Source organism: Pristiophorus japonicus, chromosome 7 (assembly GCF_044704955.1).
Source record: "Pristiophorus japonicus isolate sPriJap1 chromosome 7, sPriJap1.hap1, whole genome shotgun sequence".
Taxonomy (NCBI): Eukaryota; Metazoa; Chordata; class Chondrichthyes; family Pristiophoridae; genus Pristiophorus; species Pristiophorus japonicus.
In genome coordinates this window covers 226,946,282-227,088,293 of record NC_091983.1, presented here as the reverse complement: position 1 = coordinate 227,088,293, position 142,012 = coordinate 226,946,282, and the positions used below count along the sequence as shown (strand labels likewise).

General features: G+C 47.3%; 1 protein-coding gene across 1 annotated transcript; it reads right to left on the bottom strand.

The window, feature by feature from the left end:
• Nucleotides 1–20,483: 20,483 nt before the first annotated feature.
• LOC139266679 (equilibrative nucleobase transporter 1-like) lies at nucleotides 20,484–104,688 on the bottom strand. Its single transcript, XM_070884269.1, has 12 exons — nucleotides 104,499–104,688; nucleotides 95,878–96,010; nucleotides 90,771–90,817; nucleotides 83,782–83,858; nucleotides 61,225–61,317; nucleotides 60,380–60,519; nucleotides 60,117–60,243; nucleotides 44,503–44,668; nucleotides 42,125–42,213; nucleotides 28,835–29,040; nucleotides 21,375–21,498; nucleotides 20,484–20,654 (listed from the first exon to the last, which is right to left on the bottom strand). Exons 1-12 carry the CDS (start codon nucleotides 104,686–104,688, stop codon nucleotides 20,484–20,486), a joined length of 1,563 nt encoding a protein of 520 aa, XP_070740370.1.
• Nucleotides 104,689–142,012: the final 37,324 nt, after the last annotated feature.

Sequence of the window (142,012 nt, the reverse complement as noted above, 5' to 3'; positions counted from 1 at the left end):
CCCCTGTGGCTGCTTACTCCTCTGCGGTACCCCAGGACAGTGCCAGAGCCTGCATACAATGACGCTCATTGTGCCACCAGGTGTATCGTCGAGCAGTGCAGAGACATCCTTAAGCAGAGATTCCGGATCCTCTGGTGGCACCGTGCAGTACTCTCAACGAGTCTCCATAATCGTCATCGTCTGCCGCATGCTGCACAAAATGGCCATCATGAGGGGACAGTCGCTGGAGGTCGAGCCAGCAGTACCACCTGAGGAGGAGGAGGATCCCTGTCGCCCCAGAGCTAGGAGGTGAGGACCTATCGCCACCCTGGAAGGGCTGGGTGCAGACTGGCCAGCACCCTCCTAGGAGGGTGCGTCCTCACATATATGGAGGTGCCTGACACCTCCCCTGCAATCTCCCTCCATGCATTATGTACTGGCGGTCTGCCAGGTCTCCCCACATCTGGAAACAGTATTCTTCTTCTGTCCTCCACACCATCCATCAGTGTCTCCAGCTTCATATTAGTGAACCTGTTGGCTCTGTTACAACTCTTGCACCTCTTCCAACCTCCTTCCAACCTCCTTCCCCCCTCAGGGCTTTGCTGCAAACCCTGGCCTTTAAAAAGACCAGGGAGCAGCTGGCATTAGAAACCCTTACCTGCATGCTGAATTTCTCAGTGGTGATAACACTCAGATTAAGACAGCCACACCGCTGAAAAATTCACTTTGGAAGGGTTCATTGGCATTGGAACCATTTGTTCATTTTTGGTGCTGAATATGGGGTGGCCCAGCCACGGAAAAATGTTGGTGCTCATGGCCACAAAAAGGTGGGGGGAGCACCAGCTTTCCAGTGGTACTGAATTTCAGGCCCGGTGTGCTTTAATACACAGTATCAGAGGAGCTGTATGCTGCATTTAATACAGGCTTGATCTGAGTTGGTATATTATGTGAACCAATTTAGACAGAGATTCATTCAGCATCTAACCCGTGTTGTACATGCCCTGGGTGTGTTTGATGGGACACTGTAGAGGGAGCGTTACTCTATCGAACCCGTGCTGTACCTGCCCTGGGAGTGTTTGATGGGGCAGTGTACAGGGAGCGTTACTCTATCAAACCCGTGCTGTACCTGCCCTGGGCGTGTTTGATGGGACAGGGGAAATGGAGCTTTACAATGTATCTAACCCGTGCTGTAAATGCGCTGGGACTATTTGATTGGATAGGGTAGATGTAACTTTATCCTGTGTCTAACCCATGCTGTATCTGGCCTGGGAGTATTTGATGGGATAGTACAGAGGGAGCTTTACTCCATTATTGCCCAGGATGCACCTTCCAATTAATGCTCCGATGATTCCACTCCTTGACACCCCTGAAGATTCCTCCACATATTGCCTCTAATGCCTTTCCTGTTTCAGTGATAGACTTCTTTCAGAGCATAAAGGATGTTGTAATAACCTTGCCTCATCCCAAACACAATTTCCACAAATTGTCTCTCCATGCCATTGCAGGAGAGAGACACAATTTAAAGAGAGTGGAGACATTGGTGCATAAGCAAGAGGTAGACATGGCGGACATTGAATAATAGGACGTCACATTTGGAGGATGCAAGGCTTAATTTAGAAGTGGTAATTTGGGGAATCTCAGTATATGGCAGCAGGTTTGGAGACGGGACTGAATGTACAACCTGCGTTCATGCTCAGTGAGACTGCACACCAGGAGCAGAGCCTGGTCATGTGACCCTGGAGTACCTTGAGTGGGAGGGGCTTGGGCTCCTTTGTGATGTCACCTGGAGACAGGTTTCCGCCCCTGGTTACACAGCATCAGTGGGAGTCACTGTGGGAGGAGCTGCACTTGGCAGCTGACACTGCGAGTGATTTTAGTCCATATAAATAGGGGAAAGGAAAGAACAATTTAATATTGAGGTAAGTGCAACCAAATGTCATTAATTACCAATATATTCACGTTAAAAATAATCATAGTCACTAAAATAGTCCGACTGTATTCCAATTACAGATTCTAGAATGAATATTAATTTTATATTAAAATGTTCTTGGAGTGAACAGTATCTCAGGAATGTGGAGAGAGAGGATTCGAATCATCATCACACGAACTGGGACTGGAGAAATGTCACTGGATTCACAGAGCAGATCTGCTGGGACCAAGACCCTCAATGTCAATGATGGGATAAAACATGAAGCCTCAATAATGATTGTAAAGGTGAGGAACTTTACTGAGGATCCCATCAGTCCAGGATATTGCCAAGGTGAGAGTCTAACCATCCACTGGGAGCTTCTTCGATCGATGCCCTAAGGGTCCGCCTTTGATGCAGCAAATCCAACAGAGCTTAACTCATATGTAAAGCTGGCCCATACCTGGGACTGCATGACATTTACATGTAGCTGGATTTTTATTCTCTATTGATCCCATGCTGTACCTGAGCTGGTGTGCTTCATTGGATAGTGTCAAGGGAGCTGTACGCTGAATTTAATAATTGCTGTGTATCTCAGTTGGCTGTGTTTGATGAACCAATTTAGGGAGAGCTTAACTCGTGCTGTACCTGGCCTGGGATTGTTAGATGGTCATGTGCAGTGGAAGGCTATACTCTGTATCTAACACACGCTATACCAGGTCTGGGAGTGTTTGATTGGACAGTGTAGAGGGAGCTTTACTCTGTTTCTAACCCATGCTCTACTTGGCCTGGGAGTGTTTGATAGGACAGTGTACAGGGAGCTTTACTCTGTACTTAACCTGTGCTCTATCTGTCCTGGGAGTGTTTGATAGGACAGTTAGAGGGAGCTTTACTCTGTATCTAACCTGTGCTGTACCTGTCCTGTGAGTGTTTGATGGGACAGTTTAGAGGGAGTTTTACTCTGCATTTAACTGAGACTGGCTGATACCTTCATTGACTATTTCTGTCATATACCCAGTACTGGCCTGAACTCAGATACATTCCATATACACACAGAGATCAGCATGAGAGCAGAAAAGATCCCAGTCACAGGAGCTGACCCTGGGATGGTGCGACACTACCTCTACAGGTAAATCAGCAACCTCTAGAGAGGAACCCCTGTCCGCGCCCAGCCTGATTTATAATTTTCTTGTGGGTACAGTTGGAATATTGCAGGTGTGTGACATCAAGCCGAAGGAAATTACCATCTTTGACCTCTTCAATTATTTTATTTCAGCTATTCTTTGAAGACCAGGACTGTCCTTCAGATGTCACACATTACCTGACAGTACATTCCCAGTACTGGTCAAGTGACAGGAGAGTGACACCAAAGAGGTAGGACTTGTACAGTGACACTCAGCAACATCCACCTTACCCAGACCTGGTGCTGGGCTGTAGCAGATCGAGAAATGCTGGAGATCCCCTGTGGAGGGAGGCAACGGCAGTTCTGGTGCAAAAGACTTTCAGTCACTCGACGCAAGAGATGGTGACGGAAAGAATCAGGAAATGTAAAGCTTTGAGCAACTGGATTCTGAGCAAATGAGGTTCACCAGAACATGGTGGAATTTTCATTCCAGATACATGTGTCAGAAATATTTGTTGTCCACAATTCATCCTGAATGCTGCAGCTCAAGAGGAGTAACAGTCAATTCCAGACTAACACATATGAGGCCTGTTACACAGAAACATGGAAACATAGAAACATAGAAAATAGGTGCAGGAGCAGGCCATTCTGCCCTTCGAGCCTGCACCACCACTCAATAAGATCATGGCTGATCATTCACCTCAGTATCCCTTTCCTGCTTTCTCTCCATACCTCTTGATCCCTTCAGCCATAAGGGCAATATCCAACTCCCTCCTGAATATATGTCAAGAACTGGCATCAAAAACTCTCTGTGGAAGAGAATTCCACAGGTTAATAACTCCCTGAGTGAAGATGTTTCTCCTCATCTCGGTCCTAAATGGATTACCCCTTATCCTTAGACTGTGTCCCCTGGTTCTGGACTCCCCCAACATCGGGAACATTCTTCCTGCATCTAACCTTTCCAGTACCGTCAGAATTTTATATGCTTCTATGAGATCCCCTCTCATTCTTCTAAACTTCAATGAATACAGGCCCAGTCGATCCAGTCTCTCCTCATATGTCAGTCCTGCCATTCCGGGAATCAGTCTGGTGAACCTTCGCTGCACTCCCTCAATAGCAAGAACAACCTTCCTCAGATTAGGAGACCAAAACTGAACACAATATTCCAGGTGTGGCCTCACCAAGACTGCAGCAAGACCTCCCTACTCTGATACTCAAATCCTCCAGCTATGAAGGCCAACATGCCATTTGCCTTCTTCACCGCCTGCTGCACCTGCATGCCAACCTTCAATGACTGATGTCCCATGACACCCAGGTCTTGTTGCACCTCCCCTTTTCCTAATCTGATGCCATTCAGATAATATTCTGCCTTCATGTTTTTGCCACCAAAGTGGATAATCTCACATTTATCCACATCTGCCATGCATTTGCCCACTCAACTAACCTGTCCAAGTCACCCTGCAGCCTCTTAGCATCCTCCTCACTGCTCACATCATCACCCAGCTTAGTGTCTTCTGCAAACTTGGAGATATTATATCCAATTCCTTCATCTAAATCATTGATGTATAATGTAAATAGCTGGTGTTCCAGCACTGAGCCCTGCGGCACCGCACTAGTCACTGCCTGCCATTCTGAAAAGGACCCGTTCATCCAGACTCTCTGCTTCCTGTCTGCCAGCTAGTTCTCTATCCATGTCAATACATTACCCCCAATACCATGTGCTTTAATTTTGCACACTAATCTTTTGTATGGGATCTTGTCAAATGCCTTTTGAAAGTCCAAATACACCACATCCACTGGTTCTCCCTTGTCCACTCTACCAGTTACATCCTCAAAAAATTCTAGAAGATTGGTCAAGCATGATTTCCCTTTCATAAATCCATGCTGACTAGGACCGATCCTGTCACTGTTTTCCAAATGCGCTGCTATTTCATCTTTAATAATTGATTCCAACATTTTCCCCACTACTGATGTCAGGCTAACCGATCTATAATTTCCTGTTTTCTCTCCCTCCTTTTTTGAAAAGTGGTGTCACATTTGCTACCCTCCAGTCCATAGGAACTGATCCAGAGTTGATAGACTGTTGGAAAATGATCAGCAATGCATCCACTATTTCTAGGGCCACTTCCTTAAGAACATTGGGATGCAATCTATTAGGCCCTGGGGATTTATCGGCCTTCAGTCCCATCAATTTCGCGTACACAATTTCCTGACTAATAAGGATTTCCTTTCGTTCTTCCTTCTCGCTAGACGCTCAGTTTTTCCGGAACATTATTTTTGTCTTCCTTCGTGAAGACAGAACCAAAGTATTTGTTCAATTGGTCTGCCAATTTTTTGTTCCCCATTGTAAATTCCCTTGATTCTGACTGCAAGGAACCTACGTTTGTCTTCACTAATCTTTTTCTCTTCATATATCTATAGAAGCTTTTGCAGTCAGTTTTTATGTTCCCGGCAAGCTTTCTCTCATATTCTATTTTCCCCCTCTGCTGAATTCTATATTTCTCCCAGTCCTCAGGTTTGCTGCTTGTTCTGGCCAATTTATATGCCTCTTCCTTGGATTTAGCACTATCCTTAATTTCCCTTGTTAGCCACGGTTGAGCCACCTTCCCCGTTTTATTTTTACTCCAGACAGGGATGTACAATTGTTGAAGTTCATCGATGTGATCTTTAAATGTTTGCCTATCCACCGGCAACTCTTTAAGTATCATTCGCCAGTCTATTTGAGCCCGAGCCAATTCACGTCTCATACTGTCGAAGTACCCTTTCTTTATGTTCAGGACTCTAGTCTCTGATTTAAATGTTTCACTCTCCATCTTAATAAAGAATTCGACCATATTATGGTCACTCTTCTCCAAGGGGCCTCGTACAACAAGATTGCTAATTAGGGCTTTCTCGTTAGATATCACCCAGTCTAGGATCCCAGCCCTCTAGTTGGTTCCTCGAAATATTCGTCTAGAAAACCATCCATAATACACTCCAGGAAATCCTCCGCCACCGTACTACTATCAGTTTGGTCATCCCAATCTATATGTAGATTAAAGTTGCCCATGATAACTGCTGTACCTTTATTGCATGCATCCCTAATTTGTGGTTGATATTTTCCCCCACCTCACTACTACTGTTTGGTGGTCTGTACACAACTCCCACTCATGTTTTCTGCCCTTTGGTATTCCGCAGCACTACCCATACAGATTCCACATCATCCAAGCTAATGTCCTTCCTTACTATTGCATTAATTTCCTCTTTAACCAGCAACACTACCCCATCTCCTTTTCCTTTTTGTCTATCCTTCCTGAATGTTGAATACCGCTGGATATTGAGTTCCCAGCCTTGGTCACCCTGGAGCCATGTCTCCGTAATCCAATTATATCATATTCGTTACTAGCTGCCTGTGCAGTTAATTCATCCACCTTATTACGAATACTCCTCGCATTGAGGCACAGAGCCTTCAGGCTTGTCTTTTTCACACACTTTGTCCCTTTAGACTTTTGCTGTAACATGGCCCTTTTTGATTTTTGCCTTGGGTTTCGCTGCCCTCCACTTTTACTTTTCTTCATTCTATCTTTTGCTTCTGCCCCATTTTACTTCCCTCTGTCTACCTGCATAGGTTCCCATTCCCCTGCCATATTAACTTAACCCCTCCCCAACAGCACGAGCAAGCACTCCCCCGAGGACATTGGTTCCGGTCCTGCCCAGGTGCAGACCGTCCGGTTTGTACTGGTCCCATCTCCTCCAGAACCGGTTCCAGTGTCCCAGGAATTTGAATCCCTCCCTCCTGCACCACTCCTCAAGCCACGAATTGATCTGAGCTATCCTGCAATTCCTACTCTGACTAGCACGTGGCACTGGTAGCAATCCTGAGATTACTACCTTTGAGGTCCTGCTTTTAAATTTAACTCCTAGCTTCCTAAATTCAGCTTTTCGGACCTCATCCTGTTTTTTTACCTATATCATTGTTACCTATATGCACCACGACAACTGGCTGTTCACCTTCCCCTTCTAAAATGTCCTGCAGCCGCTCCGAGAAATCCTTGACCCTTGCACCAGGGAGGCAACATACCATCCTGGAGTCTCAATTGCGGCCACAGAAACATCTATCTATTCCCCTTACGATAGAATCCCCTACCACTTTAGCTGTCCCACTCATCTTCCTGCCCTCCTGTGTGCAGAGCCACCCATGGTGCCATGAACTTGGCTACTGCTGCCTTCCCCGGATGAGTCATTCCCCGCAACAGTACCCAAAACAGTGTATCTGTTTTGGAGGGAGATGAACGCAGGGGACCCCTGCGCTACCTTCCTTCCATTGCTCTGCCTGATGATCACCCATTCCCTATCTGCCTGAGTAACCTTTGCCTGTAGTGTGACCAACTCACTAAACGTGCTATTAACGACAACCTCAGCATTGCGGATGCCCCAGAGTGAATCCATGCACTGCTCCAGTGCCGCAATGTGGTCTGTCAGGACCTGCAGCAGGATACACTTCCTGCACATGTAGTCATCAGGGACACTGGAAGCGTCCCTGGCTTCCCACGTAGCACAGGAGGAGCATGACATGGGTCTGGGCTCTCCTGCCATGATTTAACCCTGAGATTAACTTAATTTGGCAACAATGTCAAAGGTTACCTACTGATAAGGAAATAAAGAGAAGAAAAAAAAGATTATATACTCACCAATCCACCAGCCAATCACTTACCAGCCTGGCTGTGACGTCACCCTTCGATTTCTTTCTACTTCTTTGTTTACCTTCTGCCCCTGCGTCTGCACCAGCTGGCCTCCTCAAACTCCCACTGCTCCCGAACTCCCAGGTATTGGAAACCAAACAGGACAAAGATAAATAGCACTGACGTATTGATCAATGGTAAGATCTGAATTATAGACAGATTAAATTTGACCCTGCAGGAAGGAAGGAAAAACAGAAGGAAGGAAAGTGCTAATTTGTGATAACGAGGACATTGCCTTCCAACAACCACAACAATCTTCCTTTGTGCTAGATATGACACCATCCAGTAGAGAGGTTTCCCCCTGAGCCCCATTGACTTCAGTTTTACTCGAGCCCCTTGATGCCGCACAAATGTGACTTGATATTGAGGGCAGCCTCTCTCATCGCACTTCTGGAATTCAGCTCGTTTGACCATGTTTGAACCACGGCTGTAATGAGGTCAGGAGCAGAGTTCCTGGCGGAAACCAAAGTGAGCATCGGTGAGCAGGTTAATTGTACGTAAGTGCTGCTTGATGATAGCATTGTCGATGACAGCCCCCATCACTTCACTGCGGATTGAGGAATGGCTGATGGGGCGGTAACTGACTGTTGGATTAGCTTGGCTAGAGGTGCGGCTAGTTCTGGAGCAAAGACCTTCAACTGTAAAGCCAAGATGTTGTCATAGCCCATAGCCTTTGCTGTATCCGCTGCGCTCTGCCGTTTCTTGATATCACGTTGAGTGAATCGAATTGGCTGAAGACTGGCATCTGTGATGATGGTGGGACCTCAGGAGGAAGCCAAGATTGGTCATGCACACGGCATTTCTGGCTGTAGATGATTGCGAAGGCTTCAGCCTTGTCTTTTGCACTCACATGCTGTGCCACAGTTGAGAATAGGGATGTTCATGGAGCCTCGTCCTCCCATTAGTTGTTTTATTGTCCTTCATCATTCATGACTGAATGTGGCAGGACTGCAGAGCTTTGATCTGATCCATTGAGTGTGGGATTGCTTAGCTCTGTCTGTAGCCTACTGCCTCCGCTGGTTAGCATGCCTAGAGTCCTGTGTTGTGGCTTCACCAAGTTGGTATCTGATTTTCAGGTACAGCTAGTGCAGCTCCTGGCATGCTCTTCAACACTCCTCATTGAACCAGGATTGGTTTGATGGTAATGGTAGCGTGAAGGATATGCCAGCCCATGAGGTTATAGATTGTGGTGAAATACAATTCTGTTGCTTCTGATGTCAGCAGCAGAATTGTATTCCACCACAATCCATAACCTCATTGGCTGGCATATCCTTCAGTCTCATGGATACCCAGTTCTGTGCTGCTGAAGTGTTCTTAATCTATCCCTTTTAGCACGGTGATAGTGCCAACAATACGATGAATGAGTGTTCTCTCTGTGAAGATGGGACTTCTTCTCCACACGGATTGTGCAGTGGTCACTGCTACCAATACTGTCATGCACAGATGCATCTGCGACGGAAGAAGTGAGGCCGAGATCAAGTAGGATTTTTCCTTGTGTTTGTTCTCTCACCACCCATCGTGAGCCCAGTCTGGCAGCGATGTCCTTCAGGACTCAGCCAGCTCTGTCAACGTTGGTACTACTGAGCCAGTCTTGGTGATGAATATTGAAGATGCCACCCAGAGTACATTCCGTGCCCTAGCAGCCACTGTGAGCTGTAGGATTTGGCCAGTGCCAACATCACTGTGTGTATGGGCCGGAAGGATTTTTGGACTTTTAAAATGGATCTGTACCCTTTTAAAATGGAGATGCACATGGGCTGTGTTTCAAAATTGAGTTTGAACATTTGGACTTTAAAAAGGACTGATAGCAGGAGCTTTCATTTTGAACTTTGTGTGATTTGTGGAAAGACACCTTTTGTCCGGGATGTCTGGATGGACAATGAGGTTTGCAGGCCAATTGTAACACCTCTGGACTCTTTCAGTGAAGGAGCAGTCAAGAACTCAACAAACAGTTTGCACTTCGAGAACTGCTCATCTACAGAAATGGCCTACCATTGTTTTCATCAAGTTGACCAATCCAGGACAGAGACGTCACCAGGAAGACCAACTAGCATCTCTGCGACCATGGTAACCAGGAACTGCCCAGTCAGTTTTGTGTATTATACGGCGTATAAAGATACTGAACTTTGGCGGATTCAGTGCTTACTTTTCTCCACCATCTGGAACGGTGTTCCCCACGTGGCTACGCGTCCGTCAACTCTCCAGGAACGCCCAAAGTGAGTGCTTCGCTGTAACACCTGAATGTAACACTCTAGGCCTCATCGCACGCCTCTATTTGCACGGTTTTGTCTTTAGAGTCGAACGGACCCGGGACCGCATGAATCAACGACAAGGGCTGGTAATTATATCCAGCATACACCTCTGGAAATCCCCAAGACCACCAGTGTGTTTGGCTGCTGAGGAACTGCAGGTGTCCAAGATGCAGGCTCACATGTGTGTGTGTGAGGAGGCTTCCAAGTGTGGGTTCTGACCAAACCAGGAGAGGGGTTTAGTTAGAAGGCTTTCTATTATCTAGACTTAGATTCTAGGAAGGGGGTTGGTTTGGCGTAACTGACAGGCTGGGTATTTGGTCTGAGGTTTTAAGCTAGTGTCCACAGTCACCTACTCTTTAAGCCATAAGCGAGAGGAGTAGGGGTTGTCGTTTTGTGAGTGTAATAAAAGGAATCGATCTTTGACCAACCTGAACCATTGCGTTTTGCCAGAGTCAATTATAATCTATCCATAGTAACTCCTTGTGTCCGAACTTGGGGGTTGTGGGGCTTGTGGTTCGCGGTATAATTCGGAAGACCAACCGGGTGGCATCCGCTCACGGCCGGGTTACACAGTAATCCCGCTGGGGATGCTGCGTATCGGACATAGGAGAAGACCTATCTGACCTTGGTCTCTCTCTGTGTGGGATTACCCGCTAATCAACGGGCTAGGCAGGAACTATTGGCAAAAGCTCCTGCCGTCCAAAGGGAAACAACTCAAACCGGGGAGTTTTAAAGCATGGGTCGACTCAAGGGAGAGTCATAGAGACACGGAGCACACAAAACACCCTGCAGCATTACAAGAAGGACGTGGTTGCACTGGAGAGGGTACAGAGGAGATTTATGAGGATGTTGCCGGGAGTGGAGAACCTTAGCTATGAGGACAGTTTGGATAGGCTGGGTTTGTTTTCCTTGGAACAGAGGAGGCTGAGGGGCGACCACATTGAGGTGTATAAAATTATGAGGGGCCTGGATATAGTAGATAGAAAGGGCCTGTTTCTTTTAGCGGGGGTGTCAACAGCCAGGGGACATTAAATTTAAAGTAATTGGTAGAAGGATTAGAGGGAACTGAGTGGAAATTTCTTCACACAGACGATTTTGGTCGTCTGGAGCTCACTGCTTGAAAGGGTGGTAGAGGCAGAAACCCTCACCACATTGAAAAATACTTGGATGTGCACTTGAAGTGCCGTAACCTGCAGGTGGGTCGAAATGTGCTGTAAACTTCTAGAATCTATGAATCTTTGAGAACCGCCCCCTTTATTATTGGCCTTGCTATGCACTGGCGAAAAAGGTTCTGCTCCCTCTATACCTTTTGCACCAATTCTATCCCAGGTAATATTAGGGTAGTTGAAATTCCCCACTATTACTGCCCCATTGTTTTTGCACTTCTTGTTTGGGGGTCTATAGTACACTTCCAGCAATGTCACTGCCCCTTTTTTGTTCTTCAATTCGATCCATATTGTCTCATTTGATGATCCTTCGTGCATATCATCCCTCATCACAACTGTAATTGTTTCTTTAATCAATATTTTAACCCCCTAGTCTGGATACCCTGTAATCAGGAATGTTGAGCTGCCATTCCTGCCCTTCTTTGAGCCGTTTCTCAGTAATAGCTATAATATAATACTCCCACGTGTCTATCTGTGTCCTCAGCTCATCTGCTTGTTCCCTCGACTCCTTGCATTGAAGTATATACCATTTAGCATGGCCAAACTCCTTTGTTGTCTATTTTCGAGCCTTCATTTTCTCTGACTTCCAAACTCGTTTACTAATTTTCTACCTTCCATTTCCAGCTTTTCTTCTTTTCCTTCTGAATTTACTCTCAGGTTCCCACCCCACTCTGGGAACAATTCACTGCACAAATGTAGTCGAGGGGACTGCCCTCTCTGGTGGATGTAGTGTCCCTGCACCTTAATACAAACTCACACGAGGCATAGATATCTCAGACACCGTCACTCTGTGACCTTCACCTTTATTGCCAGGACCAAGGAGTGCTGACCCTGGGTGGGATGTCCCCTTTTATACCTGGAAACCCAGGTGAGGAGTGTCTCCCGCAAGTTCATCCCCCTGTGGTCAGGGTGTGCATTTCTAGGGTACAGGTACCGTGTACATGAGTTACAGTTACATGACTATGTCATTGCAAGATGGTTAAATACATGCCATCACCTCCCCCCTTCAGTCTTTTTGTTACAGAGGTTAAGTCTGTCAGGTGGTCATCGCTCTCTCGTGGAGCGACACAGTTGTGGCTCTGGTGGCTGAGCCTTGGCACGCGTCTCTGTCACGTGAGGTGATTCTGGCCTGTCCGGGCTGGTCGCAGGGACTGTGCATGCTGATGGCTGTCTTTGTTGCTCATTGCTAGCAGTGGTGTGGGTGCCATCTCATGCTCTTCTTCAGGTTCCTCCGTGTCTATGCTGAACCTTTTCTTTACTTGGTCCAAGTGTTTGCGGCATATCTGCCCATTGTTTAGTCGGACCACCATGACTCTATTTCCTTCTTTGCCCAATTACGGTGCCCTCAAGTCACTTGGGTCCCAAAGCATGGTTAAGAACAAATACTGGGTCATCTATTTCTATACACCTCCCCCTTGAGTTTCGATTATGGCGCTAGTTTTGGGACTGGCGCTTGCCCTCAACAATGTCTGCCAGGGCTGGGTGAATGAGGGACAGCGCGTCTTTAGCATGCGTTTCATGAGGAGTTCCGCTGGCGGGACTCCCATGAGCGAGTGCGGGTGGGACCTGTAGGCCAGCAGGAGGCGCAATAGGCGGTACTGAAGGGAGGGTCCTTGAATGCGTAGCATGCCTGTTTTATGACTTGGACCGCTCGTTCCGCTTGACCATTGGAAGCCGGCTTGAACGGCGCTGTCCGGACGTGTTTGATACCATTGCCCGACATAAACTCCTGGAATTCATGGCTGGTGAAACACGGGCCATTGTTACTGACCAGGATGTTCAGCAAGCCATGGGTCGCGAAAACCGTAAGCAGACTCTCCACAGTGATGGATGTCATGCACTAGTTCAATATGATGCCCTCGATCCACTTCGAGTATGCATCGACAACGATCAGGAACATTTTCCCCATGAACGGGCCCGCATAGTCTACGTGAATACGTGACCATGGTCTGGTGGGCCAGGGCCACGGGCATGTCGTGCACCTGCGAACCCAATGTTCCAGGTCTGAGTCAATCCCTGGCCACCATACATGTGACCGGGCAATGGCCTTCATTAACACGATGCCAGGGTGCTCACTGTGGAGTTCCCTGATGAACGCTTCCCTTCCTTTCTGGGGCATGACTACCTGGCTGCCCCATTGCAGGCAGTCGGCTTGGATGGAGAGCTCATCCATCCGTCTCTGAAATGGTTTGACTTCCTCGGGGCACGCCCTGTGTGCGGGCGCCCAATCCCCAGTCAGGACACATTTCTTTATCATGGATAGGAGGGGGTCCCTGTTAGTCCAGAGTTTGATCTGGCAGGCTGTGATGGGGGTGCCCGCAGTGTCAAAAGCCTCAACGGCCATGAGCATCTCGGTGCTCTGCTCCAACGCCCCCTCGGTGGTGGCCAGTGGGAGCCTGCTGAGCGCGTCAGTGCAATTTTCGGTGCCTGGCCAGTGCTGTATGGTGTCGGCATACGCAGCCAGCGTGAGGGCCCAGCACTGTATGCGAGCTGACGCATTGGCGTTGACAGCCTTGCTGTCGGACAATAAGGATGTTAACGGCTTGTGGTCTGTCTCTAGCTCGAACTTTCTACCAAAAAGGAACTGGTGCATCTTTTTCACACTGTAAACACACGCGAGTGTTTCCTTCTCGACCATGCCGTATCTACGCTCTGCCTGGGAGAGCTACCTGGAGGCGTAAGCCACCGGTTGGAGTCGACTGTCATCGTTGCCCTGCTGCAACATACACCCAACCCTGTAGGTTGATGCATCGCATGTTAAGACCAGTTTTTTACAGAGGTCATACAAAGTCAACAGTTTGTTGGAACACAGCAGGTTCCTCGCCTTATTGAAAGCCCATTCTTGACAGTCCCCCGCAAAACCATTCACAACCTTTACGCAGGAGCATGTGTAATGGCTCCAACAATGTGCTTAAGTTCGGCAGAAAGTTCCCGAAATGGTTCAAAAGTCCCATGAATGTTTGCAACTCCTACGTGTTGCCGGGCCTGGGTGCCCAGTGGATCGCCTCCGTTTTTGATTCAGTGGGCCGGATCCTGTATGAGCCAACCCTCCTGCCCTAAAACTCGACCTCTGGGGCCAAAAACACACACTTGACCTTTTTTAGCCGCAAGCCTACCCGATCCAATCGGCGTAGCACCTCCTCCAGGCTGTGGAGATGTTCTTCGGTGTCTCTACCCATTGTGAGAATGTCGTCTCGGAATACGATTGTTCCAGGAATGGATTTGAGCAAACTTTCCATGTTTCTCTGAAAGATAGCTGCTGCCGAACGAATGCCAAATGGACACCTGTTGTAGACAAATAATCCCTTGTGTGTCGTGATGGTGGTCAGAAGCTTGGATTCTTTAGCCAGTTCCTGAGTCATGTAGGCCGAAGTGAGGTCCAACTTCGTGAACAGCTTGCCACCTGCCAGTGTAGCAAAAAGGTCCTTCACTCTCGGAAGCGGGTATTGGTCTTGCAGCAATACTCGGTTGATGGTGGCTTTGTAGTCGCCACAAATCCTGACCGAGCCATCTGCTTTGAGGATGGGAAGGATGGAACTTGCCTAGTTGCTGAATTCAACGGCTGAAATTAGCCCTCTCTGAGCAGCCTGTCCTGTTCACATTCAAATTTTTCACGCATCGCTCTGGCTTTGTGGTGCACTGGTCTGGCGTCCGGAGTGATGCGTATCACTACTTTAGTGCCCTTGAACGTTCCGACACCGGGTTGAAACAGTGACCCGAATTTTTGCAGGACCTGTGAGCATGAACTTCGTTCCACGGATGAAATGGTGAGCACATCCCCCCATTTCCAATTCATCTCGGCTAGTCAACTCCTCCCCACAAGCGCGGGGCCATTTCCCGGAACGATCCAGAGTGGCAGCCGGTTCTGTAATCCATTATGTGTTACCACCAAATTTGCACTGCCCAGCACTGGGATGATCTCTTTGGTGTACGTTCGTAGCTGCATCTTAATGTGTTCCAGTTTGGGTCTGCTAGCTCTGCGTGGCCATAGACTCTCAATTTGTTGGGCGCTCATGAATGACTGGCTTGCTCCTGCATCCAGCTCCATGTGTACCAGGATGCCATTCAGTAAGACATTCATCGTCATGGGTGGCGTTTTGGTGCATGAGCTGTGGACATCAGCCACCTGAACCCGCTGAACTTCAGCATCTATGGCTTTACCCTAGGCCTCATCCTGCATTGCAGACCCCTCGTCGGGTTCCTCTGTCTCAGAGATTAGCCTCACTACTGCCTTTTTGTACATCCTGGCCAAGTGTCCACTGACATTACAAATCCTACAGATATATTGCTGGAACCTGCAGCTTTTCACAGTGTGTCTACCTCTGCACCTCCAGCATGAGCTGAGATTGAGATTGCTGTTAACAAAAGGACTATTACCAGGCATTCCTCTCTGATTGCCCATTTGGCTGTTTCTAAGCACTCTGATGGTGGGTGTTAATGGTCCCATCGTGGGACGCATTGTTCCTCGAGATGGCGTGTATTGCCGATCCCCTTTCCATTGTCCTTGTTGCGAGCCGACCCTAGAGCCTGTTGCTGCCTGGGCGGTTTCAAAATGCCCTTGCCTGCCTGCGGGGTCCCGAGCCGCGTTCACCATGTTAACTCCCTGGTCCGTCGCCACTATTTGGACCAGGGCTGCGCGCGTAACTTAGCTTAGTCTCCTCTTCCCCTGCCATAAAGGTATGAGCTATCAGCACCGCCCCTTCTAAAGTCAAGTCCTTAGTCTTTATGAGCTTCCTGAAAATGCCGGCATGATTAATGCCCTTGATGAAAAAGTCCCTTATCATCTCCCACCTGCAGGTATCGGAGAACGTACAGAGACTGGCCAAGCGCCACAGTTCCGTCACGAAGTCCGAGACGTTTTGTCCCTCCCGACGCCGGTGAGAGTAGAACCGGTGCCGTGCCATGTGTATGCTACTCGCTGGCTTGAGATGCTCACTGATCAGCTGGCTGAGCTCTTCAAAGGACTTGTCCACTGGCTTTTGGGGTGCGAGCAGGTCTTCCATCAGCGCATAGGTCTGTGGTCCGTAGCTGATCAGTAGATGCGCCCTCCGCTTGTCAGCCGCTCTCTCTTCCAGCCAGTCCTTTGTGACAAAGCTCTGCTGGAGTCTTTCCACGAAGTCGTCCCAGTCCTCATCCACACAGTAACATTCCTCTGTGCCACCGGTGGCCATCCTCGAGGTTTGGTGAATCCCGTTTTACATCACCAAATATAGTGTCCTTGCACCTTAATACAAACTCACACGAGGCATAGATATATCAGACACAGTCACTCTGTGACCTTCACCTTTATTGCCAGGACCAAGGAGTGCTGACCCTGGGTGGGACCTCCCCTTTTATTCCTGGAAACCCAGGTGAGGAGTGTCTCCTGCAAGTTCACCCCCTGTGGTCAGGGTGTGCATTTCTAGGGTACAGGTACCGTGTCCATGTACCGTGTACATGAGTTACAGTTACATGACTATATCATTGCAAGATGGTTAAATACATGACAGTGGACGTAAAAGATCCCGTGGAAGAGTGGAGTTCTCCCTGGTGTCCTGGGCCCAATATTTATTCCTCAATCAACATCATAAAACACACAGATTATCTGGTCAGTGATCATATTACTGTTGTGGGAGCTTGCTGTGCACAATTTGGCTGCAGTTTTTCCCTACATTACAATTGTTGGATAATTCCTTCCTTATCCTTTAAACACATTTGCACAGGTAGAGACAGTAATATGATTGATAATTCACTTCACTTATTACCAACCAACACTGCTCTTAAACACTCAAACCAACCAAACATTAATCTTAAGCACACTAGCCATTATTTTGACTTGTTGTGAGTTGCTTGTCCTCTACAGGGAGCCGTACACTCTGCACATTGCGTACAGGTATTCTTCATAAAGAACACTGTTGCTTCTGTGGGCCCCACACTGCCATCCTTAAAAAGGAAATCCATTTCACAGATAACTGGTGTGACACTTCTTCCTGCAGCAGTGCCCTTTCTGGCATCCTTAAAAGGGAATTGTACTCCTGCAAAACACTCTGGTGTCATTGCAGGCACCACTTCCGGCACCCTTAAAAGGGAAATTCTTTAATGGGAACAGTACAAAACCTCTAACAATTGTGGAGACCTTGATCATGCAGCGTAAAAGGTATAATGAAGCTGGCAAGTAAGTAAGGAGGCGAAGGGAAGGAGAGAGGGGGAGGGAAGAATGAGAGGGGGGATGGTGGAGAAAAGATAGGTGGGGAAAAGGAGAGCAGAGGGAGAGAGGGAAAGAGAGAAGGAGAGGGGAAAGGGTAGAAGGATAGAAGGGGAGAAGGAGAGAGAGGAAAGAACAAGCAGAGCAGAAGGAGAGAGGGGGGGCAGAAGTAGAAGAGGGGAAGGGAGAAGGACAGGGGAAATGGAGAAGTAGAGAGAGGAGGGAAGATGGAGGGGAGAAGAAACGAAGAGGGGGAAGGGGAGTAGGAGAGAGAGAGGGGAGATAAGAACATAAGAAATAAGAGCAGGAGTAGGCCATACGGCCCCTCGAGCATGCTCCACCATTCAATAAAATCATGGCTGATCTCATGGACTCAGGTCCACTTTCCTGCCCGCTCCCCATAATCTCTTATTCCCTTATCGGTTAAGAACTGTCTATCTTTGTCTTAAATTTATTCAATGACCCAGCTTCCGCAGCTCTCTGAGGCAGCGAATTCCACAGATTTACAACCCTCTGAGAGAAGAAATTCCTCCTCATCTCAGTTTTAAATGGGCGGCCCCTTATTCTAAGATTATGCCCCCTAGCTCTAGTCTCCCTTAACAGTGGAAACATCCTCTTTGCATCCACATTGTCAAGCCCCCTCATAATCTTATACATTTCGATAAGATCACCTCTCATTCTTCTGAATTCCAATGAGTAGAAGCCCAACCTACTCAACCTTTACTCATAAGTCAACCCCCTCATCCCCAGAATCAATCGAGTGAACCTTCTCTGAACTGCCTCCAAAGCAAGTATATCCTTTCTTAAATATAGAAACCAAAACTGCACGCAGTATTCCAGGTGTGGCCTCACCAATACCCTGTATAACTGTAGCAAGACTTTTATACTCCATCTCCTTTGCAATAAAAGCCAAGATTCCATTGGCCTTCCTGATCACTTGCTGTATTGGCATACCAACCTTATGTGTTTCATGCACGAGTACCCCCAGGTCCTGCTGTACTGCAGCACTTTGCAATTTTTCTCCATTCAAATAATAACTTGCTCTTCGTTTTTTTCTGCCAAAGTGCATAACCTCACACTTTCCAACATTATACTCCATCTGACAAATTTTTGCCCACTCACTTAGCCTGTCTATGTCCTTTTGCAGGTTTTTTGTATCCTCCTCACACATTGCTTTTCCTCTCATCTTTGTCTCATCAGCAAACTTGGCTACATTACACTCAGTCCCTTGGAAGGAGAGAGAGAGAGAGAGAGAGAGAGGGAAGGAACGGGAAAGAAAAAGAGGGAAGGGGAGAAAGAAAGAGGAGGGATGAAGGGGAGAGGGGAGGGGAGAAGGAGAGAGGGAATGAGAGCAGGAGAGAGGGAAGGGGAAAAGGGGAGAGGAGGGGAGAAGGAGAGAGGAGGGGAGAGGAGAAGGAGAGAGGGGAAGGGAGGAGGAGAGGGGAGGGGAGAAGGAGAGAGTGGAGAAGGAGAGAGGAGGGGAGAGGAGAAGAAGAGAGGGGAAGGGAGGAGGAGAGGGGAGGGGAGAAGGAGAGAGGAGGGGAGAAGGAGAGAGGGAAGGAGAGGAGGGGAGAACGAGAGAGGAGGGGAGAAAGAGAGAGGAGGGGAGAAGGAGAGGGGAGTGGAGAAGGAGAGGGGAGGGGAGAAGGAGAGGGGAGGAGAGGAGAGAGGAGGGGAGAAGGAGAGAGGAGGGGAGAAGGAGAGAGGGGAGGGGAGAAGGAGAGAGTGGAGGGGAGAAGGAGAGAGGAGGGGAGAAGGAGAGAGGAGGGTAGAAGGAGAGAGGGGAGGGGAGGAGGAGAGGGGAGGGGAGAAGGAGAGAGGAGGGGAGAAGGAGAGAGGAGGGGAGAAGGAGAGAGGAGGGGAGAAGGAGAGGGGAGGGGAGAAGGAGAGAGGCGGGGAGAAGGAGAGAGGGGAGGGGAGAAGGAGAGAGGGGAGGGGAGGAGGGGAGAAGAGGACTATTTGCATTGGATAATCCCACAGATTAAAACAAAATGTTTGCTTATAAAGAATTAACATTGTCCATAATCTGTCTCTGACCCGGTCTTCTGAAGAAAAGATCTCATTCTCCGGGATCCCGGGAAACAGCACTGTTTCCAATTGATCTTTTTTGTAAATGATTTGTTTGGGAATTGCTTGAAACCAAACTTCACCCCGGCTTACCCTCACCCCTCCCAACCTACACCCTCCCAACCCACACCTCAAAACCTCAACATCCCCCAACCCCACCCCCTATCCTACACCCCCAAACCACACTCCAACACCCCCACCCCCCATCCTAAACCCCCCAAACCACACTCCAACACCCCCATCCTACACCCCCCAAACCACACTCCAACACCCCCATCCTACACCCCCCAAACCACACTCCAACACCCCCACCCCCCATCCTACACCCCCCAAACCACACTCCAACACCCCCACCCCGCATCCTACACCCCCATAACCACACTCCAACACCCCCACCCCCCATCCTACACCCCACTAACCTACACCCCAACACCCCCCAACCTCAACTCCCCCATGCTACACCCTCAAAACCCAACCCCAACACCCCCCAACTCCCCCATCCTACACCCCCCAAAACCCACAACCCAACATCCCACACACCCCCACCCCCCACCCCCATCCTACACCCCCCCAAACCCACAACTCAACACCCCACACACCCCCACCCCCAACCTACACCACCTCAAACCCACACCTCAACACCCCACATCCCCCTAACACTGACCCCCCCCCAACCTGCACCCTTCCAAACCCACTCCAACTCCTCACACCCTCCCAACTTGACCCCCCCATTCCCCAACCTACACCCCCGCAAACTCACACCCCAACACCCCACATCCCCTCCAACACCAACCCCCATACCTACATGCTCCCAAACCAACACCCCAACACCCCATACACCCCCCAACCCTGGCCCCCGACGCCCCAATCTACAGCCCCCAAACCCACACCCCAATACCCCACACACCCAACCCCAACCCCCCCCATCTCCCAACTTACATGCTCACAAACCCACACCTGTACAGAGCACCCCTCCAACCATGAGCCCCCATACTACACCTGCCCACACCCACTCCAGAACACCCCCCACCCCACCCCCACTTGACACCATCCCCGACACCTCCCACCCCAAGCAGATGTCCAGCTCAGATATCGTTTCCCGACACAGGTTGATCGTCCGTCTCTCCCAAGCCTGGCACTTCGACTCGGTAGTGCTTCACTGTGCCTCTCTGCTGGGTTTCCCGTCGGCAGTGCAGGTAAACATTGATGGGATGGACATATGTCAAGGTTACCAGGACGATTAATCCGATGTTCAACTGCGTCAAGAGGGACAAAAAAAGGCAAACAGAGAGTTTGTGTTCAGGCAACAGCAATCTCAAACCCTTATCATAGAATCATAGAATAGTACAGCACAGAAGGTGGCCATTCGGCCCATCGAGTCTGTGCCAGCTCTTTCGAAGAGCAATCCAGTTAGTCCCACTCCCCGCTCTTACCCCATATCCCTGCAATTTTTTCTCATTTTAAGTATTTATCCAATTCCCTTTTGAAAGTTACTTTTGAATCTGTATCCACCACCCTACCAGGCAGTGCATTCCAAATCCTAACCACTTGTTGTGGAAAAAAATGTTTGCTCAGACGCCTCTGGTTCTTTTACTAATCTGTCCCTCCGGTCCCTTCAGCCACTGGAAACAGTTCCTCTTTATTTACTCTATGTAAACCCTTCAGGTTTTTCAACACTTCTTCAAATCTCCTCTTAGCCTTCTCTGCTCTAAGGAGAAAAGCCCCAGCTTTTCCAGATTCTCCGAAATCTCTTCTGCATTCCCCAAGGCCTTCAGGTCTTTCCTAACGTGTGGTGCCCAGAATTGGACGCAGTACTTCAGCTAGGGCCGAACCAATGTCTTATAAAGGTTCAGCATAACTTCCTGACTTTTGTACTCTATGCCTCTATTTATAAAGCCTACTGTCTCTCTCTATCTCACTGTACCCGTGACTGTCTGGCACAGATCACAGGGAGACCCGGACCTCCCGATACTCACATACAAGGGGTCACCGTGCAAGGGTCCCTTGACCAGAATGAAGCAAGGGTACTGGAGCAGATTTACAATTGCCGCAAGAGCCAGTAGCAGTCCATAGACCTTCCCAAAGTGGCGAGGAGGGAACCTGCAGGGAACAAGCAGAGAGAGAGGAGGACGTTCAGAGAATTACATTGGGTCGACAGCACAGAAATAGACCATTTGACCGAACTGGTCCATGCCGGCGTTTATACTCCATTTGAGTCTCCTCCCACCCCTCTTCATCTCACCCCGTCAACATATCCCTCTATTCCTTTCTCCTTCATGTGTTTATCTAGCTTCCCCTTAAATGTATCTCTGCTATTTGGTAGCGAGTTCCACACAGCTTGCTTGTGTGTAAATTGGTTGCCGCGTTTCCTACATTGCACCAGTGACTGCACTCCATAGAAACATAGAAACATAGAAATTAGGTGCAGGAGCAGGCCATTCGGCCCTTCGAGCCTGCTCCGCCATTCAATAAGATCATGGCTGATCATTCAACCTCAGTTTCCTTTTCCTGCTTTCTCTCCAGATCCCTTGATCCCCTTGGCTGTAAGGGCCATATCTAATTCCCTTTTGAATATATCTAATGAACTGGCCTCAATAACTTTCTGTGGTAGATAATTGCACAGGTTAACCACTCTCTGAGTGAAGAAGTTTCCCCTCATCTCGGTCCTAAATGGTTACCTCTTATTCTTAGACTGTGACCCCTGGTTCTGGAACTCCCCAGCAACAGGAACATTCTTCCTGCCTCTAACCTGTCCAATCCCATCAGAATTTTATATGTTTCTATGAGATCCCCTCTCATTCTTCTAAACTCCAGTGGATACAAGCCCAGTTGATCCAGTCTTTCCTCATATGTCAGTCCTGCCATCCCAGGAATCAATCTGGTGAAGCTTCGCTGTACTCCTTCAATAGCAAGAACGTCCTTCCTCAGATGAGGGGACCAAAACTGAACATAATATTCCAGGTGTGGCCTCACCAAGGCCCTGTACAACTGTATTAAGACCTCCCTGCTCCTATGCGCAAATCCTCTAGCTATGAAGGCCAACATGCCATTTGCCTTCTTCACCACCAGCTGTAACTGCATGACAAACTTCAATGACTGATGTACCATATCACCCAGGTCTCATTGGCTGAGAAGTGTTTTGAGACGTCTGGTGGTCGTGAAAGGCACTATATAAATTCAAGTCTTTCTTTTTCTTTTCTTTTTCTAACCACTCTCTGGGTAAAGAAGTTTCTCCTTTCCTACGGGATTTATTTGTGACAATTTTCGATTGATGATTTCCTAGTTTTGCGCCCTTCCCACAATTGGAACCATCTTCTCTAATCATAGTGTGTGTGTGGGGAGTCTGAATGGACTCCTGGTCTCAGGGTTCCAGATTTACCTGTGTGTGTGTGTGTGTCTGTGTGTGTGGGGAGTCTGAATGGACTCCTGGTCTCAGGGTTCCAGATTTACCTGTGTGTGTGTGTGTGTCTGTGTGTGTGGGGAGTCTGAATGGACTCCTGGTCTCAGGGCTCCAGATTTACCTGTGTGTGTGTGTGTGTCTGTGTGTGTGGGGAGTCTGAATGGACTCCTGGTCTCAGGGCTCCAGATTTACCTGTGTGTGTGTGTGTGTCTGTGTGTGTGGGGAGTCTGAATGGACTCCTGGTCTCAGGGCTCCAGATTTACCTGTGTGTGTATGTGTGGGGAGTCTGAATGAACTCCTGGTCTCAGGGTCCCAGATTTACCTGTGTGTGTGTGTGTGGGGAGTCTGAATGGACTCCTGGTCTCAGAATACCAGATCTAACAATGAGTATTGGAGTCTGAATGAACTCCTGGGCCCTGAAATTTGGCACCTTAGCGCCGGCAGTTAAGGCCGGTTTGGGTTAGGGGGAAAAAATGGCGTCTGCCTCGCTTCCACCCACTTCCGGCGCGGCCCACACTGGTCGCCATCTTGGTGCGAGCGATAACACGGGCAGGACGAGCTTGTGCAGGCCGTGTGCAGAGTCGGCAGATCGTGACGTCAGTCAGCGTGCAATGCTGATTTGATGCATGACCTGCCATTTTGGACATCGCCGTCCCAAACAACGGTTCTCCGAAACTCACACAGCTGGACATGTGATCAGCTACACGAGGGACCCCACCAGCGCTATTTAAAGGGAAACATTCAACTTGCATTTGTATAGCGCCTTTCACGACCACCGGACTTCTCAAAGCGCTTTACAGCCAATGAAGTACTTTTGAAGTGTAGTCACTGTGGTCAGTTGATTATTTCTCTTGTACTGGCTCTTGCAGTGTTCATATCAATACTGGCTTGTTGGAAGACATTTATAACATTGTTAAAGTATGCAGGGAGTGCTGCTGGACATGGGAAGGCATTGGTTGGAACTGGAAGGCCTCTGAATACACCACTTGCTGCCAGTCAAGGGGGCTCTACCTGTAGTCCCCCTCACACTGCAGCATAACATGGAGATGGAGCAGTGGCAGCAAAGACAAGCTGCCCACAATGGGAGGTGGAGGAGGGGGAGAAGGGCTGTCAGCAGAGGCCTTACCCACCGAGTGTCTTCAGGGAGCACTTCTCATTCCTACACCTAAACCAGGAGCAGTGTGTTGGGAGGCTCCGTGTCACCAAGGATGTAGTCACAGATTTCTGCCACCTCCAACATCCAGACCTGCAGCCTGAGATCGGGGCGACGACATTGCTGCCAGTGGCCCTCAAGGTGACTTGGCCCTGAATTTTTCCCCAACTGATTCTTCTGGGCTGGAACAGATGTCAGCGCTAACATCTCACAGTTTGCTATCCATCGCTACATCTACTAGGTCACAGAGGCTCTGAACTCCAGTAGAAGGGACTTCACTGTCTTCTCACATAGAAACATAGAAACATAGAAAATAGGTGCAGGAGTAGGTCATTCGGCCCTTCGAGCCTGCACCACTATTCAATAAGATCATGGCTGATCATGCAACTTCAGTTCCCCATTCCTGCTTTCTCTCCATACCCCTTCATCCCTTTAGCCGTAACAGCCACATCTAACTCCCTTTTGAATATATCGAACGAACTGGACACAACAACTTCCTGTGGTAAAGAATTCCACAGGTTCACAACTCTCTGAGTGAAGAAGTTTCTCCTTATCTCGGTCCTAAATGGCTCATCTCTTATCCTTAGACTGTGACCCCTGGTTCTGGACTTCCCCAACATCGGGAACATTCTTCCTGCATCTAACCTGTCCAATCCCATCAGAATTTTACATGTTTCGATGAGATCTCTCTCATTCTTCTACATTCCAGTGAATATAAGCCTAGTCGATCCAGTCTATCTTTATAGGTCAGTCCTGCCATCCCGGGAATCAGTCTGGTGAACCTTTGCTGCACTCCCTCAATAGCAAGAATGTCCTTCCTCAGATTAGGGGACCAAAACTGCACACATTACTCAAGGTGTGGTCTCACCAAGGCCCTGTACAATTGCAGTAAGATCTCCCTGCTCCTATACTAAAATCACCTCGTTATGAAGGTCAGCATGCCATTTGCCTTCTTTACTGCCTGCTGTACCTGTATTGCCTACTTTCAATGACTGATGTATCATGACACCCAGGTCTCGTTGCACCGCCCCTTTTATTAATCTGTCACCATTCCGATAATAATCTGCCTTCCTGTTTTTGCAACCAAAGTGGATAACCTCACACTTATCTACATTATACTGCATCTGCCATGCATTTGCCCATTCACCTAACCTGTCCAAGTCCCCCTGCAGGCTCCGAGCATCCTCCTCGCACCTCACACTGCCACCCAGCTCAGTGTCATCTGCAAACTTGGAGATATTACATTCAATTCCTTTGTCTAAATCATGAATGTATATTGTAAATAGCTGGAGTCCCAGCACTGAATCCTGTGACACCCCAGTAGACACTGCCTGCCATTCTGAAAAGGACCCGTTTATTCCCACTCTTTGCTTCCTGTCTGCCAGCTAGTTCTCTATCCACGTCAATACATTGACCCCAATATCAAGTGCCTTAATTTTGCACACTAATCTCTTGTGTGGCACCTTGTCAAAATCTTTTTGAAAGTCCAAATACACCACATCAACTGGTTCTCCCTTATCCACTCCACTAGTTACATCTTAAAAAAATTCTAGAAGCTTTGTCAAGCATGATTTCCCTTTTATAAATCCATGCTGACTTGGACCGATCCTGTCACTGCTTTCCAAATGCGCTGCTATTACATCTTTAATAATTGATTCCAACATTTTTCCCACTACCGATGTCAGGCTAACCAGTCTATAATTCCGTGTTTTCTCTCCCTCCTTTTTTAAAAAATGGGGTTACATTAGCTACCCTCCAGGCCATAGGAACTGAACCAGAGTCTATAGACTGATGGAAAATGACTACCAATGCATCCACTATTTCTAGGGCCACTTCCTTAAATATTCTGGGATGCAGACTATCAGGCCCTGGGGATTTATCAGCCTTCAGTCCCTTCAATTTCCCGAACACCATTTCCTGACCAATAAGGATTTCACTCAGTTCCCCATTCTGGCTAGACCCTCGGTTCCCCAGTATTTTTGGGAGGTTATTCATGTGTTCCTTAGTGAAGACAGAAGAAAAGTATTTGTTCAATTGGTCTGCCATTTCCTTGTTTCCCATTATGAATCACCCTGATTCTGACTGCAAGGGACCTAAATTAGTCTTCACTAATCTTTTTCTCTTCACATATATATAGAAGCTTTTGTAGTCAGTATTTATATTCCCTGCAAGCTTACTCTCATACTCTATTTTCCCTCTCCTAATTAAGCCCTTAATCCTCCTCTGCTGAATTCTAAATTTCTCCCTGTCCTCAGGTTTGCTGCTTATTCTGGCCAATTTATGTGCCTCTTCCTTGGATTTAACACTTTCCCTAATTTCCCTTGTTAACCACGATTGAGCCACCTTCCCTTTTTTTATTCTTATGCCACACAGGGATGTACAATTGTTGTAGTTCAGCCATGTGATATTTAAATGTCTGCCATTGCCTATCCACCGTCAACCCTCTAAGTATCATTCTCCAGTCTATCCTAGTCAATTCACATCTCATACCGTCGAAGTTTCCTTTCTTTAAGTTCAGGACCCTAGTCTCTGAATTAACTATGTCACTCTCCATCTTAATGAAGAATTCTATCATGTTATGGTCACTCTTCCCATGGGACCCCACATGACCAGATTGCTAATTAATCCTCTCTCGTTACACAAGACCCAGTCTAGGATGGCCTGCTCTCTAGTTGGTTCCTCGACATATTGGTCTATAAAACCATCCCTTATACACTCCAGGAAATCCTCCTCCATAGTACTGCTACCAGTTTGGTTAGCCCAATCAATATGCAAAATAAAGTCAGCCATGATAACTGCTGCACCCTTATTGCACGCGTCCCTAATTTCCTTTTGATTCCATCCCCAAACTCCCTACTACTGTTTGGTGGTCTGTACACAACTCCCACTAATGTTTTCTGCCCTTTGGTGTTTCGCAGCTCTACCACGTGGATTTGTGCATGAGGCATGTCAATGCTGAGCTGTCACATAACTGCAAAGGCTACCACTCTCTTAATGTACAGTTGGTGTGCGACCACGCCAAACACATCGAGATGGTGAATGCCCGCTATCCTGGCAGCACTCATGATGTCTTCATCCAGTGCCAGTCCGCTGTACCAGGAATCTTCCAGCCACCATGTCAAACCCGAGGATGGCTGCTAGGCAACAAGCGCTATCCGCTCTACCCCCGGCTGATGAATCCCTTCCTCAATCCCACTACTCGTGGCCAGCAATCATATAATGACAGCAATGCTGCCACGAGGAACTTAATCGAGCAGACCTTTGGGGAGCTCTAGCAATGGTTCTGCTTTCTTGACTGCTCCAGTACTCATCGGAGCGGGTGTCCCAACTTGTGGTGGTCTGCTGCATCCTCCAAAACTTGGCCATCATGAGGGCACAGCCCTTTCCACCACGGGTTCTGTGACAACCTCAGGAGGAAGAGGAAGAGAAAAAGGGAAATGGGAGGAGTCAGCCTGCAAATCTCTCTTCTGGCTGGGCTGACCGTGAGCACATAATCAAATTCCAGTTCCCTGGATTGAAACCCCAGATCCCCGTTGATCAACACTTCCCCACCTTACCATCCCTCTGTCACGGAACATCACAGCGTCCTCTTGGGCAAAATGCCAAAATGAAAATCACCACAAAAAAATTCCTGACATATTTTATGATTAATTCTAATATTACATTAAATGTCAACTAATAACCCTTGTGCATTCCCTTATTTTCTGTATTTTGTCCTTTGCCTGTCCTAGTGCTCCTACACAGTGCTGCCCCAGTGGCTGCAGCATGGCTGCTGGAAGGATGCTGACTTTCCATGGGGGACACGGCAGATTGCCTTGGAGGATGGCGCTAACAATTAGTGCCTCGGCACTTTTCCCCATGCAGATCGTGACGTCAATGAGTGTGCAATGCTCGCTGAGCGCCCGATCTGCAAACTTCAGTAGCACCCCCCGCCTTACCGCCTCGCACCGACAGCGACAGCGAGCGGAGGCGTAAACCAGTCAGCTGGTGGCTGGCGGGGCGCTACTTAAAGGGATGTGCTTCCGTTCTAAAGGTCAGTTATGCGGCAAGTGAGCGCATGATGTATCTGCAGACAGATAAATGCTGCTTCGTGTTGTGGGCCATCAAAGGACTTTGAACTTCATCCGACAGCATATCGCCATTCTGATGGCATTGGACAGGTTAGATGCAGGAAGAATGTTCCCGATGTTGGCGAAGTCCAGAACCAGGGGTCACAGTCTAAGGATAAGGGGTAAGTCATTTAGAACCAAGATGAGGAGAAACTTCTTCATTCAGAGAATTGTGAACCTGTGGAAATCTCGACCACAGAAAGTTGTTGAGGCCAGTTCATAGATATATTCAAAAGGGAGTTAGATGTGGCACTTACGGCTGAAAGGATCAAGGGGTATGGAGAGAAAGCAGGAATGAAGTCGCATGATCAGCCATGATCATATTGAATGGTGGTGTAGGCTCGAAGGGCCGAATGGCCTATTCCTGCACCTATTTTCTATGTTTCTATGTTTCTATCTTTTTGCATTCCCTGATTCATTGAGGGCTGGTGTGCAGACTCCAGTCGCCCTCTCTTCTAATGGCTGGAAGGTGCCTTCACCAATGCCAATTACACCACACCTCATTTTCGTTATCGCTTGAAGCCTAACGCCACTCACCTACGCAATTAGCGCCTGATTTAGCGCTCCCCTGCATTCTTTCAGTGCAGAGACTCAATTTCGCGGGCGTGGAGGTTGATTAGCGCCTGGCGCTAAACTTACAACTTTTCTAAAGTTGACGCTCCAGCCGGGCGTTAATGAATTTCTAGCTCCCTGTCTCACAATCCCAGATGTACCGGTACGCACTTTGGCCCCCGAATGGGGTCTCCCTTCCTTGGATATCGTGGGCTGACTTACGTGATGGCGGTGAATGCAGTGTGACTTCCGTACAGGAATGAACTGTTGACCAACTGCAGGATGAAGGTCAGATACTGGACCTTCAGCACGGGGATAGCGGCACTGATAGAGAACAGGATGCTTTGCGTGACTGTGATAGTGAGCGAGAGCACCGCTGACTTCATGTCAGCCAGTCTCTGTGAGACGGTGGAATCTGAGGGGGGACGAGAAAGAGGAGAAAATAAAACACTTAATCTGGGCTCAGCACATCCCCGAATCCCCCTCATACCCCAACCATCCCAGAGAGAGGGAGGGGCTCCCCCATACCACCCACTGTACACCAACTGTCCCAGAGAGAGGGGCTCCCCCATATCACCCGTTGTACCCCAACTCTCCCAGAGAGAGGGGCTGCCCCAAATCCCCTGTATCCAAATTATCCCAGAGAGAGAGGCTTCCCCCAAATACCCCGTACCCCAACTGTCCCAGATAGAGCGACTCCCCAATATCATCCACTGTACGTTAACTGTCCCAGAGAGAGGGGCTCCCCCAAATCCCCAGTACCCAAACTGTCCCAGAGAGAGAGAAGCCCCCACAAATCCTCTGTACCCTAACAGTCCCAGAGAGAGAGAGACTCCTCCAAATCCCCGTACCCAAATTGTCCCAGAGAGAGGCTCCTCCCAAATTCCCCATACCCCAACTGTCCCAGAGAGAGAGGCTCCCCGCAAATCCCCCGTACCCCAACTGTCACAGAGAGAGAGAGGCTCCTCCAAATCCGCCATACCCCAACTGTCCCAGAGAGAGAGGCTCCCCGCAAATCCCCCGTACCCCAACTGTCACAGAGAGAGAGAGGCTCCTCCAAATCCCCCATACCCCAACTGTCCCAGAGAGAGGCTCCCCCCAAATCCCCCGTACCCCAACTGTCCCAGAGATAGAGACAGGCTCCCCAAAATCCCCCATATCCCAACTGTCCCAGCGAGAGAGGGGCTCCCCCAAATCCCCCATATCCCAACCATCCGAGAGATAGTTCGGCAGAAGGATGGGAACCTGAGAACAAATTCAATAGCGAAGGATGTAAAGCTGAAATTTGAAAGCAAGAATGCAGAAAGCGAATCTGTAAGACAGAGGAAACACACGTTAGTAAGTAGCAATCAAGCAGGTCTTTCCATGTCAACTGGTCTAAACTTTAATGCAAGGCGTATAGCGAATGGGGCAGATAAGCTGAGAGCACAGGTAGACACTTGTGAGTATGACATTATAGCCATTACAGAGACATGGCTGAAGGAGAGGCAGGTTTGGCAGCTCAATATTCCTGGTTACAGGATTTTTAGAGAAGTCAGAAAGGGGGGTAAAATGGGGGTGGGGTCACAGTATTGATTAAAGAAACTATTCCAGCTGTGAGGAGGGATGATGTGTTTGAGGGATTATCAAATGAGGCCATATGGGTTGAACTGAAAAATATAAACGGGGCAATCACACTCGGGATGTATTTTAGACTACCAAACAGTGGGAGGGAGATAGAGGAGCAAATATGTCGGCAAATTTCTGTAAAGTCTAAAAACCATAGGGCAGAAATAATAGGATATTTCAACTATCCAAATATTGATTGGGACAAATATAGTGTGATGTGTATAGAGGGTGTGGAATTACTAAAATGCATTCAAAAGAACTTTTTTAGTCAGTATGTAACAAGCCCAACACGGGAGGGGGGCGGTTCTGGATTTAGTTTTGGGGAATGAAGCTGGGCAGGTGGAAGGAGTATTAATGGGAGAGCACTTAGGTGCCAGTAGCCATATTTCAGTCAGATTCAAGGTAGTTATGGATAATGACAAGGATAGACCAGGAATAAAAGTCCACAATTGAGGAAAAGCTAACTTTGCTAAGTTGATAGGTGAATTGGCCACAGTGGCCTGGAAACAGCTACTTGAAGGTAAATCTGTGTCGGAACAGTGGGAGGCATTCAAGGAGGAGATCCGGAAAGCTCAGGCCAAACATGTGCCATTAAAGAAAAAGGGTGCGTGTAACAATTCTAGAACCCTCAGGATGTCTAGGGACTTACAGGGGAGGATAAGGAAAAAAAGGGAAGCTTAAATACTATAGAATCTCAGGAGGAATGTAGAAAGTTCAGAGGTAAATTGAAAAATGATATTAGGAATTCTAAGAGAGAGCATGAAAAATTCTTGGCAAGTAAAATCAAGGAAAAGCCAAAGATGCTCTATAAATATATTGAACAAGAGGATAACTAAAGAAAGGGTCAGGCCTATTCGAGACAATGGGCCCAAATTTCCCCAGCTGCCTAGAGCGGCGTAGTTAGCCATGGTACGCCGACTTTGTGGGACAAAAAACGCGGCAAAAATTTACCTTTTAATTTGGCCGCTCCTTCATCGTTCTGGTCCAGTGGCGTGGCGCTGCAGAGCCTGCGGGGGGTGGGGGCGGAGCTTCTACCGTGCATGCTCAGCGCAGCCGGCATGGGGGCGGGGCTTGGGCCAGCATCTCTTCACGTGCCAACAGGGGGACGCATGTCCGTTTCAGCGTGCGCGCATGCGCAATGGAGCAGGAAGCTGGGCAATCGGCCAATTAAAGGGACAGCGTCCTCAGTGCCTCAGCATCATTGGCAATGGACCATATATAAAGGTAAGGTGTGAATAGTGATTTTTGGGTGGCTGAGGGAGTAGAAAAGACTGTTGCATAGGTGGAAGAAAGGTGAGAACTGTGATTTTTCAAGTGTAAGTCCAATACACCAATGACGTAAGAGTGTGCAACAAGAACAAAGAATTTCCTCCATGAGGAAGTGGAGAAACTAGTCACTGTCATTGTCACTGACAAATGGCTGGAGCTGGATATCAGTAAGAGTGGTCTCACAAAAGTTCCACCCAAAGAAATGAGAAGACGATGGAACCTAGTTGCAGAAGAATACTCCGCAGGAGTGAATACCGCAAGATCTGAAAGCCAGTGCAAAAAGAAATGGCAGGACGTTGGTCAAGTAGTGAGTGTAAGTAATATCTTCACCTTTAAATGTAATTGCAATTGTAAACGTGACCATCTGTATAAGTCCCACCATCAGAAGTGCACCATGTGTGAAATGTTGTATTTTCATCTTTGCAGAAGAAATTGGCCCACAACAAAAGGGAAAGACTTAAAACAGGAGGAGGACCGTCAAATCTGCACCAACTATCACCCCTAGAACAAAGGGTAGCTGCCCTGCTGAGTCGCACCTGCAGAAAAAGTATCAGCTGTGCACAAGCTGGACCCACACGCGAGGGTGAGGGTGAGTCATTAAAATCATTGTCACCCTTCAAATCAACCTGCTGACTGGCCTGATACGCATAAGACTATTCATGCGTCCCATCCTGCCCCATCCTGTGTTGCTCAGCATTTGACTGTTCTGTTGTATTTTGCAGAAGAAGAAGACAATCCTGAACATCCTGAAGATCCACCTGAAGATCCAGATGTGTGCTCTCCAGACCAAGGCAAGTGAGGGGAGGAGCGGTCCATGGAAATATGTTCACGGGAGAATGCTGATCGTGATATGGATCAGTCCATAGTACAGGGCAGCACACTGCCAGAAACCTCCATGAGCTCCACGGCGACATTCCATGGTTTCACACCTTCCAAGGTTGCGGGTCCCAGTGGCGGTGGTGAAATGCATGTTGGAACACCCAGTGCTCCACCGTCCCAGCCTGCGCCTCACACTGGAGGGGTGTCACTAGGCAGACCCATGGCGAGGGGAAGGAGAAGCCGACCAGTCTCTCCTGAGATCTAGCCTTCATCAGAAGTTAATCAGGTTATGTCATTGGGTAAGTAGACCAATGTTCTTACAAGATCACTCGTGGCGACCGTCAGTGGGGTGTGTGATGAGGTAGCGATACTGTCAGGAGAAATATCAGCACTGAGACGGAAACTGAGGGCAGGCATTTTGGAGGGTGTGCAAACGATGGCAGATGTCATGAGGGAACTAGCTGCTACAATAAGGGCACAAAGGCCAGATACTCAAATGCCACTCCCATTTCAATTCACGCACCAGCCACCGGTGAGACACAAGTCGGGCCCCCAATCCCCCCACCACCATCACCGACCCTATGAGGAAGTGCACTTTCCCCGAGATGTGGGTGAGGGATGGGTGCAGCCTTTCTTTGCTGTTGTTGCTATTGTTGCTGTTGTTGTTGAAGTGCATTGTAAACTTTCCAATAAAATATATTTTGCATTAAGACTGAATCATGTTCCATTATCACCACACAACATTTAGGAACAACTGTAAAAGAAAAACAAACCCTCACCCCTACAGTCATGTGTGCCTGCCGCCCCTCGCCCCAGCTGAAGGGCTAGCCGAAGCGTTCTGCAGTCAGCAAGGCAGGACTGCTCTATTTTCAGTAACTGATTTGTCTTTCCTTTATTTTTGATGATGTTGTGAAGAGGTTGTGCTGAAGATATCGTGATGTTGTGCTGATGCTGTGAAGGTATTTAGTGCTTTAGAATCCTCTAACTCACCTGCCCCCACCCCCCGCACCCCCTCACCCCCATCTCGAGCTACCTGTGCTGATTTCTTATATGTACGTAAGGTTTTCTGTGCCTACAAAAGTGGCCACATACACTGGCCTAAGTTAGTTTGGAGTAACTCTTAGCTGGCCAAATTTGCTTCTATGGCCAAAAGAGGTGGAAGTGGCTGGTAATGCCTCCTTTTGGAGAAAAAAAACTAAACTAATAAAAAACCTAACTAACTGACTTACACTGGAGCAGGTTAAATGGGGAAATTTGCGATTTTTAAGTTACTCCAAAAAAAGCTACTTGCACCAAAAAAAGCGGGGCATCTCCTGGGGAAATTTGAGCCCCATGAAGGTAATCTGTGTGTGGAGGTGAAAGATGTTGGTATGGTTCTTAATAAATACTTTGTGTCTGTTTTCACAAAGGAAAGGGGCAATGCCGATACTGCTATCGAGGAGGAGTGTGAAATTCTGGCTGAATTAAACATCGTGAGAGAGAAGGTATGGAGGGGTTTAGCAGCTTTGAAAGTGGATAATTCCCCAGGCCCGGATGAAATGCATCCCAGGCTGTTGAGCGAAGCAAAAGAGGAAATAGCAGAGTCCTTGACCATCATTTTCCAGTCCTCTTTGGATTCAGGCATGGTGCCGGAGGACTGCTAATATGGTACCCTTGTTTAAGAAGGGAGAAAGGGATAGGCCGGATAATTACAGGCCTGTTAGCCTAACCTCAGTGGTGGGAAAATTATTGGAAAGAATCCTGAAGGACAGATTAAATCTACATTTAGAAAGGCAAGGATTACTCAGGGACAGTCAACATGGATTTGTTAAGGGAAGATCGTGTTTAACTAATCTGTTTGAATTTTTTGAGGAGGTAACCAGGAGGGTCGATGAGGGTAGTGCATACGACATAGTGTATAAGGATTTAGTAAAGCTTTTGATAAGGTTCCACACGGCAGACTGGTCACAAAGGTAAAATCACATGGGATCCAGGGCAAAGTGGCAAGTTGGATCCAAAATTGGCTTAAAGGTCGGAAGCAAATGGTTGATGGATCTTTTTGTGATTGGAAGGATGTTTCCAGTGAGTTCCGCAGGGCTCAGTACTGGGTCCCTTGCTTTTTGTGGTACACATTAATGATCTAGATTTGAATATACGATTAAGAAGTTTGCAGATGACACTAAAATTGGCTGTGTGGTTGATACTAAAGAGGAAAGTCATGGCCTGCAGGAGGATATCAATCTATTGGTCGGATGAGCAGAACAGTGGAAAATGGAATTTAATTTAGAAAAGTGTGAGATAATGCACTTGGGGAGGGCTAATAATGAAAGGGCATACACATTAATCGGAAGGCCATTTAGAAATGTAAATTAACATAGGGACTTAGAGTGCTTGTCCACAGATCCCTGAAAGTAGCAGGCCAAAGGTAATCTGTGTGTGGAGGTGAAAGATGTTGGTATGGTTCTTAATAAATACTTTGTGTATGTTTTCACAAAGGAAAGGGGCAATGCCGATACTGCTAAAAAGGCACACAGAATGCTTGTCTTTCGCTGCCGAGGCATAGAATACAAGAGCAGGGAGGTTATGCTTAAATTGTATAATACCCTGGTTAGGCCACAGCTGGAGTACTGTGTGCAGTTCTGGTCGCCGTATTATAGAAAGGACCTGATTGTAACAGGAGATGGTGCAGAAGAGATTTACAAGGATGCTGCGTGAAATGGAGAAACTTAGCTATGAGGACAGATTGGATAGGTTGGGTTTTTTCTCATTGGAACAGAGGAGGCTGAGAGAAGACCTCATTGAGGTGTATGACACTTTGAGGGGCCTAGATATAGTGAATAGCAAGGGCCTCTTTCCCTTGGTGGAAGTGTCAATTACAAGGAGCATAGGTTTAAGGTGGTTGGTGAAAGGTTGAGAGGGGATTTGAGGGGAAGCTTCTTCACGGAGTGGACTGTGGAGGTCTGGAACTCACTGCCTGGAAAGATTGTAGAGGCAGAAACCCTCACCACATTAAAAAGATGCTTGGATGGGCACTTGAGGTGGAGGTTATGGATCTAGAGCTGGTAAGTGGGATTAGACTGGATAACCTCTGTTGGCTGGCGCAGATACGATGGTAAGTACTTCAGGGAATTGAATACAGCCAGAATGATCTCCTGAACTAGTTTCGATCACGTGGATGGGTCGGAGAGGAATTTTCCGAGATTTTCTTTCCCCAATTGGCCTGGGTTTTTATTCTGTTTTTTTACCTCTCCCAGGAGATCGCATGCCTCCAGGTGGGGTGGAGTTAAAAATGTTATGATGCATGGAATATTGCAGTTTTGTGGGGCGGGCTGGTTGGGCCGGATGCTATTTACCTTTCGCCATTGATTATTGTTCATAGGTTTATATGTAACCTTCAGGGCTGCTGACCGAGGGCCGTGTGGCTCTTTGTCGGCCGGCACGGACACGGTGAGCCGAAATGGCTTCCTACTGCGCTGCAAATTACTATGTTTCTATGTTTCTACATCATTGAATGATGAGATTAATAATGAATTAAGTACATTTAAAATTAAAAAAGAGGCTATATTTGTGATATATTCAGAGAGCACAGCACACACAGCTCCTAACATGGAGGCAGCTCTCTCGGAAGTCCCTGGAAACTGCCTAGTTCTGTTTAATGATTAACTATGCACTTGCAGTACACAATACATCCACATCCACAGTGTGGAGCTACAAACATTACAAGCTTACAGACATTACACTTCTCCCTCCTTAATGAAGAAGCCATCACAACAACCATCATACATAACTTTCATGTTTATACATAACACAGGATATAAACTTATTTTTTTTCCATATTTACAAATTTAACTTCACCACTTGTTTTCTGTTTCGAAAAGGATACCTTCACTTTCAAACAAAACATTCCAAACATGGTGTCGAATCTAAACTCATTCGAGGCTCATCCGGAGGAACATTTTCCCCCACGGAATGTCCTTGATTTTCATTTGAACTCACTCTAACTTCAGGCTCTTTGTTTTCCCGACTCGGACTCAGATTTTCATTCTGATTCTCTCCTGGATTTGTTTCCAGTACATTGACTTTAGGATTTGCTACTGGTGTATCAAAACTGTCTGATGAGTCATAAATAATTGAATCATTCCCACCTTCAACTCCTTCCCTGTCTGTAGGTAAATATGATCAATATGAACAAACCTAACCTGTCCATTATCAAACATCTTCATCAAATATGTGCGAGTACCACATATCTTCACCACTCTTCCTGGTAACCACTTTAACCATTTATGATGATGGTTCTTCACTCTCCTCTTCTGCCTTAATTTCAAAATTCTCTCTTTTACTCTACCTTTATCATGATTCTCTTTCTGTCTTAATTGTGTCTCTTCTACGGACTGTGCCAAATTTGGCTTTAACAACGAGAATCTGGTTCGTGGCTGTCATTTGAGAAACAACTCTGCTGGTGTCCTACCAGTAGTTGTATGAGGAGTGTTTCGATATGTAATCAAACCATTAGCCAATTTATGATCCAATGACAACTGTTGTTTCCTTGGTTTAGGATCTAACATTTGTTTTATGAGGGCACGTGTTATAATTTGTACATTGCGCGCTGTTGCACCATTCAAAGCAGGATGGTATGGTGGAACCTTGGTATGTTTCACACCATTTTTGTTCGTGAATTGTGCAAATTCTTCTGAACGAAATTGTGGTCCATTATCCGAAACAATTTCTTCAGGGAGGCCAAATGCAGAAAATAATTTTCGCAAAATGTCCAAGGTTTTACTTGTTGTTATTTTCCACATTGGAAACACCTCAACCCACTTCGAATAGCTATAATTCACAATGAACAATTGTCCTTCTAACTCAGCAAAATCAATATGTAGCGTTTGCCACACCCTGGGAGGCTATTTCCATGGCTGTAATGGTACTGGTGGTGGTTGCTTGCTTACCGATTGACATGTTGTACACTGCCTCACGATGTACTCTATATCTTTTTCAAGACCTGGCCACCATAAATAACTGCGTGCAAAAATCTTGGTCAAGCACATTCCGAGGTGCTGGTCATGGAGGTCTCCTCATAATTTGGAACTGAATTTATTTGGTATAACCACTCTTGCACCCCACATGATACAATCTTTATCGACTGATAATTCATTCCTACTAATGAAGAATGGATGTGTATCTTTGGCTGTTATCTGGTTTGGCCATCCATTTGCAATATACTCATACACCTTTGACATCACTGGGTCACGTTTGGTTGCTCTACCAATCTCTTCAGCTGTGACTGGCAGTTCATCAATGTATGAAAAATAAAAAACTTCTTCCCTATCGGGTGTAACTTGTGATGGGGAAGACAATCTAGACATTGCATCATCATTACTGTGATCAGCTGATCGTCTGTATTCAAATATCATATGTATATGCTGACAAAGTCAAAGCCCATCTCTGCATTCGGGCTGCAGCTAAGGTTGGAACTGGGGACTTTGGATGGAGGATTGCTGTTAGGGGATTATGGTCCTTAACGATGGTAAGCTTACGACCATTCAAGTATTTGTGAAACTTCTTGACCCCAAAAATTAATGCCAAAGCTTCACTTTCAATTTGCGCATAATTACTCTCATTGGCACTGAGAGTGCGTGAAGCAAAAGCAATTGGTCTCTCCTCCCCACTACTTAATACATGAGAGATTATTGCCCCAAATCCATACGGAGAGGCATCACATGCTAGCTTAATCTCCTCAGATATGTCATAGTGAACTAACATGGTGCTCTCTACCAATTTGCTTTTACACTTCTTGAATGCTGTATTGCATTCTTTTGGCCACTTCCAATGGGCCTGTTTTTTCAAAAGTTCATTCAGTGGATGTAATAATGTAGCCAAATTTGGTATGAACTTCCCATAATAGTTCCAAAGACACAAGAATGAACGAAGTTCAGTGACATTCCTGGGAGTGGGTTCATTTCTAATTGCATCCAATTTTTCCATGGTTGGATGTAAACCATCTTTGTCTACTCTGTACCCTAAGTACTCCACTGAGTTTTTAAATAACTCACACTTACGAGCAGACACTCGTACTTTGTGCTTCTCTAGCCGTTTGAGGACTTCATTCAATATGTTATTATGAATTTGCCTATTTGGTGCTGAAATTAGTATGTCATCCAAATAACATACTACCCCTTCAATACCTTGCAAAATCTGGTTCATCACACCTTGGAATATGGCAGGGGCGGAAGACACTCCAAACGGTAGCCTATTAAATTGATATAGGCCTAGATGAGTATTGATAGTCAAACATGACTTGGACTCCTCATCTAGTTCAAGCTGGAAGCAGGCATTCGTAAGATCCAGTTTTGAGAAGATCTGACCACCTGTCAGTGTTGTGAACAAATCTTTTATATTCGGCAATGTATTGGGGACATTACCCTCTAGAACCTGGTTTACGGTTTCTTTATAATCACCACACAATCTTACCTTGCCATCGGACTTAGGTACAACAACAATGGGTGTAGCCGAATTACATCGATCTATCTTACAAATAATGTTCTCAGTCTCTACTTTTTTGATTTCTTGCTCAACTTTCTCCTTGAGTGCTTATGGTATGGAACGTGGCTTGTAGTAAACCGATCTAGCGTCCTTCTGTACCCTGACACCCGCCTTGAAACTTTGGATCGGACTGCTCATTTCGCAGAACACCTTCAGATACTGCTTGATAACCTCTTCCGTTGATGAAAATCTCGCTTCCACACAGAAAATCTTACTCCAATCCAGCTTCAGTGAGCTCAACCAATTTCTTCCTCGTAAGGCAGACTTGTCTCCTTTCACTACTATTCGAGGCAAGTTCTGAAATTGATCTTTATATTTCACCGGTATGGTGATACGACCTACCACAGGAATTTTCTCTCCCGAGTAGCCTTACAGCTCTATCTTGGATTTCTTCAGTTGGAAATCATGCAATTTGTCGTAGTACAGTGACCCCGGTACAACACTCACGGATGCACCCGTGTCAATTTCCATTGGTATCTTGAATCCCGCAACAGCTATGTGGATTTTGATGCTTTCCGAATCGCTGTCCGTTAACCTCGTGCTTCTGATGACGTGTAACTCTAACATCTCCTCGTCCTATTGCTGTTCTTCCATGCTATGTAGTCTCTTTGGATTTCTACTCATAGCTTTGAACGCTGGACTCATAGCTTTAAAAGCTGGTTTACCCTTCAGTCGGCGTGCCTTCGCAAGATGCCCAGTCTTCCTGCAGAAGAAACACTCTGCCTTCATGTATGGGCAATTTTGAGCAATGTGTTATCCCAAGCACCTATCGCATGACTTCGACGCTCTGGTAGAATTTCCAGTTTCTGAGACATTCGGCCATGCCCGTCTTTTACTTTGAACCTGCAGGTGATTTACCTCGGTTGACTGACAACCGTAATCATTATTTAATTCTCAGGAATATTGTTCGGCCATGCTCTCAAAAGTCAAGTCATCTGTTGTCAATAACTTCCTTCTGATCGCATCATTTTTCACCCCACAAACAAAACGATCCCATAATGCTCGGTTTTGAAAGTGTCCAAAATTACAGTGCATCGATAGCTTTTTTAATGCTATGATGTAATCACCAATACTTTCATCAGCCTTTTGACTCCGAATCCCAAAACGATAGCTTTCAGCAATTTCTAACGGTTTGGGGTTATAGTGCTGCTCCAGCTTTGTTAAAATCTCTTTAAGCATTGTGTCTTTTGGCTCGTTAAGCACAAGCAGATTTACAAGGGTTTCGTATAATGCCAGACCTGCCTTGGATAAGAAGATCGCCCTCTTACGTTCCAACACAGCCTGGTTCTGGACTGCATTGTCTGGAACTTCGATTATGTTATTTGCAGTGAAATACATTTCTAGCTGATCCACGTACGCTTTAAAATGTTTCCGGTCGTGTCTATACTCACACAAATGTCCCAATACACCTGCCATTTTAATCTTTAGCTGTTCACACCATGTGCTGTAGTTTACCTCGGATTTTGTAGCTTTTTTCCAAAGACAGAAACTTCCAAAGTCTCTCTGTCGGCTGGCTGAATCCTTCACCAACAAAAATTAAGCTTTAAATCATCCGAAAAATCCCATCTCAGTTGCCAAATGTGATATATTCACAGAGCACAACACACACAGCTCCTAACATGGAGGCAGCTCTCTCGGAAGACCCCGGAAACTGCCTCGTTCTGCTTAATGATTAACTATGCACTTGCAGTACACAATACGTCCACATCCACAGTGTGGAGCTACAAACATTACAAGCTTACAGACATTACAATATTAAAAAATAAAAAGTAAAAAAACATACCCAAGACAGTTTTAAAGCTAATCGGCGTTTTACAATTAAAAAAAACGAAAGAATCTTTAACTCACCTTTCTTTGCAGAGTACTCACCGACCGGGCTGAAAAAGCAGCTTTCTGTGGTCAGTTCCCTCAGCGATCTGGATGGGCTTCCATTGAGGCCAAACTTAGGCCCGGGCACTTCGCTCGGCGGTGCACACAGGTTTTGATCCCAGCGGTCATGTCGCGATCTGGGCGGTCCCATTCAAAAGGTAAGTGGCAAACTTTCGCCGGGCGGTTTCTCTCATAAAAAACGCCCAAAAAATACGGCGAAAGTCTCCCCCTTAAAATTTCTATAGAGAGGATCCCCAAATCTCCCGTACCCCAACTGTCCCAGAGATAGAGACTCCCCCAAATCCCCGTACCCCAACCATCCTAGAGATAGAGAGGCTCCCCCCAAATCCCCCATATCCCAACTTTCCCAGAGATAGAGACTCCCCCAAATCCCCCGTGCCCCAACCATCCTAGAGATAGAGAGGCTCCCCCCAAATCCCCCATACCCCAACCATCCCAGAGAGAGAGAGAGGCTCCCCCAAATCCCCCATACCCCAACTGTCCCAGAGAGAGAGGCTGCCCCCAAATCCCCCATACCCCAACTGTCCCAGAGAGAGGCTCCCCCCAAATCCCTCTACCCCAACTGTCCCAGAGAGAGAGGCTCCTCCAAATCCCCCATACCCCAACTGCCCCAGAGAGTGGCTCCCCCAAATCCCCGTACCCCAACTTTCCCAGAGGTAGAGAGGCTCCCCCCAAATCGCCCGTACCCCAACTGTCCCAGAGATAGAGAGGCTCCCCCAAATCGCCCGTACCCCAACTGTCCCAGAGATAGAGAGGCACCCCCAAATCCCCCGTACCCCAACTGTTCCAGTAATAGAGAGGCTCCCCCAAATCGCCCATACCCAAACTGTCCCAGAGAGTGAGAGACTCCCCCAAATCCCCCATACCCCAACTGTCCCAAAAACAGAGTCACAGGAGCCCTTCATCTCCAATTGTCTGGGGCTGAATTTGATCCCTGGCCCCAGAGATCAGAGGTTTGTGTACCTGGGACAGGTGTGTGTTCACAGCTGGATTACCTGAGACTGGGATCGACTGTGTGTTCACAGCTGGATTACCTGAGACTGGGATCGACTGTGTGTTCACAGCTGGATTTCCTGAGACTGGGATCGACTGTGTGTTCACAGCTGGATTACCTGAGACTGGGATCGACTGTGTGTTCACAGCTGGATTACCTGAGACTGGGATCGACTGTGTGTTCACAGCTGGATTACCTGAGACTGGGATCGACTGTGTGTTCACAGCTGGATTACCTGAGACTGGGATCGACTGTGTGTTCACAGCTGGATTACCTGAGACTGGGATCGACTGTGTGTTCACAGCTGGATTACCTGAGACTGTGATCGACTGTGTGTTCACAGCTGGATTACCTGAGACTGGGATCGACTGTGTGTTCACAGCTGAGACATTATCAGAAGGTTGGGCTCTGCCTTTGTGCCGGTCCATGATTAGCCCATTCCAGGGGGCGCAGAAAATACCACACAATAGTGTGAAGGCAAACGCGTTTGTAAACCTGCTGACTGAAGAGAGAGAGAGAGAGGGACAGAGAGAGAGAGACATAGAGAAAAGATAGAGATAGAGAGAGAGAGGCACATGGAAAAAGAGAGAAAGAGAAAGAGACAGAGAGAGAGAGAAATACAGAGAACAGAATCAGAAAGAGAGAGATAGTGTGACAGAGACAAGGACAGAGAGTGAAACATAGAGACAGAGAAAGAGAGAGAGATAGGCAGAGAGTGGCAGAGACAGAAAAAGATATAGAGAGAGACAGAGTTACAGATACCAAGGCAGAGAGAGAAACATAGAGAGAACAGAGACAGAACGAGACAGAGAGAGTAACAGAGACAAGGACAGAGAGAGAGGCAGAGAGAGACAGAGAGAGATACAGAGGGAGACAGAGACAGACAGAGAGACACAGAGAGACAGAGACAAAGATGGAAACCAGAGACAGACAAAGACATAGAGAGAGACAGAGAGAGAGAGAGAGAGGCAGGGAGTCAGTGAGAGAGAGGCAGGGAGAGAGTGAGAGAGAGGTAAAGAGGGAGAAACAGACAGAGGCAGATAGTTAGAATCAAACAACATTTTGCTGCTTTTTTGCTCAATATTTTGTGATTTTTTTTCCTGAGGTGTCGTTTGGGATGAGTCCCACACATGAGGGAGTGGGATTTAGAATGGTGAAGCCAAATCCTGCTCTCCCACAGATAGACACACAACTTGGGATGTGAGTTTTAGTGTTGATTGGGATACAAGTCTCGGTGCAGATTGGGATACAAGGTGCGGATTGGGATTCGAGTCTCAATGCGGAGTGGACTACGAGGTGTGGATTGGGATACAAGTCACGGTATGCATTGGGATTCAAGTCTCAGTGTGCATTGGGATTCGAGTCTCGATGCGGATAGGGATACGAGGTGTGGATTGGGATACGAGGTGCGGATTGGAATACAAGGTGTGGATTGGGATATGACATGCGGATTGGGATACGAGAGGAAAATCGACAGACAAGGAGACACCCAATGACATCACAGAGGTTGGAGCCCACGTGATGACATCAAAGAGGTTGGCGCCCACGCGATGACATCACAGAGGTTGGCGCCCACACGATGACATCACAGGGGTTGGTGCCCATGCGATGACATCACAGGGGTTGGCGCCCATGTGATGACATCACAGGGGTTTTTGCCCACGCGATGACAGTTGGCGCCCACGTGATGACATCATGGGTTGGAGCCCACGCGATGACATCACAGAGGTTGGCGCCCATGCAATGACATCACAGGGGTTGTGTAGGCCTCTCCTGCTCTGTGTGTGTGGGGCTCAGTACCACACAGGGTGTGAGATTAGCTAACTGAGCACAGGTCGGGGATGGAGCCTGGGCCTTTACTGCTCTGTGCCTTAGAGAGGGAGAGAGAGAGGGAGAGAGAGAGACAGACAGGTGACCCTGCTCCTCACACCCCATCTGCTCCCTGGACACCTCACCTCACTGAGATGTGATCGGGCTGGGAGTGAACAAAGGCTCATTCACCAACTTCTCTCCCCTTTCCCTCTCTCTCTCCCGACTCGTTCTCCCCACCTCTCCCCCAATCTCCACTCCCCCATTCTCTCTTCCCCCATTTAACTCTCCCTCTGCTCTCCCTCTTCCCCTCCCTCGCCACTCACCCTCTGTCTCTCCCTCATCCCTTTCTCTCTCTCCCCTCTCCTTTCCCTCTCCCTTCCTCTCTCTCCCCCTCTCTTTGCTTTCTCATCCATCTCCTCTCTCCCTTCTTCTCTCTCCCTCCCTTCCATCTCCCTCTCGACCTCCAAATTTCTCTCCTCCTCCATCTCTCTCTCTCTCTCTCTGCCCTCCCTCCATCTCTCCTCTCTCTCCCCTACCTCTCTCTCCCCTCTCTCTCTCTCCCATTCCCTTACTCCCTCTCTCTGTCCCTCCCCCTCTCCCCTCTCTCCCTCCTCTCCCACTCTCCACCCTCCCTGTCTCCACCTCTCTCTCTCTCTCTCCCACTCTGTCCCTCCCTCACTCTTCCCCTTCTCTCTCTCTCTCTCTCTTCCTCTGTCTCCCCTCTCTTTCTATCCTCCACTCCCCTCTCTCCCTGTGTCTCCCCGCACTCTCCCCCATGACTATCTCCCTCACCCCTCCCCCTCTCTCCCTGTATCACTCTTCACCTTGTTCCCCTTCTTTACTCTCCCCCCCCTCACTCTCTCTCTCCCCCTCTCTCTCTCCTCCTTTCTCTCCCCCCTTTCCCCCTCACCATCTCTCTCCCTCTCCCCTTCTACCCCTCTCCCCTCCCTATAATCAGCGAGTGACCTCTGCCCCTTACCTTGTCTGGAGTCACCGCTGGCGAGCAGGCTGAGCATGGGGTTCAGGGTGCCGATGAACAGGTTGAGTCGGAGCTGCATGATGGAGAGCCAAAGCATGTGAGTGAGGAAGAGCTTGGAGAAGATGCAGCTCCTGAAGGAGGGAATCTCCTCCTCATTCCCTTCTGCCTCCGAGTTTGTAGTGGGAGGGGAGGAGAAACAAAGAGTTAAATGGAGCAAGAATTAGCCAAGGAAAAATGTATCGCAGTCTTCAGACATTTCACAGAACAATTTCGACCAGGGCGGCCGACTGGAAATCCTCGCCCTTTCCCACCCTAACTTATAGCACAGAAGGAGGCCAATCGGCCCATCCTACCTGTGCTGGCACTTTGAAAGATTCCATTCAATTAGTTCCACTTCCCCTCTGCTCTGTCCCCATAGCCCTGCAAATGGAGTTCCCCTTCAAGTATTTATCTCATTCCCCTTTTGAACGTTATTATTGAATCTGCTTCCACCGTCCTTTCACGCAACGCATTCCGGATCACAACGACTCACAGTGTAAAAATAAATTATCCTCATCTTCCCTCTGGTTCTTTTGCCGATTATCATAAACCTGTGCCCTCTGGTTACCCATCTCCTGCCTGTGGAAACAGTTTCTCTCTATTTACTCAATCAAAACCCTTCAGGACTTTGAATATCTCCATCAAATCTCCCCTTAACCTTCTCTGCTGTAAGGAGAACAACCCCAGCTTTTCCAGTCTCCACATAACTGAAGTCCCTCATCCCGGGAACCCTTCTGGTAAATCTCCCCTTAACCTTCTCTCAGGCCTTGACATCCTTCCTAAAGTGTGGGGCCCAGAATTGGCCACAATACTCCAGCTGAGCCCTAACCAAGGTTTAGCAATAACTTCCTTGCTTTTGAACTCTCTGGCCTAGAAATTCCTCTCGGGCTGAAATGGACCTGAATTCCAGGGTCTGCGTGTAACGGGGGGCCGGTCCGATACCGCCATTGTGCACCACCAGCAGAGATGGATTTCTCGGCCTATGCCTCCACAAATAAAACAAAGGAGCCTACATGGAAAAGAGGGGAAGAGAGAAGGGGAAATGGAGAGACAAGGGGAAAGGGAAAAATGGAAAGGGAAGGGTAGGAAAAGGGAAGGGGAAGGGGAAAGGGTGATCGGGGAAAAGGAAAGAGGGAAGGGGAGAATGGGAAGGGGTGAGGGGAAAAGGAAAGGGTGCAATCAAAAGGGGGAAGGGAGAAATGCGGAAGGGGAAAAGGGAGTGGGAAAGGGGGAAAGAAAGAGCGGAAGGGGAAAGGGAGAGGAAAGGAGAGGGTAAAGTGGGAAGGTGTAAGGGAGAAGGGTGAAGAGGGGAGAGGAATGGGGGAGAGAGGAGTGGGTGAGGGAGGAGCTGGAGTGGGGGAGAGGGGGACAGGAAAGTTGAAAGGGAGAGTGAGAAGAGAGGGGGAGAGAGGGGGATGGAGGGGATTGGGAGAGGGAAGAGAGAATGTGACAGGGAGGGGAGATGGAGAGAGAAGGGGAATGGGGAAGGTGAGGAGGAGGGGTAGAGGGATAGGGGAGGTGGGCGCGGAGGGGGAAGATGTTCTCACCTCTTGGTCCAAGCAACCGGGGATTCACACCATCAATTATCTCCATCTCTTCGTGACTCTCGCTCCTGTCTCCCTCTGTCACTTTCCTTCTCTCCCCCGTGTCTCCTTCTGTCTCTTCCCTTCTCTCTCCCCTGTCTCCCTCTGTCTCTTCCCTTCTCTCCCCGCTATCTCCCTCTGTCACTTTCCTTCTCTCCCCCGTGTCTCCTTCTGTCTCTTCCCTTCTCTCCCCCCTGTCTCCTTCTGTCTCTTCCCTTCTCTCTCCCCTGTCTCCCTCTGTCTCTTCCCTTCTCTCCCCGCTATCTCCCTCTGTCTCTTCCCTTCTCTCCCCCCTGTCTCCTTCTGTCTCTTCCCTTCTCTCTCCCCTGTCTCCCTCTGTCTCTTCCCTTCTCTCCCCGCTATCTCCCTCTGTCTCTTCCCTTCTCTCCCCCCTGTCTCCTTCTGTCTCTTCCCTTCTCTCCCCCCTGTCTCCTTCTGTCTCTTCCCTTCTCTCTCCCCTGTCTCCTTCTGTCTCTTCCCTTCTCTCTCCCCTGTCTCCTTCTGTCTCTTCCCTTCTCTCCCCCCTGTCTCCTTCTGTCTCTTCCCTTCTCTCTCCCCTGTCTCCTTCTGTCTCTTCCCTTCTCTCTCCCCTGTCTCCTTCTGTCTCTTCCCTTCTCTCCCCCCTGTCTCCTTCTGTCTCTTCCCTTCTCTCTCCCCGACTCCTTCTGTCTCTTCCCTTGTCTCGCTCCTATCTCCATCCATCCCTCCGTAAGGCTTCCTCTGGCTCTCAGTCCCTTCCACGCAGGAGAAGGTTTTCAATTCAAACTTCGCACAAATCATCCTGTCCGAACAAAGCAAGAAATTCCTCGTTAAATACAGCGTCTAATTCTTTCAATTAACACCCACCCCGGGGTATCTGTTATTCTAAATATAAACCATCTGAACCCATTGATTAGATTCCAGCCTGTAACACTCTGGAGTATCTGTTGTGCGATATATAAACACCCGCAAACCCCGCAATTAGATTCCAGCCTTTAACTTACTCTTGGTTTTATTTATAAACTGTTCAAACCCCTCGATTAGATTCCAGCTTGTAATTCACTCCCAGAATTTCTGTTATTCTATATATAAATGATCATCGATTAGATTCTAGCCTGTTAAACTCCGGGGTATCTGTTATGCTCTATATAAACAACCCCAAATTCCTCAATTAGATTCCAGTTTGTAATTCACACCCTCACCACCACCATTGATGCTCTCGTCCCTGTTGAAACAACGGAGTAGCTATTTGTACTAAGTCTCCCTTCTGCACATGTGTCTCCCAACGCAAGAGTTAGGAAAATATCACCGACTCCGCCCCTCCCCCAGCGCAATTCCAACTCCACGATGGTATGTTGCCTCCCTGGTGCAAGGGTCAAGGATGTCTCGGAGCGGGTTGAGGACATTTTGAAGAGGGAGTGTGAACATACAGTTGTCATGGTGCATATAGGTACCAATGATATAGGTAAAAATGGGATGAGGTCCTACAAGACGAATTTAGGGAGCTAGGAGCTAAATTAAAAAGTAGGACCTCAAAAGTAGTAATTTCAGGATTGCTACCAGTGCCACATGCTAGTCAGAGTAGGAATTGCAGGATAGCTCAGGTGACTACGTAGCTTGAGGAGTGGTGCAGAAGGGAGGGATTCAAATTCCTGGTACATTGGAACTGGTTCTGGGGGAGGTGGGACCAGTACAAACTGGACGGTCTGCACCGAGGCAGGACTGGAACCAATGTCCTAGGGGGAGTGTTTGTTAGTGCTGTTGTGGAGGGGTTAAACTAATATTGCAGGTGGATGGGAACCTATATAGGGAGACAGAGGGAAGTAGAATGGGGGCAGAAGCAAAAGATAGATAGAAGAAAAGTAAAAGTGGAGCACAGAGAAACCCAAGGCAAAAAGCAAAAAGGACCACATTATAGCAAAATCCTAAAGGGGCAAAGGGTGTTAAAAAGACAAGCCTGAAGGGTCTGTGCCTCAATGCGAGGATTATTCGGAATAAGGTGGACGAATTAAATGCGCAGATAGCAGTTAACCGATATGATATAATTGGCATCACGGAGACATGGCTCCAGGTGACCAAGGCTGGGAACTCAACATCCAGGGGTATTCAACATTTAGGAAGGATAGACAGAAAGGAAAAGGAGGTGGGGTGACGTTGCTGGTTAAAGAGGAAATTAATGCAATAGTAAGGAAGGACATTAGCTTGGATGATATGGAATCTGTATGGGTGGAGCTATGGAATACCAAAGGGCAGAAACCGCTAGTGGGAGTTGTGTACAGATCACCAAATAGCAGTAATGAGGATGCGGACAGCATCAAACAAGAAATTAGGGATGTGTGCAATAAAGATACAGCAGTTACCATGGGCGACTTTAATCTACATATTGACTGGACTAACCAAACTGGTAGCAATACGTTGGAGGAGGATTTCCTGGAGTGTATTAGGGATGGTTTTCTGGACCAATATATCAAGGAACCAACTAGAGGGCCAGCCATCCGAGGCTGGGTGATGTGTAATGAGAAAGGACTAATTAATTGTTGTGTGAGGCCCCTTGAGGAAGAGTGACCATAATATGGTAGAATTCCTTACATAGAAACATAGAAACATAGAAAATAGGTGCAGGAGTAGGCCATTCGGCCCTTCTAGCCTGCACCGCCATTCAATGAGTTCATGGCTGAACATGCAACTTCAGTACCCCATTCCTGCTTTCTCACCATACCCCTTGATTCCCCTAGTAGTAAGGACTTCATCCAACTCCTTTTTGAATATATTTAGTGAATTGGCCTCAACAACTTTCTGTGGTAGAGAATTCCACAGGTTCACCACTCTCTGGGTGAAGAAATTCCTCCTCATCTCGGTCCTAAATGGCTTCCCCCTTATCCTTAGACTGTGTCCCCTGGTTCTGGACTTCCCCAACATTGGGAACATTCTTCCTGCATCTAACCTGTCTAACCCCGTCAGAATTTTAAACGTTTCTATGAGGTCCCTTCTCATTCTTCTGAACTCCAGTGAATACAAGCCCAGTTGATCCAGTCTTTCTTGATAGGTCAGTCCCGCCATCCCGGGAATCAGTCTGGTGAACCTTCGCTGCACTCCCTCAATAGCAAGAATGTCCTTCCTCAGGTTAGGAGACCAAAACTGTACACAATACTCCAGGTGTGGCCTCACCAAGGCCCTGTACAATTGTAGCAACACCTCCCTGCCCTTGTACTCAAATCCCCTCGCTATGAAGGCCAACATGCCATTTGCTTTCTTAACCGTCTGCTGTACCTGCATGCCAACCTTCAATGACTGATGTACCATGACACCCAGGTCTCTTTGCACCTGCCCTTTTCCTAATCTGTCACCATTCAGATAATAGTCTGTCTCTCTGTTTTTACCACCAAAGTGGATAACCTCACATTTATCCACATTATACTTCATCTGCCATGCATTTGCCCACTCACCTAACCTATCCAAGTCGCTCTGCAGCCTCATAGAATCCTCCTTGCAGCTCACACTGCCACCCAACTTAGTGTCATCCGCAAATTTGGAGATACTACATTTAATCCCCTCGTCTAAATCGTTAATGTACAGTGTAAACAGCTGGGGCCCCAGCACAGAACCTTGCGGTACCCCACTAGTCACTGCCTGCCATTCTGAAAAGTCCCCATTTACTCCTACTCTTTGCTTCCTGTCTGACAACCAGTTCTCAATCCATGTCAGCACACTACCCCCAATCCCATGTGCTTTAACTTTACACATTAATCTCTTGTGTGGGACCTTGTCGAAAGCCTTCTGAAAGTCCAAATATACCACATCAACTGGTTCTCCCTTGTCCACTCTACTGGAAACATCCTCAAAAAATTCCAGAAGATTTGTCAAGCATGATTTCCCTTTCACAAATCCATGCTGACTTGGACCTATCATATTACCTCTTTCCAAATGCACTGCGATGACATCCTTAATAATTGATTCCATCATTTTACCCACTACCGATGTCAGGCTGACCGGTCTGTAATTCCCTGTTTTCTCTCTCCCTCCTTTTTTAAAAAGTGGGGTTACATTGGCTACCCTCCACTCCATAGGAACTGATTCAGAGTCAATGGAATGTTGGAAAATGACTGTCAATGCATCCACTATTTCCAAGGCCACTTCCTTAAGTACTCTGGGATGCAGTCCATCAGGCCCTGGGGATTTATCGGCCTTCAATCCCATCAATTTCCCCAACACAATTTCCCGACTAATAAGGATTTCCCTCAGTTCCTCCTCCTTACTAGACCCTCCGACCCCTTTTATATCCGGAAGGTTGTTTGTGTCTTCCTCAGTGAATACCGAACCAAAGTACTTGTTCAATTGGTCCACCATTTCTTTGTTCCCCGTTATGACTTCCCCTGATTCTGACTGCAGGGGACCTACGTTTGTCTTTACTAACCTTTTTCTCTTTACATATCTATAGAAACTTTTGCAATCCGTCTTAATGTTCCCTGCAAGCTTCTTCTCATACTCCATTTTCCCTGCCCTAATCAAACCCTTTGTCCTCCTCTGCTGAGTTCTAAATTTCTCCCAGTCCCCGGGTTCTCTGCTATTTCTGGCCAATTTGTATGCCACTTCCTTGGCTTTAATGCTATCCCTGATTTCCCTTGATAGCCACGGTTGAGCCACCTTCCCTTTTTTATTTTTACAACAGACAGGAATGTACAATTGTTGTAGTTCATCCATGCGTTCTCTAAATGTCTGCCATTGCCCATCCACAGTCAATCCCTTCAGTATCATTCGCCAATCTATCCTAGCCAATTCACGCCTCATACCTTCAAAGTTTCAAAGTTACCCTTCTTTAAGTTCTGGACCATGGTCTCTGAATTAACTGTTTCATTCTCCATCCTAATGCAGAATTCCACCATATTATGGTCGCTCTTCCCCAAGGGGCCTCGCACAACGAGATTGCTAATTAATCCTCTCTCATTACACAACACCCAGTCTAAGATGGCCTCCCCCCTAGTTGGTTCCTCGACATATTGGTCTAAAAAACCATCCCTTATGCACTCCAGGAAATCCTCCTCTACCGTATTGCTTCCAGTTTGGTTAACCCAATCTATGTGCATATTAAAGTCACCCATTATAACTGCTGCACCTTTATTGCACGCACCCCTAATTTCCTGTTTGATGCCCTCCCCAACATCACTACTACTGTTTGGAGGTCTGTACACAACTCCCACTAACGTTTTTTGTCCTTTGGTATTCTGCAGCTCTACCCATATAGATTCCACATCATCCAAGCTAATGTCCTTCCGAACTATTGCCTTAATTTGCTCCTTAACCAGCAATGCTACCCCACCTCCTTTTCTTTTTATTCTATCTTTCCTGAATGTTGAATACCCCTGGATGTTGAGTTCCCAGCCCTGATCATCCTGGAGCCACGTCTCCGTAATCCCAATCACATCATATTTGTTAACATCTATTTGCACAGTTAATTCATCCACTTTATTGCGGATACTCCTTGCATTAAGACACAAAGCCTTCAGGCTTGTTCTTTTAACACCCTTATTAAGATGGAGAGTGACACAGTTAATTCAGAGACAAGGGTCCTGAACTTGGGGAAAGATAACTTCAATGGTATGAGATGTGAATTGGCTAGACTAGACTGGCTGGTGATTCTTAAAAGGTTGACGGTGGACAGGCAATGGCAAACATTTAAAGATCACATGGATGAACTTCAACAATTGGACATCCCTGGCTGGAGTAAAAATAAAACGGGGAAGGTAGCTCAACCATGGCTAACAAGGGAAATTCAGGATAATGTTAAATCCAAGGAAGAGGCATATAAATTGGCCAGAAAAAACAGCATACCTTTGGACTGGGAGAATTTTGGAATACAGCAGAGGAGAACAAAGGGTTTAATTATGAAGGGGAAAATAGAGTATGAGGGGAAGCTTGCTGGGAACATAAAAACTTACTGCAAAAGCTTCTATACATATGTGAAGAGAAAAAAATTAATGAAAACAAATGTAGGTCCCTTGTAACCAGGTTCAGGTGAATTTTTATTGGGGAACAAAGAAATGGCAGACCAGTTAAACAAATACTTTGGTTCTGTTTTCATGAAGGAAGACACAAATAACCTTCCGGAAATACTAGGGGACCGAGGGTCTCGTGAGGAGGAGGAACTGAAGGATATCCTTATAAAGCGGGAAATTGTGTAAGGGAAATTGATGGGATTCAAGGCTCATAAATCCCCGGGGCCAGATAGTCTGCATCCATGAGTATTTAAGGAAGTGGCCATAGAAATAGTGGATGCATTGGTGATCATTTTCCAACAGTCTATCGAATCTGGATCAGTACCTTTGGACTGGAGGGTAACTATTGTAACGTCATTGTTTAAAAATGGAAGGAGAGAGAAAACGGGTAATTATAGACCGGTTAGCCTGACATCAGTAGTGGGGAAAATGTTGGAACGAATTATTAAAGATAAAATAGCAGCACATTTGGAAAGCAGTGACAGGATCAGTCCAAGTCAGCATGGATTAATGAAAGGGAAAACATGCTTGACAAATCTTCTGGAATTTTTTGAGGATGCAACTCGCAGAGTGGACAAAGGGGAACCAGTGGATGTGGTGTATTTGGACTTTCAAAAGGCTTTTGACAAGGTCTCACATGAGAGATTGGTGTGCAAAATCAAAGCACATGGTATTGGGGGTAATGTACCGACATGGATAGAGAACTGGTTGGCAGACAGGAAGCAGAGAGTCGGAATGGCAGGCAGTGACTAGTGGAGTGCCGCAGGGCTCAGTGCTGGGACACCAACTCTTTACAACATACATTAATGACTTAGATGAATGAATTGAGTGTAGTATCTCCAAGTTTGCAGATGACACTAAACTGGGTGGCGGTGTGAGCTGTGAGGAGAATGCTAAAAGGCTGCAGGGTGATTGGACAGGTTAGGTGAGTGGGCAAAGGCATGGTAGATGCAGTACAATGTGGATAAATGTGATCTTATCCAATTTGCAGGCAAAAACATGAAGGCAGAATATTATCTGAATGGCGGCAAATTAGGAAAGGCGGAGGTGCAATGAGACCTTGGTGTCATGGTTCATCAGTCATTGAAAGTTGGTATGCAGGTACAGCAGGCCGTGAAGAAGGTAAATGGTATGTTGGCCTTCATAGCTTGGGAATTTGAGTATAAGAGCAGGGAGGTCTTACTGCATTTGTACAGGGCCTTGGTGAGGTCTCACCTGGAATATTGTTTTCAGTTTTGGTCTCCTAATCTGTGGAAGGACGTTCTTGCTATTGAGGGAGTGCAGCAAATATTCACCAGACTGATTCCCAGGATGGCGGAACTGACACATGAGCAGAGATTGAATCAACTGGGTGTTTATACACTGGAGTTTAGAAGGAAGAGAGGGGATCTCATAGAAACTTATAAGATTCTGACGGGACTGGACAGGTTAGATGCGGGAAGAATGTTCCCGATGATGGGGAAGTCCAGAACCAGGGTACACAGTCTTAGGATAAGGGGTAGGCCATTTAGAACTGAGATGAGGAGAAACTTCTTCACTCAGACAGTTGTTAACCTGTGGAATTCCCTACCACAGAGAGTTGTTGATACCAGTTCATTGGATATATTCAAAAGGGAGTTAAATATGACCCTTTCGGCTAAAGCGATCAAGAGGTATGGAGAGAAAGCAGGAAAGGGATACTAAGGGAATGATGAGCCATGATCTTATTAAATGGCGGTGCAGGCTCGAAGGGCCGACTGACCTACTCCTGCACCTATTTTCTCTGTTTCTAAGTCTCTTAGCCTTTTCTGCGCATGTGTCCAACACCACGTTACAGCCGAACGCATCCGCCGAGCCTCTGAACCCGTCGCTCGCTGAGCCCTGGTTCTTCCAAGTCCTTGGTGCCTGCAAGCTCGGTGCGAGTGTTACAAGGGATATCGTTCGGTGGTTGAAATCAATAAGTCACGACACTGTCACTATTGACTTCACACCCAATAAATCCCTTAACAATCTGCTCACAATGCCCCACCTATGGGGGCAGTGGGGGGGGGGGGGAGCGTTGGGCAATGTGGGGGTATGGTCTTGCACTGGGGTAAGCAATTTCGGCTGGAACTTGGCAGTGGGAGGTAGCACATGTGCTGGGGCAAGAGTCTTCAGCTGGCGGAGGGATGCACTTGCACTGGGTCAGGGCTTCAGCTGTGGGAGGTATCACATGTGCTGGGGCAAGAGTCTTCAGCTGGTGGAGGCAGCACTTACGCTGAGGCAAGGGACTTCGGTTGGAACTTGGAGACTTTTGGGGAGATCTATCCTCAGTGGCTTCTGAACTCAAAATGGATCGAATTACAAATTGGAAAGTCACTCAGAACTTGGGCTGGATGGTTCCAATTACACATTCCAAAGGAACTTCAGGCTGTGGCTTATCCTCCAAGGGGACCAATCAGCAATAGGTGATATGAAAATGGAGAGTAATTAGAGAAACGGCTGATTTTCAGTTAGGACAAATAGACACAGCTATAAAACAATTATTCTCACCCTGGCCGTTCCCCGTGGTACAGACTTGATCTTCGCTCCCTTAAGTCCAAGGGACGTAGACTTGAACAGACGTGGCAGACAACTGGTTTAACCATTCACCGCCAGATCTGGCTGGACCAGATAAAGCATAATCGTGTCCTGCTCTCATCTGCCAAAATTGCTCACGACTCCAGAATCTTCTGAAATGTAAAGCTAAACCCCGGCTTCTATTCTCCACTGCTAACCGTCTTTTTAAACCCTTCTCCCCAGTCTCCACCTCCACCTCTGACAATAAGTGTGAGGAGCTCATGGACTTCTTTGCCTCTAAGTTTGAGACCGTCCGTTCAGCCACCTCTGCTTTCCTTCCCCTAGCCCAGTGGGCCAAACTTCCTCTAAGGATCCATCCTGTCCTCACATCTTTCTCCAGTTTCTCTCCAATCTCTCCTCATGACCACTCTGAGCTCATCCTGTCCATGAGACCCACTTCCTGCTCCCTTGACCCTATTCCCACCAAACTGCTGACCACCCAACTTCCTTTTCTGTCTCCCATGTTAGCTGACATTGTTAACGGTTCTCTCTGCTCAGGTACTGTCCCCCTCTCCCTCAAATCTGCTGTCACCACCCCTCTCCTCAAAAAAAACAACCCTTGACCCCACTTTGTTTGCAAGCTACCACCCCATCGCCAACCTCCCTTTCCTCTCCAAAGTTCTTGAACGTGTTGTCGCCTCCCAACTCCGTGCCCATCTTTCCATCAATTCCATGTTTAAATCCCTCCAATCCAGTATCCATGACTACCACAGTACCGAAACGGCTCTCATCAAAGTCACAAATTACATCCCTGCTCCTCCTTCCTGAGTTGTCTTCAGCCTTTGACACATTTGACCAATCTATCCTTCTCTAACGCCTCTCCATCGTCGTCCAGCTGGGTGGGCCTGCACTTGCTTGGTTCCATTCTTATCTATCTAATTGTAGCCAAAGAATCACCTGCAATGGCTTCTCTTCCTGCCCCCGCATCATTACCTCTGGTGTCCTCTAAGGATCTATCCTTGGCCCCCTCCTATTTCTCATCTACATGTTACCCTTTGGCGACATCATCTGAAAACACAGCCACAGTTTCACATGTACGCTGATGAAACCCAGCTCTACCTCACTTCCCTTCCCTCGACCCCTCCACAGTCTCTAAATTGTCAGACTGCTTGTCCAACATCCAGTTCTGGATGAGCAGAAATTATCTCCAATTAAATATTGGGAAGACCAAAGCCATTGTTTTTAGTACCTGCCACAAACTCCGGTCCCTAGCCATTAACTCCATTCCTCTCCCCTTCCTCTGTCTGAGGCTGAATCTCACTGTTTACAAATTTGGTGTCATATTTGACCCTGAAATGAGCTTTCGACCACATATCCACTGCATAACTAAAATTAACAATTTCCACCTCCGTAACATTGCCTGTCTCCGGCCTTGCCGCAGCTCACCCATGCCTTTATTACCTCTAGACTTGATTATTCCAACGCACTCCTGGCTGGTCTCCTACATTCTATCCTACGTATACTAGAGGTGATCCAAAACTCGGCTGCCAGTGTCCTAACTCGCACCAAGTCCCGCTCACCCATCACCGCTGTGCTCGCTGACCAACATTGGCTCCCCATTAAGCAATGCCTTGATTTTAAAATTCTCATCGTTTTCAAATCCTTCCATGGCACTCGCCCCTCCCTATCTCTTTAATCTCCTTCAGCCCCACAACCCCCCGAGATATCTGCGCTCCACTAATTCTGTTCTCTTTGAGCATCCCTGATTATAATCGCTCAGCCATTGGTGGCCATGCCTTCTGTTGTCTAGATCCTAAGCTCTGGAACTCCCTGCCTAAACCTCTCCACTTCTCTACCTCTCTTTACTCCTTCAAGTTTCTCCTTAAAACCTACCTTGTTGCCTGCCCTAATTTCAATAAGTTCATGGCTGATCTGATCATGGGCTCAGCTCCACTTCGCTGCCCGCTCCACATAACCGTTTACTCCCTTATTACTCAAAAATCTGTCTATCTCCGCCTGAAATAAATTCAATGACCCAGCCTCCACAGCTCTCTGGGGCAGAGAATTCCATAGATTTGCAATCCTCTGAGAGTAGAAATGCCTCCACATCTCAGTTTTAAATGGGCGGCCCCTTATTCTGAGACTATGTCCCCTAGTTTTAGTTTCTCCTATGAGTGGAAATATCCTCTCTGCATCCACCTTGTCGAGTCCCCTCATTATCTTATATGTTTCGATAAGATCACCTCTTATTCTTCTGAACTCCAACATGTATAGGCCCAACCCCTATCTTAATAAGTCAACCCCCTCATTTCCGGACTCATGTTAGTGAACCTTCTCTGAACAGCCTCCAATGCAAGTATATCCTTCCTTAAATAAGGAGACCAAAACTGTACGCAATACTTCAGGTGTGACCTCACCAATATCCTGTACAGTTATAGCAGGACTTCTCTGCTTTTATACTTCATCCCCCTTGCAATAAAGGCCAACATTCCATATGCCTTCCTGATTACCAGTGCGAGCTGCTCCAAGGATTTTGAGATGGACACCTAGGTGACGTCATCAAACCCTGGTTGCCGTTTTGGAGCATTGGCAGGAACATCGGCAGAGCCCAGGTACAGAGGAGTGGGAAGGTCGGGGCGGATGAGCGGCGAGTGTTTGTGGCGAGATGCGGTGAATGTTTATGGCGGAGGAGCAGTGAGAGATTATGGCGGAGGTGCAACAGATGAGGGTACGGAGCCCAGAAGAGCCGAGGCGATATGCGTGCGCTCGGTCCGTGCAGCAGAGCAGGTCTCCAGTCGTCTTGGTTACTCCTTGCAACTGGACCAAGATCTAACTCTGTCAAACCCGTGTGGTGGCTGGTGTGCAACGGTCACCACATATTAAAAAAATTCACGCACAGGCATCTTCCACCCCCTCAATTGGAGTTCAGGACTGGAACATTGGGTCCTTCATCGAAACACCTGTGGACTCATGGAAGCAAGTCATTCTCATTCGAGGGACTGCCTATGATGATGATGACTTGATGTACCTGCATACTAACTTTTTGTGTTTCATGCACAAGGACCCCAGGTCCATCTGAACTGCAGCACTTTATAATTTTTCTCCATTTAAATTATAATTTGCTTTTCTATTTTTTCTGCCAAAATGGATAACCTCACATTTTCCCACGTTATATTACATCTGCCAAATTTTTGCCCACTCACTTAACCTGTCTGTATCCCTTTGCAGATTTTTTGTGTACTCCTCACCATTTGCTTTCCCACCCATCTTTGTATAATCAACAAATTGGCTACATTACATTTGGTCCATTCATCCAAGTCATTAATATAGATTGTAAATAGTTGAGGACCCAGCACTGATCCGTGCAGCACCCCATTAGTCACTGTTTACCAACCAGAAAATTACCCATTTATCCTGACTCTCTGCTTTCTGTTAGTTGGCCAATCCTCCATCCATGCTAATATATTACCCCCATCCCCGTGAACTTTTGTCTTGTGCAGTAACCTTTTATGTGGCACCTTATCGAATGCCTTCTGGAAATCCAAATGCATCACATCCAGTGGTTCCTCCTTATGCACCCTGCTCGTTACATCCTCAAAGAATTCCAGCATGATTTATCTTTAATAAAACCATGCTGACTCTGCTTGATTGAATCATGCTTCTCCAAATGTCCTGCTACTGCTTCCTTAATAATGGATTCTAGCATTTTCCCAATGACAGATGTTAGTCTAACTCTTCGATAGTTTCCTGCTTTTTGTCTGCCTCCTTTTTTAAATAGGGGCGTTACATTCGCATTTTTACAATCCGCTGGGACCGCCCCAGAAGGCAGGGAATTTTGGTAGATTACAACAAATGCATCCACTATCTCTGCAGCCACTTCTTTTAATACCCTAGGATGTAAGCCATCAGGTCCAGGGGACTTGTCAGCCTTTAGTCCCATTATTTTACCGAGTACTACTTCATTAGTGATTGTGATTGTATTAAGTTCCTCCATCCCTATAACCCCTTAATTATCCACGATTGGGATGTTTTTAATGTCTTCTACCATGAAGACTGATGCAAAATATTTGTTCAATGTCTCTGGCATTTTCCTGTTCTCCATTATTAATTCCCCAGTCTCACCTCTAGGGGACCAACATTTACTTTAGCCACTCTTCCTTTTTATGTACCTGTAGAAACTCTTACTATCTGTTTTTATATATTGTGCTAGTTAATTTTCAAAATCTATCATCCCTCGCTTTATCAATGTTTTAGTCGTTCTTTGCTGGCTTTTAAAAGTGCACTGACATATGAGGAGAGACTGGATCAACTGGGCCTTTATTCACTGGAGTTCAGAAAGATGAGAGGGGATCTTATAGAAATGTATAAGATTCTGACAGGACTGGACAGGTTAGATGCGGGAAGAATGTTCCCGGTTTTGGCGAAATCCAGAACAAGGGGACATAGTCTTAGGATAAGGGGTAAGCCATTTAGGACTGAGATGAGGAGGAACTTCTTCACTCAGTGAGTTGTTAACCTGTGGAATTTCCTGCCGCAGAGAGTTGTTGATGCGGCTAAAGAGATCAAGGGGTATGGAGAGAAAGCAGGAAAGGGGTACTGAAGTGGCATGATCAGACATGATCTTATTGAATGGCACTGCAGGCTCGAAGGGCCGAATGGCCAATTCCTGCACCTATTTTCTATGTTTCTATGTTTCTATGTTTCCAATCCTCTGGCCTCCCACTAGTCTTGGCCACATTGTATGCCCTTGTTTTCAATTTGATGCCACTGCTCATCAACCGTCCTACACTTTAATCTATGTTCCCAGTCCACTTGAGCCAACTCTGCCCTCATACCTTTGTAGTCTCCTTGATTTAAGATCAAAACCCTAGTTTGAGAACTAACTTTCTCACCCTCCAACTGAATTTGAAATTCAACCATGTTATGGTCACTCATTCCTAAAGGATCATTTATTAATCCTGTCTTGTTACACAGTACCAGATCGAAGATAGCCTGCTCCTTGGTTGGTTCTGCAATGTACTGTTGAGGGAAACTATCCTGGATACACTCTATGAACTCTTCCTCAAGGCTACCCTAGACAATTTGCCTTGTCCAATCAATATGAACGTTAAAATCGTCCATGATTATTGCCGTTCCTTTATTACAAGCCTCCATTATTTCTTGATTTATACTCCATCCAACAGTGTAGCTACTGTTAGGGAGCTTATCGACTACACCCACCTGCGACTTTTTCCCCTTATTATTCTTTATCTCCGCCCAAACTGATTTAGCATCTTGATCATCTGAACCAATATCGTTTCTCACTAACACACTGTTCTCATCTTTTATTAACAGTGCTACCCCACCTCCTTTTCCTTTCTGTCTGTCCTTCCGAATTGTCAAATATCCCTGAATATTCAGTTCCCAGTCCTGGTCACCTTACAACTGTAATATAGTTACAGCAATTTTCTGTATTATATTTCTGGATTTGGGACGTCGGATTGTCTCCAAAATCCAGAAATACCCGAAACTCGGCCCAGGGGTGTCTGGATTTGGAACGTCGGATTTTCTTCTCCGAAATCCGGAAAAACCCGAAAACCGGAATGGCCTCGGTGACGAGGTTTCCGGATTCGGGACGTTGTACCTGTATTCTATATATAAACCACACCGAGCACCTTGATTAGATCCCAGCCTATAACTCACTCCCAGGTATTTGTTATTCTATATAATCCCCCAAACCCCTGGATTAGATTCCATGCTGTAACTCACTCTGCCTGCCCTCCTTACCCGTAGCTGTACTCCTCAGGCAGGGGATAGGGAATGTGTGTGCGGGGGAGCAGGAGGCAGGTACGCAGGATGTGCAAGCAGCTCAGGCAGCTGATGAACAGGAACATGGGCCTCAGGGAGAAGCCAGCCTCGTACAACACCTACAGGGAGAAAGGGTGGGACGCAATAAAACAAGAGGTGACCATTAACAGCAGATCTCGCCTGACACCACTCCGCACTCTCCCCTTTATCTCTCCACCCACTCCCACTTTATCTCTCCCCCCACACCCCCATTATCTCTCGCCCCTCATTCCCCCTTTATCTCTCCCCTATCCCACCCCACACCCTCCCTGATCTCACTCCGCACCTCCCCTCTCTCTCTCCCACACCCCTCACTCCGCACCCTCCCCTCTCTCTCTCCCACACCACTAACCCCGCACCCTCCCTGATCTCACACTGACCCCTCCCCTCTCTCCCACACCCCTCACTCCGTACCCTCCCCTCTCTCTCTCCCATACCCCTCACCCCGCACCCTCCCTGATCTCACACTGAACCCTTCCCTCTCTTTCTCCGTGTGCCCCCTCTCTCTCTCTCTCTCTCTCTCTCCACCTCTCTCTCCCTCTTCGCCCCCTCTCTTTCTCTTCTCTCTCTCTCTACAGCCAGAACTCTCTCCTCTCCCTCTCCCCTCTCCCCCAGACAGAGGGAGTGAAGGGCTCCTCTCTCTGATGGATAACACTGGGTGGGGTCAGTAGGTCAGGCCCTGACCTTTCACCCTCTGGTCCTCTGAGCTGGATGTTAAGCCAGGCAGTGAGTACAGTTTGAATCCATCTGTTTTTATAAGCTAGTTTGCTGCCTGCACCTCTCACCTTGACCAGCAGAAACACGCCAGATGAGGTACTGAAGGCTCCGTTGTACAGTGTGATAACTGTGGATCGTTTGTTCCCAAATAAGTTTCCAACCTGGGGATCAGACACAACAAAAACAGTCAATGGAGCTCTATGTGCCCTTGAAGCCGCTCCCAAACAGATCCATCGTTAGTTTGGCCACACACAGCAGCAAGGGCCCAGGCTCCATGCCCGGCCTGTGCTGAGTCAGCTGATCACAGTCGGTGTGGTACAGAGCCCCACACACACACACACACAGCAGGAAAAGGCCCAGGCTGCATCCTGTGATCTTTATGTGTCATACCCTATTATGCCAGCAGATGGCACCACACAGCCTCCATTCAGATTGGAATGTGAGTTTTATTTATACAAAAGATGCCGAGGTCTAGAAATTGGATATGGCCTGAAAACGGGCGGTGTCATGGGCCAGTGCAATTTGGCTGCAGCAATTCAAAGTGGTGCAGGCAGCAGGCAAAATTTGTGCTGCCTGCTCATTTACATGATTGGAGAGCTGATCTCAGCAGTAAACGCACTGCTGGTTGGCTTAGTGCTCAACAAGTGGGTCAATATCGGGCGCAGTCTCATGGCCAGTAATGTTTGGCCTGGTCTCTCTCCATTACTTAAAGGGGAGGTGCGATGATGCAGCAGCACCTCATTGTAAGTGAAGTTGGAGACATGGCTCAGCAACAACACGGAGAATGAGCCCGAGGGTCTCGCGGCATTGGTATTGGCACAGGAGAGAAGGTGGGTTCCTGTTCCCGCAGGGTGGCAGGAAGCCATTAAAACCCACTGGCAAGAGGTAGCTGCGTACGTCACGGCCAACAGTGCCATGCCACGGAACTGGATCCAGTGCCGATAAAAGTTTAATGACCTCACACGGAAGGTCAAGGGGAGTGAAGGCTTCAGCAAATGTCATATCCCACCATCTGCACCACAAGCCTCACAGTGCTCAATACACCACACCCCATCACTCACCTACCTACAATCTCTACCGTTCACCACTCATACCTCACATTCAGAGCTTCACTTCACACTCACAACCGTACCATGGCTGCAAAACTCACATCCATATATCACACCTTGCACACACTGACAGCTATTCAACTATGGCAGGCACATCATCCAAACACATTGCACCACACTCAATCACTCACACATTCCACCCAAAGACACTGCACCACACTCACTCACTCACACTCTCCACTGAAAGACACTGCACAACACTGACTCACTCACACACTCCACCCAGACACACTGCACCACACTCACTCACTCACACACTCCACCCAAACACACTGCACCTCACTCACTCACTCACACACTCCACCTAAACACATTGCACCACACTCACTCACTCACACACTCCATCCAAACACACTGCACCACACTCACTCACTCACACACTCCACCTAAATACATTGCACCACACTCACTCACTCACACACTCCACCCAAACACACTGCACCACACTCACTCACTCACACACTCCACCCAAACACACTGCACCACACTCACTCACTCACACACTCCATCCAAACACACTGCACCACACTGACTCACTCACACACTCCACCCAAACACACTGCACCACACTCACTCACTCACACACTCCACCCAAACACACTGCACCACACTCACTCACTCACACACTCCACCCAAACACACTGCACCACACTCACTCACTCACACTCTCCACTGAAAGACACTGCACAACACTGACTCACTCACACACTCCACCCAGACACACTGCACCACACTCACTCACTCACACACTCCACCCAAACACACTGCACCTCACTCACTCACTCACACACTCCACCTAAACACATTGCACCACACTCACTCACTCACACACTCCATCCAAACACACTGCACCACACTCACTCACTCACACACTCCACCTAAATACATTGCACCACACTCACTCACTCACACACTCCACCCAAACACACTGCACCACACTCACTCACTCACACACTCCACCCAAACACACTGCACCACACTCACTCACTCACACACTCCATCCAAACACACTGCACCACACTGACTCACTCACACACTCCACCCAAACACACTGCACCACACTCACTCACTCACACACTCCACCCAAACACACTGCACCACACTCACTCACTCACACACTCCACCTAAATACATTGCACCACACTCACTCACTCACACACTCCATCCAAACATACTGCACCACACTCACTCACTCACACACTCCACCCAAACACACTGCACCACACTCACTCACTCACATACTCCACCCAAACACACTGCACCACACTCACTCACTCACACACTCCACCTAAATACATTGCACCACACTCACTCACTCACACACTCCATCCAAACACACTGCACCACAGGTAAGAATCGGAGGAAACATCGACAGCATCAGCGTAAACATTTTGGACTTTAAGTTTTGGACATTGCTTTTCCATATTTTCTGTTATTGCAGAAGAGCAGATAGAGGACTGGGATAAGTCCAGACATGTTCCACAGGAATACACATCGGGTGAATCGCAGGAAGGTGACTGATGCAGGACCCTTTTTTCATGTAATGGGAACCCATCAGTGAGAGATCAGGTAAACTGGTCAGTGCTCAAGCCATCGAAATGACTGAGAGCCCCGGAGCGCGGGAACCTTAGGTCAAAGGAAGCCACTTGGCCGCCCAGACGATGGAGCCTTTAGCCCCAGGAACAGCCCAGTAACAAAGGCACAGGCCGAAGAGGTGATTCATTGCTGTTAGTTGGACTGCCTCAGGCAAAGGACTGGTTTTTGGTGCGAGAATTCAGAAGTATTTTTTGGGTATAAGAGACAGCAGTTTGTAGCCATCTCTCCCTCTCTCTCCTCTTCTACACTTACTTGCTTCATTCAAGGCACTCAAGGACAGAGCACACCATCTGGGATGGAGAGAAGTAAAAGTGGAGGGCAGAGAAACCCAAGTCAAAAAACAAAAAGGGCCACATTACAGAAACATTCTAAAGGGGCAAAGTGTGTTAGAAATACAAGCCTGAAGGCTCTGTGCCTCAATGTGAGGAGTATTCGGAATAAGGTGGACAAATTAACTGCGCAGTTAGCATTTAACGGATATGATGAAATTGACATCACGGAGACATGGCTCCAGGGTGACCAAGGCTGGGAACTCAACATCCAGGGGAATTCAACATTTAGGAAGGATAGGCAGAGAGGAAAAGGAGGTGGGGTGGCGTTGCTGGTTAAAGAGGAAATTAATGCAATAGTAAGGAGGGACATTAGCCTGGATGATGTGGAATCAGTATGGGTGGAGCTGTGGAATTCCGAAGGGCAGAAAACGCTAGTGGGAGTTGTGTACAGACCACCAAACAGTTGTACTGAGGTTGGGGACAGCATCAAACAAGAAATAAGGGATGTGTGCAATAAAGATACAGCATTTATCATGGGCGACTTTAATCTACATATTGATTCGGCTAACCTAACTGGTAGCAATGCGGTGGAGGAGGATTTCCTGGAGTGTATTAGGGATGGTTTTCTTGACCAATATGTTGGGGAACCAACTAGAGAGCTGGCCATCCTAGACTGGGTGATGTGTTATGAGAAGGGACTAATTAGCAATCTTATTGTGCGAGGCCCTTTGGGGAAGAGTGACCATAATATGGTAGAATTCTTTATTAAGATGGAGAGTGACACAGTTAATTCGAAAACTAGGGTCCTGAACTTAGGAAAGGTAACATTGACGGTATGAGGCGTGAATTGGCTAGAATAGACTGGCAAAGGATACTTAAAGGGTTGATGGTGGATAGGCAACGGCAAACATTTAAAGATCACATGGATGAACTTCAGCAATTGTACATCCCTGTCTGGAGTAAAAATAAAATGGGGAAGGTGGCTCAACCATGGCTAACAAGGGAAATTAAAGATCGTGTCAAAGCCAAGGAAGAGGCATATAATTTGGCGAGAAAAAGCAACAAATCTGAGGACTGGGAGAAATTTAGAATTCAACAGAGGAAGACTAAGGGTTTAATTAAGAGGGGGATAATAGAGTACGAGAGGAAGCTAGCATGGAACATAAAAACTGACTGCAAAAGCTTCTATAAATATGTGAAGAGAAAAAGATTAGTGAAGACAAACGTAGGTCCCTTGCAGTCGGATTCAGGTGAATTTATAATGGGGAACAAAGAAATGGCAGACCAATTGAACAAATACTTTGGTTTTGTCTTCACGAAGGAAGACACAAATAACCTTCCGAATGTACTAGGTACAGTGGGTCTAGTGAGAAGGAGGAACTGAAGGCTAACCTTATTAGATGGGAAATTGTGTTAGGGAAATTGATGGGATTGAAGACCGATAAATCCCCGGGGCCTGATAGTCTACATCCCACAGTACTTAAGGAAGTGGCCCTAGAAATAGTGGATGCATTGGTGATCATTTTCCAACAGTCTATCGATTCTGGATCAGTTCCTATGGACTGGAGGATAGCTAATGTAACACCACTTTTTAAATAAGTAGGGAGACAGAAAACAGTTAATTATAGACCGGTTAGCCTGACATCAGTAGTGGGCAAAATGTTGGAATCATTAAGGATGAAATAGCAGCGTATTTGGAAAGCAGTGACAGGATCGGACCAAGTCAGCATGGATTTACGAAAGGGAAATCATGTTTGATGAACTTTCTGGAATTTTGTGAGGATGTAACTTGTAGAGTGGACAAGGGAGAACCAGTGGATGTGATGTATTTGGACTTTCAAAAGGCTTTTGACAAGGTCCCGTATAAGAGATTGGTATGCAAAATCAAAGCACATGGTATTGGGGTAATGTACTGACATGGATAGAGAACTGGTTGGCAGATAGGAAGCTGAAAGTCGGGATAAATGGGTCCTTTTCAGAATGGCAGGCAGTGACTAGTGGGGGTGCCGCAGAGCTCAGTGCTGGGACCCCAGTTCTTTACAATATACATTAACGATTTAGATGAAGGAATTGAGTGTAATATCTCCAAGATTGTGGATGACACTAAACTGGGTGGCAGTGTGAGCTGTGAGGAGGACACTAAGAGGCTGCAGGGTGATTTGGACAGGTGAGGTGACTGGGAAAATGCATGGCAGATGCAGTATAATGTGGATAAATGTGAAGTTATCCATTTTGGGGGCAAAAACACAAAAGCAGAATATTATCTGAATGGTGGCAGATTAGGAAAAGGGGAGCTGCAACGAGACCTGGGTGACATGGTACATCAGTCACTGAAAGTGGTCATGCAGGTATAGCAGGTGGTGAAGAAGGTAAATGGTATGTTGGCCTTCATAGCTAGGGGATATGAGTATAGGAGCAGGGAGGTTTTACTGGAGTTGTACAGGGCCTTACTGAGGCCTCACCTGGAATATTGTGTTCATTTTTGGTCTCCTAATCTGTGGAAGAATGTTCTTGCTATTGAGAAATTGCAGCAAAGGTTCACCAGACTGATTCCCGGGATGGCTAGACTGTCATATGAGGAGAGACTGGATCAACTGGGCCTTTATTCACTAGAGTTTAGAAGGATGAGAGGGCATTTCGTAGAAACGTATAAGATTCTGCCAGGACTGGACATGTTAGATGTGGAAAGATTGTTCCCGATGTTGGGGAAGTCCAGAACCAGGGGACATAGTCTTAGGATAAGGGGTATGTAATTTAGGACTGAGATGAGGAGAAACTTCTTCACTCAGAGAGTTGTTAACCGATGGAATTCCATGCCGCAGGGAGTTGTTGATGCCAGTTCATTGGATATATTCAGGACGAGTTAGATATGGCCCTTACAGCTAAGGGGATCAAGGGGTATGGAGAGAAAGCAGGAAAGGGGTACTGAGGGAATGATCAACCATGATCTTATTGAATGGTGGTGCAGGCTCGAAGGGCCGAATAGCCTACTCCTGCACCTATTTTCTATGTTTCTATGTTTCTAAACCAGCATCTATGAGCAAAGAGAGCCTCACACATTGGGAGAAGCAGCGAGTAAGCCAGAGGGGTAACTGGTGAGCATTATCCCAACCCACGCATCCTTAAGATCACCACATAGTGTGCAGCGGTGTCGTGTGTCTCAACCAAGCCTTAGTGGTTTTGTGGGGAGGTTTCTGTGCGGATCATAGGCGTAAGCACAATCCATTGGACAGATTCGGTGATGCCCTATTGAGCCAAGCAGGATTGTTTTAATCATGGGTACTTCGTAATAGGGACCTGTTCAGACGGCCAGTGGTATGTGTTGTACTGTGTTTGTCTGTTTTACAGCACCAGGCTGTATTTCACTGGAAGCAGGTGTATGCTTTAACTTGAATAAAAGCATTGTGATGGTTGAGACTGAAAGATTTGTCTATAACTGTGTATTCTGTTCACCACTATAATTCCTGGGTCTAGAACTGTTGTAAGGAGGTTGATTCGAAACCACCAAGGGCAAAACCACTTACAGAATCTGGTGACCATGAAGAGACATTTGATTGAACAGATAGTTATGGAGGATCTCAAGGTCAAGCGATTGGCAATGGTGAATAGGATTTCCTCGTGCTTATTCGGAAATGTTAATGTAACTCATTAGTGGGTGTTAGACCTGTTGCGGGCTGAGAGTCCTGAGGAAAAAGCCGCTGAGTGGATGGGGAGTAAGGAGCACAAAAAGGCAGAAAAAAAGGCCATTTTGCTCCTGTGTTTGTAGAAGCAAGTCCAGCTGCTTAGGGAGCAGGTTGGTAAGCTTAAGGCAGAGCTCCAAGAGTCAGAGGAGCAGTCAGCCGCAAGGGCCACAGTGGGGACCAGATTAGTGGATGAGTTGTGCGAGGAGAGGGAGGAAATGTGCCCTCAGGAGGAACCCTCCCATAACACCAGAGAGTACCTGCAATGCCAGATCACCAAGGCCATGCTCAACGAGCAGGTTGTACAGGAGGAGAACGCCCTGTTAATGGGTAAAGTTGAGGGGCTGAAGGGTCCTCTGAGTGATATTAAGACATCCTGGGAACCAATCTGGTGAAACTTCGCTGCACTCCCTCAATAGCAAGAACGTCCTTCCTCAAATTAGGAGAACAAAACTGAACACAATATTCCAGGTGAGGCCTCACCAAGACCCTGTACAGCTGCAATAAGACCTCCCTGCTCCGATACTCAAATCCCCTAGCTATGAAGGCTAACATACCATTTGCCTTCTTCACCGCCTACTGTACCTGTATGCCAACTTTCAATGACTGATGTACCATGACACCCAGGTCTCGTCGCACCTCCCCTTTTCCTAATCTTCCTCCATTCAGATAATATTCTGCCTTCGTGATTCTGCCACCAATGTGGATAACCTCACATTATCCACATTATGCTGCATCTGCTATGCATTTGGCCACTCACCTAACCTGTCCAAATCATCCTGCAGCCTTTTAGCATCCTCCTCGCAGCTCACACCGCCACCCAGCTTAGTGTCAGCTGCAAACTTGGAGATATTACACTCAATTCCTTCATCTAAATCATCGATGAATATTGTAACTAGCTGGGGTCCCAGCACTGAGCCCTGCAGCACCACACTAGTCACTGTCTGCCATCCAGAAAAGGGCCCATTTATCCTGACTCTCTGCTTTCTGTCTGCCAACCAGTTCTTTATCCACATCAGTACATTACCCCCAATGCCATGTGCTTTAAATTTGCACACCAATCTCTTGTGTGGGACCTTGTCAAAAGCCTTTTGAAAGTCTAAATACACCATATCCACTGGTTCTCCCTCGTCCACTCTACTAGTTACATCCTCAAAAAATTCTGGAAGATTTGTCAAGCATGATTTCCCTTTCATAAATCCATGCTGACTTGGACCAATGCTGTCACTGCTTTCCAAATGCGCTGCTATTTCATCTTTAATAATTGATTCCAACATTTTCCCAACTACTGATGTCAGGCTAACTGGTCCATGATTAACCATTTTCTCTCTCCTTTTTTAAAAAGTAGAGTTACATTAGCTCCCTTCCAGTCCATAGGAACTGATCCAATTTTGATAGACTGTTGGAAAATGATCACCAATGCATCCATTCTTTCTAGGGCCACTTACTTAAATACTCTGGGATGCAGGCTATAGGCGCCGGGGATTTATCATCCTTCAATCCCATCAATTTCCCCAACACAATTTCCCGCCTAATAAGGATTTTCTTCAGTTCTTGCTTCTCTCTAGACACTCGGTCCCCTAGTGTTTCTGGAAGGTTAATTGTGTTTTCCTTCGTGAAGACAGAACCAAAGTATTTGTTCAACTGGTCTGTCATTTCTTTGTTCCCCATTATAAATTCACCTGATTCTGCCTGCAAAGGATCTACGTTTGTCTTCAGTAATCTTTTTCTCTTCACATATCTATAGAAGCTTTTGCAGCCAGTTTTTATGTTCCCAGCAAGCTTCCTCTCATATTCTATTATCCCTCTGCTAATTAAACCCTTTGTCCTCCTCTGCTGAATTCTAAATTTCTTCCAGTCCTCAGATTTGCTGCTTTTTCTTGCCAATTTATATGCCTCTTCCTTGGATTTAACACAATCCTTAATTTCCCTTGTTAGCCATACTTGAGCCACCTTCTCCATTTTATTTTTACTCCAGACAGGGATGTACAATTGTTGAAGTTCATCCATGTGATCTTTAAATGTTTGCCATTGCCTATCCACCGTCAACCCTTCAAGTATCATTTGCCAGTCGCTTCGAGCCAATTCATGTCTCATACCATCGAAGTTACCTTTCCTTAAGTTCAGGACCCTAGTCTCTGAATTAACTGTGTTGCTCTCCATCGTAATAAAGAATTCTACCATATTATGATCACTCTTCCACAAGGGGCCTCGCACAACAAGATTGCTAATTATTCCTTTCTCATTACACATCATCCAGTCTCGGATGGCCAACCCTCTCGTTGGTTCCTCGATATATTGGTCTAGAAAACCATCCCTAATACATTCCAGGAAATCATCCTCCACCGTATTGCTACCAGTTTGGTTAGCCCAATCTAATGTAGATTAAAGTCGACCATGATAACTGCTGTACCTTTATTGCACGCATCCCTAATTTCATGTTTGATACTGTCCACAACCTCATTACTACTGTTTGGTGTTCTGTACAAAAATCCCACTAGCGTTGTCTGCCCTTTGGTATTCCACAGCTCCACCCATAAAGATTCCACATCATCCAAGCTAATGTCCTTCCTTACTATTTCGTTAATTTCCTCCTTAACCAGCAACGCTACTCCACCTCCTTTTCCTTTCTGTCGATCCATCCTGAATGTTGAATACCCCTGGATGTTGAGTTCCCAGCCTTGTTCACCCTGAAGCCATGTCTCCGTGATGCCAATTAAATCATTTTTGTTAATTGCTGCCTGCGCAGTTAATTCATCCACCTTATTATGAATACTCATCGCATTGAGGCACAGAGCCTTCAGGCTTGTCTTTTTAACACACTTTGTCCCTATAGAATTTTGCTGTAATGTGGCCCTTTTTGATTTTTGCCTTGGGTTTCTCTGTGCTACACTTTTACTTTTCTTCTTTCTATCTTTGCTTCTGCCCCCATTCTACTTCCCTCTGACTCCCTGCATAGGTTGCGATCCACCTGCCATATTAGTTTAACCCCTCCCCAACAGCACTCCCCCTGGGACATTGGCTCTGCTCCTGCCCAGTTGCAGACCGGACAGTTTGTACTGGTCCCAGCTCTCCCAGAAACGGTTCCAATGTCCCAGGAATTTGAATCCCTTCCTTCTGCACCACTCCTCAAGCCACGTATTCATCTTAGCTGTCCTGCCATTCCTACTCTGACTAGCACGTGGCACTGGTAGCAATTCTGAGATTATTACCTTTGAGGTCCTACTTTTTAATTTAACTCCTAGCTCTCTAAATTCAGTTTGTAAGACTTCATCCCGTTTTTTACTCATATCATTGGTACGTATATGTACCATGACAACTGGCTGTTCACCCTCCCCTCCAAAATGTCCTGCAGCCGCTCCGAGACATCCTTGATCCTTGCACCAGGGTGGCAACATACCATCCTGGAGTCTCGATTGCGACTGCCGAAATGCCTATCTCTTCCCCTTACAATAGAATCCCCTACCACTATAGCTCTCTCCACTCTTTTTCCTGCCCTCCTGTGCAGCAGAGCCACCCACAGTGCCATGAAGTTGGCTGCTGTTGCCCTCCCCTGATGGGTCATCACCCCCAACAGTCCCCAAAATGGTGTATCTGTTTTGGAGGGGGATGGCCACAGGGGACTCCTGCATTACCTTCCTTCCACTGCTCTTCATGTTTGTCACCCATTCCCTATCTGCCTGTGTATCCTTTACCTGCGATATGACCAACTCACTAAACGCACTATTCACGGCATCCTCAGCATCGCGGATGCTCCAGAGTGAATCCACCTGCAGCTTCAGTGCCGCAATGCGGTCTGTCAGGAGTTGCAGCAAGATACAGTTCCCACACATGTAGTTGTCAGGGACACTGGAAGCATCCCTGAGTTCCCACATAGCACAGGAGGACACATGTCCGAGCTCTCCTGCCTTGACATAACCCTTAGAGCAACATAGTAAAAAGGAATGGCATCAGGAAGGGGTTAGTGCAGGGAAGGCTAGGACGTGTTTCGGGTGTGGGAAGTCGAGACACTAGAGGCGAGACTGCCCAGCCCCGAGGAGGGGGTAAAGCAAAGGGGATCCTCCAGTGCCTAGGATGAAACCTGTCGAGGCGAAGGGACCAATCGTGTGACAATTTGATGTTCTGGTGGCCGCCCTTCGGATAGCTTTTGTGCCAGAGCAGGGAAGGGTAGACGTTGCTATGAACAGGGAAATCCCGACCATTCCGGTCATCCCACCACCCTGACGAGCACACACCCAGCCTGAGTACCTGTGTTCACTCATGTACGATGAGTGGAGTAGACCATGCGTGAGGATGGGGGTGGAGAAGGTAGAGGGGAAATACATGGTGGACACCGGAGCTTCAAGCACGGTGATCCATGTGAGGAATCTGACCGATTCACCCTGTCCAGCAAGGTCCCACACAGTCTGGTGGGGTTCACCAGGAACGAGCAGATGGGGGCGATGTCCAGGTCCTTAGCCATAGATTTAGCATCCCTCCACACCAGGTGGGAATGTGTCCTAATAAAATGGGAACAGTAGGGGCCAACTTTATGTTAGCCCACAGAATTATAGTGGACTAGAGGAATCACTGCCTTTGGGGAACAGTGGGTTCTGATAAGGAGGATGAAGTTGTTGTGATCCCAAGGAAAGGGAAGGAAAAGGCAACACGTGTACCATAAAGCCATAAGGGAGTTACGACCTAGAGCAATTGTTCAAAACTACCCCGGCCGAGTACCAGGCTTACGTGCGGGACAATCTCGCATCGTTCACCACACACAAGCATGGCTGTGGTAGGGTGATGGGGGTGGAAGTCTGAGTACAGGGGGACCCTATGTCCTGGCCACAGAAGCAGTACAGTTTCCCCAGAGAGGCAGAGGCCAACTTGGAGATGGTGATAGGATCCCTGGAAGCACAGGATGTGTTGAGGCCCATAGCCACACACGTGAACTCGCCACTTTGGCCGGTTAGGAAACCGGACCAGTCGTGGAGAGCCACCGTGGACTATCAGGTGCTTAACAGAAACATCCCAGCCTGCGTACCCACAGTCGCGGCCATAGCTGATCCGATAGAGAGTATTTCAGCAACCGCAACCACATTTACGGTGCTGGACATTTCAAACAGGTTTTGGTCAATTCCCCTGAAATGTGATGACCAGTACAAGTTTGCTTTCACCTTTAAGGGACAGTCGTACACATGGACATGCCTTCCCCAGGGATTTCAGAACAGCCTCTCCACATTCCACCAGTGCATGGCAGACGCCTTAAAGTGATTCAGCAGACCCCAGCAGTTGGTGCAGTTGTGGACGAGGTTCTCCGATGAGGGGGAGAAGCATGGTCCACTGCTGGCTGAGCTGCTGGAGCTGCTGAGAGAGACAGGGTTCAAGGTCAATCCTAAGAAAGCTCAGATCAGTCAGAGGGAAGTAAAATTCCTTGGGCTCACCGTGAGGGCTGGGGAAAGGGCTATAGATGAGACCAAATGGAAGGCGGTACAGGAGTTACCAGCCCCCACGACAGTGCCGGGGGTGAGATCCTTCCTGGGGCTCACTGGGTAATGCAGGGATTTTATTGAAGATTACGCTGCCACGGCAGCCCCTCTGCTTCGGCTCCTCCAAAAGCGAGTCGGCTGGGAATGGGATGAGGACTGCACGGCAGCATTTAATCACCTCAAGGGAGACCTGCAGACGGCACCCGCATTAGGGGCGATTAATGGTGGGGAGGACTTCATTTTCGATGTGGCAGCAGCGGGGAGTGTTTGAGCGCGGTGCTGCTCCAGGAGCGGCACGGCAAACTGAGGCCCATGGTGTACTCCTCAAGAGTCCTTACGGATGTAGATCAGGGATATTCCAATTGCAAGATGCATCTCCTAGCCATGCATTGGGTCGTAAAGCGCTCACAGCTCTTTACAGAATCGTCCCTGATCGTTCTACTAACCCACCATAGCCCCACTCAGAAGTTATTAAATGGGAGGATAAAGGACAGCACGGTGAGCAGTGCTCTCATTGCCCACTGGACTTTATTGCTCTCACAAATGCATCTGAGAGTGCAAGGCCTGAGTGAGCCCAAATTGGCCGCCAACATGATCTACGCAGGGACGGCCCACAAGTGTATGGTAGAAGGGGTAAGGGACGTGGATGTAGGATTTTGGGCCGGGTTACACCCAACACGCCTCGAGATCTATGTCGACGGTCTAGTTCGGTGATGAACGTGGAGCGCTTCACCGGGTGTGGGATTTATGATCCTACGGCTGGGATAGCAAGGGCCATTAAACTCCCGAGCACCCTGAGCTCGCAGCACGTTGAACTGTCGGCAGTGCTGTATGTCGTTACCAACGCCGACGAGTTCCTGGCCCCATACACCATTTGATCGGCTTCCATGTTTACGTGCATTTCATGCACCGAATACTTGGCCATCTGGGTTCGTCGTGGTTTCACATCCGCCAACGGGAAGCCCTTAGCAACAGCACCATTGCTGAGAAAGGTTTTAGAGGCCACGGGGATCCTGGGAAGTTATTACATCCACAAAGTAAAGGCTCACGCTAAGACAGAGCCCAGAGGGGAAGGTAACCAAAGGGCAGACGAGTTAGTGAAGGAGGGAGCCAGGGAAGGAGTTTTTTGGGGTCCAACCCAGTAGCAGCAATCTGGGACAAAGCGGGAACACCAGGGAGTGTAGGGGTAGCATTGGCCCCAGACTTGAGACAAATGCAGGCACAGGATCCCATCCTCAAGGTCGTCCTGGAACAGCTGGCTAAGGGCAAGAAGGTAGAAGGTCCTTTCGGTGTAGCGGGCATCACTATAAAGGAGGAGATTCTCTTTCAGGGGGATCGGTGGATAGTTCCCGAGACGCACTTCCAGTTGGGCCACTGGGGCCCAGGAGCGGGACACCCAGGGCCAGAGACCACCTGGCAAAGGGTAGAACAGACAGGGTGGTGGCCGCAACTGAGGGAGGATGTCTGCGATTTTTGCGCGAACTGTCTGGTGTGTGCAGACAACAACCCCGATCCGCAATGTAGGAAGGTTCCCATGGGACACATGAGAAGGGTAGAGGGACCATGGAAGTCGGTACAGGTCAATTACATCAGGCCATTGCCCACCACAAAGCGGGGTTACAAGTACTGTTTGGTCCTAGTAGGCATGTTCTCCAAGCGGGTGGAAGCCTTCCCTTGCTGATCAGCCATGACGTTGGCAAAGGCAAGGATTTTGGTGAGGGAAATGTTCTCTCAGTTGGGACTGCCACAGATCGTGGAGTCCGACCAGGGGAGCCACTTCACAGGGCAGGTGATTCAGGCCACCTTGAAGGTGCTAGGGATAGAAGGGAAATGGCATGTGTCTCACAACCAATAGTCATCGGCGGTTATGGAGCAACTTAATCGGACCATCAAAGAAAGTCTGCGGAAGGAAACGGGGCCATCCCCGAAAATGTAGGATGAGGTCCTGCCGTTAATTTTGATGGGGGTCCGTGCCAGCCTCTCCAGAAGCACATGGTATTCCCCACATGAGCTCATGACTGGTAGGGTCATGCGCACGCCCAGCCATGTTCTGGCACGGGATCTCACCAAAGGTCAAGTGAGAGAAGTAAACCAGGATAGGTTTGTCAAGAATCTGTACGAGAGTTTGAAGCAGATTCATTGGCAGGCAGCCAGAAACATGGGGAAGCAACACCGGAGTAATCAGTTGCTGCTCGAACCCCACAGAACGCACGAGTGGAAGGTAGGGGACCAGGTGATGGTCTAAAACTACATCTGTGTAAGGACGTTTGAGCCACTGTATATAAGACCCTACAGTATAGTGGATAAAGAAAGCCCCATGGTTTAGGTGTAGGGACGTTTGAGTTGCTGTATATAGGACCCTACAGTATAGTGGATAAAGCAAGCCCCATGGTTTAGGTGTAGGGACATTTGAGACACTGTATACACTGCTTAAACAAAGGGGACTAGAATGGGATGAGGGCAGAGTTGGCTAAAGTAGACTGGAAACACAGACTAACAGTTGAGGAACAGTGGAGGACTTTTAAGGAGCTCTTTCATAGTGCACAACAAAAATATATTCCAGTGAAAAAGAAGGGTGGTAAGAGAAGGGATAACCAGCCGTGGATAACCAAGGAAATAAAAGAGAGTATCAAATCAAAGACCAATGCGTATAAGGTGGCCAAGGTTGGTGGGAAACTAGAGGATTGTGAAAATTTTAAACAACAGCAAAGAATGACTAAAAAAGCAACAAAGAAAGGAAAGATAGATTACGAAGGTAAACTTGCGCAAAACATACAAACAGATAGTAAAAGCTTTTACAGATATATAAAATGGAAAAGAGTGACTAAAGTAAATGTTGGTCCCTTAGAAGATGAGAAGGGGGATTTAATAATGGGAAATGTGGAAATGGCTGAGACCTTAAACAATTATTTTGCTTCGGTCTTCACAGTGGAAGACACAAAAACCATGCCAAAAATTGCTGGTCACAGGAATGTGGGAAGGGAGGACCTTGAGACAATCACTATCACTAGGTGGGTAGTGCTGGACAGGCTAATGGGACTCAGGGTAGACAAGTCCCCTGGTCCTGATGAAATGCATCCCAGGGTATTAAAAGAGATGGCGGAAGTTATAGCAGATGCATTCGTTATAATCTACCAAAATTCTCTGGACTCTGGGGAGGTACCAGCGGATTGGAAAACAGCTAATGTAACGCCTCTGTTTAAAAAAGGGGGCAGACAAAAGGCAGGTAACTATAGGCCGGTTAGTTCAACATCTGTAGTGGGGAAAATGCTTGAAACTATCATTAAGGAAGAAATAGCGGGACATCTAGATAGGAATAGTGCAATCAAGCAGACGCAGCATGGATTCATGAAGGGGAAATCATGTTTAACTAATTTACTGGAACTCTTTGAGGATATAACGAGCATGGTGGATAGAGGTGTACCGATGGATGTGGTGTATTTAGATTTCCAAAAGGCATTCGATAAGGTGCCACACAAAAGGTTACTGCAGAAGATAGAGGTACGCAGAGTCAGAGGAAATGTATTAGCATGGATAGAGAATTGGATGGCGAACAGAAAGCAGAGAATCGGGATAAATGGGTCCTTTTCGGGTTGGAAATCGATGGTTAGTGGTGTGCCACAGGGATCGGTGCTGGGACCACAACTGTTTACAATATACATAGATGACCTGGAAGAGGGGACAGAGTGTCGTGTAACAAAATTTGCAGATGACACTGAGATTAGTGGGAAAGCGGGTTGTGTAGAGGACACAGAGAGGCTGTAAAGCGATTTGGATAGGTTAAGCGAATGGGCTAAGGTTTGGCAGATGGAATACAATGTCGGAAAGTGTGAGGTCATCCACCTTGGGAAAAAAAAAACAATAAAAGGGAGTATTATTTGAATGGGGAGAAATTACAACATGCTGAGGTGCAGAGGGACCTGGGGGTCCTTGTGCATGAATCCCAAAAAGTTAGTTTGCAGGTGCAGCAGGTAATCAGGAAGGCGAATGGAATGTTGGCCTTCATTGCGAGAGGGATGGAGTACAAAAGCAGGGAGGTCCTGCTGCAACTGTATAGGGTATTGGTGAGGCCGCACCTGGAGTACTGCGTGCAGTTTTGGTCACCTTACTTAAGGAAGGATATACTGGCTTTGGAGGGTGTACAGAGACGATTCACTAGGCTGATTCCGGAGATGAGGGGGTTACCTTATGATGATAGATTGAGTAGACTGGGTCTTTACTCGTTGGAGTTCAGAAGGATGAGGGGTGATCTTTTAGAAACATTTAAAATCATGAAAGGGATAGACAAGATAGAGGCAGAGAGGTTGTTTCCATTGGTCGGGGAGACTAGAACTAGGGGGCACAGCCTTAAAATATGGGGGAGCCAATTTAAAACCGAGTTGAGAAGGAATTTCTTCTCCAAGAGGGTTGTGAATCTGTGGAATTCTCTGCCCAAGGAAGCAGTTGAGGCTAGCTCATTGAATGTATTCAAGTCACAGATAGATAGATTTTTAACCAATAAGGGAATTAAGGGTATGGGGAGTGGGCGGGTATGTGGAGCTGAGTCCACGGCCAGATCAGCCATGATCTTGTTAAATGGCAGAGCAGGCTCGAGGGGCTAGATGGCCTACTCCTGTTCCTAATTCTTATGTTCTTATGTTCTTATGTTTTAACGAGATTGCTTCTGGAAATCATGGGTGGGTAGAGGGTAGAATTAGTGGGACTGGCACTTGAAGTAGCAACACTGGCTGGAGGAATGGGTGAGATGGGGGACGACACAGTTAATTCAGAGACTCGGTCCTGAACTTAAAGAAAGGAAACTTCGATGGTATGAGATGTGATTTGGCTCGGATAGACTGGCGAACGATACTTAAAGGGTTGGCGGTGGATAGGCAATGGCAGACATTTAAAGATCACATGGATGAATTACAACTCTTGTACATCCCTGTCTGGCATAAAAATAAAACAGGAAAGGTGTCTCAACCGCAGCTAACAAGGGAAATTAGGGATAGTGTTAAATCCAAGGAAGAGACATATAATTTGGCCAGAAAAAACAGCAAACCTGAGGACTGGGGAAATTTAGAATCCAGCAGAGGAGGACTAAGGGTTTAATAAGGAGGGGGAAATAGAGTATGAGAGTAAGCTTGCAGAGAATACAAATACTGACTGCAAAAGCTTCTCTAGATATGTGAGGAGAAAAAGATTAGTGAAGACTAATGTAGGCCCCTTGCAATCCACTCTGTATACCGGAGCTGGCTGTGGTGTCCCGCCCATTACCGGCATACATAGAAACATAGAAACATAGAAAATAAATGCAGTAGCAGCCCTTCGAGCCTGCACCGCCATTCAATATGATCATTGCTGATCATGCAACTTCAGTACCCTACTCCCACTTTCTCTACATACCCCCGATCCCCTTAGCCGTAAGGGTCACATCTGACTCCCTTTTGAATATATCTAACGGACAGGACTCCACCACTTTCCGTGGTAGAGAATTCCACAGGTTCACCACTCTCTGGGTGAAAAGGTTTCTCCTCATCTCGATCCTGTATGGTTTACCCCTTATCATTAGACTGTGACCCCTGGTTCTGGACTTCCCCAATATCGGGAACATTCTTCCTGCATCTAATTTGTCCAATCCTGTCAGAATTTCATATGTTTCTATGAGATTCCCTCTCATTCTTCTAAATTCCAGTGAATACAAGCCTAGTCGATCCACTCTTTCCTCATATGTCAGTCCTACCATCCCGGGAATCAGTCTGGTGAACTTTCTGTGCTGTAAACAAACTGTGATTCTTGGAGAGACCTTGTGGACCCAGCCATGATAGTGTGTGTGGTGGGCGATGTCACAGCTTCCATTGCAGCACAGGCGGAAGTGACACAACGTCTCACAGCTGCAGTGGAAGCTGAGAGTGCCGCCATCATGGCTGGGTTTATGAATATCGTATGGAGCTTGCAGGGTGTTGCAGGTCAGTAATCTGGCCTCTAACAGATTGCTAGGAATGCTGAGGTGCCATCCCCGGGGAGTGGCAATGGGTCTGTGCAGGACCCTCTCTCAGTATGACAGCATTCCTACTCCCACCACTGCCACTCCGTCATTGTACTTGCTGCTGCCTGTCAGACAGCCAGCCCAGATGGTGCAGTCTACAGCTGGGCCTTCTAGATCCACACCTGGTTGAGATGGTCCTGCAAGGCCAGCTGTAGTCTCCCCCCTGGAAACTCAGCAGCCTTCCACCAGCCATGCTTCAGTCACTGGGGGAGCACTGCGTAGGAGCACGAGAGTAGGAGAGGTCACACAAACGGCAGGCACTAAGGGATTGCACAAGTATGATTGGTTGATATTGCACTGTTAATTGAACACTTATAAATTCATTAATTTTGTTTAGAATTTTTGTTTTGTGGTGGCTCTCATTCCAGCTTTGTGCCCAGGAGGACGCTGCGATGTTCTGTGACAGAGGGATGGTATGATGGGGATGTGGTGAGTGACAGGGATCTGGGCCTTCATTCATTGGAATCTGACTTGGATGAGACGACACGGACAGCCTGTCCGGAAGGGGAATTTGCTGCCTGCCCCACAAGAACATAAGAAATATGAGGAGTAGGCCATTTGGCCCCTCGAGCCTGCTCCGCCATTTAATATCATGGCTGATCTGATCATGGACTCAGCTCCGCCTCCCTGCCCGCTCCCCATAATCCTTTATTCCCTTATCGCTCAAAAATCTGTCTATCGCCGCCTTAAATATACTCAAACACCAGCCTCCACAGCTCTCTGGGGCAGAGAATTCCACAGATTTACAACCCTCAGAGAATAAATTCCTCCTCATCTCAGTTTTAAATGAGCTATCCCTTATTCTGATACTATGTCCCCTAGTTTTAGTTTCCACTATGAATGGAAATATCCTCTCTGTATCCACCTTGTCGAGCCCCCTCATTACCTTCGATAAGATCACCTCTCATTCGTCGGAACTCCAATGAGTATGGGCCCAACCTACTCAACCTATCTTCATAAGTCAACCCCCTCATCTCCAGAATCAACCTAGTGAACCTTCTCTGAACAGCCTCCAATGCAAGTATATCCATCCTTAAATACGGAGACCAAAACTTTCGCAGCACTCCAGATGTGGCCTCACCAATACCCTGTACAGTTATTGCAGGACTTCTCTGCTTTTATACTCTATCCCCCTTGAAATACGGAGAGACTGGATCAACTGGGCCTTTATACACTGGCGTTTAGAAGGATGAGAGGGGATCTCATAGAAATGTATAAGATTCTGACGGGATGGGACAGGTTTGATGCGGGAAGAATGTTCCCGATGTTGAGGAAGTCCAGAACCAGGGGACACAGTCTTAGGATAAGGGGTAGACCATTTAGGACTGAGATGAGGAAGAACTTCTTCACTCAGAGAGTCGTTAACCTGTGGAATTCCCTGCCGCAGAGAGTCGTTGATGCCAGTTCATTGGATATATTCAAGAGGGAGTTAGATATGGCCCTTAAGGCTAAAAGGATCAACGGGTATGGAGAGAAAGCGGGAAAGGGATACTGAGGTGAATGATCAGCCATGATCATATTGATTGGTGGTGCAGGCTCGAAGAGCCGAATGGCCTACTCCTGCACCTATTTTCTATGTATCTATGTTTCTAAATAAAGGCCAACATTTCATTTGCCTTCCTGATCACTTGCTGTACCTGCATACTAACTTTTTGTGTTTCATGCACAAGGACCTCAGGTCCCTCTGTACTGCAGCACTTTGCAATTTTTCTCCATTTAAATTATAATTTGCATTTCTATTTTTTCTGCCAAGGTGGATAACCTCACAGTTTCCCACATTATACTCCATCTACCAAATTTTTTCCCACTCACTTAGCCTGTCTATATCCCTTTGCAGATTTCTCATGTCCTCCTTACAATGTGCTCTCCCACCCATCTTTCTATCAGCAAACTTGGCTATCTTACACTCGGTCCCTTCATCCAAATCATTAATGTAGATTGTAAATAGTTGAGGACCTAGCACTGATCCCTGCAGCACCTAACTAGTTACTGTTTGCCAACTGGAAAATGATTCATTTATCCCAACTCTGTTTTCTGTTAGTTAGCCAATCCTCTATCCACGCTAATATATTAATCCCAACCCCATGAACTTTTATCTAGTGCAGTAACCTTTTATGTACCTTATCAAATGCTTTCTGGAAATCCAAACACATCACATCCACTAACCACCCTACTGGTTACATCCTCAAAGAACTCCAGCAAATTTGACAAACGTGATTTCACTTTCATAAAACCATGTTGGCTCTGCTTGATTGAATCATGATTTTCCAAGTGTCCAGCTACTGCCTCCTCCCTACATCCTCGTTTTCCTGATCTTCCACTTCCTTTTGCTCCTCTTCCTCTGCTTCCTCATCCTCCTTTTCTCCCTCCTCCTCTTTTTGAGGTGGTCCCACAATCCCTGCAGGCAACTGCAGCACTCCCTCAGGACTGCCCCTTTGACAGTGCAGCACTCTCTCAGTACTGCCCCTTTGACAGTGCAGCGCTCCATCAGTACTGCTCCTCTGACAGTGCAGCGCTCCATCAGTACTGCTCCTCTGACAGTGCAGCACTCTCTCAGTACTGCCCCTCTGACAGTGTAGCACTCTCTCAGTACTGCCCCTTTGACAGTGCAGCACTCTCTCAGTACTGCTCCTCTGACAGTGCAGCACTCTCTCAGTACTGCCCCTCTGACAGTGCAGCACTCTCTCAGTACTGCCCCTCTGACAGTGCAGCACTCTCTCAGTACTGCTCCTCTGACAATGCAGCACTCTCTCAGTACTGCCCCTCTGACAGTGCAGCACTCTCTCAGTACTGCCCCTCTGACAGTGCAGCACTCTCTCAGTACTGCCCCTCTGACAGTGCAGCACTCCCTCAGTACTGCCCCTCTGACAGTGCAGCACTCTCTCACTACTGCCCCTCTGACAGTACAGCACTCTCTCGGTACTGCTCCTCTGACATTGCAGCACTCTCTCAGTACTGCCCCTCTGACAGTGCAGCACTCCCTCAGTACTGCCCCTCTGACAGTGCAGCACTCTCTCAGTACTGCCCCTCTGACAGTGCAGCACTCCCTCAGTACTGCCCCTCTGACAGTGCAGCACTCTCTCAATACTGCCCCTCTGACAGTGCAGCACTCCCTCAGTACTGCCCCTCTGACAGTGCAGCACTCTCTCAGTACTGCCCCTCTGACAGTGCAGCACTCTCTCAGTACTGCCCCTCTGACAGTGCAGCACTCTCTCACTACTGCCCCTCTGACAGTGCAGCACTCTCTCACTACTGCCCCTCTGACAGTACAGCACTCTCTCGGTACTGCCCCTCTGACAGTGCAGCACTCTCTCAGAACTGCCCCTCTGACAGTGCAGCTCTCCCTCAGTACTGCCCCTCTGACAGTGCAGCACTCTCTCAGTACTGCCCCTCTGACAGTGCAGCACTCTCTCAGTACTGCCCCTCTGACAGTGCAGCACTCTCTCACTACTGCCCCTCTGACAGTACAGCACTCTCTCGGTACTGCTCCTCTGACAGTGCAGCACTCTCTCAGTACTGCCCCTCTGACAGTGCAGCACTCTCTCAGTACTGCCCCTCTGACAGTGCAGCACTCTCTCAGTACTGCCCCTCTGACAGTGCAGCACTCTCTCAGTACTGCCCCTCTGACAGTGCAGCACTCTCTCACTACTGCCCCTCTGACAGTGCAGCACTCTCTCACTACTGCCCCTCTGACAGTGCAGCACTCTCTCAGTACTGCTCCTCTGACAGTGCAGCACTCTCTCAGTACTGCCCCTCTGACAGTGCAGCACTCCCTCAGTACTGCCCTTCTGACAGTGCAGCACTCCCTCAGTACTGCCCCTCTGACAGTGCAGCACTCTCTCAATACTGCCCCTCTGACAGTGCAGCACTCCCTCAGTACTGCCCCTCTGACAGTGCAGCACTCTCTCAGTACTGCCCCTCTGACAGTGCAGCTCTCCCTCAGTACTGCCCCTCTGACAGTGCAGCACTCTCTCAGTACTGCCCCTCTGACAGTGCAGCACTCTCTCAGTACTGCCCCTCTGACAGTACAGCACTCTCTCACTACTGCCCCTCTGACAGTACAGCACTCTCTCGGTACTGCTCCTCTGACAGTGCAGCACTCTCTCAGTACTGCCCCTCTGACAGTGCAGCACTCCCTCAGTACTGCCCCTGTGACAGTGCAGCATTCTCTCAGTACTGCCCCTCTGACAGTGCAGCACTCCCTCAGTACTGCCCCTCTGACAGTGCAGCACTCTCTCAGTACTGCCCCTCTGACAGTACAGCACTCTCTCGGTACTGCTCCTCTGACAATGCAGCACTCTCTCAGTACTGCCCCTCTGACAGTGCAGCACTCCCTCAGTACTGCCCCTCTGACAGTGCAGCACTCTCTCAGTACTGCCCCTCTGACAGTGCAGCTCTCCCTCAGTACTATCCCTCTCACAGTGCAGCACTCTCTCAGTACACTTCATGCTCTATCACACACAATCCTACATTACCTGAAAGTTTGTCATGAAAAAACACCTTCCTCCCACTGCCATCAGACAGAGTGCAGGGAACAACAGTGCTGCTGAAGCTGCAACAGAGGGAGAGAGGGAGTGTGAGAAAGAGAGAAAGAACTTTCATTTATACAGTGCCTTTCACCACCTTAGGACGTCCCAAAATCTTTACAGCCAATTAATTACTTTATCTTAACATTATTGTAATGTAGGAAATCCAGCAGTCAATTTGTGCCCAGCAAGCTCCCACAAACAGCAACCTGATAAATGATCAGATCTGCTGTTTTTTTTAGTGTGATGTTGGTTGATGGATAAATATTGGGCGCCCTTCGTCTACTCAATGGAAAAAGAGGGAGGGGTTCCGTTAGCAGCTCTTGGGGCCACTGGCCAGCGACAGATCCCTCGCCTCGTATCAGAAGGGCATCAGTGCCGAGGCCCGTATCTACTATGGGGCTCTGTTCTCTGCGGATCCGTCCTATCGAGGTTGCTCGCATTGTTTTGTGCGAGGACCTGCTGAAGGTCAGCCCGAAGGGTGGCGAGCAGCTCGATGCCCCGCTAAGCCTGGGGGAGCTGGCCAGTGCCCTCAGTCCATTCTCGAGGGGAAAGTCCCCAGGGCTGGACGGTCAGACCGTGGAGTTCTGGGATGTTCTGGGGTGGGGGTGGGCGACGACTTGTGAGTCCTGGGGAAAGTCTGGAGGCCGGGGAGATATCCCTCTCTCAGTGCAGGGCAGTCATCATCCCGCTGCCCAAGAGGGAAAATCTGCCCCTACTGAAGATCTGGCGCCTGGTCTCCCTCCTCAGCATGAACGACAAGTCTTTGCTTGCCTTGGCACCATGCTGGCCCAAATGATCCACCCCGACCAGTCCTGCACAGTTCAGGGCCGCACCATCCACAACAGCATCCATCTGTTTCGGGACCTGGTCCACCATTCCCAGAGGACTGGTCTGTCGGTGGCATTCCTTTCCCTGGATCAGGAGAAAGTTTTCAACAGGATGGATCACGAGTGCCTCTTCAGGATACATTCAGCTCATGCGCACATTCAGATTCAGGACACATTTTTTTAAACTCGAACTGACTTGCGTGGAGTGTCTGATTAAATTCAGCGGGTCTTTGACGGCGACCCTTGGCTTCGGGATATGGGACCGTCAGGAATGCCCCTTGTCTGGCCAGTTCCATGCTTTCTGTCTGGAGACTTTCCTGCATCTTTTGCGGAAGATGTTTACGGGACGGTCTCTCCAAGGGCCGGGCGTGGAGGTCGTGCTCTCGGCTTACGTCGCTGACGTGCTCCTCATGGTCACGGATGCCGTTGTTTTGCGGAGGTTGCGCGAGTGCCAACGGGTCTAATCTGCCGCGTCCTCTGTGAGGATCAACTGGGAGAAATGTTCCGCACTCCTGGTCAGTCAGTGGTGGGAGGAGCTCAGAAATTATACCTGGAGTACAACTCATCTCCTCAACCTGGGAGTTTACCTTAGCCCTGCTGAGGAAGCCTGGCTGGCAAACTGGCAAGTGCTGGAGGCTAAAGTCATTGCTCACCGAGGGCGCTGGACAGGACTGCTCCAAGTGCTGTCCTACAGGGGTAGGGCGCTGGTCATAAACCAACTGATGGCCGCTATGTTGTGGTACTGGTTGGTCACTTTGATACATCCCCCGCCCCTCCCCCGAATCTGTTGCTGTCATGTATTCAACCAGCATTGTAACCCATGTATAAACTGACCTAAGTTGTACACCGTGAGAACACTGACCACTAGGTGGGAGACATTCCTAACCTGGACCTTCAGGTATAAAAGGGGAAGCTCCACCCACCTTCATCGCTTGAGTGCTAAGGAATAAAGGACAGGTCACAGACTGACCTTCTCTCAAGCATGGGCCTCGTGTGCATTTATACTGTGTAGTAAGGACGTATCAATGGCGACAAGAAACTAGGATTTAAACCACGCGAGCATGGCCACTAGCAGAACAGACGAGAGATACTGTGTTAAGGAATGGTTGGGACAGAGATTCAACATTGTTAAAGCAGCACACAGTTCTCCAGGCAGACAAGGGCAGTCAGGCATGCCCCAACATGTAGTCGAACCCAGAGGGGGAGTTCGACAGAGACAATGGGAAGCTGAACAGCGATTCACGCCATTACAAGGGACAATGCGGCCAGTAATGGGGCCATCAACACCTGTTAATGGTGCACTCAAGGACAATAACAGGGGCAGTCAGGGACGATCGACTGGCAAGGGACCTTTTGTTTCAAACCGCAACTCATGCTGGAGGCGTGGAGGCATACATTCAGCCGGAGTTTGCAGAGATGAGCAAAATACCTGCAGAAATTGCAGAAATGGACACTGGGGGAAATCGCTGGAAGCTGAAGTTCAGCGAGTTCATGTGGAGTACGTATACAGTTCATACACCAGGACGCCACCGATAATGATGAAAGTGCTCCTCAATGGCATCCCAGTATCAATGGAGTTAGACACGGGTGCCAGCCAGTCCCTGATGGGTATCAAACAGTTCAAAAAGTTGTGGGCATCCAAGGCCAGGAGGCCAAAATTATTGCCGATTGACGCACAGCTACGGACTTACACAAAGCAGATCATTCCGGTGCTGGGCAGCGCCATGGTAGTCGTGACCCACAAAGATTCGGAGAACAGGTTGCCACTCTGGATTGTCCCAGGGGGTGGTCCCGCACTACTGGGGAGGAGTTGGCTTGCTGTCATGAACTGGAAATGGGGTGATGTCAATGCAATTTCCTCTGTGGAGCGAGTATCATGCTCACAGGTCCTGGACAAATTTGACTCATTATTTCAACCCGGCATTGGCACTTTCATGGGGGCCAAGGTAATGATTCACATAAATCCGGACGCCAGGCCAGTACACCACAAGGCCAGAGTGGTGCCGTACGTGATGCGGGAAAAGATAGAAGGCGAATTGGACCGCCTGTTGAGGGAAGGCATCATCTCGCCAGTCGAATTCAGTGACTGGGCGAGCCCAATTGTGCGGGTGCTCAAGGCGGATGGGTCGGTCAGGATATGTGGCGATTACAAGGCCACCATCAATCGGGTGTCACTCCAAGACCAGTACCCGCTACCGAGAGCGGAGGACCTCTTTGCGACGCTATCCGGTGGCAAACTTTTTTCAAAATTGGACCTGACCTCAGCTTACATGACCCAGGAGCTGGCGAGTGAGTCGAAGAAGCTGACCACCATCATGACACACAAGGGGTTGTTTGAGTACAACAGATGTCCTTTCGGGATTCGCTCGGCCGCCGCGATCTTCCAATGAAATATGGAAAGCCTCCTCAAGTCGATTCCAAGGACGGTGGTTTTTCAGGACGACATCCTCATTACGGGTTACGATACTGAAGAACACCTCCACAACATGGAGGAGGTGCTACGCAGACTGGATCTGGTAGGTCTGCGACTGAAAAAGGCGAAGTGCGCCTTCCTAGCTCCAGAGATAGAATTACTGGGGATGAGAGTAGCAGCAGACGGGATCAGCCCTACTGCATCCAAGACGGAAGCGATCCAGAGAGCACCCAGACCCCGTAACACGACGGAGCTGTGTTCGTTCCTGGGGCTCCTGAACTATTTTGGTAACTTTCTTCCCAAATTGAGCACGCTGCTAGAGCCGCTACATGTGCTCCTACGCAAAGGTCGCGAATGGGTCTGGGGGGACAGCCAGGAAAGAGCTTTTAATAGAGCACGCAATTTGTTATGTTCCAACAATCTGTTAACGCTATATGACCCATATAAGAAACTTGTGTTAACGTGCGATGCGTCGTCCTATGGTGTCGGGTGTGTGTTGCAGCATGTCAATGCCAAGGGTCAGTTACAGCCGGTAGCTTATGCCTCCAGGAGTCTGTTCCAGGCAGAAAGGGGCTACGGGATGGTAGAAAAGGAGGCGCTCGCATGTGTATATTCGGTAAAGAAAATGCACCAGTACCTGTTTGGCAGGAAATTTGAGCTGGAGACAGATGACAAACCCCTAACATCCCTTTTGGCCGACAACAAGGCCATAAATGCAAACGCATCGGCCCGCATACAGAGGTGGGCACTCACGTTAGCTGCCTATGACTACACAATTCGGCACAGACCGGGCACCAAAAACTGCGCCGATGCACTCAGCAGGCTCTCGCTAGCCACTACTGAGGGGGCTACCGAGCATGGTGCTGAGATGGTCATGGCTGTTGAAGCTTTCGGAAGCGAAGGCTCACCCGTGACAGCCCGTCAGATTAAAGTCTGGACAAATAGAGACCCGCTATTGTCTCTAGTCAAGAAATGTGTCCTGAATGGGGACTGGGCAGCCACGTACAGGGCATGCCCTGAGAAATTTAAACCATTTCACAGGCGCAAGGATGAACTCTCGATTCAGGCCGATTGCCTACTGTGGGGAAACCACGTAGTCATGCCCCAGATGGGCAGAGAGGTGTTCATCAGAGAACTCCACAATGGGCACCCGGGCATTGTCACGATGAAGGCAATTGTCAGGTCACACGTTTGGTGGCCAGGGATAGACGCAGATCTGGAACTTTGTATTCGCAGCTGCAACACATGTGCCCAGCTGGGCCATGCGCCCAGGGAAGCCCCCCTTAGCCCCTGGCCATGGCCCGCCAAGCCTTGGTCACGCATCCATGTGGACTACGCAGGTCCTTTCATGGGGAAAATGTTTTTGGTTGTAGTAGACGCCTACTCCAAAAGGATCGAGTGTGACATTTTAAATTCAAGCACATCCTCTGCCACGGTCGAAAGTCTACGGGCAATGTTTGCCGCCCACGGTCTACCGGACATCTTGGTCAGTGACAATAGCCCATGCTTCACAAGCACTGAATTCCAGGACTTCTTGGCAGGCAATGGAATTAACCATGTTAGAACGGCACCATTCAAGCCGGCCTGAAACGGCCAGGCAGAACGAGCAGTGCAGATAATCAAACAGGGGATGCTCAGATTCCAAGGGGATTACCTACAAACCCGCTTATCACGCCTCCTGTTGGCCTATAGAACCCGACCACACTCGCTCACAGGGGTTCCACCCGCAGAGCTACTAATGAAAAGGACGCTCAAAACCCGATTATCCCTTATACACCCCACCATGAAAGAAATTGTCGAGAGCAGGCGCCAGTCACAATATCACTACCATGACAGGAATGCGAGGGCGCGATGTATTGATGTAAATTATCCTGTTTTTGTCCTCAACTACGCTGCAGGGCCCAAATGGCTCGCAAGCACTGTGGTTGCCAAAGAGGGAAATAGGATTCTGGTAGTTAAACTTACCAATGGACAAATCTGCCGCAAACATGTGGATCAAACAAAAAGGAGGTTCAGCAGCCCCACAGAAGAAGCAGAGGAAGAACACGATATAGAGTTCACTCCACCACAGGTGACCGAACACCGGAACCAAAGGGAGGAGAGCCCAGTCACTGTGGGCAGTCCGGACAGGCCTGAGGCACTGCAAACAGCAGACACTCAGGCCAGCGCCCAACAACCGGAGCCCCAACTCAGGCACTCTACAAGGGAGCGTAAACCACCAGAGAGACTCAACCTGCGATCCCAATAAGACTTTGGGGGGGGGGAGGTGATGTCATGTATTCAACCAGCATTGTAACCCATGTATAAACTGACCTAAGTTGTACACCGTGAGAACACTGACCACGAGGTGGGAGACACTCCTAACCTGGACCTTCAGGTATAAAAGGCGAACTTCCACCCACCTTCATCACTTGAGTGCTAAGGAATAAAGGGCAGGTCACAGACTGACCTTCTCTCAAGCATGGGCCTCGTGTGCATTTATACTGTGTAGTAAGGACGTATCAGTCGCCAAGATTCAGAAGATGCTTGTTGACTTCTTCAGGATCAAAGGGAAGCATTGGGTCTGTGCCATGGTTATCCGACTCCTGCTTAGAGAGGGCGGTCAGGCGCTGGTGTGGGTGTGTACCCAGGCTGCGATCTTCCGTCTTCAGACCCTGTAGAGATATCTGTACGTCAGGGATCCTCCCAGATCGTGTGCGCTGGCGACGTATTTCTTCCGCTAGCTGCATGGCCTCAATTATAGCACTCAGCTATTGCCAATAAATCTGGGGTGTGGCTGGGCCTCCTTGCAGGAGCTGCCTGTCTTTTACCATGTAATGATCAGGATCTGCAAAGCTGTCACCTCCAGCCGGAGTTCTCCCCCGTCAGGAGTGATGGCTATACTCCGGGAGCTGCTGCTCAGGAATCCGTACCTCCACGTCCGCGTGTCACGTGACTGGCAGAGGGAAAGACACTGGCTGGCAAGGTGACCAGAGTCAGGGGCCTATTGGATAAAGGAGGAGCGGGCTGGATGTTCCATGAAGAGTTGGCACAACGCATGTCATGGCACGGTGTCTGGTCCATGGCCAAAGCCATCGAGACGCTAAAAGAGGCACTTAGCCCTGACTCCACGAGGCGTGTCGAGGAGGCTCAAGTGTATGGAGCGGTCCTGTCCATGTTTTCTCATCGGCACCAGGGCTCGAATCCTCCCTCGGGATCCGGTGCCTCACAGCTTGAGCCATCTCCTGGAGATCTCTGCCGTGCTTTTCCACTCTGCACGGAGGGGTTTCCTGTACGGGCTACTCTTGCACACTCTCCACTTTGTCTTCCTCGTCTGCTGTCCGGACACGCCTTGGTGGGCCATCTTCCCCCGCAGAGGAGGCGGGGTTCCCCAGTGGAGGTTACTCCATGTGGGACTCCTCCCCTTTTCTATTGGGCAGATGGAACCAGCCATCAAACACTGAACTCAACATGGAAAAAGAGTCAGTAACTAAGGACTGGTGCTCTATCCTTCACTCTATCCAACTTTTACAATGCTGATAGAGTTAGATGAGGAAGGATGGGAGGAGGCTGGAGTGGAGCACAAAAGCCGGCATGGACTGATTGGGCCGAATGGCCTGTTTCTGTGCTGTATATTCTACGTAATTCTATGCAGGTATTGAAGGACCATGTGTGGGACCTCACTGGGTTCTGACAGGGGGAGGGGCTAGACTTACCAGCAGTGGAGAAGGCGATGATCAGAGTCGCGGTGGTGTGGAGGAATCTGTGGAGATAAAAATCAGAGCTTAGTTTGAACTCCTTTGTCCACACATTCACCTCCCCTTCCCCTGAAAGGAATGAGCTCCCAGTTATCCAACGTCTCTCACCACATCAGGATGACCCAAAGCGCTTCACAGCCAATGAAGTACTTGATAAACAGACCCAGAGTACAAAAGCAAGAAGTTATTGCTAAATCCTTCATAAACCACTGGTTAGGCCTCAACTGGAGCCTTGTGTTCAATTCTGGGCACCGCACTTTAGGAAGGATGTCAAGGCACTAGAGGGCGCAGGGGGGATTTACCAGAATGGTACCAGGGATGAGAGACTTCTGTTATTTGGAGAGACTGGAGAACCTAGGGTTGTTCTCCTTCGAGAAGAGAAGGTTAAAAGGATAATTGATACAGATGTTCAAAATGATGACCGGTTTTGATCGAATAAATAAGGAGGAACTGTTTCCAGTGGAAGGTGGGTCAGGAACCAGAGGACACAGATTTAAGGTCATTGGTGATAGAACCAGAGGCAACATGAGGGAAAAAATTAAGCAACGAGTTGTTATAATCTGGAATGCACTGCCTGAGGACAGTGGAAGCAGATACAACAATTTTCAAAAAGGAATTGGATCAATACTTGAAGGACTCTGGGGAAAGAGCAGGGAAGTGGGTCTAATCGTGCAACTCTTTCAAAGCACAGGCAGCATGGGCCAAATGACCTCCTTCTGTGCTGTATCAGTCTATGATTCTATAAGTGCTTTTTAAAGTGCAGCCACTATTGTAATGTAGGAAACATGGCAGCCAATTTGTGCACAGCAAGCTCCCACAAAGAGCAATGTGATAATTGTTATGTATTGAATAAAGAGTCTGACCAGATACTGTGAGCTCAAAGTAAGGTGTGACCGCAGTCCTTTATTACAGGTCTCCAGAGTGCCTCTACAGCGTGTGAGGCCTCCTTATGTACAGGTGCTCCCAAGGGATTGTGGGATCCTTTGGGACTCCAGGGGATGAGCCCTCCGGTGGTTAAACAAGGTATTTACGGGTTTACATATGTACAAATAATGATCAGCTTTTTTTATTGATGTTGATCAATCTTAGCCCCAGGACACTGACCCTCCCACTGAAAATGCTCTCCCTTATCCCATTGTCTCCTGTGCCCTCTCTAAACCTATCGTCATTGTCCCAGTGCCAGTACTGAGGGAGCACCGCACTGTGGGAGGGGCCTTACTGAGGGAGCACCGCACTGTGGGAGGGGCCGTACTGAGGGAGCACCGCACAGTGGAAGGGGCCATACTGAGGGAGTGCTGCACTGTGGGAGGGGCCATACTGAGGGAGCACTGCACTGTGGGAGGGGCCGTATGAGGGAGCACTGCACTGTGGGAGGGGCCGTACTGAGGGAGTGCTGCACTGTGAGAGACAGACTATTATCTGAATAGTGACAGATTAGGCTAAGGAGAGGTGCAATGAGACCTGGGTGTCATGGTACATCAGTCATTGAAGGTTGGCATGCAGGTACAGCAGGTGGTTAAGAAAGCAAATGGCATGTTGGCCTTCATAGCGAGGGGATTTGAGTACAGGGGCAGGGAGGTGTTGCTACAGTTGTAAGGGCCTTTTGTGTACGGTTTTGGTCTCCTAACTTGAGGAAGGACATTCTTGCTATTGAGGGAGTGCAGCAAAGGTTCACCAGACTGATTCCCGGGATGACGGATCTGACCTATCAAGAACGACTGGATCAACTGGGCTTGTATTCACTGGAGTTCAGAAGAATGAGAGGGGATCTCATAGAAACGTTTAAAATTCTGACGGGTTTAGACAGGTTAGATGCAGGAACAATGTTCCCAATGTTGGGGAAGACCAGAACCAGGGCTCACAGTCTCAGGATAAGGGGTAAGCCATTTAGGACCGAGATGAGGAGAAACTTCTTCACCCAGAGAGTGGTGAACCTTAGGAATTCTCTACCACAGAAAGTTGTTGAGGCCAATTCACTAAATATATTCAAAAAGGAGTTCGATATAGTCCTTACTACGAGGGGAATCAAGGGGTATGGCGAGAAAGCAGGAATGGGGTACTGAAGTTGCATGTTCAGCCATGAACTCATTGAATGGCGGTGCAGGCTAGAACGGCCGAAGGGCCTACTCCTGCACCTATTTTCTATGTTTCTACGTTTCTGAGAGGGGCAGTACTGAGGGAGTGCTGCACTGTGAGAGGGGCAGTACTGAGGGAGTGCTGCACTGTGGGAGAGGCAGTACTGAGGCAGTGCTGCACTGTGGGAGGGGCAGTACTGAGGGAGTGCTGCACTGTGGGAGGGGCAGTACTGAGGGAGTGCTGCACTGTGGGAGAGGCAGTACTGAGGGAGTGCTGCACTGTGGGAGGGGCAGTACTGAGGGAGTGCTGCACTGTGGGAGGGGCAGTACTGAGGGAGTGCTGCACTGTGGGAGGGGCAGTACTGAGGGAGTGCTGCACTGTGGGAGGGGCAGTACTGAGGGAGTGCTGCACTGTGGGAGGGGCAGTACTGAGGGAGTGCTGCACTGTGGGAGGGTCAGTACTGAGGGAGTGCTGCACTATGGGAGAGGCAGTACTGAGGGAGTGCTGCACTGTGGGAGGGGCAGTACTGAGGGTTCGCTGCACTGTGGGAGGGGCAGTACTGAGGGTTCGCTGCACGGTGGGAGGGGCAGTACTGAGGGTTCGCTGCACGGTGGGAGGGGCAGTACTGAGGGTTCGCTTCACGGTGGGAGGGGCAGTACTGAGGGTTCGCTGCACTGTGGGAGGGGCAGTACTGAGGGTTCACTGCACTGTGGGAGGGGCAGTACTGAGGGAGTGCTGCACTGAGGGAGTGTTGCACAGTAGGAGGGGCAGTCCTGAAGGAGTGCTGTACTGTGGGAGGGGCAGTACTGAGCGAGCGCTGCACTGTGGGAGTGGAAGTACTGAGGAAGAGCTGCACTGTTAGAGATGCCCTCTTTCAAATGAAAAGCTAAACCAATGTCCCTTCCGCCCTCCGAGGTGGACATAAAAGTTCACACAGCTGGTACTGGAAGAACAGGGCAATTATCCCCGGAATCCTGTGGCCAATATTTATCCCTCACGCACATTACTAAAAATACAGTTGGTGTCCGGTCATATTGCATTTCTCTCTGTGGGAGCTTGCTGTGCATAAATTGACTGCCACGTTTCCTACATTAGAACAGTGACTACAATTTAAAAGAACTTCATTGGTTTTAAAGTGTTTTGGGACATGCTGAGGTGGTGAAAGTATATAGTTCAGTCATAAATTGCTCCAATAAATGCACACAATGTTTTTTGGATTTATTCTGGGAACTATTCTCAGAGTTTACACTGACAACAAATCAAAATAGCAATCAAACTGTATCTCGATTTGGTCTCTCTTCAATTTTCTCTGCTCGAAAGAGAACAACCCCAGTTTCTTCAATCTCTCCACATGACTGAAGTTCCTCATTCCCGGTAAACCTCCTCTGTACCTCTGATATCTTCTTTGTGACATCACAAACACACAGACTACAAGAACATGATGCTTTTATAATATACATCAGCAGTTGTATTTACACAGTAGTCCACTAGGGGGAGCTACATTATACTTCTCCCCCCTTAATGAGTAATTAATCATAACAAAATAATCATCATACATAACTTGCATGGTTATACACATCAAAGATATTCGGGCCAAAATGTCCCCCCGCCCGAAATATTCCATACACAGCACGTTTCTATGGTTTTTACTGCCATGGTGAGTGAGGTCGCCTCTTGAGCAAAATTCTGCTCTTTGTTTTTTTCACTCGGATCCGGAAGTCGCACTTAATGGGGGCGGATATGCGGCGGTGACAAGACTAGAGGGGGGAAGTTGGCGGGGGGGGAGCTGTGGAGTGGTCCCGGTGATGAGGTCAGCACAATGCCACATCACCACGGCTCTCCCCTTCACTTGAAGGTGAGAGCCTGCGCGATCTTTAAACTTCGGTCCACCGGGCCTCTAGGTTGGGTTTCTGCAGGACCAGCGGCCTGGCACTGAAGAGGGGGTGCCAGGCTGTCTGTTGGTGGCCCGGCCGAACCTGGAGGAATAATTGTCGGGCCGACATGGCAGTCGTCCGACAAAATAAAAAACATGGCGGCAGCAGCAGTAGGATCTCCCCTTTAAGGGGAGATGTGCCACCATTACAGAAGGCCTCAGCCTCACTGGACCACCACAAAAAAGCTTGCTTTGGAACCACCGGGCGGGCCGTAAGTTTTCACGGCAGAATTTCGCCGTTGATGGGGGCGGGGCGGGGAGTAGATCGACGGTACACACTGTGATGATGTACTTAGCACGGATCGGCAACAGCGGAGCAGTGGGGGGGAGCGGGTCACCACCGGGATAGCACAGAAGTGGAATTGTGATAATGGCGGCCATTACACGAAAAGTCAGCGGCCATTGCACTCCGCAGTGTGGCCGCCACTTTCCGGTGTTAAAAGGCCGAAAGGAAAGGAGCAATTTCAGCCCCATGGACTTAGTTTACCATATTTACAAACCAAACTTAACCAGGGGTTTCTGTTTCAATGAGGATACCTTCGTTCTCCAAACTTGGTGTTGCAGTTAGACTCATTCTAGGCTGAGCCTGAGGAGAGTTTTTCTTCAAGAGATGCCCTTGATCTACATTTGAACTCTGTACAACTTCAGACTGTCTGCCTGCCTGACTCAGACTTAAATTCTGACTTTCTCTTGGACTTGTTTCTAGTACATCAGAGGTAGGATTTGCTATTGGTACTCTACTTATAACAAGACTATCTGACTCATCAGAAATAATCGAATCATTTCAACTTTCAGCTCCTTCAATATGAACAAACCTAACATTTCCATCATCAAATATGTGCGAGGACCATATATCTTTAATATTCCTGGTAACCACTTTAACCATTTATGGTGATGGTTCTTCACTCTAACCTTCTTATTCAATATTACACATCTCTCTCTTACTCTACCTCTATCATGATTCTCTTTCTGTCTTAATTGTTTCTCTTCTACTGACTGTGTCAAGTCATATCAACCTCTAACAACCCAAAAGCCCAGAAGAGGACAAGTACTTACATGGCCAGGACATGGGTTACCATGGTACCAAAGTGGTCAAACAGTAAACCACTGGGGAAGGCCACAAAGCTGATGGTGCAGGAGGCGAGGGTGAAGATGAGGGTGAAGCGCTCATCCTGCCGATCGCAGTCCACTGAGAGAGAGAAAGAAAGGACGAGAAAGTGAGTGAGACAGACAGAGAGAAAGAGCATCGATTTCTGCAGCGCCTTTCACCAACTCAAGACGTCCCAACTGAAGTCCTTTTGAAGTGTAGTTACTGTTGCAATGTAGAAAACATGGCAGCCAATTTTCACACAGCAAGCCCACACAAACAGAAACGTGATTAATGACCGGATCATCTGTTTTTTTGTGATATTGGTTGTGGGATAAATATTGTCCCTATACCTTGGGCAGAACTGCCCCTGCTCTTCTTCCAATAGTGGCTGTGGGAACTTTTCTTCCACTAAGAGGGCAGACTGGGGCCTTGGTTTAATGTCTCATATGAAAGACGGACCCTCCAACAGTCTGGTGTTCCCTCAGTAATGACTTTCCGACAGTGTGGCCTTCCCTCAGAACTGCCCCTCCAACAGTGTGGCTGTCCTGCAGTATTGTCCCTCTGACAGTGTCGCACTCCCTCAGTACTGCCCCTCTGACAGTGTGGCACTCCCTCAGTAATGCCCCTCCAACAATGTGGCACTCCCACAGTACTGGCCCTCCAACAGTGCGGTGCTCCCTCAATACTGCCTCTCCTATTGACCCTATGCCAATTTGCTCGTGGCTCAGTAAATAATGCAGTGATTACTACCTTTGTGGTTTTGCTTTTCAATTTCGTCCCTCGATGTTCAAACTCTCTCAGCAGAACCTCTTTCTTAGTTCTACCTATGTCATTGGTACCTACATGTACCACGGCAACTGGATGCTCCCCCTCCCACTCCAAGTTCTCCTCCGGCCCGGAGGAGATGTCCTTTACCCTGGCACCAGGTAGGCAACATCGCCTTCGGGATGCACACTCTCGGCTGCAGAGAACCCGATCTATCTCCCGAACTATACTATCCCCAATACAACCATCTGCCTCTTTACTCCCCGCACTTGAATGGCTTTCTGCACCACGGTACTTTGTTCAGTCTGCTTGTCCACCCCGCAGTCTGCACACTTATCCACAAGTTTTGCAAGAACCTAAAATCTATTGGACAAGTGCAGGGACTGAGGCTCCTGCAATACTACCTCCTGGATCCCCTTACCTGCTTCACTCGCAGTCACATGCTCCAGTCCCTGACCATGTGTCAATTCTAAAGTATTTAATCTAGAGGGTGTGGCTGCCTCCTGGAGCAACAGGTCCAAGTAACTTTCTCCCTCTCTCATGTCTCGCAATGGCTGCAGCTCGGACTCCAGCTCCTCAACCTGGAGCCGCAGACACTTACCGCAGATGTAGTCGCCCTCGACCAAAACTTCTCGAACCTCACACATATTGCAGCAACAACACATCTCCTGTTTTCCCATTATTTTATTGAATTAATTAGTTTTGCGTTAATCAAGTATTTACCCTATATAGTTTATCAAATTAGTTAAACAAGTAAAGGTTAGTTTTTAGTATTTAGTTATATGCTATATATTAATTTAAAAGAAAAACTTAGCCCACAATCACTACTAATCACTTACCTGCATTACCTGTGATGTCACATACAGGGTTCTCCTCACCCGGAGCCATGCGATCTCCTGGGAGAGTCATTAACCAGAAAAAAACCCAGGCCAATTGCGGAAAAATCTGGGAAAATTCATCTCCGATCCAACCAGGTGATCAAAACTAGTTCAGGAGATCACACTGGCTGTATGCTGATGGTATGTTGCCTCCCGAGTGCAAGGGTCAAGGATGTCTCAGAACGGCTGCAGGGCATTTTCGAGAGGGAGGGTGAACAGCCAGTTGTCGTGCTGCATATAGGTACCAAAGATATAGGTAAAAAACTGGATGAGGGCCTACAAGCTGATTTTAAGGAGCTAGTTTAAAAAGTGGGACCTCAAAGGTAGTAATCTCAGGATTGCTACCAGTGCCACATGCTAGTCAGAGTAGGAATTGCAGGATAGCTGAGATAAATCGCAGGATAGCTCAGGAATGGTGCAGAAGGGAAGGATTTAAATTCCTGGGACATTGGAACCGGTTCTGCGGGTGGTGAGACCTGTACAAACCGGACGGTCTGCACCTGGGCAGGACCGGAACCAATGTCCTAGGGGGAGTGTTTGCTAGTGCTGTTGGGGAGGGGTTAAACTAATATGGCAGGGGGATGGGAAACTAGGCAGGGAGACAGAGGGAAATAGAATGGGGGCAGAAGCAAAAGATAGAAAGAAGAAAAGTAAAAGAAAAAGTGGAGGGCAGAGAAACCTAAGGCAAAAATCAAAAAGGGCCACATTGCAGCAAAATTTTAAAGGGGCAAAGTGTGTTAAAAGGACAAGCCTGAAGGCTCTGTGCCTCAATGCGAGACGTATTTGTAATAAGGTGGAGGAATTAACTGCGCAGGCAGTAAAGTGTGTTAAAAACGAATATGATATAATTGGTATCATGGAGACATGGCTCCAGGGTGACCAAGGCTGGGAGCTCAACATCCAGGGGTATTCAACATTCAGGAACGATAGACAGAAAGGAAAAGGAGGTGGGGTAGCATTGCTGGTTAAAGAGGAAATTAACGCAATAGTAAGGAAGAGCATTAGCTTGGATGATGTGGAATCTGTATGGGTGGAGCTGACCAAACTGGTAGCAATACGGTGAGGAGGATTTCCTGGAGTGTATTAGGGATGGTTTTCTAGACCAATATGTCGACGAACCAACTGGAGGGCTGGCCATCCTAGATGGGTGATGTGTAATGAGAAAGGACTAATTAGTAATCTTCTTGTGCGAGGCCCCTTGGGGAAGAGTGACCATAATATGGCAGAATTCTTTATTAAGATGGAGAGTGACACAGTTAATTCAGAGACGAGGGTTCTGAACTTAAGGAAAGGTAACTTCGATGGTATGAGACGTGAATTGGCTAGAATAGACTGGCGAATTATATTTCAAGGATTGACGGTGGATAGGCAATGTCAAACATTTAAAGATCACATGGATGAACTTCAACAATTGAACATCGTTGTCTGGAGTAAAATTAAAATGGGGAAGCTGGCTCAACCATGGCTAACAAGGGAAATGAAGGATCGTGTTAAATCCAAGAAAGAGGCATATAAATTGGCTATATAAAGCAGCAAACCTGAGGACCACAAGGAATTTAAAATTCAGCAGAGGAGGACAAAGGCTTTAATCAGGAGGGGGAAAAGAGAGTATGAGAGGAACCTTGCTGGGAACATAAAAACTAATTGCAAAAGCTTCTATAGATATATGAAGAGATCAAGATTAGTGAAGACAACCGTAGGTCCCTTGCAGTCAGAATCAGCTGAATTTATAATGGGGAACAAAGAAATGGCAGACCAGTTGAACAAATACTTTGCTTCTGTCTTCACGAAGGAAGACACAAATAACCTTTCGGAAATACTAGGGGACCGAGGGTCTAGTCAGAAGGAGGAACTGAAGAAAATCCTTATTAGGCTGGAAATTGTGTTAGCAAAATTGATGGGATTGAAGGCTGAAAAATCCCCAGGGCCTGGTAATCTGCATCCCAGAGTACTTAAGGAAGTAGCCCTAGAAATAGTGGATGCACTTGTAATCATTTTCCAACAGTCTATCGACTCTGGATCAGTTCCCATGGACTGGAGGGTAGCTAATGTAACACCACTTTTTAAAAAAGGAGGGAGAGAGAAAACGGGGAATTATACACCAGTTAGACTGACATCAGTAGTGGGGAAAATGATGGAATCAATTATTAAAGAAGAAATAGCAGCGCATTTGGAAAGCAGTGACAGGATCGGTCCAAGTCAGCATGGATTTGTAAAAGGGAAATCATGCTAGACAAATCTTCTGGAATTTTTTGAGGATGTAACTAGTAGAGTGGACAAGGGAGAACCAATGGATGTGGTGTATTTGGACTTTCAAAGGCTTTTGACAAGGTCCCACACAAGAGATTGATGTGCAAAATTAAAGCAGATGGTATTGGGGGTAATGTACAGATGTGGATAGAGAACTGGTTGGCAGACAGGAAGCAGAGAGTCAGGATAAATGGGTCCTTTTCAGAATGGCAGGCAGTGACTAATGGGGTGCTGCAGGGCTCAGTGCTGTGACCCCAGCTATTTACAATATACATTAATTATTTCGATGAAGGAATTGAGTATCATATCTCCACGTTTGCAGATGACTCTAAGCTGGGTGGTGGTGAGAGCTGTGAGGAGGATGCTCAGAGGCTGCAGGGTGACTTGGACAGGTTAGGTGATTAGGCAAATGCATGGCAGATGCAGTATAATGTGGATAAATGTGAGGTTATGCACTTTGGTGGCAAAAACACGAAGGCAGAATATTATCTGAATGGCGGTGGATTCGAAAAAGGGGAGGTGCAACGAGACCTGGGTGTCATGGTATATCAGTCATAGAAAGTTGGCATGCAGGTACAGCAAGCGGTGAAGAAGGCAAATGGTATGTTGGCCTTCATAGCTAGGAGATTTGAGTATAGGAGAAGGGAGGTCTTACTGCAGTTATACAGGGCCTTGGTTAGACCTCACCTAGAATATTGTGTTCAGTTTTGGTCTCCTAACCCCGAGGAAGGACATTCTTGCTATTGAAGGAGTGCAGCAAAGGTTCACCAGACTAATTCCCAGGATGGCAGAACTGACATATGAAGGGAGACTGGATCGTCGGGGCCTGTATTCACTGGAGTTTAGAAGAATGAGAGGGGATCTCATAGAAACATTTAAAATTGATGGGACTGGACAGATTAGATGCACTAAGAATGTTCCCAATGTTGGGGAAGTCCAGAACCAGGGGACACAGTCTAAGGATAAGGGGTAAGCCATTTAGGACTGAGATGAGGAGAAGCTTCTTCACTCGGAGAGTTGTTAACCTGTGGAATTCTTTATTGCAGAGAGTTGTTGATGTCAGTTCATTGGATATATTCAAGAGGGAGTTAGATTTGGCTCTTACAGCTAAGGGGACCAAGGGATAGGGAGAGAAAGCAGGAAAGGGGTACTGAGGTGAATGATCAGCCATGATCTCATTGAATGGTGGTGCAGGCTCGAAGGGCCGAATGGCCTCCTCCTGCACCTATTTTTCTATGTTTCTATGTCTGCTGTGACTTTTATTCCCACCCTCGGGCCTCGGTCTGCTCCGGCTCAGGTACGTCGCCGCTCTGCGGAAAAAGTTAGGAAAAACAAGGCAAAGCAAAACCTCCCGCCCCCACTTCACCAGACTCTCCCACTTACCAAACCCTGTTTTCCCACTCTGAGCTGCTGCACTCCGAGCTAACAGCACGTGCCCTCGATTTTTAAATTGCTTGTGGCTCAGATGAGTCACCACTGGTCAGCTGCTCAAAAAACGGTTTTAACTAGTTTTAACTAACTGGCTATTTAGCAAACTACTGGAGAGCTAGCTAGCTAGTTTGTCTCTACCTCAGCCTGAAAGAATGCTAAATATTTAACTGTTAATCTTACTGAGAGGCGACTAGCAATTGCCACCAGCCTCCAAACCCTTGAGACTCTCCCACTCACCAAACTCGGTTTTCCCACTCTGAGCTGCTGCACAGATGCAAAGTATTCATTATATATCTTACCGACATCTTCTGCCTCTACACACAGATTTCATTGACGGTCTCTAAGAGGCCCCACTCTTTCTCTAGTTATTCTCTTGCTCTTAATATATCTATAAAACATCTTTGGCTTTTCCCTGATTTTACTGCCAACATTCTTTCATTCTCTCTCTCTGACTTCCTGATATCTTTTTTAATTCTTATACTCCGCTAGAGTTTCTGCAGTGTTGAGTTCTCCGTATCTGTCATAAGCTTCCCTTTTTTTTTATCTTACTCGATATGTCCCCCGACATCAGAGGGCTCTAGATTTGTTAGCCCCACCCTTTTATTAGTGGAACATACTTGCTCTGTACCCTCAGGATCTCCTCCTTGAATGACTCCCACTGCTCTGACACTGATTTCCCATCAAGTAGCCAGTTCCAGTCCATTTTGGCCCAATCCCATCTCAGCTCAGCAAAATTGGCTTTTCCCCAGTTGAGAACTTTTTTCACTGGTCCCCCTTTTTCCTTTTCCATAACTACCCTAAATCTTACTGAATTATGGTCACTAGCACCAAAATGCTCTCCCACTGATACCCCTTCCACCTGCCTCTCTTCATTCCCCAAAACTAAGTACAGAACTGACCCTTCCTTGTTGGGTTTGTTATGTACTGGCAAAATAATTTTTCCTGAATGCATTTTAGGAATTCCGCACCTTCTGTACCATTCACACTACCTTTTTCCAAGTTAATATGGGCATAGTTGAAATCCCCCACTATTACAGCTCGAAAGATTTTGCACTTTGCAGCAATTTGCCCACATATTTGTTCTTCTATCTCACTCTGACTGCTTGGGGGTCTATAGTACACTCCCAATATTGTGATCGCCCCTTTTTTATTCTTTAATTCAACCCATATGGCCTTGTTTGATGACTCCTCTAACATATCATCCCTTCTCACAGATGTGATTGTTTCTTTAATCAATACTGTGACACCCGCTCCTGTTTTACCCCCCTCTCTATCCTGTCTGAAAATCCTGTAACCAGGAAAGTTCAGCTGCCATACCTATCCTTCTGTCAGCCACGTCTCAGTAATAGCTATAATATCATACTGCCAAGTGTCAATCTGTGCTCTCAGCTCATCTGCCTTATTTCCTATACTCCTTACATTGAAGTATATCACATTTAGTATTGCCAAACTACCCTTTTGTCTATTTTCCAGCCCTTGTTTCATCTATCTTCCAAATTCACTTTCTACTTCTACTACTCTGCTGCCCAATTCCAGCTTTACTTCTCTTCCCACTGAATCTATTCTCCAGTTCCCATCCCCCTGCCAAGCTAATTTAAATCCTCCACAATAAGAATAGCAAAACCTCCCGCGAGGATATTGGTCATGGGTATATTGAGGAGCAACCTGTCCGGCTTGTACAGGTCCCACCTCCCCCAGAAACAGTCCCAATGCCTCAGGAATCTAAAGCCCTCCCGCATGTACCATCTCTCCAGCCACGTATTCATCTTCTCCATCCTCCTATTTCTGTACTCACTAGCACGTGGCTCCGGGAGTAACACGGAGATTGCTACCTTTGAGATCTTGCTTTTTAATCTTTCTCCTAGCTCCCAAAACTCTGCCTGCAGGACCTCACCCCTTTTTCTACCTATGTCATTCTCTTTACTTATCTCTTCCTATTTACATACCTCTATAGAAATGGTTACGATCTGTTTTTATGTCTCTTCCTAATTTACTCCCATATTCTTTTTCTCTTTCCAGATCAATTTCTTGGTCCTTCTTTGCTGAATTCTAAAATCCTCCTAATCCTCAGGCTTATTAGTCTTTTTGGCACCATTATAAGCTCTTCATTCGATCTAATACTAGTTTTAACATCTCTTGTTAGCCACGTTTGACCAGTTTTCCTGTGAGGTTTTTGTGTCTTAAAGGAATGTATATTTGTTGTAAATGATGTATTAGATCTTTAAATGCTAGCCATTGCTGGTCTACCATCATACCTGTTAATGTAGTTTCCCAATCTACCTTAGCCAAGTCACCCCTCATACCGACATAGTTTGCTCTGTCCCTCTCTCCCTGTCACTCTTTTTCACTGTCCCTCTCTCGATCTGTCATCCCTTTCTCTCTCTCAGTTTCTCTCTCTCTCTGTCTCTCTCTTTGTCCCTCTCCCTCGCTCTCTCTGTTCCTCTCTCTCTCTGTCCCTCTCTGTCACCCCTGTCTCTCTCTTTCTCTCTCTCTCTTTCTCTGTCTCTCTCTCTTTTTCTCTGTCTCTCTCTTTGTCCCTCTCCCTCACTCTCTCTCCCCCTCTCTCTCTGTTTCTCTCTCTCTCTGTCCCTCTCCCTCCATCACTCTCTTTCGCGCTCTCTCTCTGTCCCTCTCTCTCTGTCACTCCTTACTCTCTCTCTCTCTGTCCCTCTCTCATTCTCTGTCCCTCTCTCTCTCTTTCTCTGTCTTTCTGTCTCTCTCTCTGTCCCGCTCGCTCTTTCTCTCTGTTCCTCTCGTTCTCTGTCCCTCTCTCTCTGTCACCACTTTCTCTCTCTCTCTGTCCCTCTCTCTCTCTCTCTCTTTCTCTCTCTCTGTGTCTCTCTCTCTCCCTCACTCTCTCTCTGTCCCTCTCTCTGTCACCCATTTCTCTCTCTCTCTCTCTCTCTCTGTTTCCCTCTCTCTCTCTCTCTGTGTCTCTCTCTCTCTCTCTGTCTCTCTGTTTGTCTCTCTCTGGCCCTCTCCCTCCCTCACTCTCTCTGTCCCTCTCGCTCACTCTCTCTCCTCCTCTCTCTCTGTCCCTCTCTCTCTGTCACCCCTTTCTCTCTCTCTCTGTCTCTCTCTCTCGTTCTCTGTCACTCTCTCTCTCTGTTGCCCTCTCTCTCTGTCCCTCTCTCTCTGTCCCTCTCTCTTTCTGTCCCTCTATCTCCCTCCCTTCGGACACTTACTGGTGCCATTCCAAACTCAGTCACTCTCTCTCCCTCTTTCCCCTACCCCCTCCCTTCCCTCATCCCGCAGATACTCACTGGTGCCATTCCTCGCGCCGGGGTCGCTGGAGTTGTGCAATGGGACACAGAGGTCGGAGAAATATTCCTCCTTCTTCAGTACGAAGATGAGGGAAGCCCAGCCGAAGATCACGCCCGTGAAGCTGATGCACTCGAAGAGCCCGGTGGCAAAGGTCAAATACCGCTTGCCCTTCATATTCAACGGTGCCATTGACCCCGAGTCTTGTAAAATGCCCTTTTATAACCTGGGAGGTTCCTGATCCAGTGCCTGAAAGAAAGAGCTCCCATTTCTACAGTGCCTTTCACCACCTCAGGACATCCCAATCGCTGTACAGTCAATGACCTATTTTTGAAGTGTAGTCATTGTTGTAATGAAGGAAACGCCGCAGCCAATTTGCACACAGCAAGAACCCACAAACAGCAATGTGATCAATGACCAGATAATCTGTTTATATTGATGTTGGTTAAGGGATAAATATTGGGTCCCAGGACACGGGAGAAACCTCATTCCCTGATCTTCTTCCAATAATGGCCATAGGTTCTATTATGTCCTCCCAAGGGGATAGATGGAACTTTGGTTTAAAATCACGAAAGACAGCGTATCCTACAGTGCAGTGCTCCCTCAGTACTGACCCTCTGACAGTGCAGTGCTCCCTCAGTACTGACCCTACAACAGTGCAGTGCTCCCTCAGTACTGACCCTACAACAGTGCAGCGTCCCTCAGTACTGACCCTACAACAGTGCAGTGCTCCCTCAGTACTGACCCTCTGACAGTGCAGTGCTCCCTCAGTACTGACCCTACAACAGTGCAGTGCTCCCTCAGTACTGATCCCACAACAGTGCAGCGTCCCTCAGTAGTGACCCTACAACAGTGCAGTCCTCGCTCAGTAGTGATCCCACAACAGTGCAGTGCTCGCTCAGTACTGACCCTCTGACAGTGCAGTGCTCTCTCAGTACTGACCCTACAACAGTGCAGTGCTCCCTCAGTACTGATCCCACAACAGTGCAGTGCTCGCTCAGTACTGATCCCACAACAGTGCAGCGTCCCTCAGTACTGACCCTACAACAGTACAGTGCTCCCTCAGTACTGACCCTCTGACAGTGCAGCGTCCCTCAGTACTGAACCTACAACAGTGCAGTGCTCCCTCAGTACTGACCCTACAACAGTGCAGCACTTGCTCAGTACTGACCCTACAACAATGCAGTGCTCCCTCAGTACTGACCCTACAACAGTGCAGTGCTCCCTCAGTACTAACCCTACAACAATGCAGCATCCCTCAGTACTGACCCTACAACAGTGCAGTGCTCCCTCAGTAATGACCCTCTGACAGTGCAGTGCTCCCTCAGTACTGATCCCACAACAGTGCAGTGCTCACTCAGTACTGAAACTCCAACAGTGCAGTGCTCCCTCAGTACTGACCCTACAAAAGTGCAGCATCCCTCAGTACTGACCCTACAACAGTACAGTGCTCCCTCAGTACTGACCCTACAACAGTGCAGTGCTCCCTCAGTACTGACCCTACAACAGTGCAGCGTCCCTCAGTACTGACCCTACAACAATGCACTGCTCCCTCAGTACTGACCCCACAACAGTGCAGCGCTTGCTCAGTAATGATCCTACAACAATGCACTGCTCCCTCAGTACTGACCCCACAACAGTGCAGCGCTTGCTCAGTACTGACCCTACAACAATGCACTGCTCCCTCAGTACTGACCCTACAACAGTTCAGCGTCCCTCAGTACTGACCCTACAACAGTGCAGCACCCCTCAGTACTGACCCTACAACAGTGCAGCGTCCCTCAGTACTGACCCTACAACAGTGCAGCACCCCTCAGTACTGAACCTACAACAGTGCAGTGCTCCCTCAGTACTGACCCTACAACAGTGCAGCGCTCGCTCAGTACTGACCCTACAACAGTGCAGCGTCCCTCAGTGCTGACCCTACAACAGTGCAGTGCTCCCTCAGTAATGACCCTCCGATAGTGCAGCGTTCCCTCAGTACTGACCCTGCAACAGTGCAGTGCTCCCTCAGTACCTACCCTCCGAAAGTGCAGCACTCCCTCAGTACTGACCCTACAACAGTGCAGCACTCCCTCAGTACTGACCCTCCGATAGTGCAGTGCTCCCTCAGTAATGACCCTCTGACGGGGAAGAGCTCCCTCAGTACTGACCCTCCGACACGGCAGCGCTCGATCAGTACTGACCTTCCGACAGGGCAATGCTCCTTCAGTACTGACCCTCCGAAGTACAGCGTTCCCTCACTACTGAGCCTCCGACAGGACAGCACTCACTCAGTACTGACCCTCCCAGTATTGTCCCACCCTCGTGAGACGTCAGACGTTGGTTACACTCCGAAAGGAATGCGGAGAATCCTGTTCAGTGATTCTCAATTTTACCCAGGGAGGGGTGAGAATGAGGAACTCATGATTGAGGTGAGATACAAAAAGAGGAAGCTGGATAATCACAAGTGTGAGAAAGCAATTGAAGGATAAGTTGACGGGGTGAGATGAAGTGTGGTGGGAGAAGGCCCGTGTGGAGCATAAACACTGGCATAGACCTGTTGGGCCCAATGGCTATTTTCTGTGCTGTAAATATTTTGTTACACTTGCGGAAAACTCTTCCTCATTCATCTATAATTTGCTGACTACTTCCGTAAAATCTAAAATGCAAATTATACAGCGCTCAAAATCAAAACAAAAATAAATGTGGTGAGATAAGAAGAAATTATGGTAGATAATAATTGTTGTGTATGCAATAACTGTTAGTCTGAGTACTGTTTAACTCCAAGAGGTATGTCCTTGGCTCTGCTTTAGTAAGGCCCAAAATGAATAATATACAAAATGACTGGCCTTTTATACTTGGGCTGCACACATATGCGTGCAGCCCAATGGCCTCCAACAGTGACGCCATCTAGTGGCTAGTGATCCCGAAAGTACATACATGACAATACCCACCTCTGAGATATTAACACAGTCTTTTATAAATTGAGATGGTCCGGTGTTTTACCCTCTCGGGTTGACCATCTCAGTTCAACTCCAGCCTTGGGTGAGTGTTCAGAGTCTGTTGTGACTGTTGACTGGGTGGCTGACCTGAGTGGCAATGGCCATGTCAGGGATTGAAAGTCTATTTTCATTGAACATGTCAGTGATTGAAAGTCCTGGTTCACTGATGATCACTGAGTCCTCTGATGACTGGGGGTAGGTTGGTTGGTCATAGAAACATAGAAACATAGAAAATAGGTGCAGGAGTAGGCCATTCGGCCCTTCTAGCCTGCACCGCCATTCAATGAGTTCATGGCTGAACATGCAACTTCAGTACCCCATTCCTGCTTTCTCACCATATCCCTTGATTCCCCGAGTAGTAAGGACTTCATCTAACTCCTTTTTGAATATATTTAGTGAATTGGCCTCAACAACTTTCTGTGGTAGAGAATTCCACAGGTTCACCACTCTCTGGGTGAAGAAATTCCTCCTCATCTCGGTCCTAAATGGCTTCCCCCTTATCCTTAGACTGTGTCCCCTGGTTCTGGACTTCCCCAACATTGGGAACATTCTTCCTGCATCTAACCTGTCTAACCCCGTCAGAATTTTAAACGTTTCTATGAGGTCCCCTCTCATTCTTCTGAACTCCAGTGAATACAAGCCCAGTTGATCCAGTCTTTCTTGATAGGTCAGTCCCGCCATCCCGGGAATCAGTCTGGTGAACCTTCGCTGCACTCCCTCAATAGCAAGAATGTGCTTCCTCAGGTTAGGAGACCAAAACTTTACACAATACTCCAGGTGTGGCCTCACCAAGGCCCTGTACAATTGTAGCAACACCTCCGTGCCCTTGTACTCAAATCCCCTCGCTATGAAGGCCAACATGCCATTTGCTTTCTTAACCGCCTGCTGTACCTGCATGCCAACCTTCAATGACTGATGTACCATGACACCCAGGTCTCTTTGCACCTGCCCTTTTCCTAATCTGTCACCATTCAGATAATAGTCTGTCTCTCTGTTTTTACCACCAAAGTGGATAACCTCACATTTATCCACATTATACTTCATCTGCCATGCATTTGCCCACTCACCTAACCTATCCAAGTCGCTCTGCAGCCTCATAGAATCCTCCTTGCAGCTCACACTGCCACCCAACTTAGTGTCATCCGCAAATTTGGAGTTACTACATTTAATCCCCTCGTCTAAATCATTAATGTACAGTGTAAACAGCTGGGGCCCCAGCACAGAACCTTGCGGTACCTCACTAGTCACTGCCTGCCATTCTGAAAAGTCCCCATTTACTCCTACTCTTTGCTTCCTGTCTGACAACCAGTTCTCAATCCATGTCAGCACACTACCCCCAATCCCATGTGCTTTAACTTTGCACATTAATCTCTTGTGTGGGACCTTGTCGAAAGCCTTCTGAAAGTCCAAATATACCACATCAACTGGTTCTCCCTTGTCAACTCTACTGGAAACATCCTCAAAAAATTCCAGAAGATTTGTCAAGCATGATTTCCCTTTCACAAATCCATGCTGACTTGGACCTATCATATTACCTCTTTCCAAATGCACTGCTATGACATCCTTAATAATTGATTCCATCATTTTACCCACTACCGATGTCAGGCTGACCGGTCTGTAATTCCCTGTTTTCTCTCTCCCTCCTTTTTTAAAAAGTGTGGTTACATTGGCTACCCTCCACTCCATAGGAACTGATCCAGAGTCAATGGAATGTTGGAAAATGACTGTCAATGCATCCACTATTTCCAAGGCCACCTCCTTAAGTACTCTGGGATGCAGTCCATCAGGCCCTGGGGATTTATCGGCCTTCAATCCCATCAATTTCCCCAACACATTTTTCCCGACTAATAAGGATTTCCCTCAGTTCCTCCTCCTTACTAGACCCTTCGACCCCTTTTATATCCAGAAGGTTGTTTGTGTCCTCCTCAGTGAATACCGAACCAAAGTACTTGTTCAATTGGTCCGCCATTTCTTTGTTCCCCGTTATGACTTCCCCTGATTCTGACTGCAGGGGACCTACGTTTGTCTTTACTAACCTTTTTCTCTTTACATATCTATAGAAACTTTTGCAATCCGTCTTAATGTTCCCTGCAAGCTTCTTCTCATACTCCATTTTCCCTGCCCTAATCAAACCCTTTGTCCTCCTCTGCTGAATTCTAAATTCCTCCCAGTCCCCGGGTTCTCTGCTATTTCTGGCCAATTTGTATGCCACTTCCTTGGCTTTAATGCTAGCCCTGATTTCCCTTGATAGCCACGGTTGAGCCACCTTCCCTTTTTTATTTTTACGACCGACAGGAATGTACAATTGTTGTAGTTCATCCATGCGGTCTCTAAATGTCTGCCATTGCCCATCCACAGTCAACCCCTTCAGTATCATTCGCCAATCTATCCTAGCCAATTCACGCCTCATACCTTCAAAGTTACTCTTTAAGTTCTGGACCATGGTCTCTGAATTAACTGTTTCATTCTCCATCCTAATGCAGAATTCCACCATATTATGGTCACTCTTCCCCAAGGGGCCTCGCACAACGAGATTGCTAATTAATCCTCTCTCATTACACAACACCCAGTCTAAGATGGCCTCCCCCCTAGTTGGTTCCTCGACATATTGGTCTAAAAAACCATCCCTTATGCACTCCAGGAAATCCTCCTCTACCGTATTGCTTCCAGTTTGGTTAACCCAATCTATGTGCATATTAAAGTCACCCATTATAACTGCTGCACCTTTATTGCACGCATCGATTGTCTCTTCCTCCGACAGTTCCGGTTCGTCTGTGTGCCGCAGCTTTGTCTGATCCATATGTTTCCCGCATGTTTGGCCATTTTTGAGCTTGACAATAAATACTCTGTTGCCCTCCTTGGCCATGACAGTGCCAGCGATCCACTTGGGACCCTGACCATAATTCAGAATATATACAGGATCATTTACAGAAATATCGTGTGACACAGCAGCGCGATCGTGATACCCGTGCTGACTTTGTCTTCTATATTCAACATGATCATTCAAGCAGGGTGTACAAGAGATAGCTTGGTCTTAAGACCTCTCTTCACCATTAGTTCAGCCGGTGACACCCCGGTAAGCGTGTGTGGTCTTGTCCTGTAACTAAGCAGTATGCATGATAGGTGGGTCTGCAGTGACCCTTGGGTTACTCGCTTCATACTCTGCTTTATGATTTGGATAGCACGTTCTGCTTGCCAATTGGATGTAGGTTGAACCGTGCTGACTTTACATGTTTGATACTATTGAGTTTCATAAATCCTGACTGGTGAAGCACGATCCGTTGTCGCTAACAACCATGTCAGGCAGACCATGTGTCGTAAGCATGACACTGACATTCTCAATGGCAGCTGTGGATGTACTGGATGACATGATTATACACTCTATCCACTTCGAATATGCATTCACCACAACTAAAAACACCTTCTCCAGGAATGGACCTGCAAAGTCTATGTGGATCCTGGACCATGGTTTGGACGGTCACGACCACAGACTCAATGGTGGTTCCGCTGGTGCTTTGCTGAGCTGCATGCAAGTGTTGCACTGATGCACACATGATTCCAGCTCAGAGTCAATTCCTAGCCACCATACATGAGACCTGGTGATGGCTTTCATCATTACAATGCCGGGATGTGTGCTATGTAGCTCACGCACAAATTTCTCTCTCCCTTTCTTGGGCATAACAACACGACTGAATAGACAGTTCATCTTTACGACCAATGTAAGGTTTGGTCTCCTCGCACATTTGCTTGGGTATGGCAGACCAATCAACTTTGAGGATGCAACTCTTCACCACCGATAAAATCAGGTCATGGATGGTCCAGGTCTTAGCTTGTTGAGCCGTGACAGGGAATCCTTCACTCTCAAAAGCATCCATAACTAACAATAGGTCCTCCAGTTGTGGTGTTTCCACCTCCGGTGTGGGCAACGGCAGATGGCTCAAAACATCGGCACAATTCTCGGTGCCAGGTCTATGGCGAATGACATAATCGTAAGCGGATAATGTCAGCGTCCACCTCTGGATGCACGATGGAGCATTGGTATTGATACCTTTGTTTTCAGAGAACAGTGAAATGAGCAGCTTGTGATCTGTCTCCAGTTCAAGCCAAAGACCAAACAGGTACTGATGCATCTTTTTAACCCCATACACACAGGCTAGTGCTTCTTTCTCTGCTATACTGTAGGCTCTTTCCACTTTAGACAAACTTTTTGAAGCATACACGACTGGTTGAAGTTTACCCAACTCATTAGCTTGTTGGAGTACGCAACCAATTCCATATGACGAAACATCGCAGGCCAATACTAAATGTTTACATGGGTCATAATGTACCAACAGCTTGTTAGAGCAAAGCAGATTAGTGGCTTTCTCAAAAGCTCTGTCGTGAGACGCATCCCACACCCAGTTGACGCCTTTTTTTAGCAGCATGTGCAGTGGTTCTAATACGGTGCTCAATTTAGATAGGAAGTTACCGAAGTCGTTGAGTCGACCCAGGAACAAATGCAGCTCCGTCACATTCTGCGGCCTGGGTGCATTCTTGATGTCCTTGGTTTTTGCGTCCGTGGGCCTGATGCCGTCAGCAGCAATTTTCCTCCCCAGGAATTCAACCTCTGGTGCCATGAAGACGCACTTCGAGCATTTCAGTCTGAGTCCCACTTTGTCCAGACGATGTAGAACCTCTTCCAGGTTGTTCAGAAACTCCTCGGAGTCACGATCTGTGATCAGGATGTCAAGTTGGAACACGACGGTTCTGGGAACAGACTTCAGTAGACTCTCCATGTTCCTCTGAAATATTGCTGCAGCCGAGCGAATTCCACCTGTGATAAATAAACTGTCCTTTATGCGTGTTAATGCATGGAAGTCTCTTCGACTTCTCGACCAGCTCCTGTGTCAAGTAGGCCAACATCAAGTCCAGTTTGGTAAACGACTTCCCCCCCCCGGCTAGCATTGCAAACAAGTCATCAGCCTTCGGTAATGGGTACTGATCCTGTTTCGAAACCCTGTTGATCGTAGCCTTGTAGTCTCCACAGATTCTGACTGTGCCATCACTTTTCAGCACAGGAACAATGGAGCTGGCCTATTCATTAAATTCAACCAGTGATATGATCCCTTCATGCTGGAGTCTGTCCAGTTCGATTTCGACCTGCTCCCTCATCATATATGGAATTGCCGAGCTTTATGATGGATGGGCCTTGCATCCAAGTCCACGTGGATCTGTACCTTGGCTCCCGTGAAGTTGTCGATGCCTGGTTCGAACAGTGAGGGGAACTTTTTCAATATTTGGGCACATGTATCTTCCTCCGACGACAATGCCTTGACATCATTCCAGTCACATCATATTTTTTCAAGCCAGTTCCTGCCGAACAGCATTGGGCCGTTGCTTGGGACAATCCACAGCAGTAACTCATGAACCGCACTGTCATACGACACTTTAAATGTGGCACTGCCAATCATCGTTATGAGTTCTTTGGTGTACGTGCGCAACTTGGCAGTGACTGGAATCAGCCTGGGCCTCACAGCCTCAATGTTCCACAGCTTGTTGAATGCCCTCTGGCTCATTATCGATCGACTCGCCCTCATGTCCAGTTCCATCGATACCGGTACCCCATTAAATTTCATGTTGATCATTATTGGTTTGCTCTTCATTAGAAATGAGTACAGTCCATACACTTCCTCCTTTGGTATCATGGATTGCGTATCTAGATCCGCACTTCTGACCATCATCCTCCACATGGTGTGTTGCAGCACGCTTGCTCATCTGCAGACACTTGCCCCACTCTCAGACAACCTTTGCAACTATATTGCTTAAATCAGCACTGCTGGTGCCGGTGATTTCCCCCACAATGCCAACACGGAGAAATCAGATTAATTCCCGCTGGGCAGCAACAGGTTTCACATACGCAGTCAGGTAGGCCCTGCCATGTGTCGCTCTGCCGAACGCCGAATCAATCATATTTACAGTACTTCCTGAGTTTCGATTTTTCACTGATATCTGCTTTAGACTTCTATCCGTCGTCATGCATGACTGAGAGATCATGATGGCCCTATTCAAGTCCAACGTCTCCACCGCCAGTAGCTAACGCAGGATCACCTCGTGGTTCATGCCGACTACAAAGAAGTCCCGCAGCATGTCTGCCAACACAGCCCCGAACTTACACGGTCCCGCTAGATGTCACAGGTCAGCAACAAATTCTGCCGCATTCTGGCCCTCTGAGCGAACGTGTGTTTAAATCTGTATCTCGAGATGATGATGCCTTTGTCTGTCTTAAGGTGGTCCTGTACCAGTGTACACAATTCTTCATATGTCTTCTCTGTTGGACTCACAAACAGGAGTAGATTCTTTATCAGACCATAATTTTGTTGGCCATGAAGAACTGGCTCAAACAGCTCACAAAGTCTGCTCAATCTTCTCCTTCCACAAATCACTCCAACAATCCAATTGTGCTCATTTTTGTAGGCAAAGGTTCTTGTTGCCTCATCGCCAAATATTGTGTATGCAGTAACTGTTAGACTGAGTACTGTTTAACTCCAAGAGGTATAACCTTGGCTCTGCTTTATTAAGGCCCAAAGTGACTAATATACAAAATGGCTGGCCTTTTATACTTGGGCTGCACACACTTGGTGCAGCCCAATGGCCTCCCAGTGCCACCATCTAGTGCTAATGATCCCAAAGTACAGCCATGACAATAATCTATGCAGAAGAATGTAATATCAGTAATGTGCCAAGAAAGTCCATCTGAAAACGTTGCCAAGTCTCCTGCAACATTGTTGGAAAGAATTCCGTGGGCTCGATTGTACTTTCTGAAAATGATCATTCGCCCATGGGAGGAAAATCATAAGAATATAAGAATTAGGAGCAGGAGTAGGCCATTCGGCCCCTCGAGCCTGCTCCACCATTCAATAAGATCATGACTGATCTTCTAGATCAACTCCACTTTCCTACACTATCCATATATCCCTTGATTCCTTAATATTCAAATATCTATCAATCTCCGTCTTGAATACACTCAACTACTGAGCCTCCATCGCCCTCTGGGGTAGAGAATTCCAAAGATTTACCACCGTCGGAGTGAAGAGATTTCTCCTCATCTCAGTCCGAAATGGCCAACCCCTTACTCTGAGACAGTGACCCCTGTTTCTAGACTCCCCAGCCAGGGGAAACATCCTCCCTGCATCTACCCTGTCAAGTCCTGCAATCATTTTTTATGTTTCAATGAGATCCCCTCTCATTCTTCTAATCTCTAGAGAATATACACCTAGTCTATTCAATCTCTCCCCACAGGACAATCCCCACATCCCTGGAATCAGTCTGGTAAACCACTGTTACACTCCCTCTATGGCAAGTATATACTTCCTTAGGTAAGGAGATCAAGGGGCAAGATTGTTCTCCGACTGAAAGGGTTCGCACTCGCCGATCCTGAAGGAGAACGAAATTCAGTTCTTTGATTTTTTTTCTGGTCGGGGCGATGTTTGGGGCAGCTGCGGGGCGGAAGTACACTTGGAGCAGAGCGGACATCACTCAAAGTCATCAGTGTTGTGTTGATGCGTCACAACGTCCCTCCCCTCAGTTAAAGGGGAAGGCCGCTGTGAGCTCTGTACTTAGTTTAATTTGGTCCACTGGGACACCAGGGAGGGTTTGGCCGGGCCAGCCGCCCGGTACCCAAGAGGGTTGCCGGGCTGCCTGCTGGAGGCCTGGCCAAACCCGTGGCCGCCATTGTCGGGCCGAACTTGTAATCGGCTGACAATTGAAATAAAATGGCGGCAGCGGCAGAGCGACTTCCCCTTTAAGGACGGACGCACTTCCCAGCCACACTCAGCTTCCTGCAGGAGAACGCTGTCGGGGGCATCGAGCGACGGCCGATCCGCTCCTGCGGGCAATTTCCCGCCGGGCAATTTCCCACGCGGGGTGGAAAAGGGTTGCCGCCGGTGGGTGGGGTTTGGAGCGGACCAACACCGCTGGTAAACAAATGGAGGGCAATTTCATAAATGTTGGTGACTCCTTGCTCACGAGGCGGTGAGTCCTTACTGTCCTCCTGCTGCCTCTTTAATGTGGTCACGTCTCTTAAAGAAAAAGGGGCAATTTCAGCCCCAAAACTGTACACAATGCTCCAGGTACCATCTCACCAGGGCCCTATATAATTGTAGTAAGATGTCTGGCCAACATACCATTTGCTTTCTTAATTGCTTCCTGTATCTGCAAGTGAACTTTCAGTGATCCGTGTCCAAGGACACCCAGCTCCCTCTGAACACCAATCTCTCACCAGTTAAAAAATAATCTGCTTTTCTATTTTTCCTACCGAAGTGGATAATTTTGCATTTTACCACAATCGTGACAAATGTACTGCCCTTCAATACTTGATTTCTTTCTCTCTCCTCTCTTTCTCTCCCTCGCTCCCTCCCTTTGTCTCTCCCTCACTTTCTTTTTCTCTCTCTCTCACGACCCATATCACTTTTGTTGAAATACAGAACATTTGATGGAGCTATAGAAAACATGAACGAGACGGTAAAAATAAAAGACAGCTCATTGATGCTGAAAGATACAGGGACCCGCAGATAAAAATATTTGTCATATTACCTTTGCAAAACTTCCTTAAAGTTCAAATAAATTCCCTTCCCAAAATAGTGATATTCCAAACTCCAACCGCCCATATAAGTGCGTGATTCAGCACCTCCCGTTCATTGCTGCACTGACGCAGAGGCAGTACTGAGGGAGTGCTGCACTGTCAGAGGGGCAGTACTGAGGGAGTGCTACACTGTCAGAGGGGCAGTACTGAGGGAGTGCTGCACTGTCAGAGGGGCAGTACTGAGGGAGTGCTGCACTGTCAGAGCGGCAGTACTGAGGGAGTGCTGCACTGTCAGGGGGGCAGTACTGAGGGAGTGCTGCACTGTCAGAGGGGCAGTACTGAGGGAGTGCTGCACTGTCAGAGGGGCAGTACTGAGGGAGTGCTGCACTGGCGGAGGGGCAGTATTGAGGGAGTGCTGCACTGTCAGATGGGCAGTACTGAGGGAGTGCTGCACTGTCAGAGGGACAGTACTGAGGGAGCGCTGCACTGTCAGAGGGGCAGTTCTGAGGGAGTGCTGCACTGTCAGAGGGGCAGTACTGAGGGAGTGCTGCACTGTCAGAGGGGCAGTACTGAGGGAGTGCTGCACTGTCAGAGGGGCAGTACTGAGGGAGTGCTGCACTGTCAGAGGGGCAGAAATAAGAGAGCACTGCACTGTCGGAGGGGCAATACTGAGGGAGCACTGCACTGTCGGAAGGGAAGTACTGAGGGAGCGCTGCACTGTTGGAGTGACAGTACTGAGGGAGCACTACATTGTTGGAGGAGGCAGGACTGAGGGTGTGCTGCACTGTCTCCCTCTCCCTCTCGCTTCTTCCTTCTCTCTCTCCCTTCCTCTCCCTTAAGACAAGATAGAGGCAGAGAGTTGGTTTCCACTGGTCGGGGAGACTAGAACTCGGGGGCACAGCCTCAAAGTACGGGGGAGCCAATTTAAAACTGAGTTGAGAAGGTATTTCTTCTCCCAGAGGGTTTTGAATCTGTGGAATTCTCTGCCCAAGGAAGCAGTTGAGGCTAGCTCAGTGAATGTAATCAAATCACAGATAGAAAGATTTTTAACCAATAAGGGAATTAAGGGTTATGGGGAACGGGCGGGTAAGTGGAGCTGAGTCCACGGCCAGATCAGTCATGATCTTGTTAAATGGCGGAGCAGGCTCGAGGGGCTAGATGGCCTACTCCTGTTCCTAATTCTTATGTTCTTATGTTCTATATGTCCTCATGCATGATTTCTCTCTCCCTCCCTCCCTCCTTTGATCGCTCCCATTCTCACTCTTGCACTTTTTCCTTGCGTTCGTTCTCGCTCTCCCTCACCGCCTCCCGACACCGCCGCCCCCCGCCCCACCCCGGACACTCTCTGGTGCCATTATTCGCTTTGAGGTTGCTGGAGTTGTGCAGTGGGATACAGAGGTTGGAGAAATATTCATCCTTCTTCAGTATGAAGACAAGCCCAGCCAAAGATCACGCCCGTGAAGCTGATACACTCGAAGAGCACAGTGGTGGCAAAGATCAAATGCCGCTTAACCCTCTCATTCAGCGGTCTCATTCACCCTGAGTCCACAGTGATTCACGCCTGTGTGCTTTCCTTCTCCTTCCAATATTAGGCTTAAGCTAATCCATTCTCCTGTCGGAAACCAGCCACTCTATTAACACTGTCATCTCCCACCTTTAACTGGTGCTCACCCAGGGACACCAATGTTAGCGGGTCGAGGAGGAGGCGCGGTGAGTCTGGAGGCCTATAAAAGTCCCAACACTCGGAGAGTGGCAGCGTGGATGAGGATCCAGTTGGAGCAGGGAGAGAACTGCAAAAAATATTAGATAGAAATCGAAGGGTGACGTCACAGCCAAGGAGGTAAGTGATTGGCTGGTGAGCAGTTTTTCTTCTTTTTCTTTTCCTTTATCAATAGGTAACCTTTATCATTGTTGCCAAATTATGTTAATTTAAGGGTTAAGTCATGGCAGGAGAGCCCAGACACATGTTATGCTCCTCCTGTGCTATATGGGAACTCAGGGACGCTTCCAGCGTCCATGACAACAACATGTGCAGGAAGTGTATCCAACTGCAGCTCCTGACAGACAGTATTGCGGCACTGGAGCTGCGCATGGATTCACTCTGAAGCAGCCGCGATGCTGAGGATATCGTGAATAGCATGTTTAGTGAGTTGGTTACACCGTAGACAAAGGTTACAAAGACAGAGAGAGAATGGGTGACCAGCAGGAAGGGCAGTGGAAGGAAGGTAGTGAAGGGGTCCCCTGTGCTCATCAACCTGCAAAACAGATACACCATTTTGTGTACTGTTGTGGGGCATAACTCATCAGGGGAGGGCAGCATCAGCCAAGTTCATGGCACCATGGGTGACTCTGCTGCACAGGAGGGCAGCAAAAAGAGTGGGAGAGTTATAGTGGTAGGGGATTCTATTGTAAGGCGTATAGATAGGCGTTTCTGCGGCCACAATCGAGACTCCAGGATGGTATGTTGCCTCCCTGGTGCAAGGGTCAAGGATGTCTCAGAGCGGTTGCAGGACATTTTGGAGGGGGAGGGTGAACAGCCAGTTGTCATGGTGCATATAGGTACCGACGATATAGGTAAAAAAATGGGATGAGGTCCTGCAAGCTGAATTTAGGCAGCTAGGAATTAAATTAAAAAGCAGGACCTCAAAGGTAGTAATCTCTGGATTGCTACCAGTGCCACGTGCTAGTCAGATTAGGAATTGCAGGATAGCTCAGATGAATATGTGGCTTGAGCAGTGGTTCAGGAGGGCGGGATTCAACTTCCTGGGACATTGGAACCGGTTCTAGGGGAGATGGGACCAGTACAAACTGGATGGTCTGCACCTGGGCAGGACCAGAACCAATGTCCTTGGGGGAGTGTTTGCTAGTGCTGTTGGGGAGGGGTTAAACTAATATGGCAGGGGGATGGGAACCTAGGCAGGGAGACAGAGGGAAATAAAATGGAGTCAGAAGCAAAAGATAGAAAGAAGAAAAGTAAAAGTGAAGGGCAGCATTACAGCAAAATTCTAAAGGGACAAAGTGTGTTAAAAAAAACAACCCTGAAGGCTCTGTGCCTCAATGCGAGGAGTATTCTTAACAAGGTGGATGAATTACCTGCGCAGGCAGCTATTAACGAATATCATATAATTGGCATCACGGAGACATGGCTCCAGGGTGACCAAGGCTGGGAACTCAACATCCAGGGGTATTCAACATTCAGGAAGGATAGACAGAAAGGAAAAGGAGATGGGGTAGCATTGCTGGTTAAAGAGGAAATTAACGCAATATTAAGGAAGGATATTAGCTTGGATGATATGGAATCTGTATGGGTAGAGCTGCAGAATACCAAAGGGCAGAAAATGCTAGTGGGAGTTGTGTACAGACTACCAAACAGTAGTAGGGAGGTTGGGGGCAACATCAAACAAAAAAGTAGTGATGCGTGCAATAAAGGTACAGTAGTTATCATGGGCGACTTTAATCTACATATAGATTGGACTAACCAAACTGATAGCAATACGGTGGAGGAGGATTTCCTGGAGTGTATTAGGGATGATTTTCTCGACCAATATGTCGAGGAACTAACTAGCAAGGACTAATTAGCAATCTTGTTGTGCGAGGTCCCTTGGGGAAGAGTGACTATAATATGGTAGGATTCTTTATTAAGATGGAGAGTGACACAGTTATTTCAGAGACGAGCGTCCAGAACTTCAGGAAAGGTAATGTTCATGGTATGAGACGGGAATTGGCGAGATTAGACTTAGGAATTATAGTTAAAGGGTTGACGGTGGATAGGCAATGGCAGGCATTTAAATATCATATGGATGAATTTCAATAATTGTACATCTCTCTCTGGAGTAAAAATAAAACTGGGAAGGTGGCTCAACTGTGGATAACAAGGGAAATTAGGGATAGTGTTAAATGCAAGGAAGAGGCATATAAATTGGCGAGAAAAAGCAGCAAACCTGAGGACTGGAAGAAATTTAGAATCCAGCAGAGGAGGACAATGTGTTTAATTAGGAGGGGAAAAATAGAGTATGAGAGGAAGCTTGCAGGGAACATAAAAACTGACTGCAAAACCTTCTACAGATATGTGAAGAGAAAGAGATTAGTGAAGATAAACATAGATCCCTTATAGTCAGAATCAGGTGAATTTATAATGGGGAACAGAAAAATGGCAGACCAATTGAACAAATACTTTGGCTCTGTCTTCACGAAGGAAGACACAATTAACCTTCTGGAAATACTAGGCGACAGAGGATCTAGCGAGAAGAACTGAAGGAAATCCTTATTAGTCAGGATATTGTCTTCGGGAAATTGATGGGATTGAACGCCGATAATTCGCCAGGGCCTGATAGTCTGCATTCCAGAGTACTTAAGGAAGGGGCCCTAGAAATAGTGGATGCATTGATGGTCATTTTCCAACAGTCTATCGAATCTGGATCAGTTCCTATGGACTGCTGGGTAGCTAATTTAACACCACTTTTAAAAAAAGGAGGGAGAGAGAAAACCGGGAATTATACACTGGTTAGCGTTACATCGGTACTGAGGAAAATGTTGGAATCAATTATTAAAGATGAAATAGCAGTGCATTTGGAAAGCAGTGATATGATCAGTCCAAGTCAGCATGGATTTATGAAAGGTAAATCATGCTTGACAAATCTTTTAGAATTTTTTGAGGATGTAACTAGTAGAGTGGACAAGGGAGAACCAGTGGATGTGGTGTACTTGGAATTTCAAAAGGCTTTTAACAAGGTCCCACACAAGAGATTGTTGTGCAAAATTAAAGCACATGGTATTGGGGGTAATGTACAGATGCGGATAGAGAACTGGTTGGCAGACAGGAAGCAGAGAGTCGGGATAAATGGTTACTTTTCAGAATGGCAGGCAGTGACTAGTGGAGTGTCGCAGAGCTCAGTGCTGGGACCCCAGCTATTTACAATATGCATCAATGATTTAGATGAAGGAATTGAGTGTATTATCTCCAAGTTTGCAGATGACACTAAGCTGGATGGCGGTGTGAGCTGTGAGGGGGATGCTAAGGGGCTGCAAGGTGACTTGGTCAGGTTACGTGAGTGGGCAAATGTATGGTAGATGCAGTATAATGTGGATAAATGTGAGGTTATCCACTTTGTTGGCAAAAACGTGAAGGCAGAATATTATCTAAATGTCGGCAGATTAGGAAAAGGAGAGGTGCAACGAGACACGGGTGTCATGGTAAATCAGTCATTGAAAGTTGGCAAGCAGGTGCAGCAGGCGGTGAAGAAGGCAAATGGCATGTTGGCCTTCATAGCTCGGGGATTTGAGTATAGGAGCAGGGATGAGTTAGATATGGCCCTTATGGCTAAAGGGATCAAGGGGTATGGAGAGAAAGCAGGAAAGGGGTTTGGAGGTGAATGATCAGCCATGATCTTATTGAATGGTGGTGCAGGCTCGAAGGGCCGAATGGCCTACTCCGGCACCTATTTTCTATGTTTCTATGTTTCTCTGTGGTTACCTTCACAACAAAGAGTTGTTAATCCGGACACAGTAACTCCGCTGTGGTTTTCATAATAACAAGCTTTATTACAGTGACTGATTTGATCTTATTTTATGAAATGTATATTTTTTAATTAATTCCCGGAATGTGGGTGTTGCCGGTCTCTAATTGCCCTTGAGAAGGTGGTGCTGAGCTGCAGTCCTTCATTTAAAAAATCAATCTACTCCAGCATCTCTTTCTTTTAGCATTTTTCATCATAGAGCAAATGTGAGAGAATGGAACTTAATCTTGTCTCCAGATATGAACAACAGGACGAGGGAACAGGAGAAAGATTTGGCCTAACCACTTACTGTACTATAAACAAAGCTCGTAGCATAGGGGCAAATGTGAAAAGATTAGAAGCTGCGGCCTCAGCTGAGCGTACAATTTACATATTGCGTAGGACGGGCCAAGGTTGTATTATAGTATAAGAATAGAACCAGGACCCCTTCAACTTCAGGGCATTCTCGTGGGTCAGGATACAACCGCACGGAGGGCCAGGAGGGCGGGAGCTGATCACCCCAGGACTTGTGTTGTTCTCGGAGATCAGAGAGTGTTGTCGGAGATGGTCGGAGCCTAGGAACCAGGTTTTATTATTTGCATATCATTTATTATAAACGGAAGGCCAAATGAGTCACTGAAATAAAGTTGTTATGATAAAATCACTAGAAAAGCAGAAAGTGAATTTGGAAGACAGAGGAAACAAGGGCTGGCAAATAGACATCAAGTGAGTTTGGCAGTGCTAAATGGTATATACTTCAGTGCAAGGAGTATGGGGAATTAGGCAGATGAACTGAGAGCACAGATTGACACTTGGGAGTACGATATTATAGCTATTAGAGACATGGTTGAAAGAAGGGCAGGTATGGCAGCTCAACATTCCTGGTTGCAGGGATTTCAGATGGGATTGAGAGGGGGATAAAAAAGGCAATATTAATTAAAGAAACAATTACATCTGTGAGAAGGAATGATATGTTAGAGTGGTCATCAAATGACACCATATGTGTTGAATTGAAGAATAAACAAAGGGTGATCACACTACTGGGAGTATACTATAGACCCCCAAACAGTCAGAGGGAGATAGAAGAACAAATATGTGGGCAAATTGCTGCAAAGTGCAAAACTATAGAGCTATAATAGTGGGGGATTTCAACTACCCTAATATTAACTGGGGAAAAAAGTAGTGTGAATGGTACAGAAGGTGCAGAATTCCTAAAATGCATTCAGGAGAAATTCTTTAGCCAGTATGTAACTAGCCCAACAAGGGAGCGGCGGTTCTGGACTTAATTTTGGGGAATGAAGAGAGGCAGGTGGAAGGGGTATCAGTGAGAGAGCATGTTGGTGTCAGTGATCATAATTCAGTAAGATTTAGGGTAGTTATGGAAAAGAACAAAGGTGGTCCAGGAATAAAAGTTCTCAATTGGAGTAAAAACAATTTTGCTGAGCTGAGATGGGATTTGGCCAAAGTGGACTGGAAATGGCTACTTGATTGTAACTCAGTGTCAGAGCAGTGGGAGACATTCAAGGAGGAGATCCTGACGGTACAGAGCAAGTATGTTCCCCTAAAAAAAAGGGTGGGCCGAACAAATCTAGAGCCCTCTTGATGTCAAGGAACATACATGGTAAGATAAAGAAAAGCAGAGAAGCTTATGACAGATACCGAGAACTCAATGCTGCAGAATCTCTAGCGGAGTACAAGAAGTGCAGGGGTGCAACTAAAAAATATATCAGGAAAATAAAGAGAGAGCATGAAAGAATGTTGGCAAGTAAAATCAGGGAAAACCCAAAGATGGTTTTTAAAGACATGAAGAGCAAGAGGATAATTAGAGAAAGAGTGGGGCCTATTAGAGACCATAAAGGAAATCTATGTGTAGAGGCAGAAGATGTGGGGATGGTTCTTAATGAATACTTTGCATCTGTTTTCACAAAGGAGAGGGGTGATGCAGACTTTCCAATGAGGGAGGAGGAGTGTGAAATATTAGATAAGATAAACATAGTGAGAGAGGAAGTATTGCAGGGCTTAGCAGCTTTGAAAGTGTATAAATCCCTAGGCCCAGATGAAATGTCGCCCAGGCTGTTGAGAAGCAAAAGAGGAAATAGCAGAGGTTCTGACCATCATTTTCCAGTCCTCTCTGGCTACATGTGTGGAGCCAGAGGACTGGAGGACTTCTAATGTTGTACCTTTTTTAAAAAGGGAGAAAGGGATAGACCGAGTAATTACAGGCCAGTCAGTGGTGGGAAAATTATTGGAAAATATCCTGAGGGACAGGATAAATCTTCATTTGGAAAGATATGGATTAATCAAGGATATTCAGCATGGATTTGTTAAGAGAAGGTCCTGTCTGACGAACTTGATTGAATTTTTCGAGGAGATAACAAGGAGGGTCGATGAGGGCAGTGCATATGATGTAGTGTATATGGATTTTAGCAAAGCTTTTGATAAGGTCCCACATGGCAGACTCGTCATGAAAGTAAAAGCCCATGGGATCCAGGGCAAAGTGGCAAGTTCAATCCAAAATTGGCTTTGAGGCAGGAAGCAAAGGGTAATGGTTGATGGGTGCTTTTTTGACTGGAAGGCTGTATCCAGTAGCATTCCACAGGGCTCAATGCTGAGTTCCTTGCTTTTTGTGATATATATCAACGACTTGGAATAGAATGTTGGGGGTATGATTCAGAAGTTGACAGATGACACTAAAATAAGCTGTGTGGTTGATAATGAAGAAGAAAGCTGCAGACTGCAGGAAGATAAGAATATACTGGTCAGGTGGGCAGAACAGTGGCTTTGGGTACTGTTGAGGGGTTGACTCATCAGGGGAAGGCAGCAGCAGCCAAGTTCATGGCACCGTGGCTGGCTCTGCTGCACAGGAGGGCAGGAAAAAGAGTGGGAGAGCGATAGTGATAGGGGATTCAATTGTAAGGGGAATAGATAGGTGATTCTGCGGCCGCAACCGAGACTCTAGGATGGTATGTTGCCTCCCTGGTGCAAGGGTCATGGATGTCTCGTAGCGGGTGCAGGACATTCTGAAAAGGAAGGGTGGACAGCCAGTTGTCGTGGTGCACATTGGTACCAACGATATAGGTAAAAAATGAGATGAGGTCCTACAAGATGAATTTAAGGAGCTCGGAGCTAAATTAAAAAGTAGGACATCAAAAGTAGTAATCTCGGGATTGCTACCAGTGCCACGTGCTAGTCGGAGTAGGAATCGCAGGATAGCTTGAGCAGTGGTGCAGCAAGGAGGGATTCAAATTCTTGGGGCATTGGAACCGGTTCTGGGGGAGGTGGGACCAGTACAAAACGGATGGTCTGCACCTAGGCAGGACCGGAACCAATGTCCAAACAGGAATGTTTGCTAGTGCTGTTGGGGAGGATTTAAACTGATATGGCAGGGGGATGGGAACCAATGCAGGGAGACAGAGGGAAACAAATTGGAGACAGAAGCAAAAGACAGAAAGGAGATGAGTAAAAGTGGAGGGCAGAGAAACCCAAGGCAAAAAACAAGAAGGGCCACTTTGCAGCAAAATTCTAAAGAGTCTAAGTGTGTTAAAAAGGCAAGCCTGAAGGCTCTGTGCCTCAATGCGAGGAGTATTCGGAATAAGTTGGACGAATTAACTGTGCAGATAGCAGTTAACGGATACGATGTGGTTGGCATCACGGAGACATGGCTCCAGGGTGACCAAGGCTGGGAAATCAACATCCAAGGGTACTCAACATTTGGGAAAGATAGACAGAAAGGAAAAGGAGGTGGGGTGGCATTGCTGGTTAAAGAGGAAATTAAGGCAATTGTAAGGAAAGACATTAGCTTGGATGATGTGGAATCGGTATGGGTGGAGCAACGGAATACCAAGGGGCAGAAAATGCGAGTGGGAGTTGTGTACAGACCTCCAAACAGTAGTAGTGATGTTGGGGAGGGCATCAAACAGGAAATTAGGGGTGCATGCAATAAAGGTGCAGCAGTTATCATGGGTGACTTTAACTCAGCAGAGGAGGACGAAGGGTTTGATTAGGGCAGGGAAAATAGAGTACGAGAGGAAGCTTGCAGGGAACATTAAAATGGACTGCAAAAGCTTCTATAGATATGTAAAGAGAAAAGGTTAGTAAAGACAAATGTAGGTCCCCTGCAGTCAGAATCAGGGGAAGTCATAACTGGGAACAAAGAAATGACAGACCAATTGAACAAGTACTTTGGTTCGGTATTCACTAAAGAGGACATAAAAGGGGTCAAAGGATCTAGTCAGAAGGAGGAACTGAGGGTTATCCTTATTAGTTGGGAAATTGTGTTGGGGAAATTGATGGGACTGAAGGCCGATAAATTCCCATGGCCTGATGGTCTGCATCCCAGAGTATTAAAGAGATGGCGTTGGAAATAGCGCTTGCATTGACAGTCATTTTCCAACAATCCATAGACTCTGGATCAGTTCCTATCGAGTGGAAGGTAGCCAATGTAACCCCACTTTTTAAAAAAAGAGGGAGAGAGAAACCAGGGAATTATAGACCGGTCAGCCTGACATCGGTAGTGGGTAAAATGATGGAATCAATTATTAAGGATGTCATAGCAGCACATTTGGAAAGAGGTGACATGATAGGTCCAAGTCAGCATGGATTTGTGAAAGGGAAATCATGCTTGACAAATCTTCTGGAATTTTTTGAGGATGTTTCCAGTAGAGTGGACAAGGGAGAACCAGTTGATGTGGTGTATTTGGACTTTCAGAAGGCTTTCGACAAGGTCCCACACAAGAGATGTGCAAAGTTAAAACACATGGGATTGGGGTTAGTGTGCTGACGTGGATTGAGAACTGGTTGGCAGACAGGAAGCAAAGAGTAGGAGTAACTGGGTACTTTTCAGAATGGCAAGCAGTGACTTGTCGGGTACTGCAAGGTTCTGTGCTGGGGCCCCAACTGTTTACATTGTACATTAATAATTTAGACGAGGGGATTAAATGTAGTATCTCCAAATTTGTGGATGACTCTAAGTTGTGTGGCAGTGTGAGCTGCGAGGGGTATGCTATGAGGCTGCAGAGTGACTTGGATAGGTTAGGTGAGTGGGCAAATGCATGGCAGATGAAGTATAATGTAGATAAATGTGAGGTTATCAACTTTGGTGGTAAAAACAAAGAGCCAGACTATTATCTGAATTGTGACAGATTAGGAAAAGGGGAGGTGCAACGAGACCTGGGTGTCATGGTACATCTGTCATTGAAGGCTGGCATGCAGGTACAGCAGGCGGTTAAGAAAGCAAATGGCATTTTGGCCTTCATAGCAAGGGGATTTGAGTACAGCGGCAGGGAGGTGTTACTACAGTTGTACAGGGCCTTGGTGAGGCCACACCTGGAGTATTGTATACAGTTTTGGTCTCTTAACTTGAGGAAGGACGTTCTTGCTTTTGAGGGAGTGCAGCGAAGGTTCACCAGACTGATTCCCGGGATGGCAGAACTAACATATCAAGAAAGACTGGATCAAGGTACCTGTGGTGTGTTATGATGACAGCGTGAATATGGTTGTTAAGCTCATATTAATGTTAGAATGGTGTCCCCGGCTCATTACGGGATCTGGTCCAGTGAAAAAATTAAAAAACCGGGAAGGGAGCGGGCTGGTGAGAAAAAGCCAGGAAGGGAAGGGAAGGGGCTGGTGAGAAAAGGCCAGGACAGGACGCTAGAAATTTAAATAAAGACAGAATGCTGGAAATACTCAGCAGGTCAGGCAACATCTCGACCTGAAACACTAACTCTGTTTCTCTCTCCATAGATGCTGCCTGACCTGTTGAATATTTGGAGCATTTATTTTCTTATCCGAGGTATTCATTTACCATCCAAAGCCTTGCGAGCATCTAGTCGCACTCCCTTCACACTTTAACAACATTTGAAATGTATTGCACCAAACAGCAACTTCAATAAAATACAAAGAAACACTGCAATAACTGAAATCGCACTTACCTGAAAGCCATGTGTGTCCCTTTAAGAAGTGCTCACAGTAGCACTGCAGTTCTTCAATACATGGTTAATACAGGGTGTTGTGGCATGCCTCGAGTTCAAAATTACAGTCTTGCGTCAATCAGGTGTTGCACTTCGATCTGCCCATTTGAATTTGAGAGATGAATGCCCGCCCCTGCAGATGGAGAATTAGTTAAACTATGTTTATGATCCTTGGGCGTATGACTTGTGAACTCATAACCATTACAGGTGGATAAGAGCAAAAAAGGATTGAATGATTGAATGTGATTCAGGTACCTGTGGTGTGTTATGATGACAGCGTGAATATGGTTGTTAAGCTCATAATAATGTCAGAATGGTGTCCCCAGTAATAAGAGATTTAAGGAAAACTTTTGTGCTTTAATGAAAAGAGTTTGGACATTTTAAATTAAAGAGACTGGTGTGGATTTATCTTGACGGACATTTACATTATACCACTGTTGAAATACACAATTTTTAAAAAAGTGGCTAAAAAGCAGCTTTGGAGAATTGCAAAGTTACAATTTGAACAGTTAATACACGTTTTAATTTGACTTGTTCTTGTTCACTCCTGCCCAGCTTCAGGGATATTCACAGCCATGGCAGCAAGAGGCTCACGAAACAATCACCGAGATATTACCAGCAACCAAATTGGTAATATTGAGCCACCGCGACCAACGATTTCAAAACCAAAGTTAACTCGATGAAAACCCGAAGACTCGCAAGCTGTTTCCACTCTACAAGCTATCCCTGAGCTACCAACGGATAAAACATTATCGAAAAGAACTTTAAAACCTACTGCTGAAGGAAGAAAGTGGGTAATTAACTCCTTACTTCTATTTGCCACATTGGATTGCTGAATGTAAAGACAGGCTGTATTTGGTTTTTAAGTATCAGCTCGAAGCGACACCGTGATGCTCACTACTGCAAAAGTTCTTGTTGAACACTTTCTTTCGAGGTGGGGAGTTCAAGGTGATCGACAGTGATAATGGAACGTGACTTGTGGGCTCGGTCATGAACGGAATAAATAGGCAGACAGGAGACATTATGTCAGAACAACAAAGACTACAAGGAACAATTGATCTCAAAGGCAATTACATGTTGTATGATTGGAGATTTTTAATTAATCAGATCATAAAGGGGTTCAATGATTGGTTCCCAAATTTTATATTCGGCCAACAAATGAAAATCTGGAAATCAACTGGGAATATGGTTTGTTGTAAGGGGCGAAGATTCCAATTGGTGTATGATGCCACTGCAAGATTCCAAAATTTGTGGAACCGTCCCCCAGTGTTTGGACTCATTGAAAAGGAAATTCGATTTGGGTCTATTAAGCAGAAAGTTTGGGATCCTAAAATGCTTATGGAAGAAATCTACGAGTTTTAACCAAGTTTTGGATTTTTATAAGGTGAATGTTGGGTCTGTGAGAAAAGGGCTGCAAGAACAGGGATGGGTTCAACCTCTAAAAGGCCAGTTTGGATATTGGAGCTAATCAAGCTGTCTGGGGACATTTGAGTTAATCAAATTGTCTGGGGAACTGTTTACTCTCGAAACCTGCCCCTAGAAGACATTTACATTTCAACAATCGACCCAAGGAAGTACATTTTCAAATCCAAGCACAAAACCCATCCAACACATGCATAATGCTTATCACTTGTCCGGTCTGCATAGAAAGCTGGGACTCAGGCAGACAGCTCGACACCAGAAACTAACTTTAACAATTGTGACTCGAAACCCACAGATAATTCCAGCAATTGACACATTTTCAATCCAGTTACCAGTAACGAGCCCACCAAAACGTAAACAAAGAACCAAGGTTGATTTGGCGCGCAGTTAAGGATGCCTCTATGGGTATAATTGAGGCTTGTTTTTACAGTCAGGACTACACTTTGCTTCTACACCAGCTTCGTATGCTTCAGACCTGGCAGACTTCAAGATCAGCACATCAGCTTCATTAACCTGGTTCCTCAGAACATCAAGCAAGACAGTATTGCCAGTGACCAGGACACCAAGCACGCCATGGCAGCAAGAGGCTCACGAAGCAATTACCGAGATATTACCTGCAACCAAATTGGTAATATTGAGCCACCGCGACCAACGATTTCAAAACCAAAGTTAACTCGATGAAAACCCGAAGACTCGCAAGCTGCTTCCACTCTACAAGCTTTCCATGAGCTACCAACGAATAAAACATTATCGAAAAGAACTTTAAAACCTACTGCTGAAGGAAGAAAGTGGGTACTTACCCCATAGAGGTAATACGCGCCGTACCGCCCAACTGAGGAACACACAGCAAGAAGTCCTCTCCTACGTTCGGGGTATGGCTAGCAGAATCGACCAAATCCAACGAACCCTGAAACCGCGTCCCTTTACCAACTGTCAAGAAAGGATTAGTGAGCATTGTCCCTGAAGCCCCAGAGCCTAACATAGTTAGATAGGGGAATTGGGAGGTGGGAGGTGTTGTACTGCTGTTTATTCTCTTGTGTTTTAGTAAAGGATTCCCCATTACAGTGATAAGTTTTCTCTCATTTAACTTGATAAGTTTTCTCAGTTTTAATAAAAGGTGTATTCATTCTTCTTGAATAAAAACCATACATTTCTTTGTACAAAACGGTTGTCTGCTGCACTTTATCACATCCTGATTAATAAATCCAAGCTCGAGAACCAGAGAGTGGGAGTGACTCGCAACCGCTCTGGGTCAGGAAGGCAAGCTGACAGACCCACCACCCCAGAATGGCAAGCCAGGTAGGAGCGTTGTCAAAAGGGTGTGATGCAGTAGACACTGTTTTTGAGGAAAGAAGCAAAATGGAAGAGACAATTTCCTCTTACATATTCAAGTAAGTCAGTATAACAAGGAAATGGGTACTGAACCTATTGTGCGCTGAGCGTCCTCTGGACGCTGCAGCCAAATGGACTGAGAGTAAGGACCGTAAGCGCTCTGTGGAGAAAGCAATATGGTTAGTCTGCCTACACCGATAGATCCAGAAATTGGACAAGAAAGTCCGAGTTGAGAAGGAATTTCTTCTCCCAGAGGGTTGTGAATCTGTGGAGTTCTCTGCCCAAGGAAGCAGTTGAGGCTAGCTCATTGAATGTATCCAAGGCACAGATAGATAGATTTTTAACCAATAAGGGAATTAAGGGTTACGGGGAGAGGGCGGGTAAGTGGAGCTGAGTCCACGGCCAGATCAGCTATGATCTTATTGAATGGCGGAGCAGGATCGAGGGGCTAGATGGCCTACTCCTGTTCCTAATTCTTATGTTCTTATGTTCTTATGTAAGTCGAGTCACTGGAGGCAGACCTCAGGGAGTCCGAGGAACACTCGCGTGCCAGAGCTATCATAGGGGCGAGTCTGGGTCACAGAGGTGACATCGATCCCAGAGGGTACACTATGCAGTAGCTTCGTGTCATCTTAAACCTTACAGAAGTACATTTACCTACATGGTACCCGAAGGAAATGGAGCAGCTATACCAGGCCCCATTCAGAGAAATGTTGAAGAAATTTTACGAGTTAGATTTCGGCAACGTAGACAAAGCAGATCTATACACCCTATACGCTGGAAACACTATGGGCACGGGGAGACAAAGAAGGGGAACCTGAAACAATATTTTTACTGCATGTAATACAGGATCATCTGTGATAAATAGCATGAACAATATAGAACTGCAAACGCAAATAAATGGTCTAAAAAAAACAACGACAGAAGGTCCTAAGGGAAGAGATAGTGGTAGGCTCAGAACTACATGAGCACCAGGTTATGACGGTCCATTTAAAGGAGATTATTGCTGAGCTGGAAAGACAGTAAATGCACTTATACGGGAGGATAGGAATGCCTCAGATCAGGCTACGAGGAATGAGGTTTGTGTGCTGTACGGGGCATGGTTATTGGGCAAGGGCCGTAACAAGCTGGAGGATTTAAAGCAAGGTTTGGTCCCCTCCTGCAACAAGCATCTCGCAGCTCTCCACCCCCTTAATTCTCTAAACCCGTGTCAGCTCCATCTAGCTTCTGAAGTCTACCCTGTCCCAGTGGATTGTAGGCGTTCCAATCACACTATCATGGGAATAGCAGTGAGGATGCCAGTCATGGGTGGGACAACCCGACCCGCACCATTATACAGGATGGAGAATATTGGGGTCATTCAAAGGGGTGCACATGTTCATTTCACAGCGGTCCCACTCTATGTCATAAAGTGGGAGCACGCTATGACAGGTACTGACATCTCCGGGTGCCGGAGCCGGGGTGCACACATAATACTGTGCCCCCAGCACTTGAATGCCTATTCCAAGCCACAGTGTGGGTTTAAAGCTGCTGGTGCACAGCCTATCAACTATACCATGGAGGTAATGACACAAGACCAGGTCCCTCCACAGGTAGCATACATAGTGGGTGGGACATATTGTGTCACCACAAGTGCGCCCCACTACCAACATGGACAACACTTCTGGTGTCCGGTAAGTGACAGCAGTTTCTGCTTTAAACCTGAGGCAGAAGTTCAAGTGGCCCAGGAACGGATTGTCCCCATTCCTGAACCCTCCACTGTTCACCTCACTGTGAGTGAAAACATCACAAACCTGCAGGATTGTGTTACACATTTTAGTTACGAAATCCCCCCTCTACCCAAACATCTTCCCGCCCTACTGAAAGCTGTAGAAGTATCACGGAAACATTTCTATACTCAAGAACAAAAAACAGTTGAGATAGGGGGCAAGATTTTGGAGATCCACCCTGGTGGGATATTTTCAGAATGTAGAGGGCCCTGCCGGAATCAGAATAGCTTCCCACATTTTAGTTATCTGCCAGCTCGCGATTACTCTTTATCTATGGTGTACTACCTGCAGGGTGAGAGGCAGAGGTCGCCGGTCCCGGCACCAGAGGGTGCTGGACGAGCCCAAGCTGAACTTGAGGATTGTATCATGGAGGGAAACACAAAATATGATAGGACACTGCAGGAAAATCACAGTCACCCAGTGAGGTCCGGTTTAGATTCCACCTGCTGTAAAAACACAGAGGTCAAGTGTTAAAAAGTTTGAACTTGGTGTGTTTTACTGTGTATTTTTATAAATTGGAGTCATGGAGGGGCGTTGGACCCCCTCTATGCTGTAATGTAACTTATGACTGAATTTACCTATAAACAGCAATACATTTCAGAGGGGAATATACGTTTGGGTTTAGCTAGGTATGTTACAGGGGAATGTTGGCTCTCAGGAATCAGGAATTTTGCTCACTCAGCATGACACTCGAGCATGTAGAGTGTCACAGGGGGGACTGTAAGTTTTCTCAAAATTAAAAGATTTCCCCCATGCTTGAAGAAACCCTCAGGAAGGATCATTTTTGGACTCTTTTAAAATGAACTTTGGGATTTTAAAAGGTGCATGTTGGGTCTGTGAGGAAACGGCTGCAAGACCAGGGGTGTGTTCAAACTCTGTAATGCCAGTTTGGATATTGGAGCTAATCAAGCTGTCTGGGGATATTGGAGCTAATCAAATTGGCTGGGGAACTGTTTACCCTCAAACCTGCCCCCTAGAAGACATTAACATTTCAACAATCGACCCAAGGAAGTACAGTTTCAGTCCAAGCACAGAACCCATCCAACTCATGCATAATGATAATCACCTTTCCGGCCTGCATAGAAAGCTCGGACCCAGGCAGACAACTCGACACCAAAAACTAACTTTAACAATTGTGACTCGAAACCAAAAGATAATTTCAACAATTAACACATTTTTAATTGAGTTACCATTAACGGGCCCACCAAAATTAACGAGCCCACCAAAACTTAAACAGAGAACCGGGCTTGATTTGGCGCACAGATTAGGAGGCCTCTCAAAGTATAATTGAGGTCCGGTTTTACGGTCAGTAGGTTACCACAGATCTTCACAGCCAAGGCAGAAGAAGTCAGTCTTCAGTGACCCCAGACATCATCGGACACATCACAGCAACAAGAGCCTCACGAAACTATCAACAAACCATTACCAACAACCAACTTGGTAATATTGAGCCACCGCAACCGACAGATTTCGACCAGAACCAACTCGGAAGAAAACCGGAGATTCAAAAGTTTTCCAATCTACAATCTGTTCCTGACCTACAAACAGGCAAAACTTTACCTAAAGTAACCCGAAACCCTACCTCTGCAAGAGAAAAGTGGGTACTTACCCCATAGATCCAAAATGTACCCTATCGCATCAGCGGACACACCCCAACTGATGAAAACACAGCCAGAAGTCCTCTACTACGTTCGGGGTACAGCAAGCAGAACCTACAAAACCCAGTGAACCCCGAAACCGTGAAACAGCCCTAATTATCAAAGGAAGGATTAGTGAGCATTATCCCTGTTGCCCTAGAGTCTAATTTAGCTAGATATAAGGAGTGGGAGGTGGGAGGTGTTCTTCTGCTCTATCTCTTCTTGTGTGTGTATTAAAGTGTTCCCTATTTTGAGATTGTAAGATTTTGACAATACATTAAATATTGTATTTTTCTTTCTTGAATAAAATCAAAGTTTCTTGTACCAAAACCAGTTGTCTTCTGCACTTTGTCACATCCCTAAATAAATCCAAAGTCTAGAATCGAGGGAGTGGGAGCAATTCGAACCACTCAGAAGATCAGAAGTGAACCTGACCCCCACACCACCCCCGACAAAATTGGTTCCAGCATTTCATAATTTCTTTGGGTGGAACCTTTATGTGACTTGTGCTGGTGTCCAGCTTCAGCCATCTGTTCTCAATCACAGTAACTAGTGTCTCTGCTTCTTCCTGCAAGAAATTCTTGGTCCTTGTACTGCGTTGCATCTTGTACTGCTCCAGCTGTGATTTTCCCAATGCTCTTATACAGCAGTCCTTCTCACACACACAACTGGCTCTTTAAAAATGGCCAATTGCCAAATCCGAGCTGAACTGAGCATGTGCGTCCATTGGAACGAACGTCAAAAATGTAACTTTTTTTTCTGTGCATGCGCAGAAGATGCAGCTTTGTTTTTTGGCACAGACGGCAGGCTCCACACCCCAAGGTAACTGGACACGCTGCATGGTGCCAAATTCCAATTATACATCGTGCAAACTTTGGCAAAATATTTCTGCCGCATTTCCGGCCTAGAAAAACAGGAGTAACTCTGGCAATATGCCAGAAAACGGTCTTGGGGTAAATTGAGCCCTCTATAATTCTCTGTAAAGGGGCATGGGAGTGTCACCTGCCTTTCAAAACAAATGTTGCACAAAACACAGAGTTTAAATGTGAATGATATTTGTTCCATTTTGTTCTTATTTTTCTCCCTAAGACTACATTGCTTCATAATTACCTTTTTTATACCTTTGATGTTTAAGGGCCACATTACAGCAAAACTTTAAAGGGGCAAAGGGTGTTAAAAAGACAAGCCTGAAGGCTCTGTGCCTCAATGCGAGGGGTATTTGTAATAAGGTGGACAAATTAACTGTGCAGATATCAGTTAACGGATATGATGTAATTGGCATCACGGAGACATGGCTCCAGGGTGTCCAAGGCTGGGAACTCAACATCCAGGGGTATTCAACATTCAGGAAGGATAGACAGAAAGGAAAAGGAGGTGGGATGGCGCTGCTGGTTAAAGAGGAAATGAATGCAATAGTAAGGAAGGACATTAGCTTGGCTGATGTGGAATCGGTATGGGTGGAGCTGCAGAATACCAAAGGGCAGAAAACGCTAGTGGGAGTTGTGTACAGACCACCAAAGTAGGAGTGAGGTTGGGGACAGCATCAAACAAGAAATTAGGGATGCGTGCAATAAAGGTACAGCATTTATTATGGGCAACTTTAATATACATATTGATTGGGCTAAACAAACTGGTAGCAATACGATGGAGGAGGATTTCCTGCAGTGTATTAGGGATAGGTTCCGAGACCAATATGTCGAGAAACCAACTAGAGGGCTGGCCATCCTAGACTTGAGAAAGGACTAATTAACAATCTTGTTGTGCGAGGCCCCTTGGGGAAGAGCAACCATAATATATTAGAATTCTTTATTGAGATGAAGAGCGACACAATTAATTCAGAGACTAGGGTCCTGAACTTAAGGAAAGATAACTTTGATGGTATGAGGCGTGAATTGGCTAGACCAGTTGAACAAATACTTTGGTTCTGTCTTCAAGAAGGAAGACACAAATAATCTTCCGGAAATACTAGGGGACCGGGGGTCTAGTGAGAAGGAGGAACTGAAAGAAATCCTTATTAGGCAGGAAATTGTGTTCGGGAAATTGATGGGATTGAAGGCCGATAAATCCCTGGGGCCTGATAGTCTGCATCCCAGAGTACTTAAGGAAGTAGCCCTAGAAATAGTGGATGCATTGGTGATCATTTTCCAACAGTCTATCGACTCTGGATTGGTTCCATTGGACTGGAGGGTAGCTAATGTAACACCACTTTTTAAGAAAGGAGGGAGAGAGAAAACGAGTAATTATAGACCGGTTAGCCTGACATCAGTAGTGGGGAAAAGGTTGGAATCAATTATTAAGATGAAATAGCAGCACATTTGGAAAGCAGTGATGGGATTGGTCCAAGTCAGCATGGATTTATGAAAGGGAAATCATGCTTGACAAATCTTCTAGAATTTTTTGAGGATGTAACTGGTGAGGGGACAAGGCAGAACCAGTGGATGTGGTGTATTTGGACTTTCAAAAGGCCTTTGACAAGGTCCCACACAAGAGATTGGTGTGCAAAATCAAATCGCATGATATTGGGGGTAATGTACTGACGTGGATAGAGAACTGGTTGGCAGACAGGAAGCAGAGATTCGGGATAAACGGGTCCTTTTCAGAACGGCAGGCAGTGACTAGTGGGGTGCTGCAGGGCTCAGTGCTGGGACCCCAGCTATTTACAATATACATTAATGATTTGGATGAAGGAATTGAGTGTAATATCTCCAAGTTTGCAGATGACACTAAGCTGGGAGGTGGTGTGAGCTGTGAGTAGGACGCAAAAAGGCTGCAGGGTGATTTGGACAGGTTAGATGAGTGGGCAACGCATGGCAGATGCAGTATAATGTGGATAAATGTGAGGTTATCCACTTTTGGTGGGAAAATCATGAAGGCAGAATATTATCTGAATGTTGGCAGATTAGGAAAAGGGGAGGTGCAAAGAGACCTGGGTGTCATAGTACATCAATCATTGAAAGTTGGCATGCAGGTACAGCAGGCAGTAAAGAAGGCAAATGGTATGTTGGCCTTCATAGCTAGCGTTTTGAATATAGGAGCAGGGAAGTCTTACTGCAGTTTTACAGGGCCTTGGTGAGGCCACACCTGGAATATTGTTTTCAGTTTTGGTCTCCTAATCTGAGGAAGGACATTCTTGCTATTGAGGGAGTGCAGCAAAGATTCACCAGACTGATTCCTAGGATAGCAGGACTGACATATGAGGAGAGACTGGATCGACTGGGCCTGTATTCACTGGAGTTTAGCAGGATGAGAGGGGATCTCATAGAAACATATAAAATTCTGACGGGACTGGACAGGATAGATGCAGGAAGAATGTTCCTGATGTTGGGGAAGTCCAGGACTAGGGGACACAGTCTAAGGATAAGGGGTAAGCCATTTAGGACCGAGATGAGGAGAAACTTCTTCACTCAGAGAGTTGTTAACCTGTGGAATTCCCTACCGCAGAGAGTTGTTGATGCCAGTTGACTGGATATATTCAAGAGGGAGTTAGATATGGCCCTTACGGTTAAAGTGATCAAGAGGTATGGAGAGAAAGCAGGAAAGGGGTACTGAGGTGAATGATCATCCATAGTAAAAGGGAGGGAGAGAGAAAGAAAGGGGGGAAGAGCGAAAGTGGGTAATTATATACCGGTGAGCCTGACATCAGTGGTGGGGAAAATGTTGGAATCAATTATTAAGGATGAAATAGCAGTGCATTTGGAAAGCAGTGACAGGATCGGTCCAAGTCAGCATGGATTTATGAAAGGGAAATCATGCTTGGCAAATCTTCTCAAATTTTTTGAGGATGTAACTAGTAGACTGGACAAGGGAGAACCAGTGGATGTGGTGTATTTGGACTTTCAAAAGGCTTTTGACAAGGTCCCACACAAGAAAATGGTGTGCAAAATCAAAGCACATGGTAATGGGGGTAATGTACTGACGTGGATCGAGAACTGGTTGGCAGACAGGAAGCAGAGAGTTGGGATAAACGGGTCCTTTTCAGAATAGCAGGCAGTGACTAGTGGAGAGCTGCAGGCTCAGTGCTGGGACCCCAGCTATTTACAATATACATTATGACTTAGATGAAGGAATTGAGTATAATATCTCCAAGCTTGCAGATGACACTAAACTGGGTGGTGGTGTGAGCTGTGAGGAGGATGCTAAGAGGCTGCGGGGTGACTTATTCAAGAGGGAGTTAGATATGGCCCATACGGCTAAGGGGATCAAAGGGTATGGAGAGAAAGCAGGAAAGGGTACTGAGGGAATGATCAGCCATGATCATATTGAATGATGGTGCAGTCTCGAAGGGCCAAATGGCCTACTCCTGCACCTATTTTCTATGTTTCTATGTTTCTATAATCTTAGTGAATGGTGGTACAGGCTCTAAGGGCCAAATGGCCTACTCCTGCAACTATTTTCTATGTTTCTATGTTTCTAAAACGTGTCTTGTAAAGATGACTCAAGCTGCTCAAGTTAATGAAATAGTTTCCTGAACTTTACCCAGGGTGGTTATAACACAGAAGGAGTCCATGTGTCCTGTGAAATCCATGACAAAATCAAGAAAGATTTTCTGGTGTTGTATTCAAAAAATAATGTATAGGATTTGGTTAAATGTAAAAAACAAATAATTTATTAAACGTTTGTACAGTACAGTTGTACTTAACTTAACTTTTAACTTTAATAACTTAAATACCTTTTCAATGAAGAAACAACAAACAAACAAACAAGCCATCTCTCCTCCCCCTTAGCACTGTGCACCACTCCTGCCCTTGTTGTTGCCTCTACCCCGTCCCATGCCCGTTTTTTCAGGCTTCCTCTCCCCCCCCCACACCCCACTCGCACCCCCCACCCCCACCATTCCCGACCCCGAGGTATTTTCTGTTTACTTTCCGACAGCGTGATTGTTGTTGGTGGGCTCTGACAGGGACAGAGCTGGCTGACATCATTGTGGAAGGGCCGGGTTCCTCTTCGCACTCTTCTTCAGCCTGTGGACCAACCCCTGACTTTGGTCTGGGAGTTAGAATGTTAGTGGTCGCAATGACAGTCTGGGTGTGCCCTCTTATTGCTGCTACTACCTCTGACATCCCCTCCCTCATCTGTCCCAACAGTGTTGCTACCTCTAATGACAGTCCCACAATTTCTCCCCTCACCCGACCCATTCCTCCAGCCAGTGTTGCTACCTCTAATGACAGTCCCGCTAATTCTACCCTCACCCGACCCATTCCTCCAGCCAGTGTTGCTACTTCAAGTGCTAGTCCCGCTAATTCTCCCCTCACCCGACCCATTCCTCCAGCCAGTGTTGCTACTTCAAGTGCTAGTCCCGCTAATTCTCCCCTCACCCCATCCATGATGTGCAGAAGCAATCTCGTTTGCTCTCCCCACTCATCCCCACAAGCTGTCCTATGTTCCCTGCATCCTCTATTTCAGGTTCAGCTCTCCCTCCCGCCCTCCTCTGCCGTCTCTCAGGTGTGGTTTGCTTCGACACACTGTGACCCGCAGCCTCAAACAGTATACTTTGAAATGTCGTGTCGGTTGATTCGCTCAGGAAAGAACTTGGAATCCTCAAGGGGTTCACCAGCTCCAGTTCCAGTGTAACCATCTCAGTATCGGGGTCTTCCTGCCGCCCTTCATTCTCCTGATGTATATAAGAACATAAGAAATAGGAGCAGGAGAAGGTCATATGGCCCATCGAGCCTGCTCCACCATTTAATATGATCATGGCTGATCCGATCATGGACTCAGGTCCATTTCCCTGCCTGCTCTCCATAACCCCTTATTCCCTTATTGTTTAAGAAACTGTCTATTTCTGTCTTAAATTTATTCAATGTCCCAGCTTCCACCGCTCTCTGAGGCAGCGAATTCCACAGATCCACAAACCTCTGAGAGAAGAAATTTTTCCTCATCTCAGTTTTAAATGGGCAGCCCCTTATTCTAAGATTATGCCCTCTAGTTCTTGTCTCCCCTGTCAGTGGAAACATCCTCTCTGCATCCACCTTGTCAAGCTCCCTCATAATCTTATACTTTTCGATAAGATCACCTCTCATTCTCCTGAATTCCAATGAATAGAGGCCCAACCTACTCAACCTTTCCTCATAAGTCAACCCCCTCATCCCCGGGATGAACCTAGTGAACCTTCTCTGAAATGCCTCCACAGCAAGTATATCCTTTCTTAAATATGGAAACCAAAACTGCACGCAGTATTCCAGGTGTGACCTCACCAATACCCTGTACAACTGCAGCAAGACTTCCCTGATTTTATACTCCATCCCCCTTGCAATAAAGGCCAAGATTCCATTGGCCTTCCTGATCACTTGCTGTACCTGCATACTATCGTTTTATGTTTCATGCACAAGTACCCTAAGGTCCCACTGTACTGCAGCACTTTGCAATCTTTCTCCATTTAAATAATAACTTGCTCTTTGATTTTTTTTTCTGCCAAAGTGCATGACCTCACACTTTCCAACATTATACTCAATCTGCCAACGTTTTGCCCACTCACTAGGATGAACAATATCTGGACCCACAGCTTCCTGATCATGCTCTTCTACTTCAGGTGCATCTTCTGTCTCTTCCTGATGCTCAACATCTGCAAAACATAACAGAGCAGATGTTTGGTTAGCAGCAGGGAAGGAAGCGGAAGTGTAGCCAGCCCAGTCAGTACTTAACATTTAGCCAACCCAGACTGTGCAATTTGCAGGGCTTACCCTCTCTTGGTAACCTGGACCCAGCTTCCACGTTGGTTGCTGATCGTCTCCTGTGGGGTTTAATCAGATCAGCGATCCTCTGTCGCACGGCTTTAGTTGCAGCATACTTGCCGGACCTCCTCCAGTTTTGGACCGTTCTCGGATGATCTGTGACACCATCTTCTGCAAAGATGAAAATAGAACATTTTAAGAGAGGGTCTTGCTGCACATACATACACACATTAGTCACATTTACAAATGTTATTGCAGTGCATAAATATAAATCTAAATTTAAATCAATTTAAATAAAAATATTAATTATTGCCACTCCAAGGTTCAAGGACATGCCACTTCCTTTTGAGCTGTGCGCAGCTTCTCGGGGTAATGGGCAATGCATTAACTCGACTGCAACTTGGTTCAATCTGCAAATCCACCTCTGCCAGCAGTGGGTTCCCACTGGTGATCCAGACCAGGTAGACCCGTCTCATGCAGAAAGTGATTTTTTTCCCCAGCGCATGCGCAGTGATTTTTCAGCGCACACCACAAGCTCCGCCCCCAGAATTGTCATAGGGTAGCATGGTGCTAAAAATAACGTCTGCTTTGTGGAAAGTGCGAGTTTTTACACAAACGGGGGGAAAAAAATGTACGGTGTCGTATGTGGGCGCCAGAAATTGTGAATGTGGAAAATCGAGGCCAAAGTGCCTTTACAGCACTGCTTGTGGGCCAGGAGGAGCAGGAATGCTTCACCCCATCTCCACAAGCCCCCCCTCATCAGACCCAGCTCCAATACAAAGACCCTCGAGTTGGAGATCTGACCGCCCTGGATCGACCCACCAGGATTGGATCACCCGCTCCTCGGGGTCAGGGATCAGACCGCCCTGGATCAGATACTTCCCACTCCCCGGGGTCAGGGGTCAGACCGCCCCGGATCAGATACTTCCCACTCCCCGGGGATAGGGAGCGGACCGCCCCAGATCAGATACTTCCCACTCCCCGGGGTCAGGGAGCGGACCGCCCTGGATCGACCTCCGAGGATCGGATCACTTTAACATACCACATTCATTTACTTTCCAGTATACCTTCCTAGAACAGATTCATATACTTCCCTGAAACAGTGAAGTATTTCCCAGAGCATTTTCTGTACTCAGAACCCATTCAACATAATTCAAATGTGGCACTCGCTACCACAAGGACTGGTTTTGGGGAATAGCATTGATGCATTTCAGGGGAAGCTATACAAACACATGAGGGAGAAAGGAGTTGATGGTTATGCTGACAGGGGTAGGTGAATCATCATCATCATCATAGGCAGTCCCTCGGAGTAGATGACTCTAAAAGCGAGGTCTCAGGTGACTGAGGAGTCCAATGCAGGACCTACAGTCTCTGTCACAGGTGGGGCAGATAGTGGTTGAAGGAAAGAATGGGTGGGGAGCCTGGATTGATGCATGCTCCTTCCGCTGTTTACGCTTGTTTTCTGCTTGTTCTCAGCAGTGGGACTCGAGGTGCACAGTATCCGCCCGGATGCTCTTCCTCCACTTTGGGTGGTCTTGGGTCAGGGATTCCTGGGAGTCAGTGGGGATGTTGCACTTTGTCAAGAAGGCTTTGAGGATGTCCTTGAAATGTTTTCTCCGCCCACCTCTGGGCTTGCCTGCCGTGTCAAAGATCCACGTAGAGCACTTGCTTTGGGAG

Excerpts from the sequence above, each read along its gene's own strand:
- LOC139266679 (XM_070884269.1), bottom strand. The coding sequence starts at position 104,688 with ATGGCACCGTTGAATATGAAGGGCAAGCGGTATTTGACCTTTGCCACC. Across the intron at positions 96,011-104,498 it reads CGGCGCGAGGAATGGCACCA|TGGACTGCGATCGGCAGGAT; the intron begins GTGAGTATCTGC and ends TCTCTCTCTCAG. Across the intron at positions 60,520-61,224 it reads GCGTGTTTCTGCTGGTCAAG|GTGTTGTACGAGGCTGGCTT; the intron begins GTGAGAGGTGCA and ends TTCTCCCTGTAG.